The 144,179-nt window shown below is 33.4% G+C and overlaps 3 protein-coding genes across 3 annotated transcripts; 2 read left to right on the top strand and 1 right to left on the bottom strand.

The window, feature by feature from the left end:
- Positions 1-22,817: 22,817 nt before the first annotated feature.
- On the top strand, positions 22,818-93,115 carry LOC129232688 (B-cell receptor-associated protein 31-like). The gene is made up of 8 exons (XM_054866819.1): positions 22,818-22,951; positions 46,895-47,000; positions 50,575-50,675; positions 58,422-58,554; positions 69,563-69,689; positions 69,785-69,869; positions 83,625-83,726; positions 91,166-93,115. Exons 2-7 carry the CDS (start codon positions 46,906-46,908, stop codon positions 83,714-83,716), a joined length of 633 nt encoding a protein of 210 aa, XP_054722794.1. The 5' UTR covers positions 22,818-22,951; positions 46,895-46,905; the 3' UTR covers positions 83,717-83,726; positions 91,166-93,115.
- A 5,891-nt stretch (positions 93,116-99,006) lies between these two features.
- On the bottom strand, positions 99,007-99,912 carry LOC129221820 (ATP synthase lipid-binding protein, mitochondrial-like). The gene has a single exon (XM_054856196.1). It carries the CDS (start codon positions 99,773-99,775, stop codon positions 99,335-99,337), a length of 441 nt encoding a protein of 146 aa, XP_054712171.1. The 5' UTR covers positions 99,776-99,912; the 3' UTR covers positions 99,007-99,334.
- A 269-nt stretch (positions 99,913-100,181) lies between these two features.
- Positions 100,182-143,167, top strand: LOC129221804 (UPF0047 protein YjbQ-like). The gene is made up of 7 exons (XM_054856194.1): positions 100,182-100,356; positions 100,443-100,477; positions 114,419-114,438; positions 119,120-119,159; positions 119,241-119,282; positions 136,439-136,556; positions 143,038-143,167. Exons 1-7 carry the CDS (start codon positions 100,182-100,184, stop codon positions 143,082-143,084), a joined length of 477 nt encoding a protein of 158 aa, XP_054712169.1. The 3' UTR covers positions 143,085-143,167.
- The last annotated feature ends 1,012 nt before the right edge of the window (positions 143,168-144,179 follow it).

Raw genomic sequence — 144,179 nt, 5'->3', positions numbered from 1 at the left:
TAAAAGAAAAACTTCCTTGAAAAAATTATTGTACTTGAAAGAGTAAAAATTGTTTGGCGATGCTCTGGGTTACAACCTAGAGTCCCTGCCTATTTGTTAATAAAATTCCTATAAAAGGCAAATGCAATATCCTTTTGTTGCATGCTTTTTTCAGCTCTTAACATGCAATAGTTTATTTTAGGTAATAAAAAGCATATTGTATATACTCGCGTATAAGTTGATGTTGTGTGTATAAGTCGAGTCCCTACTTTTTAGAAAACATTGGGTAGGTTTTGCCTTGATTTTTGAAAAAAAATAAAAGCACATTTCAAAAAGAAGGAAAATGAAATATAACATACTTACGATTAAAAACACACAATTTTTGTACTTTTGTACAAAAAAGGCTTTATTTCTGTAATCACAAATTTTCATAAAGGATTTGTTTTCACCATCGGGATTTTTGATAAATATTTTTATTTTGAATTAATATCCATATATTGTATTGTGTTGTAACCATACTACATTCATTTTTATAATGAGTATTAATTTTCCTGCTTCCAATTATTCACTCTGTACTTTTTTTTTATACATACTTTCTTTGTGGCTGCACTCTGTGCTTGTGTTTCGCTGTCTAGTCAAACAGGGAGGGAAAAAAAGAAATTGCTCCTTTTAGTTATATTAAAGAACCTGAATATGATGTTTAGGTATTTCCAAACAACCTTTGTAAACCATAGATATTTTATGAATTGTTAAGTGGTTGTGTGTAGTCATTTTAGTGTCTTTGCTGCAACTCAAACAATTCCTTTTTCTCTCTCAGATTCGTGTTGTAAATGCTTTTCGGAGTGGTCTTGATACTCGGAATAATCCCACCACATCTACTTTTCCTAAGCGAGCATCAACGTTAACTGGACTCTCTTCTGCTACTCCTCTGCTGCATGCTACTTCTTCGGCTGCTGAAGCATCAGAAAACTCTCAGCAAAAAAACATGGCATCGGTGGCCAAAAACCTGGAAGCAGATGCTCAGACAGTTGAAACTGCTGTTTAGTCAAGAGATCAATGCATTTAAATGCACATGGTATGACTCAGTTAATTACGTTTTCCTTTCTATGGAAAGGGCCGGAAGAATGAGCTCCCTTCCCCACGGTGCTCTCGGGAGTCGGAGCTATCTTCGAAATCGAGCTGTCAGAAAGACTTCTCTTATAGAGTGTACACTACAGCAGCTCTCTTTGAGAAATATTTCTATGCCTGGGTGTAGAGAATGCAGTTTCTTGCTACCTAAAAGAGACTTTCCAATCTCACAGGTGACAAATCATATCAAATGAACAGATGAATGTTTAAAGAGATGGTGGAAGTATATAAAGTTTTGTTGATATGTTATCGTTGGCATGACAAAATGCCTTGACGGAGTGTTTCCCTGGTTGTGACATTAACATGTACTTTACATAAAAGCCTGGTTAGTGTTTCACACATATTTTATACTTATATTGATACTGTTTGATGACAGTAGAAACTGGGCCTTACTGTATTGCTTAAATGTTTATTTATTAAAAAAAATCTATGCTCTGTGTTGGACGTCTGATCAATACAACGATTGCTTTACGATGACCCCATAATCTATTAATTAATCTGCCTCTACTACAAAAATTCAATTTTTTATTGACTTGTATTACTCTAAAATAAATAGTAGTTGAATCTCGATCGATTATTTATTTTTCATTTATTTGTTTAATGTGTGTAGTAAAGTTGAATTTGGTGAGATAAAATTAACATGTTCAACTCACTAAAGTAACTTATAAACAAAAAAAATTATTTTTCATAAATTTAAAAATGTCTTTTTTTACCCACGATTTTTGACTGTGGAACTATTAATTACGGATTATTCTTATGTTTTAACTTGAATTTATGAAATCATTTTGCCATTACTGCTTAATTAATGGTTCGTGCAATGGAAATATTGGTTTTCCAACATTGATTTATATGAATTACCTTGTACACCATTTAAAAACCTTTACTTTTCCCACTCCCCACAAATGGTGTTGGAAAAAATATTAAGGTATGTGCCTTTGTGGTTCCAATTCAGAATCTCATTGTTATGCCCTCAGTTCTTCATATAATGTGTTAATATTTGTGATACATAAACAGAATGCAATTAACTGGTCTCTTTGTAAATGTAGAATCATGAAATCTTTTACATTGTATTTTTAGTCAGAAGTTGGTTCTTGTGCCTCTGGTTTTGTAAAATCTGCTGATTGTGTTGAAAAATTATTTAGAAAAGGTAGTTCCAAATCATGCCGGAAGTCAGTCAACAATACTGAAATTTCCATTTCATAATTTACCGACTACATTTTTAATGAAAAGAAACCTTTTTTTTGTACTTTTCTAAACTGTACTTCTTTGCAACTACTGTAGAGTTTTAGTGTACAATAAATTGGTATAACATCTTTTCAATCCTTGCCTTAAATTAAAACTATTCAAGAAAATCAATTTTTTATTCGAACAAAGGAGGAAAATTGATATGTTAGGACAACAATAGTAAAATACTAAAACAGTGTGTGTGTTAAATTATGTAATATGTAACTCATGTAAAGATATTATCTCATTTTTTCCCTTTTGTTACATGTTTAGATTTATTATTTTGTCTTGTAATTTCTGTCTTGCATATATAGCACAAGATTCTTAAATTTTAGTACTTATATTTCAATTAGAATACTAGTTTTGATAACAGTACAAAATAGGAATTTTTTGAACTTGATTTTAGTTTATTAGGAAGCACTTGTGTATGTTATTCAAACAAAAAACAGGTATGACCTTTAGCGATAGGAGAAATAGAATTAATAAGTAATAGCTAAAGCTTTTTTCCTTCTTCAATTTTTATAAAAGGTTAGAACAATGAAAAAATAGCTTCAGGTTGTTTATAGGAATAAATAATAGTTGCCATTTTTACTGTATTTCAATTCACTAGATTGAGAGATCATATGAAATGATCACATCACAATTGAACTTAATATTTTCTTATTTCACACACTTTATTTTTAAAAATGTGCTTAATATATTGTCCTTTTTTGATAATATTTTATTTTAATGATAATATTTTATTCCTCTAATGCTTCATAGTCTTCTTGTTTTTGCAGTAGTTTGTTTTGTAATAAATAGTATATTGAATTTATATGCTTGCTATTATTTCTTTAAAGCAAATAGCGTTTTATATTAATTATTTTTAAGAACATCATAAATTATGTAATGAAATAAACTATAGCTTCATAATGCCCTACATTTCAATAAAAGTCAAAGGTGGCGATTGGGGCTGAAAAGTGGGCGGGGGGGGGGAGGCACAAAAAAAGAGTTTTAGCGGCAGCAAAAAAAAAATGGAAGAAAAAAGGGGGGGGGCTAGTACACACGAAATTTTGCTAAGGCTGGTTTCGAGAGCATATGAGTGTAAATCTGGTAGCTTAAGTGACGTTTTAGGTAAGATTTTAATGAATTATGTACATAATAACTTCTCTGAAGAAACACTTAAGACAGAATTAGGCTTACACTATTTACTCCAAAGTATTTTGAGATGTCATTAACACTTGGTAATGATTTTATTAAGCAAGTATGGCTTGTTTAAGTAAAAATTGATTTACTGATATCTAAACAGTGAATACATAAATTAAACGTTACTGCTTGTGCTAAATAATGTTTTGTAAGCAGTAAAAAACAAAGTAAAATAAGTAATTATAATCTGAAAATTTAAAAATTTTTGCTTTTTTTTACATTTCTAGTTTTGTTTCCTAAATTAAAAAATAAAAAAAATTTCCCATAAAAATTGAGGGGGCAGTTGCACCCCCCTCCCCCAAATCGCTGGTCTTTGACTAGCAACCTCCATAGCTATTATCTATAGGGATCCATAGCAATGCAGAAAGTGTTGTTGATCTGGGTGTCTTAATTAACCAGGATTTGAAGTTAAGTGAACAGTGCAGCTTATCATGTAACAAAACTAAGTAAATACTTGGATTTATCAATAGGTCTACTTTAAATAATTCTAAGGAAGTTTGTGCAGAAGTTTGGTAAAATATTTGGAACATACTGTGTAGTTATGAACATTGCCTTTTTGAAAAGGATTCAAAGGCTGCTGATTAGTAAGGGAACTTTTAGATTTAAATTGGATTCCAGGTCTAAAAGGCTCAAAGTGTATCTGTTAAGCAAAGAAAAGTCAGAGGATACATGATTCCAACTGGTAAATTTTATTAAAATGAAAAATGTTGATGGACTACATTTTTGTACAGAAAGCAGAACCAAAGATCATTGCTTCAAACTTTTAAAATCCCAGTCTAATCTTGAACTTTGGAAAAATTTCTACTTCAGTAGGGTGCTCGATTTTTTTTTTTTTTTTTTTTTACAATTAACCAGAAGCGACACATTAATGGCACTGCCTTGGATAGCTTTAAGAGAGCTATGATCTTCATTGGGCATTGATAAATTAACTGAAATTAGCCTACCTGAGCTCAGAACTTGTTGCTAGTTATTGCTTTTGTATATTTATTTTTAAATTGCTTCTTAGTAAATTATATCCATCATAATTCTCATTATTCATCATGTGTACAAGTATTATTAGAGAATGAATAGTATATTTTTCAAAAATTAGGAACAGCCTTCAAATTTGTACTAGCGTGAATTTTAGAATTGAGGAAGTGAAAAGCAATGGCAAAATTAAAAATTTGGAAATAACCCATACAAATGGTAGTTGAACCCCTTCTCTGTCTTGGGACAAGATATAGTACTAGTAACCCTGGTAGGTGCTGCTGTACAGCATGATTTGGAGGGAAAAAAAAGTTCAATGTCAGCCTACCTAGGGCGTTATCTTTATAGACATTTGTAGACATTTTAAAGTTTTGCTCAAAACTTTAAATTTGCTACTTACATTTTTTTGCTTCTCACTGCCTCAGTTGATTTTAAAAAAAGGTACAGTGATGAAACATAGCATCTTTCTTATATGTTTTTAAATAAAAGTTAAAAATCTTACTACTCTGTAAATTGAATGTTTCTTCAAAAGCTTGTCATTTCATAAATTTCAAGTTAAGTAACAAATATATTTCAGTTAATTTGTCAGAATCAAATTACCTGCAATTGGTTAAAGTCATCAAATTTGAAGATATTTCTTGCATTTGAAGTATGTATTTTTTCAAATTTTAATACTGCTCACCTCTTTTTTTTATTTAACTTTAAAGTAATATTCTTAAAATTAAAGTGCAAGTTTTAATCAAGGAGTAACTAGTCATTGATTTAGTAACTTTGCAGATATCTTGTGATTCATTGTTTCAAACTAAAATGTCAATCTCATAGTTCTTGGGTTAACTTGAGATTTGTTTTTTCCTCAAGTTTATTTTTTGAACATATTGAGTGTTATAGAATGTAGATTATATCTGAGCAATTATAATTCGTCATTACATGGTACATCATTTAAAGCCAAAACCAACAAGACATTTTCAAAAATAAAATTATAATCTGTAAAGTTTTATTATTATTAATTATAACGAAAACCATACTCTCTGAGTGACCACTTTCATATTGACCAAAATCCTATCTTCTTTCAGCTAAAATTTGATGTTTCTTTGATCCAGCTTGCATGGTAATTCTTATTACGGTTGATTCGAACTGTAGGGACATGTCTTATTGTTAGTGTTAACCTTACAGACAGTTGGGACAACCCTAGGAATGATGACACCCAAGACAAGCATTTTCTTAGGCTTCCTTATCTTAGCATTGATGCTATAAACGAAATATGCTCTGGATTATTTTCTTGCATATGAAAACAAATTTTGCTCCTCCAATTTGAATATGCAATATTGCTTTTAAATTTTTAGCTCTTTTCATTCTTCAAGCATCAACTGGGGGAAACATTTGCCCCTTTTAGAATCATTGCTTTCAAGTTGTGTACTTTTTGCACCCCTCCTGCTGTGGTACCATAGGTGTAACTGTCCTGCTTGTTCCCCGCTTCAGATGTCCTTGAGAAACACATACTGACAGCCTTGAAACCTTAGTCAGTAATATATTACAGTCCTACTTTTAGAAATACAGTGCCTAGCTCAATGACGTTGAAAATCTGAGCCTTAACATGTAGCACCTTGAAGCAATGAGATGTAAATAATGAAAATGAAAAATCAGAGATAACTGTTGCAAATGGTAGAAGCAGTTATTTGATTGTGGGAAAAGATAGTGGTGGTATCTTTGTCTGTTGCTCTCCGATGTGACTTCAAAAGATTATAGAGTGAAATCTGTAAGACTCTGGCTTTACTCATTTTGCTCAAAATCTTTAACAACTTTTTGATTCTTCATGCATCATATGTTCATTGTGAAACCTTGACTTTTATTAACTTTTGTTTAGTTAATATTCTGGTTATTGTTTTTGTTTTATTTATACGTTTTTTATTTATTTTAAAATTTCAGATACTATTATTGTTTTCCAAGTCAATATATCATGACTGATTTTTGTCAGAAGAAATGGTGGTCACGCTAGAGAGATTTTACTGTGTTATAATAAAAAATCATATGCAAGATTTTACATACATTTCAAATACCAATTTCAAGTTGGAAGCATTGCATTAATATTACATTTTCTTAGTAGCTATTGGCAGTTTGTTGCAAGGCTGTAGCAATGTGTCAATTTTAAGTATTTAGAAAACGGAAATATTTTAACTTCCTACAAAATGTTTCTGTGTGGATATGATCTCAGTAAGAGAAAGAGAACAAGCAATTGTTTTTGACTCCCCAACTATTTTGTCTCCAATGTTATGGTATTTTACTGAAGCACATTGCACAACGGGTGTTTTTTTGTAACCTTGTCATATTTCATGTTTTTAATGTGATAAAAAATGAATGTCTTAAAATTTCAGGTAATAATATCTCATTTGATTGTTTACCGTATAACACCAAGTACATTAGAGTTTCAATTAAAATTGCATAATTTATAATTCAAAGATTGAAGTGGTTAGACATTGCTCCAACAAATAAAGACATACACTCATGCATGTATATATAAACACAGACAGAAAGATACACATACACAGGTTAATACAATGTGCATAAATTTCTGCAAGATTAAATCATTCATGTTTTGTTTATTTGTGCATCTTGTGCAGTAAGCAATGCAGAATATAAATTGTGATTAACTAATAATGTTTGTTGCCAAATTGCATGTATAAGATTTTAATAGAGACTATTCTATCATGAATTAAAAAAACTTCAGTATCTTATATAGTTCAATTAGAGCGATCAGTTAACATGGGCTCACTGGTGACGAACCAGAAATGTTCTAATGGATTACTGATCAGCTGATTGTATGTGAAAACATTTTATTACACTTACCTCACTAACCTCTAACATCATCAAATGCCATGACATAAACTGCTGCGGGGTTTTACCGGTAACTCGATTCAAACATGATCTTAGTTCAACAACTTTATAGTTCTGTCTGCCTTGAAACTCTTACTTATAAATATGTTAAGTTCAATAGATTTTGATTAATGTGTTGTGTTATATTTGTTTCATGATTGAAACTGATTTTGTCCTGTTTTTGATTACATAGCATGAAATATTAGAACATCTGAAATTTAGAATTTAAGTATTATTACAGAAAAAACTGCGATCAGTTTGCTTAATTATGTTTGAAAAATTTGCTTTACGTGTGTTATTAATATCATTGCAGTAGAGTTTTTTTGTAATCATTTTCAGCAAGCAATTTCTCTAGTTTTTTTTTTATAGCAAAATTACTTCAAAGTTTGAAACTGGCATTTGTTTGAGCATCGAAGTTTTTAAATTTTAATGCAGTGTTTAAAAAAAATAATTGTTTTTTGTACTTAATGTACTTTTGTTCACAAAATAACAAAATATGGATTTTCATAGAAAAAAATATTTTTCCTTCTGATAAACTTTTATATGTGATATAAATACTGAGAGAGAGAACTATTTGAATAATATTAAGAGATGTAAGTATAACCATGTTTAGTCTTAATTTTTCATTAAAATTGCCTTTTTATTTCAAAAATTTAACTTTTTCGACATAAAGCTTTTAATTCTATATTCTCTCCAAGAGAAAATATTTAAATTTCAGTAATAATGCATGAATAAAACATTTTCCTTTTTGATACGGCCTTTCAATATTACTCTTCTAAATTCGTTTGCTAATTTATAAGCACTTTTTTAAAAAATGACTTTATAAAAAATTGTTAAATTTAATTTTTTTACTAATATAAACTATGGTATTTAATTTTTAAAAAATTTGAAATTTTTTTCTATAGCATTACTGAACTAAGATAGGGATTAATATTAATAATTCATATCTTAATTGTGAGTGCCAACAGTGTTAAATTTTAATTTTATATTATTTTTTATTCCTGTATGCATTTTGAATTTCATAAAATGTCATTTTCAAATCACGAGGTTGCGAAAATAAAAAGTGCTAGACTACCTAGATGATCTGCTTTTTACTAATTTGATTTAATGATAGATCCAGAGCAATACTGAAATACAGTAGAATACCTTTAAACCACTGCTCCATAAAGCGCATATCTTTTCAGAAGTAAGCAATAAATTGTGTAGTTAAAAAATATATATATTTCTGCATTGAAAACATAAAAGCATTATTTGGCAAAACAAATTTTGAAACTGCTTTTTCTTCAGCATTAATTCAAAGCTTTTAAAAGAAAAATAGTATTCACAGAAAAAAAAAAAAAAACAGATTGCCTATGAAAATACAACTGTTATATTACGAAGCTTATTTATTTGTGAATGATGCATTAATGTAAATTGCATTATTTGAGTCTTAGTACTCAATTTAGTAATAATTATTCTTATGTGAAAATATATCTATCTTCTAAGCATTCTTTTATAAATTTATGAAATGATTTATGTAACTCAAAACTCTTGCAAAACCTCTGGTCCCAAGATGTACGTTATAACAGTCTTCTAATGTAAAATGTTACAAAAATATATAAATATATGCTAATGATTTTCTGCTACATCTAGACTCTTGGATTTGCTCTTTCTTATTATTAAATTTATAAAAGGATAGTCAGAACGAAAAATTTCTTAAGACATTGAGTTGAATAAAATAGTGTATGATAATAGATTTTTTTTTTAAATTTATAATTGCTTAAAAAAATATTTTGCGAAAAATTGTAATAAAACATTTGTGAAAAAAATATTAATAATTGTTTTTTTTTTCAGAAAATATCAATTGCTATATACAATAGTTTCTTCGTATTTGGTATTGTTAATTATTTATATATTTTTTACCTGTTTAAAAATTTATTATAGAAGTAAATTTTGAGTTAGCAATTTTTCTAAAAGTTAAAATTAAATACTATAAATTTTCTTAGTCATTTTTCAAGAAAACATTTTTATTGGTGTGCATTGTTTTGGTGTTCTGAAAAATGTTTTGTAAACCAATTCTGAACTTCGTGTATTAATTCATCAAATTCATATTGTTATATAAATATTAGAATGAATCTTTTAACCTATAATGAATTATGCTTTTTTATATTGAAGAAATTATTAAAAATTTGTACCTATAAAATGTATTGTTTTAGTTCTCAACAATATTACATATAGTTTTTCGATAGATGCAACGATACAAGAAATATTGTATTATTTATATGAATTACTTAAATTGAACTTATTTCGCTGGAAGTGGTCCTATTCATCCACCCATAATATCATTCTTTAATCATTTGTTTTTGTATGTATATTTCACCTTATGAATAAGCCTTGAAGAAAACAATTAGAAGAACTTTCGTTTCATACTGTCCATGAACCATCTATTAAAAAAAATAAAAAAAGTCAATATTTTCCACACATTATTTCCCTGCTTGCATAGTACAAGCAAACTCGAATTTGAGTACATACAATTATATAAATTTCCTATAGTTTTTGTATAAAATAAGGAAAATTTAATTAAAAAACATTTTCCCTCTTTTCTCTATATATTGAAAAACAAAAAATCTGATGTGGACACCACACGACTTCCTTTTACGTAATCATGTTTTTAATAACTCAAAAAAAAGGCAGGGGGGTGCATGCACTTATGTACGCGCCCATTAGAAGAAAGGGAAAAGACGAAATATGCCTACATTACCCTAATAGTGCTTTGTACAGGAAAACCTTTTAATGTTTTCATCTCTAGTCTATGTAAAATGTTTATCGATGCAAAAAAGCGTTTTGCAGAGATGAATTTCCCAATATCGAAAATTTTAATGGAATTTAATGGAAAACTCTCTAAACATTGCCAATTGCATCAAATTGGAACCAGATTCGAAAAATAATTTTTTCCTCCAAATGTGTCGCCAACTTGGCGATATATTGTCAAGTTGAAAAGCGATAGCTTTGTGCAAGGTAAATTAGATAAAAATGGAACAACGTTACGTTTAAAAGCGCAAAAAGGATAAAAAGTTTTTAAAAACGCAGACATGCTTCGGAGGCAATATTTTCGGACGAAGGAGGCTATTGCCGCCGAAACATATCTGCATTTTTAAAAACTTTTTATCCTTTTTGTACTTTTAAACGTTGTTCCATTTTTATCTAATATTGTCAAGTATTTGTCAAATAAAAACATGACTGGAGTTTGCATTGAAATTAGAGGTGAGCAATGTCTTTCTTTTTAATAATTCGTTCACCAGAAGATCATTTCATTCTTTTGATCCTTTCATTCAACTCGTTCATTTAAAAAAGTTGCAGGTGATCTCTCTGCACTGCCTACTCACGTACATTTGAAATGTTTCATTAGATCCTTTAGATTCTTTGAAGGAAAAATAACTAAAATGATCTAAGTATCTAAAAGTAAGAAAATATGCCTATGAAATATGAATCAAAAGAACTTTATTCAGGTTTTGTATTAAGCAATTATAGTTCATTTTGTAAGATATTTCTCAGTTCCCGAACGGTAAGGTATGTTTTCTACTCCAAAAATCAGGGGGTTCCATTTCAGCATGTCAAAAAATTAAGTTATTACATTTTCCCAGCTACAGCACTGAATATTAGGGTGAGCCGAAAAAATCGAAAATCTGCAGAGCCCTTAGCCTTAATACGGAAAATTTGTTATTCTCTAACATTAATGGGCAAAATTTCGTGAATCTAAGTTAATGCCTTTTCTCTGGCAAGAGACTTGAATTTTTTAAAAAAAGATCAAATAAAGAAAAAATTTACAAAATATTTCAAATTCCACAGAACTTTTGAGGTTTAGTGCGGGAATTTTGTAACTTCCTAACACAAACTACTGCATAAATATTTCAAGCCTGTGAGTTAATTATTTCTGCTTTAGTCAAAGGCCTGAACTTTGAGATTGTTTTAAACAATTCCTAAAATACGAGTGACACATAACAAAGTATGTAGTACATGCCTAATACGCTGCAATACTCATAACTTTATATCTCATGAATGGCATTAGACCACCTCTTAAACCAGGCTGGTCATTTTTAGAGGGTTTAAGGGAAAGGGTGTTAATGGCCCCACTTGCTTTGAAAAACTAATGTTTTTAAATAAAAATGGGCCTTGTTTTGTGATTTTCCGATAAAATTTCATAGAGTCCACGTCTTTTATCCAATTAGATTGGATATTTTGAGCATGTGGCGCCGTATTTCTCTTGTCCGGGAAATTTTTTGTTATGAAGTGCTTAATGAAATGTTTGTGTCTGGGTTGACGGACTGCATATTAAGAAAAGCTTTACGATCACTTTTATAAGAAAATTGGGAAGTTAATTTGTAAATTAAAAGATAATTTTTTCCTATTAAGACTTAAAGTAAACAGTCCGTATATGCTCGCATATGCTCCATGTTTTTATCAAGTGATGTTTTTATTCTAAGAGTATCGAATGTGCGAGAGACAAATGAATAAAAAAGGAGCAAAATTTGCTTGAAACCGCTTAAACATGAGACTTCATCAGAAACAGGCATGTTAAAACTCCGCCATCACAATATTTTTTTTTGCTAACCCCCTGAAAACCAAAACTTCTCATAAACCACTAGTTGGAAACCGCTAGAGTCCCTATTCGAAACTCCAATAAACTATAGGGGGTGCTGCAGCCGCTGTCTAATGGCGGATGAAAAAGGTAAAACAAACAAATGCCATAACTTATAACTTGCATCTTCGTTTCGTGAATGGCAGTAATTTTTCATTGTATTTGTGAGAAGCTTTCTTTTCTATTCTTCTGAAATTAAATTGCACCATAAACTGTGTGAAGCCTGTAATTTACCCCAAGAAAAACATGTGGAATGGAATGTTTTACCTTTTTCTTTAGTATTGTTAATCACCGCAAGGTAGCCTATTCGTGCGCTGGAGTTGTGAATTAAATAAAGTTGAATTTCTGATTCGTATTTTCAGGAAGAAAAGAAATAAAAAGCAAACGTGAAGATTTTTTTTTTTTTAAGGTTTCTTAATTTAAAAAAAAAATCGTTATCAGTTATTTGTGTTAAAATAAGTGAAAACTTCTTTTATACGAGGGCTGTTTTTTTTTATCAAAAGACATACCAACACTTCCGATGGGGTATAAAAATAAAACTACTAGGAGTAATTAAATAAATTTATTATCAAAAGTTAGGTACATTATTAGTTACTTTTCAACATAATCGCCAGTTAAATAGAGGTATTTTTCATACCTGGGTACAAGCTTCTTAATACCTTCTTCATAGAAGTTTGCTGCCAGTGATTTGAGATGGGTTTTCACGGCTTTTTTTGAAGCTTAACTTGTCAGTTACGATAGTGTATAGGGCTGACCTTGAAATCTCAGGAAACTGATCGGATAGGTCTGTAATCGTAAACCTCCGATTGCGTCTTACAGTTTGGTCAACTCGATCAACGAGGTCTTCGTTTGCGACCGACTTTCGTCCTTGGCCCCTTTCATCATGAATGTCACCTGGTCCATCTTTAAATTTCCTACACCAATCACGCACTGCACTGTCAAAAGCTTTCACTAGAGACGTACCGAGTAGCACTTTGGCCGAGTAGCCGAGTACTCGGCCTTTCACTACTCGGCCGAGTACCGAGTTACCGAGTACTCGGCTTTTCACTACTCGGCCGAGTTACCAAGTACCAATTATGTTTTAAGAAGAACCACCGACACACATGTGATGAATTTTGAACTTATTGGAATAGTAGTATAGACCTCCTTGTCCATATAATAGTTTTAAAACTAAATTCCTGCTAAAATTTAATTACGCATTATATAAACAATTTTGTTTGTGTCAAAAATTTTACAAAAAAAATTATTTTTAAAATTAAAAATAAATAAAAAGTATGATTTATCAAGTTTGAATTAAAACAAATTACAGTGAAATCCCTCTAATGCAGACACTAACAGGACAATTTTTTTTTTGTCCGCAATAGAGAGGTGTCCGCAGGACAGGGGTTAATAATGTTATTCGCATTGGAACTGGGGAATTAAAAATTGTCCGCCTAAGAGGGGTGTCCGTTAGGAGGGGTTTCACTGTATACCAATCAATTACAGCTCTAGTCCGCTAAACATAAATAATTTTTAAAAAAAGATAAAACAAATGTGCAGGAACACTGCAGACACGTGTTTCTGACCCCCCCATTACAAGGAACGTCTTTTTCAGTGCATAACATGTGAGCTAAAGAATGTAAAGACATACGACAAAAAATCCGAGTTTTGTCTTTAAATCCACGAGCTCCCATTTTGTGCATTGAAAAAGAAATTCCTTGTAACACCAAAACACATGTCTGCAGTGTTCCTGCACTGTGCTTTTAATGTTGTTTTATTTCCTTTTATTTTTTAAGCAAAGGTATTTATATATTTTTTATAACTAATTTTTGTTTGCAGCAAAAATTCATTCTTAATATAAAAATTCCATATTTTCTATACTTACCTTTTTTGCATAACTTTTAATAAATAAGTTTTATTAACTTTGGGGACATTAAAATAAAGATTTATTCCATTGAAGCATTACAAACTTCATTTATCTCAAAATTTAAATTTGACTTATAAATTTTAATTGTAAATGATTGCAGAATATAATGCTTGCTCTTTTTTTTATAAATTTTAGTATCTGTCTTGGACATCATTCAACTTTTTGCAACTACTCGGTATTGGCCGAGTATCTGATCAGAATTTGGCCGAGTACCGAGTACTCGGCAAATTGGCCGAGTACCGAGTAGTTACCGAGTACTCGGTACGTCTCTAGCTTTCACCATATACAGAGGCGTAGCTAGACCCGATTTTTTTTTGGGGGGGGGGGATATTATTATATATATATTTCTTTTTATATATATATTTATACATATATATATATATATATATATATATATATATATATATATATATATATATATATATATATATACATACTTTGGAATGGGGTGCTTCAATTCCAATACTTGTGTCAAACAAAACGAAAGCAAAGAATTTTTTATTTTTTTAATGTTATGGAAAATTCAACTTTTTTTTCTTTTCGCTCCATTTAATTTAAAGTGAAAATTTCTAGCAACGGTCTTGTCAAAACCAGTCTATCCAAATCAGGGGAAATCAAATATCTGATGAGCATGTTCCGTTCATTTCAGTGTGACTGCTTAATTTAGAGGCTAACACACATCTACAAAAGCTGGCATCCCTGAAAGCCAATAGATACTTCCATTTCCGCCTGTAAACTGGATGTTTGACTTTCAATCTCATCGGTGGTCAGACTATAAAGACTATTTTTACTAACTTGATTTGCTCTAAAAGTATGAAATAAAATTTAAAAAAAGACTTCTTGAATTATAACTCGCAAAAAATGAAATTGCTTTTCATATCGTTATAGTTATATGTTGCATTTTATGTCTTTACATTTATGCTAATTCTAAAGCAGTTAAGAAAATTTGAATAAAAAATGTTGGAGAAGAAATATAGGCGGTAGAATGTTATTCGCTCAAATGCATACCATCTGTTCTCCTCTCGAGTCTTTATTTTTAATTTTATTAGCTGCTTTCGAATTTGCATAAATATCTATTTGGGAGAGCAACAGAAATCATTTTTATTTTCTACTTTTTAATGCGAACCAAGCTAATAGAAATAATTTAGATTCATTTCGTTTTTAAACATTTTATTCGTGTAATGCTATGCAGTTTTTCTTTTGAATTAAAATAAATTACCTTCAGAAGGGTCCGATGGGACTAATGTTGCTTTGCAGGCTGTATTTCGTTTTTTTCAGACGACGTTAACTTTCTCTTTTAAGAGCAATCCTTTTCGTCATTTTAATTTTTTTTCTTTGGGTTTAAAAAAGCTTGTTATCGGTTTTGCTCGCTTCATTATGCAACAAAATTCACTTCTTCTTCTTCTTCTGGCGCTTAGGCGCCGTGATGTGATGAGGTGTGGACACAGAGTCCCTACTCTCCACTACGCATAATAATTATGAGAACCTTACAAATGAATCCGAATCAAATCAGAATAGATCCATAAAATTCACTTAGAATGTACTATTTCAAACAGACTGTACGTTTCCAAAAGAATGTGCAGTAAATACTGGCTGAAAAATCAATGTGATTGCAATGGATGGATACTCTGCTTAAGTTTCTTTTATTGTCAAAATGATTATTTAAACTCGCAATAAAGCATTTAATAATGTAATAATAGAATAAATACCTAACAAAACTTTCTCCTGTAACCGGTTGCGCTTTCCGAGCGTGGCTGCAGTGCTCCCTCCAGTTTCTTAATACAGACGAGGAGGGACTTTCGGATCCAAGGTTCTCATCTTTTTCTTTTGCGCAAGCGCGCAAATGAAAGGAAATATTTAGAAAATTACCGTCCGTTAAATACAGCAAAATCCAGCCGCCATATTTGAAAAAGGTTGCTAGATTCTTATGTTTATCGCCCTATTTGGCAATAAGCAAAAATGAAGCAATTCTTTTGATATAATCACGGATCAAGTTAAGTTACTTCATTAATGGTGTACAGTTAAGAAAAAAAACATTTAACAAAAACAATTTTTTATTTTTAATGATTTAAATATATTAGTTTATAATTGAACTTAAGAACCATTCCTAAATTGTGTTTTATTCATCCAATTCGTTTTAATTAATTTAAAAATATTTTTAATGTCACATAAGAGGCAAATATGAAAAATTATTTTTAAAAAATTGAATTGTACCACGTTTGAAAAGCAAGCACTAATAAGCCACAAACAAACAAACAGTTACACAGTTTAAATGCAGTTACTATAACTTCACCTTGAAATTTGGTTATATGTTAGTTGATTAATATACTTATGGTAGAGTCATATAGGGTCATAAACTTTTCATACAGGGACTCTAATCCTGTACAAAGTCCCCCCCCCCCAAAAAAAAAAAAAAGAGACACCATAAATGAAAGAAAAAAGACTCCTTTAGGCAAGGCACTTAGTATGCAGTCCTCGACATAAATACAGTTGAAGTCAGTTGTGACTCTGAATAGGAATAGGAAAGTTTGTTCCATGATCTGCAGGGGAGTGCCCTTTCCTTCAAGAGTGTGATACCCCTCCCCCCCCCCCCCCCAAGAACGAAACCAAAATACCTGTAATGAAAATTTTAATGGCAGCGCAGTTCTGTCCCATGAACCCCCCCCCCCCCCCCCCCCAAACTCATTCAACCATGCCCGTCATATGGGTGGTCAGGGATTCAATTGCCCTTTCCCCCTGGATTTTTGAAATGTTTCTGAAATTGGGCATTTTTGTACGAATTTGGTGGGGGTTTTTTTTTTTTTTTAATTAAATGCATTGCGCACAATCTGACTGATTCGAGCACTTATAATGTAAGTTTCTAGAATGGAGGGGGGGGGGAACATTATCCCCCTCCCTCCATTCCAGAAAATTTGAAATGGCGGGCCTTTGGGACAAAAGACACATTGCTACAAACTTACATACATGATTACATAATAAAAGTGCTCGAATCAGTCAGAGCATGCATAAATCAAGGGCGGATCCAACTTCTGCTTTTAGAGGGGATTATTCAGAAAAGGGGGGAGGGGTCGTGTCACATATTGCTCTTCTTGAGCTCAAATGGGGGGGGGGGGTACCCGTCCCCATCTGGAGCCGTTCCTTAATAAAATTCGCAATGGACAGCAAATTTGCGTATTCTATACTTTGTTTAATATAAATTTCTCATTTCAGTACGAAGATAATTTTTTTGTTTTAATCAGATCAGTTTTTTTTTTTTTTTTGTGCATTTATTTCTTTGTTTTTTTCGCAGCCCAATGCAAATGAAATGCTAGAAAAAATTTTTGTTAGTAAACTCCTAAAATCCCATAGTTAAAAAAAAAAGAAAAAAAAATCGCAAAACAAAATTTTGAACAGGCATCTCGTTTACAGGACCAATCTGTGAGCTCAAGGACAAATTGCAACTGTTATTCCCTCCCCCGCCCCCCTCCTCGACTGCTTGCATACATAGACATTTGTATGTGTAATTTTACGGTGTAACTAAGAAAATATTTCCATTTTAAATTAGTAATAAAAAAGAAAGCTTCGATTATTATGAAAAGGCGTTTATTAAATACCTTCAATAAAGCATTGACATTTTTTCTGGTGGCTGGGCAGCTTAATTTTAAATATAGTCAAATTTTGCCCAATATTTACTAACGAAAATAATTTCAGGTGTATAAATTAGAATCAAAGTCTCAAAAAAGGTAGTGTTTGTTGAAAAAATTTCATCATTCTCTTCAAATTTTCTAACTTTCTGGTTTTGTCTCCACTTATTTAACAGATGCTCTTAGCATGTGAAATCTACATTTTTAAATTAAAATGTAGCTTTTTTTCTTTTTCATATATTCAAAACTAGGGAATAGAAACGCGGACCATCGTTTTCCGAAAAGTTTCACTTTTGGTTTCGATTCTATCCCATAGCGCAGGTGTTCCCAAACTTTTTCGATTCGCGGCAGCCTTAGAAGAAATATAATTTTTCGAGGCATCCCAGTCTTTATTGATCATATATGTGTACGAATGTTACCGTGGGCACTTCGTGGCATCTTTTCGCGGATTAATCGGTAAAAATCGGCCGAAAAAAATTGTTAAAGTGGCCGCTGACCGATATGCTAATGCATTGTCGCATCTCTACTCCGCACCAGGAAAAAAATGACGTTGATATTCCATTTAAATTCTTGAGTCACTAGAAAATAAAAATAAATAAATAAAAACTTATATTTAAAATTTTTTCTCTCCATAAAGGAGAAAATGAATAAAATACACGACATATAAATCCCCAAAATGGGGGAGGAAATCAATAAAATATTTGTTAACTAATTAGTCTCTTTCATTTCTATTTAACTATATTATACTTTATCCTTTATTTTGCGGCCTCTTGACAGAATGTACTACACCGATCCCTTCCATTTTGGTGGAACTTAGAAATATCAATCATGAATTTTAATCTCTTTTTGATATTTTCAATTTGGCCCAGGTTCCATAGTTGTGGTACGCCCTTTGTTAGCACAGCCATAAAAATATATTACTTTTTTCAATTTTTCAGAAAATTTGAAGTGATAAACAAATGTTACACAACAGTTTTTAATTTTAATCTATACATTGTCTTTATCAATAAAAGTATTAATATGAAATTAAACCCTGCCAATGTTTGGAAAAGGAACAAAATCTGGAAAACTAAGAAATTACAACAGAGAAAGCGAAAATGAGTGAGCTCTATTTACAATTCGTGTATTGATTTAAAAAAGGGAAAAGCATATCCTCTCTTATAAATAAGCATGTCCTTGATGAACATTGCCTGACTGAGACAATTTCTCCCACTCATCAATTAGTCAGAAACTAATGCTTAGTTTCTCTAATTAATATTTCATTATACCTTTTATTAGTGTTCATTTTCAAAAGAGAAACATATCCTCTGTAATATATAAATATACAAACAATTGATGAACTGTATGTCTGAGACAATTTCTCCAACTCATATTTAATCAAACATAACTGAACTAATGCTTATGTGCTACATTAGCAACCAGACTTCACCTGATTAAAATGGTCCCTCCCCTTTCTCGCTTCTTCTTTATAGCAAAAATAAAGTTTATAAATTGATGTAACTTTATCACACTTGTAAGATATCACACAGAAGTAGCAAATTTGAGGGTTTGCAAAAATATAACTATTTAGTCGAAAAAACTAAATATACAGACACATAGACTTGGATATAAGAATTTTATTTATAGCTACAAAAAATATAGGCACCATTTCAAAATATGTAATCTTTACTTTGTGATTAATGAAACAGAAATTTGATACATGGTTATAAACAAAACTCTTTTAATAAAGTTGATTTAATCTTGCTAAGCAGGTGGTGCAGTTGATGCCATTTCAAAAGCATCTTTACTTTTAACATGAAGCCTTAGGATAACCATATAGCAATACAAAAATCTTCGGTTTTCCCTTTGGCCCAGATCAGGGATTATGTGGGTTAATGACATCAGCTTTGATTACTAGACTACATGGAATGCAGCTGAGTCCCTGACCCTAGAGGCACCCTTGGGTAAGATATCAGGACATGAAAAAAATAGCAATGAGGTATCAAGGAAAAGGGATTACTTGTGATGATGACTCACTGAGCAAAGCATGGGATGTTCAAAGAAGCTCCCACACTTGGAGTAAAATTGCTTTATACATTTCTATAAAGGTTGTGTAAAGTGAGAGAGAGAGGTTTTTAAAGAAGTGATATGAGAAAAAAAAAAAACCTTTATTTATAAAAAAAAAAAAAAAAAAAAACCCACACACACACACACATATACAAAAAAAGTTTAGTTGTGCCAGTCATTGGAAATTAAGGGGTTCAATGATACTAATTCCCCACACTTTTGGTTACACTTCATTATGTTTAGTGAAAATATATAATACATTCAAATATCAGACTGGTTCTAACTTCAAGTTATGGGAAGTTACCACAGCCCCTCAAGGAATATTTGAGATATTGAGAGTTGATGGTATAACACAAATAAAAAAATGTGTTCCGGAATTTATTCCAGACGATTGAAGACCTCAGTGATCGTTAGTGGTGACCAGGCTTGTTAAATATATCCATGGTTAAAGTACAAGTTCCCATGCCAAACTGATACTTTTGGGACTGCTGGATCAGGGGTTGCTTGGCTCCTGGTCTGAATCAAAAAACCAGAACTGTCTTCAAGGCCTCATCCAACTGGTTAATCTCTATGTTGTAGTAAGTATGGGGACCCTGGAATGTTGAGAGAGAGAGAGAATCCCATTCTTCAGTTGATTCAGTAGCTACTCTTCAGGCTCGGAAAAAACCGAAAAGCACAAGCAGAGTTAATGGCAGCAAATGAAGCCAATTCCCTCTACAATGTGCCATTCAGTCGGGAATTTCCAGCCTCTGCAACTGGACACCTGAAATAGTTCTTGGACTCTGGGAAGAAAAAACAATTTAATTTAAAAGCAACAATATTATACAATGCTAATGGACACAATAATGTTTTTCATCCTGTTCAGAAAAAAAAAATATATTTTATTTCTCAACATGTTTGTAATTAAAATATTTCGTCAATAGGTACAATAGTAAAATAGCTGTTATCAATAGCTTATTTGCTCTTACTTTTTATGTCATCTATTACACCAAGGTGTAACCATGTATTATATAAAAAAATTTACTTAGCTATGATTGCTTCATAGTAGAGATTATATCAAGAATAGAAGCAAGACACATTCACACGAAAGATTATTCAAGAATTAAATGCATTGCCTGTGTATTACAAGAAAATTCTCTAAATATAGTATGGCACAAAACCAATTCAAGTTGAGAATCAAGTTTTATAACAGTCTGGGAGTAACCCAAGTTTCCAATTACACAGATTAACAATAGAGAATAGCATCCATAAGAAAGTAACAATTTTAAAGATCAAACATACCCACACTTCCGTTGATTCAGTAATTACTCTTCAAGCTCGAAAAAAACCGAAAAACATAAGCAGAGGAAACGGCAGCAAATGAAACCAATTCCCTCTACTATGTGCCATTCAGTCAGGAATTTTCAGCCTCTGCAACTGGACACCAGAAACAGTTTTTAGACTCTGGGGAGGAAAAACTTAATTTAAAATTTGAATGCAACACTATAACAATGCTAATGGAATGGCATACAATAGTTGTAAATAGATATCCATCCTATTCAGAAAATAATTAGTATATTTTGCTTCTCAACATGTTATTAATTAAAATATTCTTCAACCGGTACAATAGTAAACTAGCTGTTATCAATAGCTTATTCTCTTTAACTCTTTTTATGTTGTCTATTACACTAAGGTGTGACCATCTGTTATAAAAAAAAAATACTTCAGCTATGATTGCTTCATAATATTACATCAAGAATAGAAGTAAGACAAATTCATAAAAAGTATTATTCAAGAATTGAATGCACGACCTGCTTATTACAGGAAAATTCTCAAATTATAGTATGATACAAAACCAATTCAAGTTGAGGATCAAGTTTCATAACAGCCTAGGAATAATTACACAGATAAATAATATAGAATAGTTTCAAAAAGTAGAACTGTAATAAATTAAAATAGATTGGACATCTTTCTGCGAATGGAGAAAAAATCTCAAGAATAAAAACAAATATCAAGCAGTAAAAATCCTCAACATATAAGCACTTTAACCTGGAGCGTTTGTTGCTGCTCACAGCTACTGCACCCCACATGATACTTTGATTTAAATACTTTAGTATTTATCCTTAAGCATGTGACAATATCTGGAACTGGCAAGAAAATCAAATCTGCATGTTATTTTTCTGAAAGTCATGAAGCAATTCAGCAATAAAAGCATGATTGAAAGATCTTTTAAAGGATGATGACTGAGTTATTTGATTTGAGATTTCCGTTACACAAAATTCTATTAAATAGCAGAAGCTAGAAGGAAAAAAATGATTGTTTGATAACTGTTTTATAATTCAAAAAGGTAAGAATCTGCATCAGATGAATATACTCCTGTTTAAAAACATAACTTGGTCAATAGGTACCTGCATTTTGAAAAAGAAAAATGCATAAATTATTTTTCTTCTAGAAAATACCATATTTTGCTCCTGTCTGTAACTTTGCAATTTTACTCAAATAAAACAGATACACTATATAGGAAGCTAAATATAATAACTATTGCAGAAATAGTTATTAGTTAACAGAGATATCACATTTCGTCTAACGAGCAAAGTATTAAGTCCATAGCAAGAAATTATTGAAATCAAATCCTTATTTACTTCATATCCATAATAACGACGTTCATCATTGAGCGAAACCGTTTTGTAAGATACTATTAAGATGCATTTCTTTAGAAATTAGTTGATTTAATATGAAATCTACACTGAATTACAAGCCGTTATCTAAGTTTACTTACGCTTTAATTAAAATATGAATAAAATTGTACCATTGTTTGTTTCCTTTATGAATCAAAGCAAAATCCTCTTTGTTCTCATGTTCACGAGCGTCAAACCATTACGAGATCACTTTGAAGAAAGAGAAATACATAAATTAATCATTTCATCTCAATAGCTCAATATTAAATACATTGTAACATATTATTGACATCAAATCACATTTATGACATGTAAGATCGAGCGAAACCATTTTGCAAGACATTAGGCAGTTTTTGAATAAATATTCGTTGAAACAACAAATGAAACTTGCAACATTACTAATTTCAAGAGTTAATTTGTGTTTTTGTGAAACATAAATTCAAATTATTCATTAAAACGTACCTCACAATCACCTAAATCCTCAGGCCCCCTCGTGTATCTACCGTTTAGTTTATTCGCGCGCCAAACCATTGCGTCGCCAAATGTCAAGGTTGCCGTAAATTTCCCTGTAAAAATCGTCAGGATTTTGCTGTAATTAATGTCCGCCCAGAAAATTAGCCACTTGCCGGTTACTTTTGTTTACCAAATCTACGTCAATCATGTGAAACTTTTTTTTGCCTGTCTTTAAATGCACTGAGACAACAAACGAAGGATCTGGTTCAATTGCCATTGTTTACGAGCTGAATAAGTGAGATTTCTTTTTGCGTGCATAAACCTTTACTTAAATTATTTTACAATAAAATGGCCTTAAAAAAAGTAAACCCGCTGGTAATACCATAGAGCAGAGAGATAAATTTATGTGTGTGTTCAATGTTTCTATAAGGATCATTCACGTCATTAAAATTTTTACTTTTCTAAGCATAAGATGAGTTCCTAAAATTTTAAACTAATAATAATTCAATATATTAAGTACAAATAGTATTTTTATTCATTTCCAAAGTACTGTCAAGGCTTTGAATGAAACGCACGGTTGTTGAGTTAAATACAATTTGAAGACGTATTTTTCAAAGTTATAGTAGGTTCTGTCTGCTGAACTGCATCAACAAACGGACCTATGGAGCCCGAAAAACATAAAATATTCTTAGGCAGATCTTTATAATCTGTTCAGTGATATTAAAAACATTTAAATAGGAAAAAAACAGGGATGTTCTCTGATGAAACATCTCTTCTCTTCTTGAGACATGAAGTATATTGAGGAATTGGAAACTTTACAAAAACTGTCTGTAACAAAAGTGGTTTCTCCTAGCCCAGGAGTAAGATTTTTTTCAGCAGCCTGCGATGCAGATTAAAACAACCCTAAAGTAGTCTGTATGGTAAACCAGCATTATATTACATTATGTTATAGAGAAAAATTACAACTTAATTAAGGCTTTAATACACAAAACTACACTAATACACAAGAACAAGATAAGAGCCGTTATTCAAACGGAAGAAAAAGGAAAACGACCGAGTTGTCATCGAGCAAACAGAAACTTACAAATGTAATTATACGACAGTCACTCCTCCTTAAAAGTCAGTGACATACAGGGGAATGCAAGTGAAACGCACTCCGCAGTTGCAATTTGCGGTTTACGAGTGGGTTACGAGGGAACTGCGGCCAGTTCCCGATGCAAGTGTAACGTTTCCGCAACTCACAAGTTTTCTATCTTCCTCGGCAACTGCAACCGATAAGAAACAACTTTCAGCCAATGGGGGCATCCTGTGACATCAGACTCACAGAAGTTGTTACGTTTACATTATGCAACGATGGTACGCTCTTTATAAAAACGCTGGAGAAATATGGGAAATAGCCCAGTCAAAATAGACATTCGAGTTCGGAAAAAATTCCCATAAAGCTGAAAATTGGTACAGACCTTAAGAACATTATTATATGTGAAATAGAGATGCAACGAATATTCGGCCGCTGCCGAATATTCGGCCTATTCGGCCTGTCAGCCGAATATTCGGCTTCGGCCGAATACCTAGTTTACTATTCGGCCTTGGCCGAATACTTGAAAAAAAGCTTGTTTGTCACTTTTTCGTTGAAAATTTTACATCTTTAAATTTGTATTCATCATGTTTGTTGAATATTTTCAATGAAGTCAGCCTCTAGCACATTGTCAGGTTCATTATCCAGTGCATTGTCATATTTAATGGTGGACATTAATGAATGGTTACTAAGATATATCTACAAAATTACCTCTGAAAAAACCACACAAAATAGTTTTCCCCTGACATATTAGGAAGGGTTGATACTTCTTATTAAAGTAATTATAATGTACTGATAAACCATACTTTAAGAATAACTTAAATAAAAAGACTCAAAAAACTTTTATTTTTCTTATTCTTTAAAATACAAAATTTCGTCCAGACATAAACTATTAAGATTCCTTTTACAACATTTTGAAAACCACCTTTGTAATGTCTGCAGTAGTATGATATGTCCAGGTTCAAACCAGATTTTTAATTAGCCGCAAGGGAAAAAAGGGACCTGAAGTCTAAAACTACTAGTACTTTGTATAATAGCTAAACTTAATACATAAAAATTAAAAAAGTCTTTTAATCCACTTTTATATACTAATCCAACTAAAACATTAAAAATATATATACAGTGTGACAATGCTATTTTTCAAGTAATAGATTATGAATGAGAAAAAAAAAGTAATTGTAAATAATAAATTTTCATTTTGAATAACATAGAGCAATTGGTTCATTAGCAGTAAATATTGCATATGCATAATCCTGATCCTGACACTGCAATAAGTTTTTTTTTTTTTTTTCAAAGATAATGAAGTTCTGTTTCATATTAAAATAGGATATGATTGTTTAAAAATTAGATTCAATTGTTTTAACCAAATAATGAACATTTGTATAAAGCCTTCACAAGGGAAAAAGAAACATTGCATGATTATAGAGGGACAAAATCATTATTTTAAAAATGAAAATTTAAATCAAGGGACCAAGAATAGGTGTAATGGTCAATTGTGAATGTGATATTTACAAAATAAAGGAAATAAGACTTATCAAGTTTTAAAATACAACTAACTAAAGGATTCAGAAATTTTGGTATAAACATATTTTGGGAAAAAATATCAATACAAAAACAGAAGTACACTGATTTATAAACACCATATGAAAAATTACATTTCAGCTAAATAAAAAAAATTATGATTGCAAAAGTGGAACTGTTTTCTTTGGATGTTTTAGAACAAACGAAAATAAAAAATTAAAAAATATTGCAAAAATATTCAGTGTCGTGAAACTTTACGAAATCTCAAAATGCATCATTATTTTAATTAGAAAGGCAGAGAGAAAAATAAAAATCATTTAGAGTACAAGTATTTCTAATCTAACCTAGTATTCTATCACTTAAAAATGGAATTTTTTGCACTAAACAAAAAAAAGGGGGGGGTGAAAACTGCCCCTCTTGGCATTAAGCAATAACTATTAGTGTAGATTGGCTTCTTCAAAAATAATTGAATGGACACAACAACTAGAGATAGAGAAGTGGTTAAAATGATAAACATAAATATTACACAATTACTTAGAAAAAAGAAATGCGGGAAAAAATGAATTGAAACTTGAAAAAAATAATTTTGGGGACTTGGGAACATATCATAATTTTATCATATGTTATCATAAAACAGTTACTTATTTTTATACGCACGCAAATTATGATGTAAGAACAATAATTTTTCAGCATTTTCAGGAGAAAGTCTATTTCTCTTTTTCTCATAAATGTTTCCAGCTTCTGAGAACAATCGTTCACTATAAACAGTGCTTCCTGGTGCTGAAAGGTATTTCCTGGTTAACTGAGATAGATTAGGATAAGCTTCAGTGTTTTGCGCCCACCATTTTAAGGGACAGTCAGTTCTTCGCAAAAGTGGTTGGGAAAGATATCGGTCAATTTCATTTTGAGTGGAGGTTTCTTCCGGGGCTTCACTTAGTGGTTGCGTTGCAATTTCATTGAAACACGCCCACAAAGAATTTTGTGCTTCAGATGTTGGAAGGAATGAACTTGAAATATTTTTCTCCAGTAATTCAGCTGGTTTAGTGCTGGTACTTTTCATAATAGCTATAAGTTTTGACTTAACTTCAGTGTCTTTTGCTTCAATTTTGTTGGAAAAAAAATAATTTAAATCTCGGATCTAACACTGTAGCAATGCAGTAGTGTTCATTGTTATCTCTTCTCTAAACTTTGGCTAAGAGTATCCTTCATTGTACCAACTCCAGAAAAGTCGCTTAATTTATCCAAATATAATTTTAATGTTGTAAGTATTGGGATGACTTCAGAAATAAATGATTTTGATAGTGAAATTTGTTTTGTTATTTCTTCGAATGGTTTCAGAAGATGGAGCACCTTTTCCAAAACTGTCCACTGATTTAAACTTAAGTTGCTTATATCCCCAAATTTAGAGGCATATAGAGAAACTGCGTTTTTTTGATCTAATAATCTTTCCAGCATGTAATATGTGCTGTTCCATCGAGTAGACACGCTTTGTATTAGTTTTTTCTCAGGAACTTTTAACTCATTCGCTTGAATGCTTCTCAATCTTGAACATGCTAAGGGAGAATGACTGAAATGTTTAACAATCTTTTTTCCTTGAGCAATTAAATCGCTTATTGATCTTTGTGATGCTAAACCATCGCATACAGTCAAATGCAAGGAGTGTAAAAAGCAGGATTCATTTTTCAAGTTTGAAATACGTACTCCTTTCTTGATATTTGATCCTTCATCACGTAATACTATGTGGATTTTGTCATTCATTTTCCAATCGTCAACCACTGTTTTGACCATATCACAGATAGCTTCACCAGTATGGCTTCCCGGAAAATGCTTTGCTTCCAGGGCAGCGTGATGATAAATAAAATCCTTTGATATCCAGTGGGCAGTAAAGCTCATGAAACTTTCATTGCTGACAGAACTAGTCCAAATATCCGATGTTAGTGATATGAATTCTGCATCTGATATTAATGTTACAATTTTTTTTTTGCAATCTTCATAAAGAGAAGGAATAACTTTCTGTTTAAAATATTCCCGGCTGGGAATTTTATACTGTGGCTGAGCTTTTTTCATTAAATTAATGAAGCCTTCATCTTCGACAAAACTAAATGGTTGATTGTCGCATGCTATCATTTCCGCAATTAAAGTGTGCAGTTCTACTGATCGGTTGTCATTAATGTCCCATTTTTTTTTTCTTTTCAAAAAGTGAATCAATGGTTTCTTGCTTCCTTTTTACGCCTTGACTTGTACTGGGTGTAGATGTAGATGGTATATTTGCTTCCACAACTGCATCACAAGTTTGGTTTTTGCTTTTTTCATTATATTCTTCTGAATGCTTTTTAGCCAAATGGTTCATCAGTGAGCTTGTAGTTGCTTTTTTTCCAACTCCTCCTCTTGACAGAATACTTTTGCACAATTTACATCTTGCTTTTGTGCAATCATTTGGTATAGGTTCAAAAATGCTCCAAACAATACTTCTTTTATTGACAGAAAAATCCATTTTGCTTTCTTTGAACTCAGAACAGAATAAAATACTTGCTTAGAGCAACTAATATTACTGACCCTTATCAGTTAGAGCTATTCCACTCTTTTGAAAGGGGTTCTTATCAGTTAGAACTAGTCCACTCTTTTGAAAGGGGTTAGGATAGTGACAGAACAACTATTGAGTCTATTGAAAGAACAGGTTTGTAAAGTAAAAAAAAAAATGTAATACCAGATTAAACCAAAACCTGAATCTGCACAGAGCTACTGCCTTCTTGCCATTTACAACCCTTATCAGTTAGAACCAGTCCATTAGTTAGAAGGGGTTAAGGGGGAAAGGATACAGAACAAGCTTTGGTAGGGAGTCAAAAGAACAGATTTTGAAAGTAAAAGAGGAATGTTGAAAAAGGAAGTTCTTATGAAAGGGAGGTAAAAAAGAAGCTTATTTGAATAGATTCTTTATTTTTTAGATTACCAGTTTAAAAAGAAAATTAAATAGGTTTACATAAGATGAATAGGATTGCTCTTAGTGCCTGCTATTAGTAATTATTTGGCCGAATATTGTTAAAGATAATACTAATGCTTTCAAAAAATAATTAATTCACTCCAAAACATTTTTTTTCTAGTGTGATATAGTATTTTAAGCTGTTTAATGCACACAAATGTGCTTTCAATACAAACTGTGCTTTGTTTTTAGACAAAAACAAGTTAACTATTCGGCGGCCGAATAGCCGAATATTCGGCCTTGACTATGGCCGAATATTCGGTATTCGGTATTCGGCCAAATTACTATTCGTTGCATCCCTAATGTGAAATGTCAAAAGTCGTCATCGATCCGAGTGGAGCTAAAAATTTTATGCAAGGTCAAAGGTCAAAATTGAAATTTAAAAAAAAAAAAATTGAAAACATTCCTACAGTGCTGAAAATTAGTACAGACTTTAAATGCATCATTGTGAATGACATATGAAAAATTCCCATCGATTCTACTTGAACTAAAAATTTTATGGAAGGTCAAAGGTCAAAATAAACAAAAAAAACTTAAAAAATCGGAAAAATTCGCATAGAGCTGAAAATTGGCAGAGACACAAAATACACAATTATAAATGAAATATAAAAAATCCACATCGATCCCATTTAATATAAACATTTTATGCACGGTCAAAGGTCAAAAAATGTTTTTTTTTATTTTGCAATTATTTCAAAAACATAACTGTTATTATAAAAAGCGCATATTAATTTGTAAATGATACAATATGTTGAAAAGACGTTTTTATATGAAGTTCAACTCTTTCTGGTTCAAATTATGTGAAAATGGTGAAACAAGTACAACTTTATCCCTTATTTAACGGATATAAGATGCCTCTCAGTACCTATTATCTCTAATCAGATTCTTCAGGTGCAGCAGCAACAATTTCTCTAGCCTTTGCATACAAAGGTTGATCAAAAGTAACAAGTAATGCTTTGTATTCTTCAAAGCACAAAGTAAAGTAGTGTATATACTATTGTAGTTATTTGCAGGTTGGTGAAAAAATGGTAAGAACAAAATTCTAGACATTGAAAAATCCATATTATTCTTTGTTAAACCTTCAATATAACCGTTCCAACCTGGTAGCGATAAATTATTCCATTTCCCATGCAACCATAACAAATCTATTTTCCGGAGTAAGAAAGAAGTTGTATCACTTTCATAAGCAAAATTCTGAGCAGTTATTTTACTATATCCTACTACACCATTATTGTGGTACTCTTGTGTTGGCACATGAGCTTTTTCTGCAAAATCTTTTGCTGAAATAATTTGTTTCATTTGCGATAAAGGATCTTCTGCTAAAACTGAACTTCTAGGAGTAATAATTTGGATTATGCCCATTATGTGTAGAGTGTTATGGCCATCTAAAGTGTGTACGTTAATACCAGCATTGTCTGCTGCGTATTGAATAAATGTCCCGGTTTCTGGTGGTAAAACATGTGGCTGATGGTTAAAAACTGTAGCCCCTTCATACGCCATAGTATCATTATACGAAGCACTTAAACCAAAAGACGAGAAAATTTGTATCAAACGTTTAGATTTAAATCGTCGATGAAAAAAAACTGAGAGACCCAATTGTAATCTCGAGATGAAAGATCTAGGACGAACAGCAGCCATAATACAGTGGCTGACACTAGTACACATTAATTTCAAATGTTCCAATTTAGATCGTTTTCTTTTTAAGATAATTTGCTCCAAAAAATAAGTCAATGACTCCGGAATGTCACTATTAGTATTTTCAAACATTTGACATGGCGGGGGATAATTGTTAGTGTCGCACACGACAGATTGAATGTCTTCTTGAATAATTTCTGCCGCAGTCTTTAATATCCTAAATCTTTCCTCTTTTGCTGTTTTTTTTAATTTTCGTACCAAGCTTTGTTCAGTATATCGTGCTGAGTGTAAACAAATCATTGCTAAACTTCCACGTTTCTCGGTTATAATCATTCTATTGCCATACCTTAACTTTAATCTGATTTTGATTGTTTTATCATCTGGGATTTCAGTTTTACAAATATTTTTTAGTTCTTACCGTGAAAACTGACAATCATCATTATTTTCAATATAATCAAATATTTCTGTCATCGCCATAGTAACAGCGGGATTTTCAGGACGACCTGCTTTAAGACCTACAGAACGCTTTAGAAATGAAGTGTAGCAACTAGAATGGTACTCCGCTTCAGCAGCAACTAAATCGTATTCTTATTGTATGCGTGCAATAACAATTTTTGCTACGTCATCTGAACGATTATGTGCAATCTTTAGAATATTATCTTCAAAGAGTAGCAACTTGACAAATTCTACGCCGTATATTCTGCTGTTTTTTCTTTTCAGTCTCTTCATTTGCTTCATCACCACAAAATAAGCAACAGTTTTTAAAACAAAATGTTGTCTCACCTGATAGGACTCAAATACGAGGTGGACTACTCAGAGATGTACTGGCTTCTGTCTCTTGTTGTTTTTAAGCTGCCCCAATGCCCACTTTTGGGTGTACATTTTGCGACACTACATGAACTGATCCACTGACTGTTTGTCTTTCAAGTATTCAACAAACCCATCGTTCCTTGCACTACTTGAATCAATTAAAGATTTTAGTCCGCGTTCAACAGTAACAAAAGATTTATTGCAAATGAAGCAATCTTGCGGCATCTTTGAAGAATTATTTGTTAAGGGTATGTATTCATATCAAAAATAGTATCAATAAACCCTACTTTTCACAACAAAGAATCACTCCCTGTTAATAGGAGCACTTGTGCGACTGACTTTGCTCATACAAAGGAATCTAAGCACATCCACTCTCCCCTGAATGTAATTTGATCTTTTCAATTTGAAGGGGGGGGTGTGAATCGTAAGAGGGGATAGGCATAGCGGTCAAGTGTAGTTTCTCGAGGTCGCTCGAAAGAAAGAAAAGGAGCTTCAGTACTATTTCCAAGTTTCAAAAACTGCGATACCTTATAAATGTTATCATTTATTGGGGGGGGGGGGGGCACAAATAATGAGATTTTTTAACACCTAGGGCAGATGCAGCTTCTGGTTTTGGAAGTACTCGTTATCAGAAAGGGATCAAAGTAATTTTCGGGCACAAATAGGGGGGTTTAAGGTCAACGAAATATGTCATCAAAATGCAGCTTTAATTTTGTCGCTTACGGGGGGGAGGGCTGGGGGTTAAGACCACCAAGGCACAGCCTCTAAATCTCCGCTTGTATGTACATAAATGCATAGTTTTAAACCTTTGTATCCTCTATTTTAAGACACTTACCGTTTAAGAGATATTTGTGAAAAATTGATTTTCTGAGCTTCGACCCTGAATAAAACGTTTAGCTCCACTGGGATTCGTTGGGAACGTTTGAAATTTCGTTTATAATGATGTCTCTAATTATTTCTATGGTAATTTCATAGTCAAAGTGCAATATTTGGACAAAAATTGGAATTTTAGGGTGAATTTTTAGAAATTTGAGTCCCTGAACTGCAGTTTTAGACTTTATTTTATCGCTTTGGGGAGAGGGGGGTATGATCCCCTGACCCATCCACTGAATCCCCTCCTGTTTGTGCATAATTATCTATTAATTATCTATTAATTTTCAATCTTTGTATCCCCTATTTTTACACTAACATTTACCGTTTAAGAGATAGTTGCGAAAAATCGGTTTTTGACCTTTGACCTTGAATAACATTTTTAGTTCCATTGGGATTGATGGGGACTTCTGACACTTCACTTTAGTGTTGTCCTTAACTATATTTGTGTTAATTTCATAATCAAAGTACCAAATAGGGGTTACAAATAAGGGGTCTAAGAGAAATTTTTTTTAAAAATATGTCTCCAATGCCATTTTAACTTATATTTAGTAGCTTTAGGGTGGAAGGTATGACCCCCCATGACCCATCCTCGGAATCCCCACCTGTTTGTACACAATTGCATACCTTTCAAACTTTGTAACCTCCATTTTTTCGCTAACAATTATCGTTTAAGAGATATATATGAAAAATTGATTTTTTGACCTTTGACCTTGCATAAAATTTTTAGCTCCACTCGGATCGATGAGGACTTTTGACATTTCATGTATAATGATGTTCTTAAGGTCTGTACCAATTTTCAGCTTTATGGGAATTTTTCCGAACTTTCCCTTTTTTTTGGTCTATTTTGACCGGGCTAAAAAGCGAATTTAATCTAAACATTCTTGAATTATAATTTTTTCAGCTATTGCAGCATGACACACAGAATGTTTGACCCTGTCAACTTTTTTTCCTTGCTTGTTTTAGCGGAAAAAACTAAATTCATTTTGAATACAAAATAAATTTGAACACTATAATGACACAGATTAAAAGGTAGAATTTAAAGGTGAAATACAAGTAAATTTTTGATTTAGTTTGAAGCTGGCTGAAAGCTTCATAATCATCACATTTTATGCATGATTTTTTTCCTTAATCTAATTCCAACGGTTGATATTTTTGTTAGTCTAAAATTCAAAATTTTGCAACTTTTGATTTGTATTTAAGATTCTGCTAAAATAATAGTAATTACAGTGTTGGTTTTATAATATAATTTGTTTTTATTTGCTTCAAGCTAAATGGAAATTTCATTTGTCGATTATTTCTTTTTGAATTCTATTCCTTTTACATCTCACAAAAACCTTTTTTGGTGGTGTTTTTTGGAACAAAATTTTATCAAATAATACAAAATACTTCCAATTTCTAAGTTTCAACTGAAAAAATTCTTTCTTTTTAGTAAAGCAACTGAATTTATACAGTGATGACAGGATAATTCTAGCTGTATAGCAAAATACTCTTAAATTCAATTGCTAAATTAGATGAGCTAGATTATAAAGATTTCATGCATGAAAAAATTGAAATACGGTGAAAAGAGTTTAACACAAGACCGAAGGGACTGAAATATTTTTTCATGTTTGAAGAATTGAATTACCCCACTATAGGTACTACTACAGCGAATTCTGTGTAAATTGACCACTTTCGGTGCAGTACTTTAGTGTTCAACTTTATAGGTTTTACTGTATATCATTTCACTTTAACCCATATTTCATGTTAAGCTTGTTTATAATCAACTTTTTTCACTGTATATCCATAGGTGCGAGTTGGGATATGAGTCCTTGATTGAAAATTTCTTGAATGTATTCCAGTATCGTATTGTTTTTACTTAGCAAAAAATGTTTATTAAAATCATCTATTGACAGTTAACCCCGCCACACTCATGGACAATTTTTTTTTTTTGTCTTTTCCATTCTAAAAATCAATCAGAGTCCCCGTTAAAATGTTGGGAGGATCCTAAGTCAAACACTTTTTGTGTCCCCCCCCCCCTCTTGTAGTCAAACCAAACAATTTTAGCCACCTGGGGCGCCAAAAAAGTAGGAGGTCCTTCCTAGGCCATGCCTTATTCACTAATTAGGCCGTGCAATTACTGTTAGATGAACCTACAAGCTTTGACATATATAATTCTCAAGTTAATCAAACAAACATGTGTTTTACTTACCTTGGGAAGAGGAAATGAGCATAACCAGTTTTCATAATCAAATCACTTGATTTTCGCAGATCATTCGAGCACTCGATTATGAATTCCTAAGCAATGAACTTCTCAAGTACCACATCTCATGTTCTCGTTTATCACTTCCCCGAGTTTTCCGCAATGGACTTCGCAATTCTCTATACGTCAACCGATCAAGGATGTTGTTTCTTGATCAATTTCAGAACTGAATGGACCTCTCAAACGGTTGACTTTTTAAGAAATTCAGTTGCAGGGGTGCCCACAGGGGGTCATGATGCAGACTGCGCTATTGAAATTTATTAGTGGTGTTAGTCCTTATAACAAGAATCTTATTGGGGACACAGATCAATAGTTTTTTAAGGGGTGCTCAGTCATTCTTAAAAGAATGGACACCATGTGATCTGAATGGTCTTATAATCAAATGATTGCTTCTTCAATTTTTAGTTGTATAGTTTTGTAGTAGAATATATGCTGTTAAGTGCTTGGTTATCAAGCAATTCTTTTGGATGATTTGGTAGTCAAATGATATCAGTGATGTTCTCGTCAATTTTTCGTAATCCACTAAGTACAATATGTGTATGTGATCATATACATAGTATGTTATAATATGAAAATTTATTACGCTTGAGGGTATACGCTGTATGTCTAAAAAATATTTGAGAGTATATGGCTTATATGGAGAACACCACTGAACGGTATATTTTTGCGTGAAAGGTGTTCAAGAATTATCATATCACATACCTAGTACAACACTGCCACATCTTCAAAATCTACTTTTTGAGAAAAATCTATTTAAATGTAATACGCCTTAGCTTAAATTCTTATAGTAACACACTGACATAATCTCAAAAATAGGGTTATTTTTTTTTCATTTGTAGTTGGTCTTGCATTTTAATAGAACTAATAAAAATCCGGGACATCTGTATTACTCAAAATCAACAATTTTTGACTTGCCGCGGTGTTGTATTATAGGTGTGCAAATGGGTGGATTTACGAGAGACAATGGTTAAGGGTCCTAGTGCTATAATTCTTAGTAGCAAAGTTACAAGTTGGGGGAGGGGGGGGGGGCTTGTTATCTATCACAAAACTATGTAAAGCATTTATCATGTACATTGTTCCGTGGGGACTCCTAATAATTGCGACGTGACTAATCCGCCATTAGTAGTTCTTGAAGTAAAAATAGGAGGATGCTAACAGGTGACCATAATATCAGTCTTGTGCAAAAAATTTTCCCTATTTTCTCCTATGCATTTTTGGTTAATCTTGCTTGATCAGTTTCAGTTACATCTGTACCATTTGCTCGGTAACTCTTTTGCAATAATGAGTGACATACATTTTTTACATACACTGTTATCGTTTCAGCCATAGTATAAATTATACAAGTGCTATTGATATTCTTAAGTTACTGCATGCATTAGCATTGTTTTAACCTTTTTTTGCAGATTATCCACGAATTCGCATATCCGCAGTTACCTTGCCACCCTATTCCGCCGATAATCAAGAGGTTACTGTAATAAAAATTTTTAGGGGATCTTGACTCTTTTTAATACAATTGATCTCTGGGAAAGTGTCGCAGAGGGGTGCACTATTGCTCACGAGGAGACTAAGCACCAGTCACCAAATATGATATATAGTCGAATAATTGTTTTCAAGTGTTTTATTTGAATAGGGTTATAAGTAGTGTCTATCTCCCCCCCCCCTAAAGGCAATGACACACATCCCTCAAATGTTACAGAAGACCCCTAAAATCAGACCAAAAGCCTTCTCGAATTCAATTGTTTGTTTTCAAATCTTTGGTTATTGAGTGATTGTCTTGGTGAATTTGAAAATTGAATAATCAGCTTTCAAGAAAAACTTGTTAATGAATAATCATATTAACAGGTTTATGGGGGCATTGTTTCTGTCCCAGCATGGGCCCCCATATGCAAAATTGTAAGGGGGGGGCTTAGATATTTTTCCCATAAGTTAGGAGGGTATTTTCTGAATGCAACCCGATTTTAGGACAGATTGGAGTCATTAAAATATTTCATTTTTAATAACTTATTCATTAATGGCTGGAGAATAAATGTTTTTACATTTTTGCAAAGAAAAAAGTACCAAAAGCAAGGAAGTTCTAATTTCAAAGGGGGGGGGGGCTCGAGTCCCACCCTTTGCCCCTTATATGGGCGCCCTTGTGTCCTAGTGATATCGCCTTGGAAGGAAAGAAGCCTCGTATTTGGGTTAAGATCATAAAATAAATCAATTAAAGATGTTTGGAGAATCTTCATTTAAAATAATAAAAGTAAGAGTTTCGATGCATGATCTCATGGGGTGTCCCTACATTCATTATTAGATGACTTGAAATGAAAAAATAAATACAGTACAGTCTCAAAAATCCGAGTTAATTAGGGCTCATGTCACCTCTGATTACTGATAACTCGGATTATCCAGAAAATTCTTCAAGATTGAAAATTGACACTATTCGAACGACATAGAAGGGACACATTTTACTTCCTTGTATAAAGAAAAAGTATTTTTTCATGAAAAATTTATTGCTCAAATTTCAACAAAATTTTTTGCTTTAATTGCGTCTAAACAAATTATGACTTTATTTTTTCACGATATCACTGCATATTTATGTGCGCAGTTTTAAACAACCAAAACACGTATTTTGACTGCACTGGATACCATTTCGACAAGTTTTCTCTATCTATCAGAGTGTATACCTACGAGATGTATCTTGTATAACACAAAAACGGTTAGTTGTGAAAGGTTTAAATTTCGTTTTTTAAACTCATGTGGCGTCGAGTTGTGCACCTACTTTTTACTGCAATCAGATTCTCCAAAAGGGATGTTAACACGTTCTTTGTCGAAAATTTCAATGTCAATTTTGCGTATCAAGTTATTATCTCTATACATATCTTGGAGTCGTAATACATATCTTTTAGTTAATAAATATTTCGTGCCTCTTTGGGAGTTGTTGAAAAAACCTTCTCAATGTCTTTTCCTTATTTCCTGTTGGAAGTTAATTAGTTTTACAGAATCAAAATTTCTACTTTCAGATTTTAATGAAAATATGTTTTAAGTAGAGATGTGCCGAGTACTCGGTAACTACTCGGTACTCGGCGAAATTTTTATCAGATACTCAGCCAATACCGAGTAGTTGAAAAAAATAGAATATTGTCCAAGACAGATATTAAAATTTATAAAAAGTGCAAGCATATATAATATTCTGCAATCATTTACAAGGCAAATTTAAATTTTGAGAATAATGAAGTTTATGTCCCCAAAGTTAATAAAACTTATTTATTAAAAATTGTGTAAAAAAAGGTAAGTATAGAAAATATGGAGTTTTTATATTAGAAATGTATTTTTGCAACAAACAAAAATTAGTTATAAGAAATAGAAAAATAGCTTTGCTTTAAGAGTAAAAGGAAATAAAACAACGTGTTTTGGCATTACAAGAGTTTCTTTTTCAATGCACAAAATGTGAGCTCGTGGATTTAAAGGCATCCGACAAAAGTCTGTTTTTTTTTTGTTGAATGTCTTTACGTTCTTTAGCTCACATTATATGCACTGAAAAACATGTTCCTTGTAACACAGAAACAGGTGTCTGCAGTGTTCCTGCACATTTGTTTTATTTGCTTTTAAAAATTATTTATGTTTGGCGGTCTAGAACTATAATAAGATTGGTATAATTTGCTTTAATTCCAACTTGATTAATCATACCTTTTATTTATTTTTAATTTTAAAAATAATTTTTTTTGTAAAATATTTGACATAAAACAAAATTTTTTAAATAATGCATAATTAAATTTCAGCAAGAATTTAGTTTTAAAAACTATTATGTCGACAAGGAGGCCAACACTACTGTTCTAATGAGTTCAAAATTCATCACATGTTTGTCAGTGGTTCTTCTTAAAACATAATAAGTACTTGGTAACTCAGACGAATAGTGAAAGGCAGAGTACTCAGTAACTCGATACTCGGCCAAAGTGCTACTCGGTATGTCTCTAGTTTTGAGCGACTAAAACAATAAATTTAAAATGTAAATGAAGTACCTCGGATTAAACAGAACCTCGAACTTTCAAGTCAACTGTAATCTTATGTATTACTGATCTCTAAATTTTAAAAACTTCCTCCCCTGTCAGGGCTTCAGTTCAAACAAGGTGCCTGCTTGGTAAGGCATTTGACGGAACTGATGTGATATACCCCACCCTTGGCGACTTTTTCCTGATGGCGCCAAGAAAGCGTCGCCAAGAAAACGATGTATGACGACATATGTCATACATCGTTCTTAGCTATGCTTTTTTAGCGCCCACAGGAAAAAATCAGATAAAAAAATGTGATCAAAGCACTTCAGAACACAATATATATATAAAAACAACATAAAACCACAACAAAAAACATCACGAATATACGCTTCAAAAATACCAGAAACTAGAAAGTTTTGGACACAAAGAACAATTACTAGAAAGTATTTAAAATGCTTAAATTGACAAATTACTATAACAGCTCACCAATGAAATATGTACCAATAGAAATAAAAGCTATTTTCCATCATGCATCTCATCAAACAAAAACTTTTCTCATACTCTGCTAAAAAAGAGCAAAGCGATTCAAATTGCGATGTTTAAAGTGGAAAACATCCCCAAAATCAATAACTATTTCAGCCAAAAAAGCGCTTAGTTACTCAAATTTCGATGTATGAAAAGTAGAAATGTCTCAACAAAACATCCTAAACATAAATAGTACAAAAATACCATACATTTATTTGCTATCCAGACATGCTTTCAAAATACCTATTATATATTACATAAAATAACACCTTTATATTTTTATAAAATGCTGGAGTCAACTTATTTTCAGAAATTCAGTACCTAAAGTTAGCAAGTTAATAGAACGTCTAAATAATTCGTGGCATCGATAAGAAATAACTTTTAGAACAAAATAACTGTACTATTTTTGTAAAATTAATTTACAAACAGTAAAAATAAAGTTAAAAACTACAAGAACCCCTCAAGGATTTGTAAAAACAAAGAATTTCGGAAGTGAGAGGTTTTTTCTTAATTCTAAAATGAAGAACTTACCTTTTTATGGTATAAATCTTCACACTCAGTCTAAAACAATACATCATATGACAATGGCACGTTACAGATACACACCATGTTGGAGTTAACTTTTAGTTAACGTTCAAGTTTGAAGAAACTGGCATTTTCTAATGTTTTTACTAACACTAACACAAAACTAACACAAAATAAGCTTTCCTGTAAGGTATATTGCACGAAACAACACGTATCTAAACAACCCAAGTGAACAAGTTTGAACAGATTTAACTAGCTTGCCTTCGGGTTACCAAACACAGGTTAATTTCGCCAGGGATGCCATGCTTAAAAAATTACCACCTCATTGGCGAGAAAAATATTTCAATTTTGTACAAAAAATCGGATGTCGCCAAATGGGGGGGGGGGGGGTATATCACATCTGTACCCATTTGACTCATTAACTGTAGAGCTGCAAAGGCAGTTAAAGAACGGTAGTTTGCGTAAACGTTGACTGATACACGTTTACTTGTTCTGTACCAGCGGAAAAAGGAGGAAGAGCTTTTTCAGGCTTGCTCGTTCCAAATATTGTGCTTGGAACTGGTAATTTTTATTGTTAAGCATTATTTCATTTTAAAATTCAAATAAAACCATTGCAGCAATGAAATTGACGGAAATTTGGAATCATCAATATTCTCAGACTACATTACCATAATTTTCATGATATTAAAATCAAATTGAGAACTTTAAATGGCTGTATTTCAATTAAACTAATGACTTCTATATACCTTAAGTTTTAAGAAGCTAATCAGTTTGCATACAAGCATTCAAATTATAGATAAAACATCAGACATTCAAAACAAGAGATAGAAGTTGTTACCATATACATATTTACATTTTGAATGGATTACTTTCGAATTAAGTAGAATTTAAAAAACCAGAGTTATCGAGTGTTATAAACAATTACTCAAGTAAAGTACAAGGAAAAAAAATGTATGGTTGCTTATGGTAAACAATTAAATCTATCGCCTTGAATGAGCAAAAAATGTATTTTCAAACAAAGTAATTTAACTTCTTAATGAAGTTTTTTGCCAAAACAACAAATACCAAGATTCTGATTATTACAATATGCTAGCTAGATGTACTCATGTTTAAAATAGCAGAGCATTAAAATAACATAAATACCTTGGACAAGGGCAACTCTTACGAACTTATTTTCCATTGAAATATTTGAAAGTATGCTGCATTGAACAAAAAAGGTCAGAAATAGAGTATGTAGACTTTAAAAGTATACTAGCATACTCTTATGCAGCCCATTTTGTTTGGACATACGAGACATTTGGAATTAGCAACTTGTTGAGAACCGTTTCCTTTAGAAATTGTCAACTGATAGCAACATTTCTCATTTGAATTGAATCGTTTTTATCGTTCAATTTCAAACTCCGACACCTTAAAATTACAACGAGCAACTACACAACATCCGCAAACCGCCATTAATGTCACTCGCAAGTTTGTTTGTGGCGGGATTTGCCCTCCCACAAAGTTTAGTTGTAATTTGCCGCGTCACTCGCAGATTTGTTACAACTTGCATTGCACAAATCGCAGATGACGTAAAATACGAGCGAGCGACCTGCGATCGTTTCACTTGCATCCGGCCCATAGTCAGACAAATACTGGGGTTTTCGTTTGAGGCGAACTGGGCGGGGAGTTAGAGTTGGATCTTCGACTGGTTCAGAAAGAGGAGCTGGATCTCCAACTGGTTCAGAATAAGGAGCATCTAGATTCGAAGAGGGTAAGTCAGGTAACTGTAATAATGCATTGTCTTCTTCAATTCTGTTCCCAGAAACGTTTGTTGGCAATTCCCCTCTAGGAGCCAGACGTCTGGTTGACACGGTAGATTCACGTCCATCGGGAAAGCGTATATGGGCGTAATCAGGATTAGACTCTATTAGTTGAACCTCCTGCACTAATGGATCAAATTTACTTGTTCGGAGATTATTTTTCATTAGGATTGGACCTTCCTCCATTAACCAAGTGGGCATTGACCGACCATTTTCAGTTCTTCTGGGGTGGTTGAACATTCGCTCATGACGAGTTACATTAGTTGAGGTGCAAAGAAGAGAACGAATGGAGTGTAGAGCCATATCCAAAACATCTTCCCATTGATCGATTTTCATATTATTTGATCGAAGTGCTAAGGTTATGGTCTTCCAAATAATGCCATTATATCTCTCTATTTGCCCGTTTCCTTGAGGGTTATAGGGAGTAGTTCTACTAGTAGCTACCCCTTTGGAATTTAAGAAAACTCTGAGCTCTTGTGACATAAATGCAGCACCTCTGTCAGTATGTACATAAGCAGGAATTCCAAAAATACTGAATAAGTATTTCAAATGCTTTATTACAGTCGTTGTAGAAACGTCAGAGCAAGGAAATGCAAACGGAAATCGATAATACTCATCCACAATAGTCAAGAGATATTGATTTTTATTTCGCTTAGGCAAAGGCCCTTTAAAATCCAAATTCAGTCTTTCAAACAGAGCCGTTGCTTTAATTAGGTTTCCTTCATTTCTGTGAAATCTGGGTTTTAATTCTGCACAAATATGACAAGAATTAGTGATCTTTCGTATGTCATCATCTGAAAAAGGTAAATTTTTCGCTCGTATCCAATGAGTCATTCGCGTTATGCCAGGGTGGCAAAGAGCGTTATGCAGAGTTTTAAGGTCACTTATAAGGTTCAAAGACGCACAAATTCGAGAAAATGTATCAGCAGCTGCATTTTGACTTCCTGGACGATAAATTATGTTAAACTTGTAACAAGCGAGTTCTAAACGCCATCGCATGATCTTTTCATTTTTGATTTTGCTAGAGTGTTGTTGATTAAACATGAACGAAACTGAGTGCTGATCAGTTATTATCATAAAGTGTTTTCCTATAAGATAGTGACGCCAGTGTCGCAGAGATTCCACTACGGCATATGCTTCTTTCTCAATCGAAGAGTGCTGTTGTTCTGACTTATTTAATGTCCGCGAGAAAAAGGCTACTGATCTGCCAGCTTGACTTAGCGTTGCTGATATCGCGAAATCAGATGCGCCTGTTTCAACAGTGATCCTCAATAGTAGCCATAGATGCATTAATCAGTTCTGTTTTTAATGCTTGAAAGGTTGAAATTGCTTCTTCAGATAGAGGAAAGGGTTTTTTCTGAATTAAAGGTCGTATCCGCTCCGAAAATCTGGGTAGCCACTTGCTGTAATATGAGAACATCCCTTGGGCTCTTTGCAGAGAAGAGGTATCTTTGGGAATGGGTATCAGGTCTAATAGTTTCGTCAGAAATTATATAGCCCAGTAATTTGACAGTTCGAACAGACAAGGAGCATTTGTCATTGTTCAACATTAAATTATATTTTTTAATTGCCGATAAGAAATGTTCCAGGTTTTTGTCGTGATCTTCTTGATTTCTCCCGCAAACTGTGACATCATCTAAATATGGGAAAATGCCGTTGAGCTTTTCTTCCTGAATTATCTGATCAATAACCCTTTGAAAGCTGGCGACACCATTAGTGACCCCGAATGGTACACGAGTAAACTGATAAAGTTTCCCAGAGGCTTCAAAAGCTGTATACGATTTCTCTGTCTCCAAAATTGGTATTTGATGATATGCGCTTTTTAGATCTATTACACTAAATACTTCAAATTTTGACACTTTAGAAATTATTTCGTCGATTCTTGGAAGCGGATAAGCATCTAACAAAGTGAACTTATTTATAGTTTGAGAATAATCTATTACCATTCTAGTTTTTTCGTTCATTCCTTTCACAACAAAAGCCTGCGCACGCCATGGAGAATTACTATTCTCTATAATTCCTTCACACAGAAGTCTTTTAATTTCTGCTTCCATATAACGGTTATCCGCACTCGAATGTCGTCTAGATTTAGTTGCTATGGGCGTACAATTCTGGGAGAGATTGGCAAAAATCGAAATGGGTATAACCTTTGCAACTGCTAAATTGCAGATTTTAAGTGCTGGTTGAGAGCCACTAAATGTAATTTCAACGGCAGAATGGTTTTGAAGTACGTCATGTCCAATTAAAACATCCGAACAAAGATTTTTCATAATTAATATAGAAATATTGTAAACATAGCCTTGCATTTTAATATTCACTTGACCCTGACCAACGACATCAGAAAATAAGGATGAATTAGCCATTGTAATTTTTCCATGGTATGGTAAGATCTGAACGCCACATTTTTTTTCCGAAGGTATAATCGATGAAACTTAGAGAGTTCCGGTATCAATTAAAGCATTCGCTTTGATACTATTTACTTCAATTTGAATTATAGATTTACAAAGACAGTAAAGGGATGCGGCAGAGACGGTCGCGATACAATCAGTAGATGCAACTGGGTGTTCTTTAGCTGATACAACCCGAGAGAGACAAACACATTGAAAATGTCCTCTTTTTGAGCATAATTTGCACAAGGCATTTTTAGCTGGACATAAGTTTCTGGAATGGCGATTACCGCCGCAAAAATAACACTGACCCTTTTTTGAAATTGACGCAGCAGTTGTTGTCGCAGGGTCAAAGGCTTCATTCATTTTATTGTGTCTGTTGGTTGCAGAACCATCTACAGACAAGGACTGGCAAGCAGCATTTTGGTTAAACGTGGTAGAATAATCCGCATCTGAATAATTATCCGCTTGTACTTTCGCCAACTCTAAGGAACGAGCTTGGTTGCAAGCACCTTCAAGAGATATAGAAATGTTTTCCAACAGCCGTTGACGAATTTGACTGTTATTTAATCCAGTAATAAACGAACCTCTGATGTAATCGTTTTTATTTTGGTCTGCAGTGACGGCTTCAAAATTGCAGTCTTTGCTCAGTTGTTTCAAAGCAGATAGATATTGATCAATAGATTCTCCAGTCAATTGGCGCCTTGTCGTTAAGCGATGTCTTGCGTAGGTAACATTTTTAGGCTTAACGTATAAGGCATTTAAACTATTAACCGCTTCTTCAAAGTCTTTACTATCTGCTATGTACAAAAAACATTTGGAGAGACATAATTTGTAAGAAGTTGCATTTTACCTGTATCGGAAACATCTTTTATATGCTCTAAAAAATTGTCAAAAGTGCTTTTCCAGTGTGACCATTGTTTGTCCGCAGTTGGGCTGGAAGGATCCAAATCTAGCCTTTCAGGTTTTAAATATTTTTCCATTGCGTTAGAGATGGGATTCAAGAGTTCCGATTCCGTTGAGCTGGAAGGCTCCAAATCCAGACTTTCAGGTTTTAAAAGTTTTCCATTGCGCTAGGTATGGGATTCAAGAGTTTTGTGTATTAAATTGTTATAGAGAAAAAATTACAACCTAATTAAGGCTTTAATACACAAAACTACACTAATACACAAGAAAAAGATAAGAGCCGTTATTCAAACAGAAGAAAAAGGAAAACGACCAAGTTGCCATCGAGCAAACAGAAACTTACAAATATAATTATACGACAGTCACTTATAGTAAATTATCAGCAAGAAATGCTTGAAAATAAAATACTAAATTTATAAATTATGATTAAAATGTTGGGTAAAAAGCTTAAAATATAATGGGGTGCAGGTAGCTGCTGGAGCTGAGTGTTTTTTTCCCCCCAGCCTGTCTGCATGTGTACCTAAGAATATATGGGCACCATTTTTATGATACCCGAGTTAATTATCACTTGTTTTCACATGATGTCTGTTATATAGGTTATGTGCGCATTCAAAAACAATGTCATAGATAGTCTGTATGTAGACTCAGAGGAGTCTAGTTGTGCACCCCTCTTTTGGTTATATTCAAATGTTCCAAAAGGGGTGCCTTGCATGTTTTGGGGGCAAATTTGTGTTAATTTCAATGCAGAATTAAGTCATGTAGTAATTTGACAATCACTTGTCGATATAGTGCCAAATTTTTTGTTGACCAAAGTTTTGTCTGCAAGCCTGGCCAAAAAATTTATTTTTTGAATCCGGTTTCAATTTGATGCTATTGGCAAAGAAAGAATTTTGAATCATGTTAAAGTTATCAATATTGGGAAAATGAATTTCTGTAAAACTTTTTTTTTAAAGATTGGTTTTGTGACAAATTATGAGTTTAATTATTTAAAGTTATTTTGCTTACTCTAAGGCAATGGTTCTCAACTTTTTCAGTACTGAGGATCAGTTGATACTAGGCCTGCCATTTAAGAGGGTCAATCGTCCAACTTATCTTTGAAAAATAAACCTTTTTATGTATCAATCGGCATAGTTTTGATGATCTTCAATAAGGTTTACATTGAGTAAACGCCCTTTGCGCCCCCGGCCCCCAGAAAATTTGAAATGCCGGGCCACCTTGGTACTTCTTCAATTCCTAAGAGGACCATTATAACAGAAATAATATTTTCACAACAATTAATATCAAGCAAAATGAGATGAATTCAAAAGCTTTTTTTAATTGCGACTGTAAAAATATGTAACATATATTCCTACAATGTATTACCCGCGGGTCATAAAATCGGCCAGAAGAAAAAAAATCTTCATATAATCTGCGGTGGGGGTATGGTATAATCTGCTGTTAAAATGTGTAAAAAAATAAATTTTTGATTTAACATATAATTTTAGCAAAAAAATTGAAAACGTGAAGAAATAATAACTTTTAAGTTGTAACCAAAATTAATCTGAAAAGTAATCTAAAAAATAATGATTTCTTTTTGAAATTGTGACTGTGGTATCTAATTACTTAAAGACAAAGAGCAAATGGTCTAATTTAATGGAAATGGAGGCTTTTCCTTTACTGTATGTTTGTTCATTTTACATGGCCTGAATTGCATAAGAGGATCATTCAAGCTATGTAAGATAAGCAATCAACATGCAGCAAAACAATCTCTATAGATGAATCCTGCTGTAATTATTGAGGTTTAATGCACTGGTGTTGAGAAAAGAAAAAGCACAGAGAATACGCTGCAAATCCATAGATTATTTGCAGGAAAATGCAGTAGATAAATTTTCACTAGCTATTCATGTCTACAAGGGGCCCAACATGTCCACAGATTTTGTTGCATTAGGGCCTAAAGTTTATAGAGCCAGAGGCCTGATTTTTGTTCTTTATACATATTCCATACAGCTTTTATGCAAGTTTATGGAAGGGGAGGTGGAATTTTGAATTGGCCAAATGAATTTCCAAATTTTACCAAATGACAAAAGCAGAAAAAAAGAAGAAGAATAAAACATGTGCATGCACACATACCAGGGCTGGCAAGTTTTTGACAGCTGGTGGTTTCATCCGGTTTATAACCAGTTTTTACTGTATTGTCAAGATCCCTTTTTTGTATGGTTTTTGACATAATTGTCAAACTACAAGCATAAATTTCTGTCCAAAACCTGTCTAAAACAAAATTACCTTAACAAGTAGTTCTTAGTTTTACAAATATTGATTTCATTCACTAAAGTAAGTTTTTTTTAAAAATTGTTTTAGGTTTTTAAAATGAGGTGCTATAAAAAACCCCAAGCATCATTTTGATTCAACACGTTGCTTGTCTGCATAATAAAAGAGATAAAGTCTGTGGAATGAAAAGGCCATTATTATACATAACAGTATATTTAAAGAAAACATAAATTTAATAGACATCTTGGTGACAAAGTTTGGTGAAAATGACTTTGCAACTTTTATACTTTCTTTTCCTTGCGAAAATAGGAAAATAACGTTTTTGTTTTCACCATATTTGCTCCTATTTTTCCAACTTCATAATTTAAGGGAACTTTAAGGGTAATTAATGAATTTATTCATATTTCTTGTTCAACATGTTGGGTTAATTTTTTTTTTATTTAGTTGGCGGATTAGTTGAATCAGACTTTTATTTAATGGCTTAATCATTACTTGGTGACCTATTTTACAATGCAATGTTTCTTTAATTATTCGGGGAATATTTTTTTTTCTCATTTTAGTTAAACTTTTAGTCTTGTTGGAAGCTTTGTTCAGTTTCCATGTCCCTTAAAAAGACAAAATATTGTATGATATGAGAGCGTTTAGCACTATTTTCCACCTTATTTCTGCTTAGAATATTATATTACCAAATATTATTGATTTATTTATTTATTATTATTATTTAATTTACTTATTTTTTCAGTTTTAGACTTAATGATGACTGTTCAATGGACTCTTATTGCAACTTTTTTATACTTTGAGTTGGCCTTTATATTTTTTCTCTTGTTGCCTTTCATATCTTCAAAAATGTGAGTATTTTATTTTATGCTGTATTATATTAACTGCAATGTACAAATTTATATTATATTATTTGTAATGCATCAAATCTTTAAGCTATTAATTTTAGATAATTCATACTGTTTGCAACTAAAGGAAGTAGTTTATATGCTTTAATATTGGGAGCATTAGTTAATTACATTTGCTAAATCCCTCACAGTTCCACCATTTAACTTGAAACTTGCGGACGGCATAACTGCTGGGTGGTTAAACTATAAACACATACAGGAATAGACCGAGAACCCTGGCACTAACTCCATCATTAAGGGACATCAGAAGGGGGCAATAAATTTCCTGAGATCTGAGAAGTGAATGTATTTACAACAGGGTTGGCAAAAACCCGGGTTTTTTTTAAAAAAGCCCATGGACCAAGGGTTTTTTGGATTTTTTTAAATAAAACCCAACTAAAGCTGGGTTTTTTAAAAGAGATGTGGGTTTTTTTGTCTTTTTTTAGGGGAAAGGTGGGGTACTCGTAGCATATTGTTGCATAAGTATATGGACAAAGCACAAAAATTGTCTTGATAAAAAAAGCTGGAAAATTCAGCGTTTTCTGAAGAAGGGTATAAAAGACAACAAAATTCAAGAATGGTGAAGTTTCAGATTTTTTTAGTTTCCATGATTACCAACAGTTAAGGCAAAGTTACTTCTTGAGTGATAAAATCTATTGTTTATTTGTTCGTTTTTTATTTTGACTTTTTTTTTTGTATTTTACTTTATTGTATTTCATTTTGTTATGCAAAACTACTGTAGAACCTCAAGTAGTTTAAATCCCTTTTTACTGAATTCCAGCTTAGTTAAGACATTTCTTAGAATTTTATGTTGCCTGTTTTTCTATTTCTGTGTACAGAGTAAGAAATATTAAACTTTTTCGTAAGATAATGAAAATACTGTACATCCTATCCCGTTTTCTGTCCGACCATTTGTAAAAGCTGTTAATTTCTAAAAAATATACCTTGTTTATTCGAGTTTTGTGACGTGTTGGTTTGCAGAAAATAATTCACATGAGAGCCTTTTAGCTAAAGTAGTATCCTTTGTACAATCTGCAAATATCGAGAAAATCTGACGTGACAGGACTTAGTCAAGATAATTTGAGTTCCTTATTGACCAGTTGATGGAAAAAGTTAAATATATTTATTTAAAATCTTTGAAGCATTTTTTAATGCCCTTAAGAGTTAAGAAATACTATTAAAGTTCAAAATTCATTTTTTATGTCCATTGCCTATTGTGAAGAAGAAATAAAAAAGTTTAAATTGTAAAAGTATTTAAATTAATTTTTTTTTTTTAAAAAGTTCTCAGAAAATTTTAAAAAACCCAAAAGTGGGCTAAATAATGGGTTTTTTTAAATGGGTTTTTTCAAAAAAAACCATTGGGTCCACTCCCAATTGGGTCCAATCCGGCCAACTCTGATTTACAAGTAGTTGATTTGATTTTCAAAAAAAAATTTGAATACTGAGTTTGAGTACATAACCCCTGCTTTAAAAAATCTGAAAAGATGGGTGTGATAGGCATACTTAAAATCAACCAGCTCCAAGCTGAACTCTTAAGTTCAGATGGGGTAGGGGGGAGTCATACAAAATGCTCACATACTATATAGAATTTATACAAATACAAATGTGACGACCAGCAACAGGCTCTGGGAAAAGCTGGTCCTAGTCAATTAATTAGTCCTCAATGAAGATCAATGGCCCTCTTAAAGCTATCCACCCCCTTGTTCATTACCGCCTCTTCCGGTAAGCTGTTCCAAGTGCCCACAACCCTACTGATGTAGTAGTTTTTCCAGATTTCCAAGTTAGCCTGAGATTTAAATTGCTTAAAACGACTCCTCGTCCTGCTTTCCGTGCAAAAATTTAATTCATTTAAATTTATTTCATTTGATAAATTTAAATAACTGAATCATGTCCCCTATGACTCTCCTTTGCTCCAGGTTGTACATATTAAGCCTATTAAGTCTGGTATCATAATCTAAATCTGAAAGTTCCCGTACTAGTCTAATTACCCTTCTTTGAACACTTTCCAATACAGAAATATCTTTCTTCAGATAAGGCGACCAAAACTGAACAGCATACTCCAAACGAGATCTTATTAAACTCCTATATAAAGGCAGAACCTTCTTAGATTTGTTTTAAATAGATCTATTAATATACCCAAGCACCAAGCATTCTGTTGGCTTTGTTACTCGCAATGCTGCACTGTTGACTAAACTTGAAGTCCTGATTTATTAAGATACCCAGATCCATAACATTTTCTGCCTGACTGACTGATCCCTGTAAACAATAACTCGTATGCTTATTTCTATGACCTAAGTGTAGCACTTAACATTTCCCTACATTAACTGCCATACCCCATTTATTTCCCCACCTAGTAATGTGATCTAAATCCTGTTGAAGCTATTTTACTTGTTCTTCATTCTCGACAATCCCCATCAGTTTTACATCATTAGCAAAACAATTCATGCTTCAGAAATATTATCATTGATGTCATTCATAAAGATAATAAACAAAAGAGGCCCTAAAACTGATCCGTAAGGAACCTCGCTTAAAACATCACTCCATTTAGAATGATTTCCTCTTGCAACTACTCTTTGTTTCCTACCAGTGAGCCAATTTCTAACCCAAAGTAAAGTTTTCCTCCTATTCCTATGTCAGCTAGTTTGCTGAGCAGAGTAACATGCAGTACCTTGTCAAAAGCTTTTTTGAAAATCAATACAAACATCATCCACACATTTTTTGTTATGTAAAGCTGCGGTATCCTTGTCGTAGAAGTGCAGTAATTTAGTAGCGCAGGATTTACCTTTCCTGAAACCATGCTGCAAACTAGTCAACAGACTATTAGTTATTATTATATCTTAATTTTGATCAAAACTTCAAAAATCTTACAAATCACTGAAGTCAGACTTACAGGTCTATAATTCCCAGCATTACCTTTAGACCCTTTCTTAAAGAGTGGCGTTTTGTTAGCCAGCTTCCAGTGAAATCTTAAGTTTCATATCATGTTTTAAGTGTTTGACTTTTCTGTACTGATACAAATTAATATTAAGTACAGTGGACACCGCTTAATTGAATCAACCTCTTTAACAAATCAAATCATGAAAAACAGAACAAAATCCCTCTTTACTGAATTCCCCTCTTTATTGAATCAGCCGCTTTCTGGAATCAAAACTGTTTAGCACAAACCTGGTTCATATAAGCGGCAGCTTCTATATTTAATCTATTTATTTATGAATGTTATAAATACAGTTCACTTCACACTTTTCCAGTGCTGTTTATACCAGTAGCAACAACCGTGATTCTTAAGGAAAACCGGATAAACTTTTAAACAGACATTTTCAGTTCACAATCTTTTAATGTTTGTTTAAAAAGGTCGTCATCGTTGTTTTCAATCAATCTGTAAAATATTTCATTTTAAACGTTTAAATGTTACAAGTTTCCATTAGGCAACATACTGTTAGTCTTGTCATTTAAAATTCTTGCTGAATATTTTTAGTGTGTGACAGTTGTATGTATTTTGCATCCATTTAAACACCTTTTTCACAATTCATTATTACAGATGGCAAAGCATATTTTATTCAAGAATCTTCAAAGCTGTGATATCAAAGGCAAACACATATTTCAGTGTAATGATAATGGTATTATTTTTATTTTTCTTAGGTAAGTTTTTCTCCATGCTTTGAAAACAATTTTGCTTGCACTCTATCATGTTACTTCTAGAGTCCAGATTGTATGCAAATGTATATGTATATTGTCGCCTCAGAACAACAGTAAGACATCTAATCCCAGGAATAATAGTAAGATATCCTGCTGTTGCTTTGAGGCATATTTCTGTTTTTGGCACAAGTGCATATAAATGCCCAAAACAGTAAAATTTTTAAATAAAAGAATATTACTGCATTTTTTATTTGTTTTAAAAAAGGTTTTTTGTTAAAAAGCGACATGGAATGACTATATTTTGTTCTTCATAAAGAGCAAAAAAAAAAAAAAAAACAAGCAACATATGGAAAAATGTTTCAGGGAAATGTATACTGCCACCTCCAGTGACCAATGAGCAGGGCTATCCAGAGGTCATGGAGCAGACTCTGGCCATAATATTTTTGCTGGGGTAGAGGTGAGGTTCTTGTTCTTGGGTGGTGGGGGAGGGAACTCTGCAATGCTTGAGGGCTGAGCCATGGCTTTTGAGGCAGATAGGCACAAAAAGCAAAATATTTCTTTTAGAGCAGTGGTTCCTAACCTTTTTTTCTTTACGACCCCTTTTTCGCCAACTAAACAACCTGCGACCCCCTATGTGTCCCCCGCATACATATATATGAGTGTGAGTGCATATGTGCATAATTTAAATAATAGCTCAAGGTGATTAAGATATTTTATTTGTACTTAGGTTTTCGGAGGAACTGAGGTCCTAAAAATCTTATATATTCTTAGTGTCTCCAATTTTCATTGAAGTGAATGGAGGCATTTTATTTCAACAAGGACGTCAAGATGTCAAAAAATTGAGAGGAGGACTTTCAGCAGCCACTTAGTTTATTTTAAACATAAATATAGCAAGAGAGATAAATGTAGTCCATATGTTTTCTTGGAGGGGGAAGGGGCCATTCGTTACTAGCATATGCGCAATCAAATTAAGAGAATTGTGTTATATAAGCGGAAAAAGAGAATTAACAAATGAACCCACTGTTAGAAATCAAGTTTAACATTCGGGAAGGTCCTCCCCCAGAAACTGTTCAATATTATAGTTCTCAAATTGCCATTAAATGATCACTGGTAATGTTAGGAGGAGGAGAGGTTTAGGGACTTTTGAATGGTTCAAGCTCGGAGATTTGGCCTTTGAAATTTCTCGAAATTGAAGTCCTAAAGATTAAGTTTTAAACGATTTCTAAAGAGAGAGAGTAGAGGAGGAGGATCGGGGATGCTCTCTAATTTTTCAAAAATGAAAATGAAATTTCCTAAAAAAGCTCAGTTGTAGACCATCATTGTGGAAGTTAAGGGAAAAAAAAGGTGTTCGGTCAACCTTTCCCCAGGAATTTTTTGAATCTGAGATCCTAGAAACGCAATTATAAGCCATCTTTGTAAACGATAGAAGAAAGGTTTAGATTCAGAACCTCTACCAAAGAATTTTTTCAGAATAGAAATTCCAAAAATGAAGTTTTAGACGAGTTATAATCATGTATGAGGAAAGAGGATCATGGATACTCCAGGGAATTAAAGTCCAAAAAACAGAATAGTAGTTTACCTTTGATAACTAGGCAAAATAGAGACCCTCAACCTGATTTTTTTAAAATAATTTGCTAAAAACAAAATTTGATATGATCTTTAATTATGTGAAGGAGACAGTAGACATTATACTTAAATTTTTTTTGCAATTAAACTCATAAAAACCTGTACAGTTGATTTTTTGCAAACAAATAATGAAAAGGAAAGTATAACTTAAGTTGGTCACCTTATGACATGCATTACTATAGTGGATTCACGAAAAATATAAACTTTCGTTTCCAAAAAACTTTTAATACATGTAACGAAATCAAGAGGGCGCCATCAACTTTGCTGAGTAGAGGAGGGATGATAAAAAGTCGAAAAAATTTCCTTGGCAGAGAGTGTGAGTGGAGGGAACGAGCTAAGTGAGGCTGGAAGGTACAGCTGAAAAGGTTGCTTCGACGGGAAGAAATGAGCCTTCTGTGATCATGGAGTGCCATGTTTGTCGGAACCCCTGAAAGCCTGCGATAGATTCCCCTCCTCTACCGGACAATGCAACGTAAAAGAATAATACGCCCTCGGCAGAGTTCATGATATTCCTTTTTTTTATTTGGCCAAGCTCTCACAAGATTTGATGATTCACGGGGCCCCGGCATTACGAAGGATGCAGCGAACGAACAGTAAGTGTTTGTCATATGTTACTGGTGACCAATTTGTTCCTATCATGTTAAGGCTATGATATAAGTGGATTTTGTCAATGTGTGAGGTTTCATGTAACTTCAATAGATTTATGTTAATTAAACTTTTCCTTGTAATCTACGAAAGTGTAATGTTTTACTATGTCACGTGGTTTTTATTCTTTAGGAAAAATAGTAATATATTTGAGTAGCATGTGTTACGATAATTAAGAATAAATTTGCATTTTAGCTCAATTCGGATTTTTACTGTACGATGCAATTAGATTGCGGATTGCAACCACGTGACGCCATTTGGCTCTGTCTGGTAAATTGGCTTGTTTATGATTAAGGAAATACTTATGAACTGGGTTGTTGGACTGGAGAACACGGAAGCTATACGATCATAAAATTTAATTGAGGAATTAAGTGTTATTTTGTTTTTTTAGTTTATAATAGAAGCAAACAGTCCGTACAAACCCATTTCTTGACTATTTTTGATGAAGTTAGGGAACGGGATGGGATTTAAAGCTTTTCACGGAATATTTTGAAAATTAAGTCTTATAAACACAAACAAGACATCTTTCAGGATAAGAGTTGGGGTTTTAAGAAACTCTCGCATAAATTATTCGAAACTTAAGCTAAGAAAATAAAATTTTAGATGATTTTTAAAATTATGTTAGAGGGAGGGGAATTCGGGATTATTTCGCAGAAATTTGTGGGAATAGAAGTCCCTAAACCGAAATGTAAGAGAAACTTAGAGGACGTTTGGGTATAAACTACTGTGATATAAGGGGGCCCCATTGCCCTCTCCTGGATTTGCCACTGCGCTCAAGTGTTGATACTCCTCTAAAGTGATGCTATTTTTTCTCTATGTATTTTTGTTTTCAAATTATGCAGTGATGATTTTAAAACATAGGGATGATCTTGTAACCTTATAAAAAATACTTTGGGACCCCCTTCGGGGGGGGGGGGGTGAGGTCCACATGTTGAATACATGTTGGTTTTCAGATATTTACATAATTGTAATTGAAGAATTTTGAAAAGAAGAAGGAAACGAATAAGAGAAACTAGTAAGGTCGAATTTAGTCAAGTTTATCATAAATTTCAAATCAAAGGGCAAAAGAATAATAAAAAGCAAACACAAACCTCTCCTGCTCAAGAGAAAATATTAATATTGGAAAAGCATCGTCCATCAGAAAGAAATTATAACTAGCCATAAAATTAAAATAATAATAATAATACGTCCAATACAAAAGAAACATACACTCAAACATACAAAAGAATTTATCCAAAAATAACATCCAAGAGACCAAATTACTTGAAGATGAAGGACTTCTAGACAATCATACAAATACAATACAAATGTGATGACCAGCAACAGGCTCTGGGCCCAGCTAGGCTGGTCCTAGTCAATTTATTAGTCCCCCAAGATCAATGGCCCTCTTAACTCCTTAAGACCGAGTCCGCCCGAAAACGGCTTTGTAACTTAGATCCGAGAACGCCCGAATCCGGCCCACTTAAATGAACGCGAGTGTAGTGGGTAGAAAGAGACTCCTACTTGGGAGACCATCCCAAGGAAGTTCCTTTCTTCTCGCCGGTAGTCATTTAGCAAGTGACAGTGACAATTGCATGAATGGAGAGCTGTTAATGACTGGAGGTCACATGGTATCCTCAAAAAATGAAAAAAAGAAGATTCGTTGTACAATTGCATTTTGTTTTCCTCCACTTTTAATTCTCATCATTTTATGCCAGTTTTTAGAAACAAATGGTATTTTGGGTTTTATAAATTTATGTACGAACTATCATTGGTAAAAATAATACAAAACAATGTTGATAAAGCACACAATTTGCAAATAATTGCATATACATGTTTCGGGGTTATAAGGAACTTTGAAACACGTGTATGCAACTACTATTTGTAAAATTATGCCATCTGTTGATCTGTTTTTCATCATCTTTATTTTTAGCCTCAAAGTACTTATTTCTTTCCAGTTTTAGAATCTCAAAAACAACGCTTAGCAAATCAGAGCTAAAAAGGCATCTAAACAGATCTGTTAAGAGCTTGAATGGGCCCTTGAAAATAAACTGTCCCCCCCCCCCCACACACACAACTGTTACTCAAACAGTAGTGCAACAAAAAATGAGATAGGAGATCATAATTACATCAAGAAATAATAACTACATGTACGCACACATAATATATAGATTATTTAAGCATGATCTGACCAACTCCAAATTTCAGGTCGCTCTGGTGACTAAAGAAAATGCCTTGGCAACTATTCTCCCAGAATGGGAGAGAAAAAAGAATTGTGTTACCATATTATAAAATCTTTAATCTAGCGAAGGATTACTTTCCTTTTGAGTTCAAAATTCTGAGTAAAGTCATACTTACTAGTAATATATATAAAAATTTGCACTTCTAAAAATGTAAGCACAAAACAGCATTTTCTAATTTTCTTCTGAAGAACATGTCACTCACGCTCAAAGGAATATTTTTATGCATACATATCTATCTTTATATACATTAAAATAATGAAATTAGAAGTTCTGTGTATGTCTGCCTCGCAACAATCTTTAGAAATCTCTAACAATGAAAATTTCAGGAAGAGTTCAATTAAGGATGAAATTTAATTGAAAAAAAAAGATGGTTGTGTGTCGTGCTACGTATAGTGCGGTTGTAATAAGTTGAGCTACGACATTGACAATGTTTACCTTTTCTTAAAGAAATTAGAAAAATATAGAGATATAGATAGATAGATGGATGGATACAGACATAGGTAGATTACTTATGTACAGAGATATATTTTCTGATTTTCTGTAATTCTAAAATATATCTCTTAAAAATCTAAAAAAAATATGTATATTTCTAAAACAAATATACATATTCTAAAAAAAATGTTATATAACTTTACTGTAGCCTTTTCAATAACTTTATAAAAAAGGAAAACATGTATTAAAAATAACTATATGTTTTGTAATTTATTTATTCTGCAGAAGAATAAAAGTTATTGGCTATGCTCAAACTTTTTTAATCAATGGAAATCGGGGGAAATGTTTCCAAAAACTAAAGTTACTAGAAAGGTTAGGCATTTTGCGCTGTAGGTTGAACATGATATTCATAAAAACGAACTGATTAGCAATATAGGTAGGAACTGATAGAAAGTCACGCTATGAGACCACCTCAAAGATCCTTTCTTCCGACCAAAGTATTTTCAACTGATGGGACAAGTGACAGTGATGTACGTTCTATCTTTTTCATTCATGCAACTTGTTTTTTTTTCCCCCTATGAAATTCTTCATTCCGAAGTTGCTTTTGATTTTTGAATATTTTTTTCTGGTTCAGATGTTTTATTCGTAATTTTAAAACATCCATGTGTCTATAGATCGCAGACAGCTGAACCAACAAGAAAGATACGCGATAAACACTAGACTAGGGAAATAGCAAAAAAAGGCCGCTCACCTGAAGCGTGACAGCTTACCACGCCTCCTGCAATTAGTGCACACAAGAACTGATGAGATGCTGCCAATGGGGGTTTCAGAGTGGGTCCATTTCTAAAATAGCTTGGTCGAAAAAGTCAGGACTTAACTGTAGTAAAAAATTCCCCCCTTCCCGGTCTTAAAGAGTTAAAGCTATCCACCCCCTTGCTCATTACCGCTTCTTCCAGTAAGCTGTTCCAATTGCCTACGACCCTACTAAATTAGTAGTTTTTCCTGATTTCAGAGCTAGCCTGAGTCATTAATGGAGGTTGGTCGCTCTTAGAGGTCATTTTCGATCATGCAAATACAGCACCAATAGCTGTTATTTATTTTCTTCTTGCAGTGTATTAAACAAGAACATTATGGTAAAAATGTATTTAAATAAAGAAACTATTTTTTTTTCATTTTTTATATAAAATATAGTTTTTACAGTAATTTTCTATCTGATCTTCCATTCTTGTGTAAGTTGATAATTTCAATACATTGCTCAAGCATGAGATAACTTGCTTTTTTAGAATTTTGACTGCAACGTATGGTGATGAAATGCAGAATGCAACTTCACTGAAACAAATTCTTGAGCTATTCAAATGTGCTAAAAAAATTTTTTTCCACTGTAATGAACTAAGAATACTCCGTTCTAACCCCCCTCTCCCGTAAGCAACCAAGAAATTCCAAGAAACAACCTTTTAAAGAAGTTCTATTCTTATCAACTGAAAGTGCCCGCTTGACTTGCCTCTAGATGTGCATGTGCCACCTTAGCTTCCCAAGGGTCTGAAAAACAACGCCTTCCTTTTTGTGACATTTTTGGGTCCCAAACAGAGAGGACAAGAAAAGAACTCGTTTGGATCCTCAGGAGAATAGATTTTAATCCCTTATTCTGCTTTCCTTCCGCCATCATTAACATGATGAAAACTGTGTACAAACTAAATGTTCTATTTTTTTTCTTTTGTTGTCACTCTCTTTTGAGATTTCTGTAACAAAAATTCCTATATTTGTGAATGCTGAGGTTCACAATTTGCCGGTGGTTGTGAGAGGTTCCAATAGTCTTTCCCAGAGGTATTTTAACATTAGTCATATATGGGGGAAAATTGGCACCTCAGAAAAGTGATCGTTAATGGAGGTGGTCGCTCATAGAAGTTTCACTTTTCTCTTTTTTTTTTTTTGCGTAAGGGAAAAAAAACAGTGCATATTTTAGGTATTTTTACTTTGTACTGTCGGTCCTGCTTAATGGAATATTGTCGGTTCCCAGAAATATTATTTGATTAAGCAAGGATTTTTTTTTAACTTTCGAAAATGACAACATTTGCCTTAAAGCGTAATAATAATAAATCTATTGCTATATAAAGGAAATAGTTAATGTTATTGATAAAACGTTTTTGAAATAAGCTAAATAAACAACAAAATATTTTAGCAGAAATTTCATGTATTTCTGCTTTAGCCTTGGCGAATGGGCGGTAATTTACTGAATATACCATGCATTGCCTTCAATCTTCAAGTTGAACCGAACCATTGCTTCGGTCACTCTTCTGGGCTGTGCTAATTCTATATTAGCTACCAGTTTGTTTGGCACTCTTGGCTTCCTCAAGAGATTTTCTATCTCCAGCTCAGTCACTTTCCTATGCCGAGCTGATGAGTGCTAATAAGCACAAAACTGCAGTCCTCGGCTGGAAATGACTGAGCTGGCGGTGTATTTCATGCATTGTTGGATTGTTTTACAGTGTGACCCTTGAATAAAAGAGGTTGGAAATCCCTGATTTAAAACATTAATGATTTAATTTTTCTAAAACATACAAAAAAAATATTGGTTCCATTTCTTTTGTTTCATGAAAATTTTCTAGGTAGGTTATCTTTACTCAAGATGCTTTTTCATTCTATGGCATCTAAATTTTAAAATGCTAAAATTTAGAATCAAGGATAATAGTTGAACATTTTGAACTGAACTACAGAACATAAATTTTATTTTTAAATTTTTGTGTGCTTGTCATGCATTTAAAATTTATGGTTATGCTGAAAGTTTTGTTTTTCCTTTTTCTGACTAATGCACTTGACTTTGCAGATTCACTTCGTGAAATGTGGAAGTACTCTGAAAAACACCATAAAGACTTTGAAGCAGCAATGCAAATGAATATGAAATTGTTTCGATCCCAGAGAAATTATTATATTTCAGGATTTAGTATTTTTTTATCCCTGTAAGTTTTCTTTTTTAAAATTTTCTGTATAAAAAAAAAATTATTTTTGAATTTCTTAGGTTCATAAGTTATGTTTGCATGCAATTGCTATAAAAACTTCATATATTCTTTGTGAGCCTAAAACTCAAACTATCCTTTTTTTTTTTAATGGAACAATTTGATAAAGGGAACCATTTTCACGATTATATTTTGCGGAATACGTAAAGAAGAGCAAACTTTAAATAATTAATGTGTTGTGTTCATCACGAAACTTTCTTCTATATATTTCTTATGAATTCTGATTCCTCCCCGTGCATGAGGAGAAAGCAATATTCCCAGAAAAAATAAAATTATGCACACAAAGGACTTGAGGATCATCTCAATTTCTGAATTATCGCAAAAGCAAATCAAAGATCAAAAATTGAAAGTTATTTTAAAAGCCTTGCTTGAACTAATTACAAATATTTTATTTGTTAACAAACATAAGATGGCAATAGTTAAGAGCCATTATTTTGAAATTCAGACAAAAAACGGAAATTTTGGCAGTGACCATTTTTGATTTTCCTAATTTTTTTATATGTTAAAGTAGGTCATAAGAAGTGAACATTCTGAAATTTTTAGCCTTCCAAAATTTTATTTCGCTCGTTAAAAATTCCCAAAGTTTGAGGTTTTGCAGTGCTTTTTTAGAAAAATTCTATAAGTCGCATTTCAGTGCGCTATAGCTCTTTACAGAAACACCACCTCACGGTTACGTTTATATTTATTGGTTGTACTGTATCTAGTGAAGATGACTTCATAGTTATTTTGGTTGGGGATTGTTGCTTTCTTCAGATAAGGGGTCGCAAAGTATGGATTTTATCCGTTTTCCGCGCAAGTTTAACCTGCGTTATTTCCCCCAAAAAGCCACCCCCCGAAAAAAATGTAACATATACTGAAAGTTTATACTATGAAGAGAGTAAATGGCACAAAATTTGTTTGAGGTTTAATTTTTTTAGGAGAAAAATACCCTGATATTTTTCAAATTATCAAAAATTGTGCTTTTTTGATCACAATTAACTCAAAGCAGCATCACTAGGAAAAAAAACCTTTTATATATTATGGTACCTGGCTATGTGTAAAACATCATGAAAAAGAAAACAGCATGGGATCTCTTCTTGTTTTCTAGAAAATAATTTTTTTTGTAGCTCATTTTATGCGTTTTCTCGTGCCTAAAACGTGTGTCCAGTATGCAGATTAAATCTGCTAAAACTTAAAGGATGTAGTAAGAATGTATATATGTATGTATAAAGAAAGAGAAAAAGACTAGTACTACTTTATTTTTCTGATTTTTACAAATTGATAATATTTTAATTGCAGGTAAATCAGAAAACGATAAATCAATATCATATATATATATATATATATATATAAAATTAAGCAAACAGAATTACAAATATTAAACAAATTATAAATAACAAATGATGATAAAAAGGAAAAATGCAAACAGCTATTAAGTAGGAATAGAAAAAGAGTGAATCCAGAGCTCATCAGCCGTGGAGGATTCATTAATTATGGTCAAAAGACCAAAATTTTAACTATAAACTAGAAGAGAATGCTTAAGCTCCAGTACATGTAATATAGAGTAACAATGGGCAAACGCACCACTTGTTAAGCTAAAAACAATAAACTAGAGCTCAAACCTAAAACTAAAAGCAGGGGGTTTCGCCTCGACTAATTAGGAAAACAAGTTCCGATAATTAGCCTTCCACGGGACAGTACCGGCCAATAACAAAATTGTCTTACCTTGAAATCCAAGTAAACATATCCAGTCCGTTGTTCAGCATGATAAAAAAGCCTATCCATTCGTCAACAAAACATTAAAAATATAAAAACCATGTCCAAAAAACAGTCCAAAGACGTACCAGGTCGCCTGTTTCGCACGTGTAAAAATTTTATCCACTATGGTGATTCATAAAAAAATGGTTTGTCACGGTTGTATCATACATTTACACAGTTAAACAGTTTCAAAAGAAGCGAAATGTTCATCGAAGGCTATACTTAAGCAGATGTTTTCAACTAGATTTTTAGGGAAGTTATTATGAAAAAGTAAGTTTTTGAGTACTGAAATTTCTTGCTTAAATGCAGAAATGGTGTTGCAAATTCTTTTAATTCTGATAGCTTGCGAAACAATAATGCCAATAAAAACCTTTTTACTAAGGCAGGAGGAGAAATCTTGTAAACTGTTAACTGCGAAATTGAATTCACGTCTTTTATCATAGATCGTAGTGGAACAATTTGAGTCAATTTGTATGTTGATATCCAAGAAATTAAAGCTATTATGATTAGAATTGGTCTTTTTGAGCGTTAATGAACTATGATAAATGGTTTTGCTGAGTTCAGAAAAATTAGGAAAATTTATACACAAAAGGTCATCAATGTATCTACAACAAAGAGGTGTAGAGGAAGGATTGTCAATTAAATATTTTCGTTCATAATATAAAAGAAAAAGGTTGGCTAATGTAGAGCTAAAATTAGCTCCCATTGCTATGCCATTAATTTGAAGAAAACATGAATTACCATTTTTGAAAAAATTATTGAAAATACAAAATTTAAAAAGACCAAGAAAAAACAATTCATTAAAATCAAGGGAATCCTTGACTGAATTAAAAAGTTCTGAAACAGAGGAAAAAAGTTCAACGAGTGGGATATTGGTGAAGAGGTTTTCAAAATCAAAAGTTTCTAAGTGGTTTATATCAAGCATATTAAGTAAATTGATGACTTCAACACTATTATTAACAATCCAGAACCAATTCATTTGTTGAAGTTTAAGTTGTTCAAGAATTTTTTTGAGAAATTGTTCAAGCTTTACACTCAGATTTTTTCCAATGGTGTTGGTGGCAGAGCAAATAAATCGAAATCCAACAGGTGTTTTATGAAATTTTGGAATTGCATATAAGTAAGGTAAGTTAACAGAATCAGGACGTGGCAATTTAAAAAGTTTGTAAGCAGCAGCAATTTTTTTGATGATGGAGGATTCATTAAGTTTGGAGGAAACATAAGTGGTGGTTTTTTCGAGTTCATTTTTCAAAATATTAGCATATAATTTTTTGCAGCAGATAGAGTAATTAGAACTTGCTGTATCAACAACTATAAAGACAAAAGCTTTTATAAAATTATTGATGGCATTATTTTCATCAGCAGAAAGATGGAAGTATGAAGATTCAGTGTTAGCAATATCACGTAAACGTGATTTCAGTTCAATTAAAAAGTGGTGTCTATATTCAAGAAATGCATTGAGTGGAACATTAAAACAATAGGAGATTTTTCTTAAAAAATATTCAAGTTCAAATGTAAGCTTATTAAAAGCTTTTAGGAAATTAATACGAAAATTAGGCCGATATTTAGTACCCAAACTAAAAAGTTTAATGAGTTTTTTGTTTTGTAAAAAATTCAAATCACCGGTCAGAATATGACCAAAATCAGAGTTGAAGAAGATGGAATTAGAGAAATTAGCACAATTACAATCAAAATTCAAATATTTTTCAAAAATTTTTGCAACTTCTTGATAGTTTAGAATATTTTTTGAGAAAGGAGGATTGAATTTGTAGCTGAAGACAATTTGTAGATCCTTGATGGGAAAAAAATCCAAAAGTTTACTGTGTAGTTTAGAAAAGTTTAAATAGTCGAATGATTTTTGTAAAAAACTAAAGGTGCAGTAGTAAGTTTGATGTTGTTGCGTATAACCAACTTTGTAGATCAGAAGATCATAACAAAGAAATTCAAAGTGTGAATTTTTAAAAAGGTAGTTCGGAAGGAAATTTTTAAGTTTTTTTAGAAATTTTTGTTTAAGACCAAAAAGAAATTTCCTAACATATTCAGTGTCATAAGAATGACAAAAAGAATTTTCAAGCTTATTAAGGATTTCAAAGGGCGAAAAAATGCAGAAACGAGGAGGGGATTTTCCTGATACTCTATTAAAACGAGAAGTACTTGTATTATTTCCAAATCTAAACAAAGAATAAATACAAAGATTTTTAGAAGAGTTATGGTATGCTGTATATGATTTATTATCAAGGGAGGAATTTAACCCATAGGGGAAAATAGATTTGAAACGAAGAATAAAATGAGATTCTAGTGAAAGTCTCTTTTCCAAAGAGTGTTCAAAACCTAGAATTGAAATAGAAATTTTATCAAAACTGTGAAATTGAAAATGCTGAAGTTCTTTGTCTTCTTTGTTTTTGAACGAAAGTATATCATGTCTGTGATTGTTGATACGAATATTTAGAGAATTCCTAGTTTGTCCAATATAACATAGATTTCAGGAAAGACATTTAATAAGATAAACAAGATGATGTTGCTTTCAAAAGTTACCCTCAAAATGAACACTAGCTTCAGTGTCAGCCAAAGATCAAATTTTACAACGATTATTTGTACATAAGCCCATAGTAAAGAAAGTAGGTGCGGTAAGACAATTTATAGCAGCAAGACTGTACATCGTAGAATCGAGGAAACGACGAAACCCGAAAATTAAAAGAACAGCATAGAAACAAAGCAAACACCTAGTATGTAAATTAGAAGGCGCAAAGCAGCACAAAAATTAATTACATACAAGATAAAATAATAATAAAAGTGAAAAATATTGAAAAGACTACACCAAGAGCCCATAGATGCGCATCGCAGCAAAACTAAAAAGCCAAGTAAATATAAAATTAAGCAAACAGAATTACAAATATTAAACAAATTATAAATAACAAATGATGATAAAAAGGAAAAATGCAAACAGCTATTAAGTAGGAATAGAAAAAGAGTGAATCCAGAGCTCATCAGCCGTGGAGGATTCATTAATTATGGTCAAAAGACCAAAATTTTAACTATAAACTAGAAGAGAATGCTTAAGCTCCAGTACATGTAATATAGAGTAACAATGGGCAAACGCACCACTTGTTAAACTAAAAACAATAAACTAGAGCTCAAACCTAAAACTAAAAGCAGGGGGTTTCGCCTCGACTAATTAGGAAAACAAGTTCCGATAATTAGCCTTCCACGGGACAGTACCTGCCAATAACAAAATTGTCTTACCTTGAAATCCAAGTAAACATATCCAGTCCGTTGTTCAGCATGATAAAAAAGCCTATCCATTAGTCAACAAAACATTAAAAATATAAAAACCATGTCCAAAAAACAGTCCAAAGACGTACCAGGTCGCCTGTTTCGCACGTGTAAAAATTTTATCCACTACGGTGATTCATAAAATATATATATATGATAGCAATATAAGGATTGAACAAGAAAGAGAAATTCTTTTAAAAACGAAAAAATGAAAAATCCCAAAATACTCTGGGGCCTCATCATGGGGTACTCCCCAAGGGTATCTACCCTTGGGGGATACTATGATACTATCTATCCCCAAGAGGTCTATCAGTATCATAGAGCAGCCTATGGCGCCTATTAAACTGAGTAGTGAAGTTCATTTTGGTTGACTTGTCCAGATTATAAATACAGTATATGACAGTGTTTCTTTTATATATATATATATATATATATATATATATATATATATATATATATATATATATATATATATATATATATATATATATATATATATATATATATCTTATCAATCCCAAAATATTTCTTATTTATTTATTTATGTCCATAGCAATGGAAGAAATTTCATGAAAAATATCTGCTTCACTTTCCTCTAAATGTCTATTTTTTATGTTATCTTCATATACCTCTAAAAGGCTGTTGGTTCTTGATAAATAAGTATTATTTGCTTTTTTTTTGCTTTGTATATCGGAGCAGATTGAATTTGACCTTTTGTCAGATATTGTTCGGTTGGAATATTTTTATGTCTTCAATCATCTCTGTTCTCATTGCATGTTCTACTTAGTCGAGCGTCTGATTTCTCCCTGTTTTCTCACCATAAAGGAACTTTTCTTAAAGAAAATCTCTTTCTTTCATTGAAAATCGTGTACTTTTACGAGCTGGGAGAGCCCACCCCTCACATGAGATTGACAAAATGTTTTCTTCTTTGTTTTCTCCTTGTTGACTGGTAGATGCCTGACCAAGACCATAAGAAACAGAACTCTGAACAGTTATTTGAAGATGACATAGAAAATAGACATTTAGAGGAAAGTGAAGCAGATATCATTCATGAAATTTCTTCCACTGCTATGGACATAAATAAAAAAATAATTATTTTGGGATTGATACGATAAATCAATATATATATATATATATATACTATCGATTTATCGTTTTCTGATTTACCTGCAATTAAAATACCATCAATTTGTAAAAATCAGAAAAATAAAGAAATAAAGTATTGCTAGTCTTTTTCTCTTTCTCTATTCACACATATATACATTCCTACTACATACTTTAAGTTTTAGCAGATCTGATCTGCATACTGGACACACGTTTTACGCACGAGAAAAGGCATAAAATGAGCTACAAAAAAATCATTTTCTAGGAAACAAGAAGAGATCCCATGCTGTTTTCTTTTTCATGATGTTTTACACATAGCCAGGTACCATAATATATAAAAGGTTTTTTTTTCCTAGTGAAGCTGTTTTGAGTTAATTGCGATCAAAAAAGCACAATTTTTGAAAATTTGAAAAATATCAGGGCATTTTTCTCCTAAAAAAATTAAACCTCAAACAAATTTTGTGCTATTTACTCTCTTCATAGTATAAACTTTCAGTATATGTCACATTTTTTTGGGGGGGTGGCTTTTGGGGGGGAAATAGCGCAGGTTAAACTTGCACGAAAATGGATAAAATCCATACTTTGCGACCCCTTATCTGAAGAAAGCAACAACCCCCAACCAAAATAACTATGAAGTCATCTTCACTAGATACAGTACAACCAATAAATATAAACATAACCGTGGGGTCGTGTTTCTGTAAAGAGCTATAGCGCACTGAAATGCGACTTTTAGAATTTTTCTAAAAAAGCGCTGCAAGACCTCAAACTTTGGAAATTTTTAACAAGCGAAAAAAATTTTTTGGAAGGCTAAAAATTTCAGAATGTTCACTTCTCATGACCTACTTTGACATATAAAAAAATTAGAAAAATCAAAAATGGTCACTGCCACACCTTATCTGAACTTCAAAATAATGGCTCTTAAAAATTTTAAATCATTGAGATAATATTTCCAAAAATTCCCATGCAATCACGAGAAATACCCAGACGACAGTCTATTACGATTCATCTTTCTTATTGTTGCATTAATAAAGCTATTTTTATTCGCACAAAAAGTTAAAAAAAATCAGCACCTGTTGGAGCGATTTGCGCCAAAATTGAACCAATGCTGTTTTTATATAGGTTCACATTTATTCAAGATTTCATCCAGAACGTAGTATTACTTTTTAAGATATAGCACTTGCAATGAAAAAGAAAGAACATACCATTGCAGCACCCCCCTTTTCAGCTCTTGGCGGCAAAATAAAATCAGTGCTTGTTTCTTGAGTTATAGCAGACACAAATGACAACAAAAAATGTTCTATAGCTCAAGCTCTGTTTGAGCTATTGACACCAAAATTGAATCAGCACCTTTACACATTAAGGGCAACATATGGACCAAATTTTGTTTGATTCTGCCCGTTACATCCTGGGGAATAGCAGGCACGCATAACTTAAGAAATGTTACATTGCTCCACCCTCCTTGGAGGAATTCTCACCAAAAACCAATGGACACAAGTTCACATAGATGCACATAAATGTACCAAATTTCGTGTGATTTCATGCGGTAGTTTTTGCTGCGGACCGGCCACAAAAAACAGGTCACACACATATGGACACATACACACAGACGGACATTTCCCAAAAATGGTCGAAATGGACTCAATATACCTCAAAACGTTCCAATCCCTCAAAATTCGGAATTTGAAAATTGGCAAGAAACAATATGAAAAGAAAGATGCTATAGCAACATATGAGTTTATATTTGGATTAATTGAGACAGTTGAGCAAAATAAAGGACGTACATGATTTAAAAGTATGGTTACTAGAAATCCAGATGAATGTCTTTAAATCCATAAGCTCAAGATTTTGTATTGAAAAATTCGTGAAACATGTGCCACTTTGAAACACGTGTCTGCAATAAAATGTTGGTTATTTCCTCTTTACTTCTCTGCACAAAAGTAGTTATTTATTTCTTACCTAAATTGTTCTGACTGTCTGACATTCATACTCCTATCCAGATTTACAGCTGATAATCCAAAATTAAGTTTTTCTTTATGAAGCTGGCAACTTTTACTCTACATGGTCTTGCTTTCATCAGGTTTTGAAGTAAAAATCTATGAAAATGGTAAAGTAGTCAACGTGTGAGAATTGCACCATTTCTTTGGTATTTTAAATTGTAACCATGAAGAAAATATTCATCACACATTCTCTGTTTTCACAACCAAAATGTAATATTTGACTTGATTATTACTGATTTAATGTGGTTTTAATTTTCCTACTATTTTATTTAATAAGTTTTATGTATTACTTGGAGCTAATCATGTTTGTGATTTTTGCTATCCTCCATTTAGTAACAGCAGAGTCGAAAATTAGGTGAGATGCACACATATTTTGAGGTGATTAAAACCCCGTTTTCAAAGCAAGAGTTGTGGTCTTCTCATAATTTTGTTTTAGTGTAGAGATTTATTGGTTTACGTCTTAAGTACCCATATTTTAGTCAAAGAATTGTTGATCGATAATCATTTCAATATTCCATTGTTTTTAAAATTTATGTTTGATTTCTGTTTAATTTTCAAACTTTTTACATTATTTTCAGTAAAACATATGTAAATGCACTATTTAGAAACTACATGAAGCTTTATGAATTGTAAAAATGTCTCTCAATATAAATGGGTCCAGGCAGAGGCGTGAAGTGGGGATTATAAGTGCAGGGAAAGAAATTTTTGGATGCTGAAGTCTTTACTTTTGGCTATCTTTGGGTGATTTAAGGGGGGAGAGACTTCGGAAACTTTTCCCCCCAAAAAATTTCAAAGTAAAAGTATTAAAAAAAAAACGTCTTTGGTGATGTAAAGGTAACTTCCCGAAAGTAATCCCGCAACTGGTGTCTTAAAAAAGCAAAATTAGAACATCTTTAGCAAATTGAGGGCAAGGTGTTCTAGGGTTCTCTTCCGAAAATTTTGCAGAGTTGAATCATTTTAAAAATGCTATTTCAGAATATCATTGAATGACTTAATGAGGAAAGAAAGAGTTCGGAAGATTATTTTTTGGAATTGATAAATTCCCAAAACATTGATTTTAGACTACCTTCAGTGACTTCAAAGGAAAATGTGGAGGACTACTTCTGAATCTGTTTTTTCATTGGAGGTTTAAAAACTCACTTTTACATATTTTTACTGATGTTAGGGAGAAACGGGTTCGCTTTCTAGGAAAAGTTCCTAAGTTGGAATAATAACACAAATTTATGCCCTCTTTGAAGATATAAGAAGGAGAGAGCGTGTTTACAGGTTCTCCTCTGGAAATTTTTCCAAACCGAAGTCTAAAAAACTTAGTTTTAAGCCATAGTTGCCTCTAGATTTTTTTTTAATTGAAATCTTAAAAACATTCAGGTGATATCTATTGACAAAAAAGTGCAGAGGCAATTGCCCCCTTGCCCCCCCCCCCCCAATAGTCGCAACTGAGTCTAAGTTTGACCTATGTGAATTGGTCACTCTATTTAGAAGCTAAATATAGATGTGGTAACTCTATTTAGAAGCCTTCATTAAATTGTAAGAAAGGAATCAAATGCAAATTTAGTTTATATCAAATAGCGTTATAAGTGCCGCCTTTAAATTGCTCAGACAAAGTGGTGTAGTGGCTAGACACAGATCTCCTGCGCCCAAAGGCACAGGTTGGAACCCGATTCCAGTCGGTGAATTTTTCAAGATGAAAAAAATCGACAGGGTCCATTTAGTATGATTATGTGGCAAGTAAAAAATTCTTCTACTACTGTTACGGCTTGAAGTGCTCTTGGCAAATATTAAATTCCTAGTGCAGTTTCCATTCAAAGAGATCTCAGGCGTCTCCATCAGATGGAAGAACTGGGCTTAAAAATTCTCATGGTATGAGCATCTGCCAATAGTGGTGCTACCTGAAAGAATGGATGCTATATCGGGGGATTGTACTAGGTCTGCAAAAGGTTGTGCCTCTATCACAGCCCCATTAGAAAGAAAAAAAAATCAATGATTGTCTATGAAAGATTTACATAACGATGTTCAATTTAAAAAGCACTCAACAGCGTATTTTTGAAATTTCTTCAATAGTTACAACATTAGTTACCAATAAAGCTTAGGAAAATGTTTAACAAAACTTATAGTTCTGAACCTCTCTATCCCTACTTGCATTCTTTTTTTTTATGCTCAAGTATTTGGAATTATTTTTATATTAATATAGATTATTAATATCCATAGTTTTTGTTAAAGCTAACCCATTTACATGAACTATTGTTAAATTTGCTAAATGTGAAGGCTAATTTACATATTTGTCGTTCTGCAAAAAAACCTCATTATATTGGACTTTTCATTTTAGTTTCATTGCCAAAAGTATTTTCCTTTTATTATTCATGCTCTTGTTCTTACAGTGGCAGTAAAATATTTAGTGGTGATATTGATCAAGCCAAAAGTGGACGAAGAATGTTTTGTTCTGTGGATATTTACTGATGTGCAAAAGAGATGAATCAAGTAAAATCAAACAGGAAACTTTATAAAGATCAGGATTAGCGGTCGCCAATCACCACATGGCAACTAAATAATAAAAAGTGGCGACAAAAAAGTTTAGCATTATTTGCCACCCTATTGCCACTTTCTCCAACCCTGCTTGTCTTATGGATTAACATTAATGCCTGTGCTATTAATGCCATTATTTAGTTGTTATTTATTTAACCTGACCATTTTCATTTTTTAGTAGGGGACAGAGCCCATAGTATGTATTCAAAACTTAGGACTAACAAGATGCTTTATTTAAACAACTCTTGTGTTTAAAAAGTGTTTTATACTTTTTTTTTTCATATTTCTAATTATGTGTTTAATGTTTTTCTTCTCAGAGTTATTCGAAGACTTATTATGTTGTTAGTCATTGAAGCCGATCTTCTTTCTGAAACTGAAATAGCCATGAAAAGAGCGCATTCTGCTACAGAAACTTTCGAAAAATTGATGAGAAAAAAAGATCAGGTTTTACTTTATAAATTCCTTTAATTTATTCTTTTAATTTCATCTTTAAAAAAAATGTTACATGGTGTATAATAATTGTTCATTTTTATATGCAGTATGAAGAATTATCCAGTTCAGCCAAGGAAGAACTGTCTGATGATGTGGAAAAATTGCAAAAGACTCTGAAATCAACAAAATTTGGTAATTTATTTTCCTCAGTTGATTTAATGATTTCTTTTACATCACTTGCCATCTCTCTTTGAGAGCGTATAAATTTCAGGGGTGTTACAAAACTAATGGTTACAACCCATGGGTGCAAGACCTTCCGTCTCAGGACGGATTTCCGTCTTGAACAAAATTTCCGAGACGGAGGTCGGGATGGAAAGAAATTCCATGACTTTCCTTCTGTTTTTAACTACACTGCTTGACAATTGCTAAGGAATGAGTGATTTATGCAAATTTGTACCTCAACCAGCTAGTCAATGGAAACAAATTCAAGTTCAGATATCGTGGTATATCAAGACTCGGTATGTATACAGTGGCTCCCAAAAGTGTTCATACACCTACGATTTTCAATGAAATAGGCCATTATCCATTGGTTAGAATTAATATTTCGGAATAGGTATTTTATTATAAAATCTATAATCTATATTTAACAAAACTACATGAAAATTTTTAATAAAACATTAAAACATAATTTTTAAAAAATCAAAAACCAAAAATTGCCGGAAATTTTATCTCACAAAAGTCTTCGTACACTTTGAAAAAATGTCAAAAAATTAGTAAATAATCTAACTTTTTACAAAGTTATTATTTAGTAGAACATCATGCAGTATCAACAAGAGCTTTTAAACGTCTGGGAATACATTTCATTGTTTTTTCTTTCTTTTTTTGCGTAATTTCTGATTAAGTGTTCAACCCCAGTTTGAGTCTTACTGTTTCTAGCTCTATTTTCGTTTCAAAGCTGTATTTTCGTAATCTAGCCCCCAGATATCTCTAAATATGTTACATTAAGTTCAAATCTGGAGATTGAGGGGGTATTTCTAAGCTTAAGTACAATTTTTGAGGCACCAAACGCAAACGTGTGCTTCTTATCGTTATCTCGATAAAAAACAAAGTTGTTTCCGATTACCAAATTTTGGGCTAATAGTTTAAAATTGCTTTTTAAAATATTTAAATGAACAGCATGATTCATTATTTAATTAAAAAATTCCAAATTTCCAAGTCCTGATGCTGTAATGCACCCTCACACTAAAACACTTTCACCGTCCTGATTAACTGATCCAACTAAGTTCTTCAGATTAAATTCCTCATTTTTTCTTTTATTTACAATTATACAACAATTTAACCCAAAATGTTAAATTTATTTTCATCTATAAGTAAGACATTGTTCCAAAACGTTTTGAGCTTATTTATCATTGATTTTGCGACGGAAAGCGTAAGCTTACTGTTATTCGCACGAACAAGAAAATTTCTGCAGGAAGAGGTCCCATTTAATCCAGTTAATCAGAGAACTTGGCGAACAATTTTAGGTGAAAATTAAACGTAAAATGTTTCATTCAATTCTGCAGAAATTTTTTCAGCACTCAAATGTGTATTTTTCATAATTTTTTTAACTGTAAACCTCCGATCACGCATTGTTAACTTTGCCAGTTGACCTTTTCTTACCGTGTTTTCGATCCTATTCTTGTCTTTAAAGCATTTTATCAAGCACTTCACTATAGAATGGTATAAATTACCTAATTTAGAGACATTTAAAACCAATTTACCGCTACTGTGAGTGAACAATTCAAATTTCAAATGGTGTTTGTGGTGTTTTTCAAATACCAGTCATTTTAAAGTAATAAGCACAATATTAAGGAATAAATAAACAAAAAATTAAAGCCAAATGACTTTTAAGGGTCAACACAATGCAAAAATAATAAAAAAATGACATATGATAGTTTTAATCATGAATTTATTCGAAAAAATTTGAGTGTAGGACGACTTTTGTGGCGTATTATTTCTCCGTCTATTCATTTTTTGACAAATTTCAAAAATAAAATCTGGCAATATTTTGAAAAAAACTACTGAGTTTTATTCAGAATGGCATAAGAATGGTGTGAAAAAAAATTGGACTTCATATTCAAATTCAGTTTTGCGTTATTTTGGTTTTACTACAAAATTTCAAGGTGTACGAACACTTTTGGGAGCCACTGTATAAAAGACAGTGCATACACGCTCAAGATTCGTACGAAAATTCACGCTGTTTGGTTTTTAACAAAAATAGTGCTGGATGTTAAAAAAGGTTTTTCTCTGAAATTCTGTTTGGTTCTTAAAATATTTAAGAGTAAATTGTCAGCAAGACATCATTTGAGTACCTACGATCATGGACGAGCGGTTGGACGACTGGAAGTAGGTCAAAGCATCACCACTGTGGCTGCTGCAATGGGTGTACCAAAAAGTGTCATCTCCGGATTAAAGAAGGTGGAAATGTTTTCCAAAAGCATGCCGGGGGTCGTGGTAGGAACACCACACATTCAAAGCATCTCTATGTAGCCCTCGTGGTAAAAAGGAACAGAAATTTCACTCCTGGACAGATAGCTGCAAATCTTACAACCGCTTCCAGTACGCATGTTTCTGCAAGGACCATCTAACCGCAAGTAAATAATGTTGGTTTGTATACACGGAAGCCCGTACGTTGTATACAAGTTCAACCACGCTATCGTTGAGAGAGATAACGCTGGTGTAAGGGACATGTTGGTTGAGATCGTCAAAATTGGTTCAGAGTGATGTTCTCTGCATGGGCGGATTTATGGGGGGTCAGAGGGGGGCAATGCCCCCCCAGTTTTGGGAGGACTTTATGTAGTAACAACACATCTTCCAAAAATTAAAAAAAAAAATCATTATTTTTTTGTTTTTGAATAGTTCAGAAGAGCATGGGTGGATTTATAGGGGGGGGGGAAGCTCCCCAGTTTTGAGAGGAGTTTATATAGTAACAACTTATCTTCCAAAATCTTATAACAAAAAAAATCATGATTTTTTCATTTTGAATAGGAAATTGAAGTTTTTTTTTCTTTTAAACTTAAAATAGCCGTTTCTTATGAAGTTTGAACAAGACTGTACAAGTGTATAATCTACTACTCAATTTCAGAGGCTGGAAAGTGCAAATTATTAATAGGTTCTAAAATCCCTGAAAAGAATTGGCACAGTATAGCCTACAAGGGCTCTTGAACCAAAAACCCAATCTAACCAACCAAACCTTGAAAATAATTAGACAAGTCTTTGAAACTCCTAAGCAAAGTGTGCTTCAATTTTATTTCTTATCAAGTGTATGAATTAAGAATTGTTCAAATGGGTAGTATGTTACTCTCTTGATACCTATTCTCTAAATCTGTGCACCATTTCTTTTAAAGTATTAACTTGCATCTCAAAGCACTTTTAAAGCATAAAACTTTTTAAAAAAAAGATATTTTCCTATTATTTCCAATTAACCCTTATAAGACTTCAAAATTCAGAATTTTATATCCATTTTAGATAATTTCCTCTGGGGGAGTAACCCCTGAGCCCCCTAAAACTGGAGATATTCTATATCCCAATTAAAAGGAAGCACTGCGTTACTCTCTTAATACCAGCCCCCTCTCTTTTAAGGTCAATTTAAAAAGGACAGCATGATTACGCACAGTAATGAAAACGACACATACAAAAGTAAAGAATGGCCTTACGCATCACAGAAAACAGACAAAAACATGGGGGGGGGGGGAGGACAATTAAAAATATTGCTCCAAAAAAAAAAAACATCCTGCCCCTCCAGGAACTCAGCCCTAAATCCGCCTATGGTTCTCTGACGAATCTCGTATCAGTGTGGCAAGTGATTCTGTTCACCAGCTACTGTGGAGAGAGCGTAGAGCACGTTATGCACAAAAAATTATTTACGAACGTGATCGGTACCGCCCAGGCATAATGATGTGGGCAGGCATCATGCACAATGGCAGAACACCGCTTCACATTTTTAAACAAGAAAGCGTTACGTCACAAATGTATTGCAGAGAAGTTATGCTGGACCTTGTTCGTCTTTTTAGGGGGGCTGTAGGTCCAGACTTTCTCTTTACGGACGACGATACACAGCTACACAGGAGCATTGAAGTGTCAGACACACTGTAAAGTGAAAACATTCTCGTATACAATGACCTGCTTACTTTCTCGACTTATATCCAATTGAACTTGCCTGGGCTCACCTTGGTAGATGTGTTGCACAAAGAACCGTCTCTCCCTGAACAGTACAAGAGCTTAAATCCGCCTTGAGAGAGGAGTGGGAAAACATCTCCCAAGCACTCCTCAATAATTAATGGGGAGTATGGAAAACAGATGTAAAATGTGCATTAGTGTCCTTGGTAATCATACATCATATTAAGGTACTCACGTCTCCACCTTTCTGACCTAGATCATTTTTTTGGTTGTTTGAAAATCATCCAAGTAGGATTATTTTTTTATTTTTAAGTTTTTACTTCATCGATACAGCAATATCTGCATTATTTTGTACTTATAATGAAGGCACATCATCCCTACTAACTATATACATCGTTCGGTTTCTTTAATCATTATGTATTTTTAATTATTCGAAAAAACGTAATTGTTCCTTAGCAATTGTCAAGCAGTGTATAAAAAAAAAAGAAAAATTGAGTGTTTGAAAAATATGCTTTAATATTACTGGATCTTTCCATAACCACGAATTTACATCAACATTCTCTCCATTTTCCACCATGGGCTTGTTTTGTTTGCAACGTTCTTTTGGACTCACGCCGTTTGACTTTTTTAGGTAGCTCTGTTTTTTCCAACTCACTGCATTGCATACCGCGGAGTTGCTCGCTATTCTCTCGAATTGATGGCCTTTCGTCTTTCATTTTCACTTGCTATTTTCGATCATCCTTTCGTTTTTTCTCATTAGCGTTTTTTTTTTTTTTTTTTGCAAACTTATTACACATAAATGGAAAATTATGTGCGCTCTTAAATTGTCTTAGAGTTGAATCTGAATCAACGGTTGAGTGTGATTGCTGGCTTGATAAAATGTTCACGCCACATCAAAGGGCGTCCACCATACCACGTGAAATGGGAACTATCAGAGATTTTGAAGATTTTTAATGAAAAATAGGAATTCTGGAAAGAGTCGGAGGCAATTTCCAAGCTGATTTGAAACAATGATGTGCAACTGTTCCTGCATCTTTGGCATGTTTCTGGTAAAATAGTCTTAGACTTGAAGAATCACTGAACTCCAATGACTTTAGATCTAACACTCGCTAGAATGGAAATGGGGGGGGGGGAGAAAGGAAAGACGAAAAATAACAGCAGCACGAGTTTGCGAAAAAACGCTGTCTTGCAAAGAGTGTGAGTCGGCAAATTTACCCACGATACTGAAGTCTTAATACATCTATATTTTAGAGAATCTAAGGGGGGGGGGGGGGCTACTCAAGGACTCCAGAATACAAAATCGAAAAACTTATTTTTAAGCCATTTTTGAAGCTAGGAGTGGTTTGGGATTTCTCCTATGGAAACTCTAAAAAGAAGGTCAAAAATGTTTAGGCTGTCTTTAATGATGTAAAAGTGGAGAGGGTGAGGTTTTAAACAAAGTCGGAAACTGGAGTCTTAAAAACACTAATCTAGGCAATCTTTAGTGAATTGATTAGAGATGGTTTCGGTGTTCCAACCTAAAAATTTTTTGTAGCTTATGCATTAATAACTATTTGAAGCTATACTAAAATGACTTAAGAGAAAGGGTATTTGGGACCCTCTCCCAAAAAATGTTTGTAATTGAAGTCTTAAAACTTTTAGGCTGTCTTTGGCAATGTCAAGAGGGGGTAGGGATCTCTTTGGGCGAAATTCCGAAACTAGAGTCTTAAAAGCGCAACTTTAGACCATCTTTTATGAGCATAGAGGGTGGGGTTCGGGGTCCCCTCCCCCTTCAAAGATGAAGCATTCAGAACTCTGCTTTAGGAGATTTAAGAAGAGGGAATTCAAAGGCTTCCTCTCGATAAATTTTAGAAATTAAATTCTAAAAACTTGGGTGATGAAAAGGGGAACCACAAATTTAAGTCAAATTTAGTTAACTTAAGGGAAAGAATTCGGGGTTCGGGGGGGGGGGGGGGAGTCTTTCTCCCCCGAAAATTTTTCTATGTTAAAGTATTAAAATGCTATTTTGACTATTTTTAAATGAGTTAAGAGTTAGGGAATTCAGGGATCTTTCTCAAAACATTTTCGAAATTGAAGTCTTAAAACTTTGGGTTGTCTTTGCCGATGTTGGGAATGTTGCTCTTTCGATAGAAAAATAAATCTGAAACACAAACTTACACTGCCTTTAGTGCCTGCTTCACAAAAGGAGAGAGAGGGGTATTCCGCCGCCCAGCCCGAAAAATTTTCGTTTCTGAGGTTTTAAGAGTTTTCCTTCGAAAATGTTTCGATGCTGAAATATCTAAAACGCTACTTTAGGCTGTATTTGAGTGCCTTTTGAGGGACATGATTCTTGGGCCCTCCCTTGAGTGAGGATTCAGTTCCCCTGTTGCTTTTTTTAATTAATGAATATTGGATAGTGTTCCTAATTTAAAAAATATATGTACTTCACTGAAGCTGTTTTTTTATTGCTAATTCTACCACCTGCGATCATATAAAAAAATTCTTTTACAAATGAAGACTGGGGGGGGGGGGGATGGTGCCAGTTCATTAATCACCCATACCCTTCCCCCCACCTTTCTTTCTTTTCTTGTTTGTTCGCGCTAGCTTGGGTAGACTTTCGATGAGAACTGATTTATGTTGCAAAAGTGAAAATCTCATGTCCCAAGCGATTTTATTGCTGCAATAAAAAGGTTTACAATCGGCAAAAAATTAATGACTTGGAGCCCCGAACACTTTTACCCCTAACATAATCCAACATCTTCTAAAATTGTGTTTTTTGGAGCTTCAATTTCGAAATAATGCCAAAGGAAAGTTCTTGAACTCCATCCCTTCGATAATGCATTCAAAAAGCGTATAAATGTTGTGAAAGATGGAGTACAATTTCGTTTTTAAAGCTTCAATTTCGGGGAGAGCCAGCTCCCCCCCCCCCTTTCTATAATATTTTTGAAGATGGACAAGGGCTTCCATAGGCAAAATTTTAAGGGGGGTGCTCAGATATTTTCCTCATAGAAACCGATTTCAGTACTGAATAGATTAATTAAAATTTGACATTTTTAATAACTTATTCATTAATTGCTGGAGAAGAAATGTTTTTACATTTTTGCAAAGAAAAAAGCACTAAAAGCAAGGATGTTCTAATTTCAAAGGGGGAGGGCTTGAGCCCCCCCCCCCCCCCCATATGGGCACCCTTGAAGATCGCCCAATATTGTGATTTTGGGACTATCAGTTTAAAAAATTAATGTAAGAATGTCCCTGAAGTTTGCCAAAATGGCCTATCATTGCGTTTTTTGGACTTCAGTTAGAAAAAATTTCTAGGGGAGAGCCCCCAGACCCCTTGTTATTGGTGGTTTTTAGGTTTTTGGAACTACAATATCAAAACGCTTTAATATTACAATTTAAATTAGGTCCATAGTGTTAGAAAAGTCAAAAGCAAAAAACCTCAAAATAAACAGATTCCAAAACTACTATAGTCAAAATCTACAACATTTATGCTCATAAAATTTTCCTCAAAAACGCATGCGAGGGGGAAGGGGGGGTTCAAAATATATTTCCGTCTTGAAACACATCACCAAACTTGCACCCATGAACCACAAAGGAGGATAGAAGTGACCAAAAAAAAAAAAAGCATTTTTCATGATATTAGGTTGGAAAACATGGGCACCCATATGCAAAGTTGCAAGGGAGGAGGGCTCAAATATTTTCCCTGTGGTTTAGTTGAATATTTTCCCTGTGGAAACTGATTTTCAGGACAGATTAGAGTCTTTAAAATTTGACATTTTTAATAAATTATTCATTAATGGCTGGAGAAGAAATGTTTTTTACATTTTTGCAAAGAAAAGAATACTAAAAGCAAGGAAGTTCTGATTTCAAAGGGGGCTCGAACCCCCCCTCCCCCCCTTGGCCCCCTATATGTGTGCCCTTGGTTGGATAGAAAAGCATCACAAGAGGATATTTACGAAGAAAATACAGACCATAAAAATGATGAATAATGACACATATTATTTTATTCTCTTAATCTTTGCCTCAAAATATTAAAGTGTACCACAATACAGACTGTGTTTCAGTCTAGAGCAGCATTTCTTAATTTCTTTGCTGAGTGGAACCCTTTCTAATGCTCATTTTCTTCGTGGAACCGAGCATTGGTTGTAAACTTTGAATAATAAATTAAAAGTCCTTCATTATTTGTTTTTAAAATGTTTTCCATTTTTTTCTCTTGGTGTCTCCTTTTGTGAGGCAACATGCTTTCTTTTTTCTAAGTATATTAATATATCCGTATATATACAACCAAACCTTGTTATCACATAACCCTTGAAACTATCTACAGAGTGTCATGATAGCCAGAGCAAACGTCTTAACTGAACTAGTTTTATATATAAGGTATAGTTAATTTATATTTAATAATAAAATTGTACATTCAATACATTAATAAATTTATGCTCTTAGTAGATTCATCTAACATAATTTTGAATTATTGGCTGAAGGCTAAAATTATTATAAAATGTACCGAAATACTACTCTGCTCTTATTATGGTATATATATCTTATATCTTTAAAACGAGCAATTCTTGTGGGTATGTATATTTATATTTCTTTTCTCGGAAACGGCTCTAACGATTTGAGTGAAAATTTTGGATTTAATTGTAGTTTAGCATTCTAAGTTCATCTACATCAGTGTTTTTTCTGTAAAAACGCGATTTTTTACAAAAAAAAAAAACAGTTTTTTAATATAAAGTCTAATTAAGTTAAGCCTTGAAAGTAAACTGTGAATTGACGTATCAGGCAGACGATTTGCAACCATAACAATGAAAATTTGTCTCTTCTCGCTTTAAAATTTTAAACTTGCTTAGGGTTGCCAGGCTTGGCTGATATTAGCCACTTTGACTCATTACTTGGCTAAAATATACACTTGGCTAAAAACAAATTCAAAAGCACTATGTAAGTCGATGTCAGGCTTTTTTTTTTTTTTTAAAGCTAAACAATTGCTGGACCGTCTTATTTTATTTTATTTGCTTATATTCTTTTTTACACTTCAAATAGTTTTATATGTTTTATTAAATCACGTATCTAAATTTTATTTCGAAAAAACATATGTCTAGAGACTGTTTATATTTTGTTGTTTATAATTTGTTGGAGTGGCTTGTGGATCATCAGTTTTTATGGATAGCATGCTGTATGTAGCATTTTCTGGCGTAAAGTGACCAACTACACTAAAAGTACTTATTCAAAATAAAAATCTCGATTGAGATAAAATCGTGAATCGCAACATAGTATGGAAGGAAGTTTTGGGTTAAAAACCTATTTACCCACAGTAAAATTGGTCAAAGTCTTGTAATTAATGATAGGAAAATTGTACACTGGAAACAAAATGTAGTGGAGGCCGGGGTAATAAGAGACGCAGTCAAAAATCACAACAACAAAAAAAAAAATTTGAATTTTGACCATCTTGAATTCAAATTATGTTTTTCACAATCATGAGTGTGTGTATGTAGGCGTGTGCGTTTGTGTGTGGGGGTATGTGTGTTTGTGTGTAGGGGTATGCATATGTGTGTGTAGGCATGTGTGTTTGTGTCTGTGTGCTGGCATAAGTGTGTGTTTAGTTGTGTGTATGAATATGTGTGTGAGGGGTATGTGTATTTGTGTGTAGGCATATGTGTTTGTCTGTGTGCAGGCATGAATGTGTGGGTAGTTGTGTGTATGTGCGTGTGTATGGTTAAGTGTGTGTGTAGGTATCTGTATGTATGCGTGTGTGTATGTGTGTATGTATGTGCCGTGTGTATGTGTAGTTGTGTATGTATGTGTTTGTGTATGTGTGCGAGTGTAGTTGTGTATGTATGCGCGTGTGTGTAGGACATGGATGCAACCTGGAGACGGCTTTCGTATTATAGGAGCAGCATCGTGAAGAGCCGGTGGACGGTGATGGTGCGGAGGTTGGCGGTGGGAAAATAAAATGATAGGACGCCAAAAACAGTCAAGTGAGAACAATAAGCATTCGTGATTGCTCAAAAAAAATGTTCTTAAACAACTTTAAAAATATGTAATATAAAGAACTATATGTATACTTTACTACAATACACTTATTCAAAAGTTTATAAGATGTTTTGATTTTTTTTTCATGCAATGAAAAAAACCTTCACGTTGATTTTTCCTTAAAAGTTCGCGATATTTTGTAGGTGAAGTGTTTGGGAGTCATTAATGCGTAAATTTCTGACCAGTACTATTTTTTGAAATCTTGAAAGTCTCTTTTATTTACAGGTTGTGTGCCAATCTCTTATTTATCCCATTTTTATTTTTTGAAGGGGTAATAAGAGACAGGTATCTCTTATTACCCCATACTAACAAATTTGTTTTAGGTAAAAATACGATGAGTTTGATGGTTAGTCTTAAGTTTCGCAAGTTCATAGAATAGTTTTTTTTCAACATAGCCTAAATCTAAAATCAGCTACACTCATCAGAGTAGTCCATATTTAGATGTTATAAATGTATGGTTTTATGCGTAGAGTGTCTGTAAGTTACTAATAAATCACTACTACTTCATTAGATAATAAATAGCCCAAGTTCATTTATACTTAAGGATTAGAAAAACCTATAATAATACATACTTTTAAGACACGTTTTTTTACATACTTTCGACTATACTTTAGAGAAGTTTTAAAATATTTTCTGGCCACTTTAAATTAGATTGATGTTTTTGACCGATCCCTAAGGTTATGTTCATTAATTGAGGCTATCATTAAGTCTAATATTATATGTTATTTAGGACCTAGAACTATAAGAAATGAATTTCATGTAAACAATAATGTTTGAGTTTTTTTTTTTTTTTTAACGGATGAAAATATTAAAAATTTAAAAATATTGGCGGATTCAGAATTGCTTGCAGATGTCTCTCATTACTCCACAGGATTTTACCATGCTATATTTGAAGAGTGGCAGCCTTAGTCTCTTATTACCCCATATGGGGTTATTAGAGACAAGAATTATTGAAATTTTTGAACATTTTTTAAACCAAAATATTTAAGTTAAATAATCGCCTAAAAAATTAAGAGGAGTCCATTTAATGCAATGCAGTTAGTATGAGATAGTTGTTTCAAGTTTTTTTGGAATATTAGTATAACATTTTATTTTATTTTATTTTACTCTATTTTTGTCCCTTACTAGCCCTTTTGTTTCTTATTACCCCAACCTCACCTAACAGATAGTTTAAAGCAAAATGTTGATTTAATTGCATTCAGAATCTTCTTTGTTTTGTACTTTAGTGTTATAAAAAGGTTGCGGCGCATTTTCAATGATCTTTTTCATATTTATTGTTGCCATGTTTGGTCTTAGAAACTACTTTTTTGGCAATACTGTGCGTAAAAATGTTTATACGCAACCAGCTCAGAGCTTCCCTAGGTGGACGACTGTGGGGGAGAGGAGGCCAATATTCAGTAGTAGACTTCTTACGGCTGAAATGATTATAATGCTGATGAAGTGTTTACATGTATATCTTTCATTTCTCAGAAGCACCGAGAACCTTAATATTTTGTTAACGTGATGTTTTTTCAAGTATATTTGAAAAAGTATAGAACCTTAGAAAAATACGAGTTGACAAAAAATAATTCTTTTAAAGCCGAGCGAGGCTCGGTCATCCAGGTACCATACACTGGTGTGCAAAAATTAAGGACCAGAACGGTTTTTTCAATATAACTTTGTACAAAAGCTTTCCAAATCAACACATTTAATACCGTAAGATCCCCAATATGTTAGGACATGTGTAATGTAAGCAACACTTACTAAAAGAGAAATCAGAGGGATAAAAAGAAGCTTTATTGAAAAAGTAGCATGGAGCACAATGCGACTGAAGGCCGAAACATCCCTGTAAAGGGTGTCCAGCAAGAAACATCCAGTCTTTAGTAGGGGATATGATCTCCCCCGACTGCTAGGCAGGTTTCACAGCGTCTGCCCATGCTGAGAATGAGGATGTCAATGAGTTGTTGAGGCACTGCTGCCTATTCGTCTTGCAGCGCCAATCAAAGCTCCCGAATCGTTACTGGTGGTAAGGTATGAGCTGCCAAGCGTCTGCCTAGAAAATCCCATACATGCTCGATGGGATTGAGATCCGGAGATCGTGCCGGCCAATCCATACGTTCAATATCATCACTCTTTAAGAGCTGTTCGGCAGCTACTGTGCCATGACATGGTGCATTGTTGTCCATGAAAAGGAACTGCGGACCCATAGCGCCTCTAAAAAGACGCACATATGGAAGAAGAATCTCGTTACAATAACGGGTCCCGTTGACTGAACCTGCGTCGAAGATTGGAAGGTCTGTACGACTACCAAGCATGATGCCTCCCCAAATGAGAAAATCGCGACCTCCATACCTGTCCCTTTCAATGATGTTCGAGAGATGATTGCGGCTTCCCCGCTCTCTCCAGATGAGTATGCGATGAGAATCGCTACTCAGACCGAATCTGCTCTTGTCTGTAAAGAGTACTCGTCCCCATTCATTGTCTCTCCAATTCCAGTGTTCCCGGCACCACAGAGAACGCCTTCTCCGATGGGCAAGTGTTAGAGGTACACACCGTATATAGGGTGTCGTGCAAACAGACCACCACCGTGCAGTCTTCTGGCCACGGTAAAACGCGATATCGGTCGTTCAGTCGCCTGTGTCATGTGTCCAGCGATTTCTCCCGCTGTCTGCCGCCTGTTTCTTCTGGCCTGTAAGACAATATACCGGTCATCTGCAGGTGTGGTTCCTCGTGGACGACCACGACTGAACCACCGGATAGCTGTTCCTGTAGTTTGAAATTGTCTCCAAAGTCGTGAAACGATGCTGTGAGCAATTCCGAACTCTGCAGCCACACTTGTCGCACTGTGGGCCTTCCTCCAAACTTCCCAATGATTCGACCTCGGGTAAAAGCATCCAGATGTCGTCTAGCTTGATTATTCGCCATTTCTTGCTGAGGCAGCAACTCAGTGTGATTTTTAACTGCTATACGGCGTGCAATCTCTTTGCCAGAAATACTGATCTTACACCGACAACATGCTTTATACTACTCAGACACTCCCCCATTATATCTGCGCATATGCTACCGTACATCACCTTACTTAATCTCCTGATTGGTCTTTCTGTCCGCTCTGCCTCTTCGTTCAGCTGATATGCTAATTTTGTCGACTTATATATATATATATATATATATATATATATATATATATATATATATATATATTAGTTTTGTCCAAAAATAAAAGTTTCAGGAACTACTACCATACTATCCACAAACCTGCCCTAGTTCCACATGGCATTACAAATTGAGTGGGAAAATCAGCTGAAATAGTGATTATTTAGGGGGTCGCAAAGATTTAGCTCTTTAAGATTCTAATTTAGCAGGAGAAAGTGGAGTTCTGGTATTTTGGCGAAGGAATTTTACTTATGGGAAATAGTTAATTACAGAAATATTGTAGAAAAAGTGTTACATTTACAAACTTCATAAAAAAACATATTGTTTTTTAAATGCAGAGATATAATTGTCCATTTTTTAATTATTTTTTGAAATTAATTGTTGTCTTTCTGCATAGTGCTTATTTGGAAAAAATAAATTCTGTCTTGTGAACTTTGCAAAATCCAAAAATATTCAGAACTACTGGTCCAAATTTTTCAGATTTATTTCGTGCTTCTGTACTTTTAAAACACACTCAGCCCCTTTACTAATTTTATTACTCCATTTTAATGTGACAGGTATGGTCATTTCCAAGTTCAGGAAGGAGTATAGAATCTTAGTATATGAGTTCTGTATAAATATAGTGATGTATTGTTTTCTGATTTGTTTTAGATTTAGATTGTACAAGAAGAGCTTTACTTGATGTTGAAGAACAAGGAAAACAAAAAGCAAAAGAATTTGAAATTCTGTTTACAAAAACATAAAACCTTAATGGTAGGTATTTCCCATTTTTTATTAGTATTTATTTTCTTGGTGGTTTTACTTTTCAAATCATTTTTCTTATGATTAAATAAATCAGAATGCTGGCAGAAAAGTTAAGATGTTGCTGCACTTATGGGGGCGTTGGATGGAAAGCGTGAGGTGCAGGGTTCGTACGCTCTGGGAAAACCTGGAATTGTCAGGAAAAATGACATAGTTAAAAATGTCAGGGAATTTTCGAAATTTGCCCTCAAAACATTTTTTTTTTTCGAATTTTTGTGCAGAGAATTTTGTACCATGAGATCTAATCTTCATTTTTGTCGATGTTTCCTAAAAATAATTATAAAAATTTGTGGCGAAATGATGCTGGCAATAAAAAAGCTGCGACCCAAAGACATTTCCGCGGTCATCATTTTTGGCCCTCAATAGTTGAAAAGAAAAATTTTTTTGAGGGAACAGGAATTATGAACAAATTCAACAGGGGAGAAGACAACTTACTGCTTCGGCCGCACAAGCCTGAAGATGGGAGGTTCGATCAGGGAAATTCATTTTTTGTTGGGAAAGTCTTTTCAGCTACGTGTGAAACATAGTCGCCATATTTGGTCATTCACAAAATAAAAGTAGACATTATGCTTAAATGCCTAAGTTTCCAAAAACAAAGCAGAATTGGATGTTTTCTTTAACTGCAAACTAATGAAAGTAACACAAAATGTGCTGTAAATTGTTTTTTTATTATTACTATTATTTTAAATAGTTTTCTTGAGAAATGAAAAATTTTGTTCTTAAAACTTAATCTTATACTCATTGCCTTGGATGCAAATGTGCTGAAAAACTTTTCAACTGAACTATCATTTCATGAAGATTTATTATTTTTAAATTGTTTTCATGCTACAAATTCAAAAAATTATTTCTTATTTTGTGGCGAGTCGCCATGTTTGGTTATTCCCAAGATGGAAGTACACAAGACTTTTTAAGTGCTTATGTTTCTGAAAACGGCATTGGATGTTTATTGCAATGCAAACTATTGAAAACAGCGCTAAGTGAGTCTTTTTTTCCAAATAATTCGTAGTTTGTTTTTTTTCCCTAGAGAAATGCAAAATTTATCTTCAGAGTATTTTTTTTTAAATTTTAATTGATTTAGATGTTTATGTGCTTAAAACTGGCTATTTTGTCTTAATTGTAGTTTTTTAAAAATTATAATTATTTATAACTATTTTCATGCTACAAATTCAAAAATCTACTTATTATCTTAAATTTTTCATTAAGTCTCCATATTTGGTCGTTTGCACGATGGAAGTAGACATAAATTTCCAAAAATAGAATTGGATATTTTTCTCAATGTAAACAATTTGAAATAGCAAAAATGTGCAATAAATTATAGTTTTTTTAAAATTAATTATTTTCTAAAAAGAGAAATTTTAATATAGGCATCCTTTAATAAGCAAAAAAAAAAAAAAAAAAAAAGAAACTGATAATAATGAAAGATGATTTGATTATGGTTTGTTTTGCATTTCTTTTTAATAAATTATTATTTGGTTTCCATTTAAAATTTGATAATTATCTAAGTTGCCAAAACTGGATAAAACTGGTTTTATCCCGGCTGGTTTAAACCAGTTTTATCCATGGATAAAACCACCACTGGCCAAAACTCTTACAACCCTGTGTTTCTTCAGCAAAAGTAATTGTGTACAAAATTCATCAAAATCTTAAGAAAAATGAGAGTCAAGTTACACTTACATCAATTTCTACTTATCTGCTTCAATGCTTTCAAAACCAGCCCCAACAAAATTTTGTAGGTACTTTTTTTTTTCATTTTTTGCTGCTGCTAAAAGTCCCATGGTCCATGGCTTTTAGTTGTCTCCCTCCCCCCCCCCCCACACACACAGTTATAGGCCAGCCCCAATCACCGCTGTTGTTGTGAGCATTGGTATGCAAAACATGCTCACAGAGGCGTAGCAAGGCGTGGGCGAAGAGGGCGACAGCCCAAGGCCTCGCGCCTCCTAGGGCCTCGCATCTCCCCAGTCCGTTCCAAATTTTTCTCTGATTGAAATTTGTTCTGAGAAAATTTTTTATTTTTTCAGTCCCGAATCAGTTAAAAAAAGACAGATAAAGCACATTTTTCTCATCAAAAAAAAAAAAAGAAAAGAAAAACCGAGGGGCCTCTCTTCGATCTGTTTCTTCCTTTTATCTGAACTTAAGGCGCGCTCGGCTTCCTCAATTGCCGATCTTTGTCTCTGTACCTTGCACCCGTAGTCGAGAAGCAACCATGAAAATTAACCCCCCCCCCCCCTCCCTTGGGAAACTATCTTAACACCTAAAACCAGTCGACAATAAATATTTTTCTGCCTTCTCTAAAAAAGCAGTTTTCAACGTTCTAAAGAGTGGAATATAAGAGCTAACTGGTAACTGATGGGTCAAATTGACTCCATCTGGCTTCCGGGGGTGCTGATCAAATTGTCTTGTGAAAAGAAAGATTTTTGGTGGGAGGAGAAGAAAAAAGCCAAACTAGAGGTTGGAAGATCTAGGACTGTCTGCTCAAACCCGTTTGGCTGATCCCTCATTTGCATTCGTTTAAAACATAACTTTATTTAATTTAATTGTTTTCGAAGACCATACCCGGACTGGCCAGGTCGGCTAGGAGGGGATTACGCAGTATATTCTAATAATCCGCATTAAATGAAAAAATACATATATATATATATATATAATTTTGTTTATCTGAAATTATGTATTAGACAGTAGATACTTATATGCAATGCGTGTAGACGACTAAAGAAATCTGAGGTGGACATTTTGTGTACAAAACTACTAATGTTATACATCAACATATGAATTTGAAAAAATAAATTATTTATTGAAAATACATAGTTACTAATGTGGTACAATTTAAGAGAACAAGCGCATAATTGTTTCATAATTGATTAGTTGTTCAACTAAACATTTATCATATCATAAATTTTACTAATTTATTCCAATTTTATATAATTTAATATTCTCTCCAAAGAGATTTTTACTCAGACAAAATTATATTTTCAAGCAATGATGATTTTTTGTGGACTATTGAGCAGTATTTTCCCTTCCATTTCGGAAAAAGAATCTAATAAAAGCATTTTATTTCTTTGTTTTTTTAAATTTATAGTTGAGTGTGACCAGTGTTAGATTTCTTTAAGCTAAACAAGTTGTAGTTACGGACGTCCGCTTTGTTGGGGCCCACAGTTCCCGAAAAATAGCGCCATTCTTCAAAAAAAAAAAAAAAAAAACTACTAGAAAAAAAAATTCATTTTCAAATGCTTGAAAATTTGGGAAAATGTGGGTATAAACCTTCAATTTAAAATGTTTCTAACAAATGCAGGGAGGGAGCAGAACGTCCCTCAGTTCCTTGCTACATTTTGCATCAAAAAAATTACAATCATGATTCTCACATTTCTGTAACATATTGTTTGAGATAAATTTTTGTGACTCACATGTTTCTTATCTTACTATTTATTTTATTTATTCCCGGTATCAGTATTTTGGAAGCTCTTTTATTTTTGCCAGGGCGGGGTTACCAAAATAGGAAGAAATTTTTTAAAATCTTTGTTTCAGCCATAAACATTTTCTGGAGTTCATCAATTCAAAATCGGAAAAAATAAAATTTCGGCGACTCCTTTTTTTCCTTATCGCTTTCCTTCTTTTTATTAGTGCTGCCAAACGTGTTGTTTTCAATTTGCCGACAGGCCTGGGGATATTCACTGGACAAAGATGGTAAGAAGGGAATGTGCTTTTGGGCTTACGGCTATTCAGCCACACATGGTTAAGATGCGTATGAGGCGAACCCGGAAATTGTTCAAACCGCACACTATTTCAAAACTGTCTAGTTACCCCCAGTTACCACATGTGGGGTAGTATTTGTTAACTCGCTCTCCTTGGTTGAAATGCAGTTTCTGACCTCAACAACGCTCCTTGTTTTAGTACAAAAGTTTTTATTGATAGTGTCATCAAAGGTAATTGACCGCACAAACAGCCATACTGTTTCAATTACAAGGCACCGTATTCTTACCGCCGTACGGGGCAATATATTTTACTATCTCTGTTTGCGCAGTACCTGGGACATTATACGTTTAATTCCGAACAAAGATTCTTTTCTTTTCATTTATATTTGAAATTTTAAGGCAATGAGTAGTGTCGGCTTCTGGGAGACATCGCATGCATGACGTTCTACACGAACTACACATTACGTCTCTTGTGTCTAATATTGCAGCGTAGAATCTTCAGAAATGAATTTTTTTCTCTCCAACAAGTGCAAGATTCATGACGTTTTGCTTTCCACAGAACTGATGAAAGGTATGCTGCGTTTATTTAACGCTTTTGATTCTTAAAATAATGCCATAATAATTGAGGAATAGTATTTAATAATTTTTTCAGGTTATTTTCAGATTAATAATTCTGAAATTTAACGTATCAGTGAAACCTCAATAAGTAGTCGACCAGTTAAGTGGTCACTCCGCTTAAGTGGTCGTTTTTCTTTGGTCCCGAGAGAAGGTCTCATTCACAGTAATGTAAAATGATCCTCTTTGACTGGTCACCAAATTTAATTTTACCCGGTTAACTAGTCACTCAAAAATTGTTTTCTAAAATTCCTTTTCCTTATCGGATCTTAGAAAATAGTGTCGGACTTAGTTGAAAGGCAATGATAGTCATTTTTCCTTGATATCTCGATCCTCGGTTCTGGTCATTCAAAGCATACTTCTTGCTGTGACTCTGCCGAGTGCCAAGAATATGAATCAAACTCTTTCCAGCAAAACAGACAAAATCTAATACCTTTAGAAAGTTAGTATTTAACACCTGTTCAAGGAACTACAACACTAAATGTGAAGCTTGATGTATGTTAAAAGAGATAGTTCTTTTCCGAAAGCAACAACTTCATCAGTCAACATTGAAGCATTGTAGTAATGTACCGTAACTACATTAAAATAAGTTGTTGTTATTAAGTAATGTTTAAGTAAGAGAAAATAAAACAAAGTAACTATTATTAGTATTTTTTCCCCCTTTTTACAATTTCCATTAATTTATAGACATTGATTACATAAGTTATTGCTTTTCTCACAGAATTCTACTGCTATTCATTAATATTTGTAAGGCTTTTTTTTCTTCCTTAATTTCCCACTCCACATAAGTAGTCACTCCGCATAAGTGGTCAAAATTTTTTGATCCCTTGAGTGACGACTTAACGAGGTTTTATATCCTTTCATGGCGCAAACTGTGCCACTGAAGTTTTTAGTGCCGCGATTTAAAAAGAAGTTTCGGGTTCTTTTTTTGAAAGGGGAAAGCGCATGATAAGAAAAAAAAACCCTTAGCCCTTTTCAGTAGTGGCGCACCCACGGAGAGGGCTAAGGATCTGTCCTCCCCCTCAAGCCCTAAAAATACAGAATGTTCTATCCATTTCTCAAATTATTTTCTCAGGGGAGAAACCCCCGGACTCCCTAAAGTTTGGTATTTTCAACACCCCACTTAAAGGGCGTCCATGTGTCCCCTCCTTACCCCCTCCCCTTCCGCCTACAAGGTCAATCAGAAAAAGAAAAGAAATAAACATTTAGTTCAGAGCAATATGGTAGAAAATGCACCTTAAAAAGATTGTGTTAAAATAGTATGAAATTTTGTTCTGGTAAAGAAGCAAAGCCTAAAACACATGTATTTAATGCAACTTAAGTTTTATACTTAAGCCCCCCCACCCCCCAAAAAAATGCAAAATGCTGATTTTGAGAAAATTTTTGAACATTTTTGAGGGGGAGGGTCTCAGCACCCACCCACAGGGGAGCCCCTTTCCGTTACCTTGTCAATCACCCCAGAGGGGCCAGTCTGGGCCTGCACCCAGCTCTTGATTTACTAATAGCCAATGCAGTCTGGGTTAAGGGCTGCCCGGCTGGGCCAGGGTGGACTATTTTTCCACCAATATTTTGAAAGAGCCCGAAGTTCAACTAGAATCTAAAACAAATATACATAGGTTTTAGATATTATCAACTGTAGCCAGGGCCGTATCCAGCGCCCCCCCCCCCCCCCGAAATATTTTGGGACGTAAACTTGATTAACTTTTTATTAGTATCACTTTTTTTTAATCTTTCTATTGGCAGAAAAAGGAAAATTGTAAAGATATTTTTTATTCTTACTTTTCTAAACATTAAACGACTTAAAATTTAAAGAAATGCAGAGAAATTAGATAATTTGAATTCTCATTAGCTGCAAGACATATTTGAAAACGAGACATTTGTTATGTGTATTTCCTGCTCTTTCCCAATTCTATTAAAAAGTGAATTAAGACTTCTTTTTTGGATCTACAATTTAAAAAAATTGCCGAGTCCCTAATGTTACAAAATATGGTCTGCAGTCGCATTTTTCAGACTTCAATTTCAGAAAACTTCTGAAGAAGGGAGCAAATTTGAAAAAGAAAAAACTATAGTTCCGAAAAAAATTAAGGTGGAGAGCTTTGAATCCCTCCTCCTTGTATCACTAAATATTGCTTAAACTTCTATTTCGAAATGCTTTTTCGGGAGAAACCCTAGATATTTGCTTCCAGTAATATAAAAGTCTGTCGGTAACTGAGTCAATCAGAGACAGCACCTAAGTCCCATTCCTTACTCTGACGACGTCAACAAATATCGCCTATAATCGCATTTTAAGAGCTAAGTTTCTAAAAATGTCCTTAGAAGGCCACCGAAAATTGTAATCCTCGTCCCGTAATGTCACCAGAGACCGTCTAATATTGTGTTCTTAAGAGTACAATTTCAAAAATTTCTCCAGGGGAGGACCCCTGGACCCAATCTATCAGCTACGGGAAATTTTGAGTGCCCCACCTTTAAATATTTCCTGATTGCGCCACTGAAGCGTATGTGACCTAAAAATAAAAAGTTCATCCTGGCTTATTTATTTATTTTTTAAATGATGACTTATTCATTGAAGCCATTTCTAAGAATGTTGTTGTGGTATCTGTTTTGATGTTTCCCTCCCCCCCTTTGTATACTTTAAATTACAGCCTTAATAAATATGTGGTTTTATTTTATAACTTTTTTTTGTTTAACAAAATTTATTGGCTCTTATTTAATGGACAGTATATTTTTGAAAAGTTTAAACGTGGGGAGGAGTCGGCATTTTGCATTTTAGTCCGGGACGAAACTGCTAGAGCAGGCCCCTGCACAGAATACAAGAACAACTTCATCTAGAATTTATTTCAAATTTGGGGGGGGGGGGGGAGGCCTCACAAAATTCATTCACCCGCTCTTAATGTTGCTGTTGCTACGCCACTGCATGCTCAAGTTACTTTTGCTGTTCTTTAGAATTTTTCAATCTTTTTAATAAAGTTACTGTCATTATTTGATACTTTAACCAACCTCTTAAAACATCTCTAATTGTGGAACTAATAGCAACTTCTCAATTATTCTTGTCCTTATGAAAGAATAACTTAAGTTTTTTTTTTATAGATTGTTCATGCTGATGTGAGTAACAAACGAAATTAATACAAAGATATACAAGAATGAAATGTGCCAGAATACTGAACCAACTTGATTATTTTCCCATCACTTATATGTGAATAGTAAATGGAATGTGCCTGTACATATTTTGTGATTAATGTCTGTGACCTGAATAATCTTTAAGAAAACTAGAATTTTAATAATAATAATGATGTACTACTTTTAATAATAATGTGTCAAAATTTGGGAATGAAAAAAAAATGTATTTAATTATTTTGCTTTTGATGTTAGAAAAATGGAAAAAAAGTTCAATTAATGTGTAATTAACTCTATCAAAACAAGATCAAGACTTTTTTTACTTCTACCAAAAATGGAAAATGAATTTTAATGTCTATCAGCTCAATTTGTATTGCATTTAAGAAAACAGCTGCGTCATAAAATATACACTTTGATCTTTTTTGAAGTCCATCATTAACTGATTAGTTGTCAAATATTTCCATACTTGCAAAATGTTTTTTTTTTTTTTTTTTTTTTTGCAGGAGCTTTCTGTTTTTTTAGGCTGTTGCCCAAATTCCCGGTTTAGTATAATTTTCTTCTGCTTTTAAAACAGCTAGGCTAAAATTATTTAATTTGCTGTAATCCTCCAGAGATCCGGCATGTTAAGTAACGATAAACCATAGTTTGGAAATTTAAAAGAATGGTAGTGATAAAAATGATTGGCAAATGTAAAAAGTTAGAAAACAAGAATTTGTGACCAAGAAAAACTTGCCAATTTGCTACTTCATCCATAGCAACAATTATTCTGAATAAAAACATTTATCCACCACTATGAACTGATTGCAAATTTAAAGCCTACATATTAACTAGCTGAAATTCATGGAATTTTTTTTTTTTGTATTCCAGTACCAAAATGTGCAGTTTTGATGTCATATTAGTGTCAAGTACTCGATTAAATTTAATTTTACTGCTTTTTTTCATATTGATGGCAGGGCTGTATACAAGGCGGGGTTCTTAGTGTTCAACTCCCCCCCCCCCCCCCCCCCGACTAGTTTGGTTTGACATTTAAATGTTCGTTTACATTTAAAAATTTCCAAAAAAATATTGTTCTAAAGCTCAAATTTCTTTCATATGTATATTAATTACATGAAACGCCTTCATAAAAGGCAACCCGATGACTTGAACATTAGCACAACTTACTTGATAGTTTGTAAGCTCCGCATGAAAGTTTTTAAACCCTCCCCGAAATTATTTTCTGGCTACGTCCCTGATTGATGGTTTCACTATACTAATAAAAGAATTGTATCTGTTCATTTTTTGCTGAATATTTTTTTAAAATTTGTTTTGAAAGCAGATGCTTTTTGAAGTATTTTTAATATTTGTAAACTTAGTTTTTTTTCCCTTCCATTTTTATTAACAGGGTGTCTGCGCATATGGAAAATCACGATTTTCAGCAAAAAATGTTCAAAAGTCATGGAAACTGACATCTGGTCATGGATTTTAGGTTGCATGTTTGTCAAATTCTACAAATTAAGTGCAAAATTTACCCATCTTAGCTGTTTCTTACGCTTTTACCCGTCAGTCTCGCTTTTTCACACATTTCGAAATTTGATTGCATCCGCTGCTATAATACTCACTTGTTTTTCTTTAGGATGTTATTCTACCGTTTGGATGTTTATAATTTTGTGTTTAGTATTATTTTTAACCTCCTTATTTGTCTAACTGTATAGTTGGAAACTCATTTTGGGGGTACATTACTAATTTTTCCATTATCATTCAACTCAAAACCTTTAAGTCGTTTGTATCAGAGTTGATTCCAGAGACTTATAAAAGTTATCATTAGTTTTCAGCAGTCTTAAGTTAATTAACATTTCAGAAAATAAAATTGGTCTAACTTGTAAGCATACTTTTAGTATTTACTAAATTATTGCTACTCACAGATAAAAAAAAAAAAAAAAAACTACTAGCTTTAAAAAAAAATAACTTTTAGATTCATTATTTCTTTATGAAATAAAAATATTTAGTTTTAAAAACGCAAAAGAAAAAAAATCAAGCTTAAATGCTCCGCTGTTCACCAGTAGTGTTACATCATTTTTACTGCATGTTTTAAGCTTTTATTTTGAAAAATCATTTTTCAACCAAAACTTTTTTCGGTATTTTTACTAATTGAAAAAGTGTGTCACAGAATTTTCTGAGAAAAAATAATTTGTTTTTGTGTAAATTCTTACCTATATAAAAAAAATTTTGTATCATTTATTGGAATCCAAAAAAAAAAAAAATATTTCCAGAAATATTAGATTCATAAATATGTCCTTGGTAGCAAAATGATTTAGTTGAAACTCTACTTATTTCATGTGTATCACTAGACATTGTTGAATAAATTGTTTTTTAGTTATAACAGTCGCTGAGCTTGATGGTTGCAATTTAATTTTTACAAAACACAAATTTAGATATTCTTGTAAAAAAATCAATGTTTCTTCTGGAAAAATTGCTTGCTGTGAGTCATGGAAAGTTATGGATATCAAAACTTGAAATGTAGCAGATACCCTGTATTTACTGTAAAATAAATTGCCATTTTTGAAAGTGTTTTATATTTTTGTTTTGTTTGCAATCCGTTAAAAATAAAAAGGATTACAAAAGTTACAACTCTTCACTAGTATCTTTTGCATGCAAAGCATTAATTTTTAATACAGTGAAATCTTGTTACAATGAATTCCAATACAACGAAATATCCGTTTCAACAAAAAACATTTTTTTCAGCCCAGGTTTAATAGCCATTACATTACTTGAATTCCATTACAACCAAATTCTTGTTACAATGAATAAAATTTGTAGTTCCATGAAGTTTGTTGTTACAGGATTTCACTCGATTTCTTTTGATTTTATGTATTAATTTTCTTCTAATAAAAGTTTCCTTTGGAAATAAAATTAAAAATTGAAATTTATTAAAGTTTATTTTAGATTAGTTTCAATATTTTTAGTGTCCACTTTATGTGCCAATTAATCGTGCTAAACACAGTAGTAAAAGCAGTCATACCTGCACTTTTCAACAAAACCGAGTTACTATAGCCAAGTTTTTCCCTGTTTCGTATTTTACTTAATAAATAAAATGTTTTAGGGTCATTTGATCAAGAACTATGTTTAAAAAAAAAAAAAAAAGACACCCGATTTAAATATATGGAAGAGCCAAACTTTAAAAACACAATGTCTCAGCTTGAGCTCAACTGCAGATTCCACTTTTCTCATTAGCACTGCAGTATACAGGGTGCGGCAAAAAAAAAGGAGAAAGATTGCATCATCGAATGGAAGTAAAGTAATTTCATTTTAATGAGTCTTTATTTTTGTCTCTCACTTTATTAGAAAATAATTTACAAGATATCGCCTAGTTTATGTGTTGTTTTTCGGGTTTTTTACTATTTTAAGTAAAAGACTTGCTGATTTAAAGTTGTTTAACCAATTAGAACGAGTTTGTTTGCTTATTGAGCCTCTGCAAACAGTATTTGATGTGGTATGCCATTGCAAGTGGTTTGGAAATGATTGTCGATGCACGGAAAGTGTACAAAAAAGAACAGTGAACATTTCAGTAAATCGGCAGGTCGTTCAAAAGTGAGTTCAATGAAATCCTTCGGTTTTCAAGAGAGAAGTAAGATGGGAATTTGTGACCAATAAGAGCTACTAAGGGTAAAAACAGCTCAAGCAGAAGTTTTACGAGTTTCAAAAGTTCAGGCATTCGTACGACTCCTAAGATGCCAGAAATGTGTGAGACAGGCCGCAAGTCCGCACTCAAAGAGATACCTTTCACTGATTTACCATTCCGTCTCAGGACAGATTTCCGTCTTGGACAAAATTTCCCTGAGATGGAGGTTGGGACGGAAAGAAATTCGATGACTGTCCTTCAGTTTTTACTAAAAAATATTAAAAAAATTGAGTGTTTGAAAAATAACTGAACCTTTCCATAACTACAAATTTACATCAACATTCTCTTGATTTTCCGCCATGGGCTTGTTTTGTTTGCAACATGCTTTTGGAGGAGTGGCTTTTAGACTCGCTCCGTTTGACCTTTTTTAGGTAGCTCTGTTATTTCCAACTCACTGCATTGCTCGCTATTCTTGCTAATTTTTTGAATTGATCGCCTTTCGTCTCTATTTTACACTTGCTATTTTCAATTATCCTTCCATTTTTTTCTCATTTGCGTTTTCTTTTTCAAACTTTATTTTAAAATTATGTGCACTCTTAAATTGTCTGAGAGTTGATTCAGAATCACCGGTTGAGAGTGATCGCTGAGGGGATGAAATGTTTACACCACATCAAAGGGCGTCCACCCATACCAGATACAACAAGAACTGTCAGAGGTTTTGAAGATTTCAATGAGAATGGGAATTCTGGAAAGAATCAGAGGCAAATTTCAAGCTGGTTTGAAACACTGATGGGCAACTGTTCCTGCATTTTTGACATGTTTCTATTAAAAGATTCTAAGACTTGAGGAATCACTAAATTCTAATGACTTTCAATCTAACACTCGCTAGAATGGAAATATGGGGGGAGGGGGAAGAGAGAGAAAGGAAACGAAAAAATTACGGCAGTACGAGTTTGCAAAAAAACTCTGCTCTTGCAAAGAGGATAAGTACAGTCGTCACTCACTACTTCGATTTGAGGCTTCACTACATCGCGTTTTTTTTTCTTCAAATATAGTAGTTAACCTTTTTTATGCGCTCGTGTAACTTTTTCTACAAAAGAATAACAAAGTATGTCATTTAAGTAAGGTTTGAGGGGCTAGTCGTACTAGTTGAGGGAGTGGAGGTATAAAATCGGCAAAGAAAGTGTAGGGAATCGCAATCTCATTTTAACCGTTAAGCACTAACTGGAAAGTATAAATCACTGTATTATTACTAGGGGATAAATACATCTGTAAATGGTGGATTATAGAAAATTAAAAAAAAAAAAACTTTACTTCCAGAAACCACTTAGCATAAGAATTCTAAGAAACTATTAAAATTACTCTTAAAAACATATGTGTATTTATGATAGGACTAAAACAAGTAATAGTGAAAGAATAGAAGTAATGTACTTATTCTTATATAACTAATTGGCATATTTATGCAAAACAGATGAAATCATTTGACATCTATTCGTAGGGAGCTTTTCTCTAATCAAGAATATAGATTTTAATGAATGAATACAGCATTTTAACAATAAAAAAAATAAAGATATTTAATTAAATTCACAAGTTAACTCTATTTCAAATGATTTCAGTATGTAATGAAAAAAAAATCTTAGATTGCTTTTGTAACAAACAACTTCGAATGCAAGGGGAAAAAAAGCAATTAGTTAATATCAAAATATATAAAAGAATACAACTTGGTTATAAAATTTAAAAAATATTTAAGTCTGAAGAAAAGAAAACCTTTATAATCTGCGGTGACAACAAATAGTATAACGGCAAAAACCAAAGTTTTTTTTAATTGAAAGTTCAATTTTAGCAATTAAATTAAAAACCCAAAGAAGTAATAACTTTTAAGTTTTTACTGTATTAATTCAAAAACCAAAGATTTCTTCCTGAAATCGTGATTACAGAACTTAATTACTTCGAGACAATGGAATAAAGGCAATGGAGCTAAGACATTAATGAAGGCTTCCTCTTTGCCTGTATGGTTGTTTATTTTACGTAGCATTGAAAGCGCAAAAGGAAATTCCAAGCTAAGGTAAAATAAACAACCTAACAGACATAAAAGCAATCTTAGGAAGTTCATCCTGTGGTTAATAAGCAAGATTCAATACTTTAACGTTAAGGAAAAAAGATGCACAAATATGCAGCAGTGTATAATCGCACCTCATTAATTTTACCTTTTTTTGAACAGATAATTGGTGGAAAATGTATAGGGAACTAAAGTACTTAATTTTGTAAAGCAAAAAAAAATTTTTTTTTTTCATAAAATCAATTTTCCCTGATTTTTTGTTATTTTTTCAAAATTCCCTGATATTTCCATGATTTTTCCCTGATGAATAAAGTTCCCTGACTTTTCCCTGATCTGTCGCCACCCTGAATTATGGTAACAATTCTTTTAAAAAATAGTCCTTGTTCTGGTCCCCATTAATTTCCAATAATTGGCGCTACTGGCAGCATTTCCCACGAGAGCTATTCCATTCAAAATAATTCAAAGAGACTACACTACAGAAATCAGTGCCGTAACTGGAAAACATTTAGGAGAAACTCTCGTTAGGATGACGAAAACTCACTAATTGACAAATTTACATTACAGTTTCATTATTTTTACAATAAAAGAAACTGAATATTTAAGAGGCCCCTCTCCTCAACACTGACTGAAATAGAAAAACTCCCAGTGTCAGAAGTTGCAGGTTTTATATGTTGGTAGGAATTTCAGAGAAAAAGAGGCCATGCACTATCTTATGGCAAAAACAGTCAACACCTGTGAAGATCGTGGTTTTGCACTCTCCTACTTGAAAACCTAAAAGAGAAATTCTTTAATGTTCCAATCAATGAAAGCTTGGAGCCAGTATATCGCTCTGATACTGCTATCGGCTGGCTCCTGAAGAGAAGAGTTGCGCCTTATGCTTTTAGGATGACTATTGATATTTTACTGGATCTTACTTTACAATATATACTACCTATCTTACAGGAACTGTTATACGGCCCAGCTATTATTTTAAGGATTGAACTCAATATAATGTGTTAGCATTTTGCATGGTAATACCATGTTATTCATAAAGGATTAGGATTACAGCCACAAGTTTCTAAAAGACAACCTGCAATGAATAGCGTAACTGTGGGGCCTAGCACCTCTGGCGAACTAAAGAAATTGCGCACCCCCCCCCCCCCCAGGGTCGCCCACATGAAAAGTCACCGGAGGTCATTGTGACCTCCAAAAATTTTTTTTTGAAACATTGTGATTAATTAATTTTACAATAGGAAGCAATATTTTAATTTTTTTCGACCTTTTTTTTTTAGAAGAACTGCTTTCAATGATGCCCAATGTTACTTCTCAGATGTTTATGCATGTGTTTATAATTTTTTTAAAATCATTTTTCAAATTCTATGAGCAAAAAAAAAAAACTAATTTTTTTTTTTAAATCAGTCGAAATGCCGCCCCCTGACGAAAGCCACTGTTGCCAATTCCTAGTTACACTATTGCCTGCAATGACCTTCAGAGCAGATAGAACTTCACTATATTGCCAAAGAGTACAATACTCACTGAAATATATGCACTTAAACTAAAAAATTCTAAGCAGTATAACTATTAGCTCTTCATATAAAATGGAGTTCAGAATCTCTTTAACTGGGATTTTGGCCCGAAAGTCGCAAAAAAAGTCTAAAAATCGGTCCTTTGGCTAAAAAGTTAGGACTGACCTAAAAAGCCATATTTAATGATTGGAAAATATATCAATTTTTAAATCATATAAAATTAATTAAAAAATGTTTTAATCATAATTGCCCTTTAAAATACAGCGAAATCCAGTTACAACGAAATGAATTTTTAGTCCTAATGTAATTGCTTGAATTCCATTGCAAACAAATTCTCTTTACAATGAACAAAATTTGTGGTCCTTTCAAGTTTGTTGTAACGGGATTTCACTGCATTACAATCTAAAACATTAAAAGTTTGAAACCATTTGATTTATGAATGAACTTAATCCAGTTTTTACACAAGATGGTTTCTTAGTGATATAACGATTTCCTTTCTACATTACAGTCACCAATAAATCACATTTACTGCACTTTTTGGCAAATAAGTAGAATTGTTAAATCAAATAAGAATTTAAACTTCATTTGGACAAGATAAAATATTTAGTCAAAATTATAGTAGGAAGTCAGGAAAAACATAATCCAAACAAGCTTGAGTACAAAAAATTTAATTTACCATAAATCGATTTCAACAAATTCTTAAACTACTAAAAATAATAATAGATGTGAAAGTTCTTTAGTTGCAGTGAAACTGGTTTAGTACATCGAGGTAACAAAATTGGAAGTTGAATGGACATAAGCAACAATAAATTTTCGATAACTTTTACAAGATAATGACGAATTAACACAATTCGAAATTAAATATTTATTCGCCGATTACAATTAACTATATGTTTTCTTCTGAACATTGTTTTTTTTTTTTTTTTTTTTTTTTTCGTCTATGAAAGTTACAAATAAATGATTCTAACAGTTTCGCAAATTTAAAATGCGAATAGCAGCAAGAAAGCCATCATCAAGCAAAAGAGACCCATGGCTTCAGAGAGGGCAAATCCTAAAATAGCATATGAAAACAATTGCTGCTTCAAAGATGGATTTCTTGCATAGCCGATAATAAGGCTCCCGAATACTGACCCGATACCGGCTCCAGATCCAGCAACACCAACTGTAGCAGCTCCAGCTCCAATAAATTTAGCAGCAGAATCGATATCCCTTTGAACAACACTTGTGTGAATGGGCCGAGAAAATTGCGATATTAAAGCAGAGGATAGCGTGCTGCAAGGAAGAACTTTAGCTGGGGTCTGGTTTTCACGAAATGGCTGCTGATTGACTTTCGTGGACATTGCGGCACTTAATGGTCGTGCAGATGATCGAACAGCAGAAGCCATCATGGCTCGGACAAATGGAGTAGTGCAAGCATACATCTTGATGTTGGAAAAAAATTGCTTCAATACCACTAATTAAATGGAAAGAGAATTAAATCCTCGCCTTCTGTACTATCACCTTTATCAAGCAAGCCGCAATGGTGAACGGAAGGTCAAGAAAGGCAAAGTAGGTGTCGTTGCAGCTGCTGAAGTGGAGAGGTTTCACTACTGCTCAAATGAATTTGAATAACTGAAAGAAGCTAAATTTCATCTTCATATCATTATTATAAAAATCGAAATTACATGAATTCTTTTCAAATGGTATTTCACGTTCAACAATCTGTTTTATTTTACAAAATAAGAAAACAAAATTTGATAACGAAACTGCTTTTGCAGTCATTTTATTTTAACTGCACCCGAGAAAAGCGTACAAAACATTAGAAACTTAGCAGAAAAGCGAGAGAAAATGTCTCGATCTAATGTCTCTGCAGATAATTCAGGATTTAAATTTGGCTCTGCATGGTTTCAGAAAAAAATTAATATTCGTCCTGTTCTCAGAGGCTGTCATTTGATTACAGATGAAGTGTTAAAACAAGTTCCTGAAATTGCGCGATTTTCAATTGGATTAATTCATATTGAAAGTGAGGTTTTTTTTTTCATTCAATAGTTCTTAAATTATATTCTATTCAGGTAAATTTAAAACACTTATAATTGACATTTTTTCTAGTAATGCACACTTCTGCTAGTTTGGCACTTAACGAGGTAAGTTTTTTTATTCTACATAATCGTTAGGGTCACCCGGGGTAAAATAGGCAACTATATAAACACAATATAATCTTTACCGAATCAAATTAATGAACAAAAGCTGTGTTGGCAAAGACTTGAGGCTTGGTTGAGGTAGTATTTTTACAACTTACGATGCCTGCACATCAGCAATGTCATCTTTCTCGGGGAATATAGGATAATCCCGCAGATGATGTTGTAGCATGTATAAGTTCCTGAAAATTATTTCAGTTTCATTTCCATAAAAAGGTACCGGATAGAAAACTGAATCTATAGCATTTTGCATAAAACACGTAACAAACTTGGTTATCGTAAAGTTCAAAAATAAAGCAACTAATCAAAATTCTTAATCATTACTCGCAGAAAAAATCAGGTTTAAAATTAGCAAAATGTAATAAAGCCTTTTCTTTTTGTTTTCAAAATTTTCGATATTTCAATGATTTTTAAAACGAAATTGATCAAGAGTTGCCTTTGATAGAAATTTTAAACTGTATAAATAGTCCTTTTTCACCAGTTGTGATGTAGCATTTTGCATGATTGCACATCAAATGAAAACAATCAGAGCATTTCTATTGCAAATTTTTAAAACATATTTTTTTTCATGAAGATAAAATTAAATTTAATGATTGAAAGAAACTCAAGTAGTTGATATGAATGTATTCATGTGAAAAAAAATTTCTTCTCATCATACAGGCGGCATTTTGATGTTTATCTTTCAAAGATTTCCCTTTGTGTTGAAACGTTTTCAAAATATCATTTGTAGTCATTTTGTCTTCAAGGCAGTCTCTACGTCAACAACCTGGAAAGATGAAAAATAAATAAATGCCTTTGTGCAGAGAAGTAAATGGTTAATTAACAATTTGTGCATTAAAATGTTGTTGATTTCCATTGGAAAGAGGATTCATCTTCTGGTTTAGAAAGCAATGAATATGTGTACAAAAACCAAAAGATTTGCATTATATATGTTATGGTAAAGTGATAAATTGGTGATTGTATATAATTGCCGGTAATTATACACAATCACAAATAAACTTGGTAAATGTGAAAAATCATTCAATATTTATCACATTTACCGGTTAATTTATACAATCCCTGACTTGTGATGGAGAATGTAATAAATTTGAATAGTTTGTAGAGTAATGAGGATTTAATTCTAAAAAAATATTTTCAAGTCTAAAATTACTTTTACAATTAAAATAAGGTTTGATATCTATCAAAGCTTACAAAAATATTTCAATCAAGAAAATTTAATAAAATTGGTTCTGCCTTACTTTACTTTAATTAAGGGGATATTCTAGTCTAGAGGCGATTTTGCATGCGTAATAAAAAGAAATGTAACCATTTTTTCTATAAAATTTTTACCAGTTTTTTATTGATACTTGTATAAGTATGAAAATGTATAATAGTACGAAAAAAAATTCAAAATTGAAATCGGTAGAGGCTGACAAAGTGGGGACTCAGAAAAAAAGGTGTCTACTGGTTGACAAGATTCCAATCTTCCTGGTGATCTGAAGCATGAAATTAAGCTTGATTCTTTTTAAACAAGGATGTAGAATTATTTGGACGTAGCCAATTTAAGAAAAAAAAATTGCACAAAATGACGTCTTTTTGAAAAAAAAGTCAATTTTGACTCCTTTTTTCAACTTTGGTAATTTTTTAAAAACAGTAAAAAATTAAAAATACAGAAACCCTTTTGTGGAGATAATTTTGATAGTATTAAGAAAGTCTGTGCCAAATTTCAAATAAATCGGTGCATTAGAACTTGTAATACCTTGTCAACCGTATTGAAAAAAGGGCATTTTCACGAAAAAGTGGACATGAGGGTAAAAATTTCAAAATTGTCCTTTTGCAATAAATAATGTGTCAAATTAAAGGTAATAATATGAGGATTATGAAACTATAAAGAATATTTTCATTATAATTACTGTTTTTCATTTTTTGGGGCTTAAAGTTTAGTGCAACATAAAAAACTTTCAGTTTGAAAAAATAGGGCATTTTCATTCTCTCTGAAACAATACTTCAAACAGTAACATTTTTATTTTGTGTACATTTATTGTCATTTCTGACCTTCGACTATCTTTTAAAGTACTTAATATTTGCTAAAAATACATTAAAGAACATTTGTAATACAAATATACTTATAATGTCTGTCTGTCACACTCGTCACAAAAGATGCTTAATATAGCATAGCAAATGCAGTATTCCATGAAAAAGCATGAAATTTCATAAAAGTCTAATTATTGTGCATCTGATTAAGTATGACACAAAAAAAATTTGATTGAAAAAAATTAATGTGAAAATTTTGGCGTGACGGGTGTGACAAAAAGTTTGTGACGGGTGTGACAAAATCATTGTGACGGGTGTGACAACACTTGAAACACTTTCTAAATTTCAAAATAATTCCTAAATTTAATAGAACAGTTTACATACTTCTTTTTCACAAAAAATTAAAAGATTAAAAAATAGTAATAAATCCTGAAATTCAAAACATTTGAATTTGGCAAGAATTGTAATTATTTAGTATTTCATTTTTCTTTCATTCTTCATAAATTTTCTGATAAATACGAATTATAAGATTAATTTTATATAGACATAACTGTGCCATAGAATTAAATGTGGTTTACATTTTTAAACTGTGACTTTATCTCATATAACTCTATCTCTTTGTGAGAGTTCTTTTGTGATTCTGATGGTGAAGAGATCAAAGTTTCTTTCCAACAACAGAAGCTGTTTTTCTTCAATATTACATCTTTTTACGTCACAGCTCATCAAATACTACAGTCAAAGGCAATGCTGTCATCAAGATGGGACAAATCTATCGAAATAGAAGGCATAAAATCGTTTCACCACTTTCAGGTGTGCGATTCTACAAATCTTTTAATTGGAAAGACTGCTAAGTCTACATTGAAAAAGTAGCTGTCACTTCAACTCAACTAGTAGATCTTCCTCCTAGCAGGATCCTACAACCACCTGAGCTTACAATTGGGGATTTTGTTTTGGTTTCACTTACCACTACAGGCAGCAGTACGAAGCACTGCATAAATAAATTTTATTATGCTACTGTTTTGGACATTGACATCAGGAAAGAAGAAGTAAGTTTAAAATATATGCAGGCTAGTGGACCCCATTGGATTTGGCCAGAAAAAGAAGATATTTCATCTGAAAAAATATCGGTAATTATTAAAAAAGTTGCTCCATCAGCCCTTGTAAGGCGTTGTAACAAGTAGAGGCCATTATAAGTTCTAAAACAATGGTACATATAGGTATAGGATTTAATTTCTTATAAAATGTAAGTATATATTAACTATTGTCAAGCTCACTATTTGTATGTACTCTTCTGTTTGTCTGTACTCTTTAAAAGGTTACTCCACAAGCCCTTGTAACAAGTACAGGCTACTGAAAGTTCTAAAACAGTTGTATGTATGTTTATATAGGTGTTATTTCCAATAAAATATAAGTATATGTTAAGTATTGTCCAGTGTCCAGTTTAATAGTTGTACTGATCACTGTTCTTCAAAAATTTGCTTCTCAAATTCACAACTTGGCACACTGTCACACCCGTCACGCCAGAAAAAAATTCCTACGAGGTAAAAAAATTTAATTATGCTATAAATCTTGTGTTTTAAGTTTCATCTGAATCTCATTCAATAGAAAAAAAATGCTACAGAAATGAAACATTAAAAAATTCACAGGAAATTGTACAAATGCAAAGGTAAGTGAAAACTCATGTCCTGAAAACGTCATACCCGTCACAAAATTTAAAATATTTTTTTTTAAAAATTGAAAACTTCCACAGTTTCATTTTAGCTTAATTATTTAAGCAAATGCATAGGTTAACATCATTTAAAACTTTGTTGGTGTTTACTAAGTTATTAACTGTGTAAAACTCAGATACAACTCTCAAAAATAGCGTCTCAAGGTCACACCCGTCACAATGGAATTGCCCAAAAGTAATTTCGAGAAAACGTATTTAAAGTTTGCTGTCACATTTCGGGCAGTCTGAGTGATTTAATGGTATGTTATACTTATATTTTTTTTACTGCCATCCCTGCCTTATACATTGTTTCTCCCTATACCTCAAAAGACTACCTAGAATGCCTTCTTAAGTATCTTAAAACAGACAAATTAGACGATATCATAAATATCGGTCTCATAACTATGAGAGAGGACGTTGAAAGCGGTCCACCACTGATTATACTCTTCTGGGGAGGGGAGGGGGGATGAAACTCAAAATAGTTACTTTATAAAAAATACAAATATTGCAATTCTGTAAAAATTCCCAATCTCTTATATTGTTTAATTTTTCGACTTTTAAACAAAATGGATTACAGTATTGCCGGGCAAGTTTATAAAATAGGTTCTTAATTTATACTAGTCTTTCTATGTAAATTTTCATCTTGCCACAGAAATTAAAATGTATTTCTGACAATTATATGAACTTCATGTTTGCGTAAACAATAAATTTTTTGGACAGGGGGTGGGGGAGGGTGTACTACAAATTGCCGCCACATAATGAAAACTAAACCTGGTAAACATGATCAAATATTGGATCACCGACTCGTAATTGGGAATGTTATACAGGGTTCGTACGCTCCTTCAAAACTCCTCCAATACTCCTTCATTTCGAAAAAATTTTTGAAGGGCCCTTCAAACTCCTTCATTTTGGTTTGATCTCCTTCAAAACTCCTTCTTTCTTAGTTCAAGACTACATGATCTTCCCTATGACAATAATTTAAATACTTCGATCAACAACTTAAATTCATCACAAAGGCGAAGGTATAAGGGCAATTTTAATGTAGTAATTTCGTATATTTATTTTTTCATAAAAATGTGATTTACAAACTGATCATAGAAGTTATAAAAGTTGAAGACAAAACTATTATTAGATGACTAAGACATTTCATAAATGAAGTAAACCATCTTTAAATGGTGCTTGGCCATTTTTTTCAAGTTTTATGATCATTGCTTTTCCCTCCCACTCTCAGCTGAAAAAAAACAGTTTGTCTAAGTATTATTTTAATATTTAAAAATACATAAGCAGCTGTACAATATTAAGTGATTGTGTAAAAAACAATTATTTAGCAAATCTCAGTTATGATATTGTAAAATGAGTCATCCACACGTGATGTCATGCCTTGGGGAGACTGGTTCATAAAATTGTGACAAAGGGAATAGAGAGGGCGACAAAAAGTTACATCACGCAGTTATTATAACAATATGTTTATAAAAAATATGACATGTGACAAGAGGAGGAATAAGATAAAGTGTGACACTTTTTGATAAAGGGGAAGGGAGTCAAACATGTTAAAAAAAAAGTGCGACATAAGACAGCCCGTTAGTACTCCTTCAAAATCTCATTTTACTCCTTCAAAATTCCTCCAAAACTCCTTCATTTTAATTTTGAAATCAAGTACGAACCCTGTTATAAATTCAAATAAGGTTTAAATTACAAAAATAGGATTTTTATTTTAAATCAGTGAAAATTTGTTGTTAAGAATTAGAAAAATGTTGCGGTGACTGTTTAAACTTACGCAATAAGGCCTTTAAATTAATAACTAAAAGTTACTCTTTTACCTAATTTTCATTAGATATTTCATGAAACAAATTTTATACACATAATATATACTGGGAAATATATTGATAAGTTGCTTCGGTAGTACTACTACTTTTGTACCTTCTTTATGGCTCGTTTGACCTTCTCTTAAGTCTTTGATAAACTTTCGATTTTTTCCACTAATTTTGTTCTTACTATAATTCATCTTTGTTAACAAGTCGTCACATTTTACTTACGCCCACAAACATCTGTTAACTTTTTTCCGGGTTCATAACGATTACTTACATGAAATTGAAACGCTGAAGCATATCGGCCATTATTAGAAATTCTATTGATGCAAGAATGCAAACATCTCGAAAAAAGGTCTTGTCATCGCGACATCAGAAAATGATTATCTGATTAATGCGGACTGAATCTGATTAATGCGGACAAATAGGGGATTCAAACTGTACGAATTAATGAAAGTATCGTAAAAGTGAGTGAGAATAGTTTGGAGGGTGAGAATGATACAAACCTCAGTTTTAACGTAATAAGCGTTTGTAGTGCATTCTGGGCTAGCTCAGTTTCAATAGGCACTATTGTGCAACCTTCTCTGGTGATGAGAGAGTTGTTATCACTGTCAAAGCGACTCACCAGATGAATAACCTGGCGGTAGTGAATTTATTTGTTGTGAGCAACTGGTGCTACGTGTTTATAGGTAGCTCGGAAATTCATGTTGTTGTATTTTCAGTGCAGAAGAAATCACAATTTCAAAAGTACCTTTCAGGGGTGCCCACAGGGAGGGATTATGGCGCAAGTTGCGCCATCAAAATTTGAGGGGGGGGGGATTTTTTTTTTCCAGAAATTTTTTTTAGAACATGAAATTTTTTATTTTTGGAAGGGAAAAAAAATTTAAACTTATTCAACAGGAAGTACATGTATAAATAATACTTTTTTACGTCCTCATTCCAAAATTTATTAGCTGTGTTGCTTTTTCAATAATGGGATCATCAAAGGCGGGATAGAGTCGGTGTCTGTTGCAAGTCTGGATCAGACAATTTGATTTCTTTTTAATTTATTATAAACTAGCTGTGTTGACCGGCTTTGCAAGATCTACCTTGAAAATACAAGTTTTGTCAAGTGATATGTGTTTAACAATTAGGCTTGAACAAAAAATATATAAATTTCTGTAAAATGTCCTTACAGATCGCAGAAAAATAACCAGAAAGGAAAAATTTTGAATCCCTGAATTGCAGGAAAAGCCTCAAAACAAAAGCAAGAATTTTATTTGTTCACAGTCGAGAAAAAAACTGGCAACAGATCTTTCTTCTCAATGATTTTATTGATGTTAATTAAAACCGAGCTCGCTATAGACGATAAATTTCCGATTTGATATTGATGTTCCTTTCTTAAAAATGCGCACAAATTTTCTCCTGTTGATTTTACAGCCTTGTTGATGGTTTTAAAATCAAAGGAAAGTAAATCCACTTCAGGGATATTTTTGCAGGCTTTCAAATCAGATTGAATCGAACCGATCGTATAGTTATTTCACGTAGAAAGACCCTTTTAATGCCATTTAAGGTCCTAAAAGTAAATCTTGAACGGTTCGGTACCTCTTTGCCGCTTGAAAATCCCTCTACGTTCCTTCTCGGACACCCACCTATCTATATGCCAAATTTGGTCGAGATCCGACATGAACTGGATATGTATAGGGAACATGCACAGATATATGCACATATATTCTTTGTTTTATTTATATAGATTTTCTGGAAGTAGCACAGTTCTGTATAGGAATACGTGTAACAGTGATGAGAGGGAGGTTAAAAAGTGGCTGAAATAGAAAGTTTTTTAATTTTTTTTCCCCCTGTTATTTATTTATTGTTCGTAAGAATTTTGACCACTATGCTCTAGCCTTTCATGGATTCATTTGCTCCAAAACAATCCTTAAAAATTAATTTTGAAGTTTCCGAATGACACATTTTTTAGCCAATCACTTGAAAATTAATATACTTTCTTCATAAATTAGCTTAAGTTAATGTAGAATTTTTCATTTCACTTTACTCTCTACCATTTTTAAATTGACTATTGCTTTAATTTATCATTAGATTATTTTTATAGAACTTTCAATGATGTTAGGTTCCACTGTTGGAAGTAGAACAGTTTTTTCTTAAGGTATTTTAATTATTTTTCTCAAACCATTTTTATTTTCTTCTGTATCTTATATGTAAATGTATATAGAAGAAACTATTAGATCCGTGAAAATTTTGAGTTTTGAATTTCGATGTGTGTTGAATTACCTGAATCAATTTGGAGCAGTGGTGGTGATTCGGGGTGGGGGGAGGGCAACCCTCCTTTGGGAAATTTATTTTATTTTCCAATAAAAGAACCTAAACTAGAAATTACATAATTAAATAATTATATGTTTTACTTTGTACATCTGTTTACAAAACATTTTGAACCCCCCCCCCCCCTACTTTTTATGGGAAATTTATTTTATTTTTGAGTTAAAGAACCAAAACTAAAAATTATAAAAAAAAGAAGCAGAAATGTCAAAATTTTCAGAGCATAATTATTTGTTTTACTTCGTACATCTGTTTGTGAAACATAATTTTGCAAAAGCAGTAACTTTTAGTTTATGTATTCATTGTTTAGATAGTAAATCAATTGTTTTATTTAAACAAGCCATACTTGGTTTAGTGAAGTTATTATCAAGTGTTTGTGACATCTCAAAATACTTCAGAATAAGTAATGTCAGTCTAATTCAGGTTGAAGTTTCTTCGAGGGAAGGTATTGTCTACATACAATTCATCAAAATCTTGAGAAAAATGTGAGTTAAATTGCTATATTTACATCAATTTCCACTTATTTGCTCTCAAAACCAGCTCAAACAAAATTTTGTACTTTTTTTCTTCATTTTTTGCTGCACTTTTCTTTTTTTTCTTTTTTTTTTTTCAATTTTTTTTGCCCCCTACCCCACTTATAATGCTCAGTTGCCGCCTTTGATTTTGAGGATTTCCGAAAAATATCTGTCATTGTGAACTTGTGTTTGACCCATCTTTTTTGGATATGCGACTTCAATTCTGGTAAACTTCCAGGGAAGCTCTTCCACTGTAACACCCAAAAAACGCCCTCTTTGCCATTAAGAGTCATCTAAAACTGAGTTTCCAGAACTGCAATTTCGAAATGCAATGCCACCGAACTTCTCCTTCCACTAACATTACCAAAGGTCGATCAAAATTGTGTTTCTTAATCAACAGGTTTGAACGTTTAAGTGGAGAGCCACTCTCCCTTCCCCCACTCTCATCAAAATCATTAAAGATCGTCTTAAATTTGGTTTTCAGGGCTTCAATCTGGAGAAAAAAAAATTCGGGGTGCTTCCAAAAACTCCTTTCCCTAACAACATGAAGGTCGGATACAATTGCGATTTTAATGCTTCAATTTCCGAAAACTGCCTCTCTCCTTAACCATAGATATCCTGAAATCGCAATTTTAAGACTTTAATCTCAAAAATTTTCCAAGGGAGACCTCCCGAATCTCTTTTCTACTTAACATTTCCACCAATAGTTTAAAACTGCGTTTTTAGAACTACTATTTCGAAAACCTTTCGGGGAGAGTCCACAAACCCATCCACTCTCTCTTACATAACAGAAGAGTATCTACAGTTTCTTTTTTGATATTTCAATTTCAAAAAAAATACCTGGGAGGGACCACCAAATCATTCTAATCGAAACCACCAAACCTTCCCAATTAATGTCTAAAACTGTGTTTTTATAACTACAATTTCAAATTTTTTCCAGGAGAGAAACCACCGGACTCCCTTATCTGACTGAATATTATACTTCCACTCTCTGTATTTTTTCATATGTTTGAAAAAAAAAAAAAAAAAAAACTTTACACCTTTTTACTCAAGGGCCATATTGTAAGTTTTGGGAGGTGAGACGTGTCAACCATCCAACAAAATTTTCGTTCAAATGGCAGTAGTTAGCGTTACCCCCCCCTGCCCCCGTTAATTTGCCTGGGAATTAGAAACTCGAAAAAGTTTTACCTTTAACCTTATTCGAAAGCGATAATTTTTTTTTTTTTGGGGGGGGGGGGCGCACCCCTGGTACCTTTCACTTTCATGTTACATAAAGAAAGTGAACCTCCAATTTTCATTCAAAAATAAAATGTTTCAATATTGCTACAGTTATAAATGTGTAAAGTTTACAATTTGGAGGGTGAGTATGGTACGGTAATTAGTCGAAATTTTCGAGGTTGCATTGGGTTATCGGGAAAAATTGCCCAGGACAAATCATGGGTGTAGATGCAAGTGAGTTTAAACAATGTTGAAGAGAGGTAAGTTTTGGCAGTGGCCTGAAAAAGATAAGATTTGCTATCCATCTTTAAAAATTATGAAGAAAATAAAGCCTTTGTTTTATCTTGATTTTATGATCTACCTGACTCTCCAAAGTTCAATTTTCAGCATTACATCTACAACTCTCCCGTTAAAATATAAGAGAGGTAAAGTATGGTACAAACCACCAAAAACTATATGAAAACGTCGAAACATGTGCTGTACCATTGTCACACGTAATGAGAGGGTGAGAATAGTACAAAGAAAAACTGCTCTGGGTGGGATGTGGGTAAAGTTTCAAATTATTTCAGCTTTAGAGTCGAAAGCCAAGGTCCTAAACTATAATAATAACGCAACTTGTCAGAAATGTACTAAAACTGTACCGTAGTCACCCGCTTCTACGGTATGGTTTAAACAAAATAACCAAAAAAGTAAGTCAAGGTACATAAACTACTGTGTGCAGTAAAAATTGTATTTTGAATTCAGGAGAATAAAACATGAAACTGAAGAGAAAGTTTGTAAAATGCCTTACAAAATACGGCTTACAGAAATACATTATTATGCTAAATCTCATTTATTTATACAGTGTAACATCTAAATGGCTGTACAGATAAATTCTAATCCAGTTCAATAATGTTCTGAATAGTAAGTAGTTACTGTGTTGAATTAAAATCCTACTAGCATGGTCACGCACACAGACCAGTAAGAACCCTCGTTGCGTAGAGATACTGTACGTCATAGAAAAAGACAAGTAGGCTGAACAAGTTTTGGCTAAGTATCGACCTTTACTACATTCTCCATGACGAGTCGGGGATTATATAAATTCACCGGTAAAAGTGATAAATAAGGCAAAATATTCAATAATTTATCGCATTTACCAATTTCAATCACCGAGGAGTTTACAAAATCATCAGATTTATCACATTTACCGTAACATATATATAAAGGGAAAATAATTATATGAATATTATTATATGATAATTATATAATAAAATGAACCTAGAAGTAAGTGAAATATTTCCGCAGAAATAAAGGGGTTTGGGGTTTTTTCCTGGAAAAGTTTTGAAATTGCAGTACTAAAAATACATTGGTGCGATATTTGGTTATGTAAGGGGGGGGGGGGGGTTAAGAGACCCGCCCCCTGAATTTTTTCGAAATTAATCTTCTTTTCCTGATTGTAGACCAGCTTTGGTAACAATATGAAATAAGATGGAGATGAGAGTTATAAAAACAAAATTTTAGATAATATTGGACATCCCTGAATAGATAATTACAGTAAGCTTGTGAAGGAAAGAACACCTAATTTTCTTCAATCCATAAGCTCACTTTTCACTGAAAAATGGTTCTTTTTTTCCTCAAAACATGTGTTTGTAAATTAATGCTTCATTTAATATTATTTTTATGATACAGTACAACCTCGATATCTTGAATCTCTCGGGAAGTAAAAAAAATCGAGATATAGAGGTTTTGAGTTATCAAGGTTTTGAAAAAAAAAAACTGTTACTAGTCATTATTTTTTTTTTCTACATGTATCTACATGTCTCACAATGACATGTAGATATATCATATTAAATACAAATACAAATACAAAAGTGACGACCAGCAACAGGCTCTGGGCTCAGCTAGACTGATCCTAGTCAATTTATAATCCCCAGTGAAGATCAATGGCCCTCTTAAAACTATCTACTCCCTTGCTCATTACCACCTCTTCTGGTAAACTGTTCCAAGGTTCCACTACCCTGCTATAATAATAATTTTTCCTAATATCCATGTTAGCCTGAGATTTAAATAGCTTAAAACAATGACCCCTTGTCCTGTTTTCAGTGCTAAACTTCAACCCCGTAACATCTTATGCAAAAACTAATAATTCCTTTTAGCACTTAACTAAGTTTTAAATATATTTACATACCTGTTTTGATGTGACGACAATAGCTAGTTACCTAATTTACAGGGTAAGAAAAGAAAAATTATTAGAAGAAAAAGTCTTTAATTAAAGTCTGCTTTCTCACACAGTTCTTTTGAATCTGCACAGTTTATTCTAAGGCAGGAATGGCACCAAATGATTCTGCTCCAATATTTTCTGTTGTTTCAAGAAATTGCTGTAGCAATTGCACTGCATTCTCAGCTTCTTTTATGGAGACTTGTTCAAACTCTTGTGGTTGCTCAATTCCTTCGCTTTCTTTGTCAGAAACCTCTGCAGTTAAAATTGAAATAATTTCTTGATTAGTCATTGTGCCACATGTTTGAAGTTCATTATCTACGTTCAAAAAATCATCGAATGAATGGTCAGTCTCGTATTTTTTTGTACTGAAGCCCATTGATCTGGATTCAAATTTTCCTCTTTGATTGTGTGATTGGTGGAATCCATATCCTCCTTTTAACTAGCAGGAAACTTTGATAAAGCAGTTTCTTACGGTCTTTAACATTTCTCCATGCAAAATCAGCCATGTGCATAGCTTGCAAAATGTTAATTAAAAAATTGCAAGCTTTATCTTCAACAACGCTATCCAGACTTCTCACGAGTTGCACTTTGTAACCAACTTTGAAGCTATGGATAATTTCCCTGGTCGAGTGGCTGCAATGTCAAAGTTGTATTTGGGGGCAAAAACTTCACAGTGTAATATTTTTCAGAGCTGGGAGATTAACGCGAGCATTACAATTATTGATGCAAAGGAGAATGTGTCTTTTTTTTTCATTTGACATTTTTTTATCAATCCCCTTCAGCCAGTTCGAGAAAATTTCGTTGGTCATCCAAGCTTTTGCATTAGTTTTATAGGCCACGGGAAAAGACTTCACTTTTCCAAAGCACCTGAGGTTTTTCAAAGGGGGGGGGGGAGCTTTTCTTTTCCACTTTGATTTGCAGCCAGGAGCACAGTAACGCAAAGCTTACTTTGCTTGCCACCTCTGCTTTCTTCTCCCTTGAATACAGCGGTTTTGTAAGGCAAGCGCTGAAAGAACAATCCAGTTTCGTCAGCATTATACACATCATATGGTTTGCAGTCTTATAGAAGAGAAGGCAGTTCTGCGAGCCACACTTTTCACGGGTTTGTGGATCGACAGAAGCACTTTCACCACAAAGTTTCCGAAAAACGATGTTGTGTCTCTTTTTAAAGTTTTCCAACCAACCCTTGCTGGCTCTAAATTCGTTTTCTGCTCCCATTTCTTTTGCAAAATCTTCTGCATTTTGCTGCAACATGAGTCCACTCATAGGAATGTTCTGATCGCGGCAATGAATAAATCATTTTCTCACACATTCCTTTACTTCAGGATAAACAGATTTTTGAATTTTAATTTTTTTCCAATTTCCCTGGATGGTTATTTATTGTTGAAAGGTTTACTGGTAAGAATTTTAAAATTAGCAACAATTTCAATTTTCTTCATCAGCATGTTTTCATCAACAAACTTCAAATTTTAATTTTAACCTCAATTGGTAACACACTCAATTTATGCTTTTCACCAGCCATTTTGCAGGAGTTAAAAATTAGACTGAAGAAGAAAGCGTTTTCGCTGGAAAACCGGTCAACTACGAAAATTCGATCCCCTGTTGTCAAAGTGATCACATGTTCCAAACAAGTAAAAAAGAGAAAGGATCTATCCTTTAGAGAGAGCAGATAAAAGACGTCAGCATCCCCCTCATATCAACGCTCCCCTATTCTCTTACCCCAATCCTCTATTCTCATATTTTCCAGGAAAAAAGGGTGAATGGCTACATGCAGATGTCTGCATAACTGGTTCTGCTACAGAACTTTCCAATTGAAAAGCATCAATTAAATCTTGCATCTGTGGAAAAAATTTAGACATAACGAGGGTTTTGAAAAATGAATTTCGAGATAACTCTAGAAAATACTTAAGAGTTTTATGCAAAATACAGGGGATTTTTTTTTTTTTTTTTTTTTTGAGATATTAAGCGTTTCAAGATAAGGAGGTTCGAGATATCAAGGTTTGACTGTATATACTTTAGCATAATTTGATTAATTTCACTGCATTTCTATTATGTAAAGTTGTAAAAAATGTATTTGAGATCTCTCTAAAATGTATTTCTTTTTGATTACAGAACTGGGATCCTGATGTAAGGTAAGAAGGAACTTTTTTTCTTATATTTTTATGGGAAGCAAGGAAGGAAAATAAATTGTTGGCTTGAATGCTAAGTGAAATTTCCTAAGCTTAGAGGTTTGAAGAAATTGTCATCTAAAGTTCTAAAGAGGCCTTTGAAAAAATGTTTTATTGCTACAGTGATTTTTTGCAAATGCAAGGCAATGGGGATTGACACCATCACAAATTACTGGAAACTTATGCGAAAAATAAAAATTTTACACGGTTAGGATGATTGACATAATTTTGAATCGTTTACTTTCTTGGAGGAAGTAAAGGATTATTTCTCTACCGAAAGATTTCCCACAAAATTCACTCTAAATTTCCATTTTAATCAATCAATTTTGACTAATTTTTACATAATGTGTAAATGTACTTGTATGAGCAGGTTGGATAACTAAAAAATTCTTCTTGGTAATGTTTAAAAAAAAAATTTTTTTGGTTGTATCAATGTCCAACTTTTTCAAGTTTTTGTCTTTTTTGTATGTACATTGAATTTCCCCTTGCAACCAACTTAAAAGGGCTCCAAATTTTATTTGATACAAATACAAATACAAAAGTGACGACCAGCAACAGGCTCTGGGCCCAGCTAGACTGGTCCTAGTCAATTTACAATCCCCAGTGAAGATCAATGGCCCTCTTAAAACTGTCTACTCCTTTGCTCATTACCACCTCTTCCGGTAAGCTGTTCCAAGGTTCCACTACCCTGCTAAAATAATAATTTTTCCTAATATCCATGTTAGCCCGAGATTTAAATAGCTTAAAACAATGACCCCTTGTCCTGTTTTCAGTGCTAAACTTTAGCCCCGTAACATCTTTCGTTTTAATAAATTTAAACAGCTGAATCATGCCCCCTCGGTCTCTTCTTTGCTCAAGACTGTACATTTTTAGCCTTCTAAGCCTGGAATCATAATCTAAGTGGGAAAGTCCACTTATTAGCCTTGTAGCCCGCCTTTGAACCCTTTCCAATACATTAATGTCTTCCTTAAGATAAGGAGACCAAAATTGAACAGCATACTCCAAATGGGGTCTTACCAAACTTCTATATAAGGGCAGAAGAACTTCTTTAGATTTATTTGAAATAGATCTATTGATAAACCCAAGCATCTTATTGGCTTTGTTACTAGCAATGCTGCACTGTTGGCTAAACTTTAAATCCTGACTTATTAGGACCCCCAGATCAGTAACTTTGTCTGCCTGACTAATGACTGAACCTTGCAAATAATAACTTGTACACTTATTTCCATGCCCTAAATGTAGCACTTGACATTTCCCAACATTAACAGCCATACCCCATTTATCAGCCCACTCCGTAATATGATCTAGATCCTCTTGCAGCTGATTTGCTTGTTCTTCATTTTCTACAGTCCCCATAACTTTGACATCATCAGCAAAACAATTCATGTTCCCAGAAATATTTTTGTGAATATCGTTCATAAAGACAATGAACAAAACAGGCCCTAACACTGATCCTTGAGGAACCCCACTTAAGACCTCACTCCAATTAGAATAATTTCCCCTTACAACTACTCTTTGTTTCCTTCCGGTCAGCCAATTTTTTACCCAAATGAAAGTTTTCCCTCCTGTTCCTATATCAGCTAATTTGCTAAGTAGAGCAACATGCGGTACCTTATCGAAAGCTTTTTGAAAATCAATGTAAACAACATCTACAGGCTTCTTATTGTCCAAAGCCATGATAACTTTGTCATAGAAATGTAATAAATTAGTTGCACAAGATTTACCTTTCCTGAAACCGTACTGAAAACTAGTCAATAGATTATTAGTCTCTAGAAAATTTACTATCTTAATTTTCATCAATGTTTCAAAAATTTTGCAAACCACCGAAGTTAGACTCACAGGTCTATAATTTCCCGCACTCCCTTTAGACCCTTTCTTGAAGAGCGGTGTAATGTTAGCCAGCTTCCAGTCCTCTGGCACTGTCCCCGAATTATAAGAAGCATTGAAAATGTTTGCGATTACATCTGCTAATTCCTCTGCACATTCAACTAAAATTTTCGGATAAATATTATCTGGCCCCGGAGCCTTAGTCTCTTTAATTTTTTTTCAAATGAAGTAAAACGTCATCCCTGGAAAATACAAAGTCCTCAAGCTGTACTATAGCTTGTGTCTTGTTGGTGTCAACTGTTGAGATACAGTTATCGTTAAAAACACTCGAAAAAAAGTTATTAAGAACATTAGCAATATCACTATCGTCCTGAATTAAAATTCCGTGCTCATCAACCAGTGGCCCAATATGACTATTTCGAACTTTCCCCGAATTAGCGTATGCAAAAAACCTCTTGGGATTCCTGTTTATGTTATCTGCCAGTCTTTGCTCCAACTCTCTTTTATGAATCCGTACCAAATACTTAAATTTACGCCTTGCCTTACAATATTAGAGCCTATCTGCACTGTGACCTAATTCTCTAAACCTATAAAAAGCAGCTTGCTTGTAATTTAGAGCGTCTTTAGTTTTCCTGGAGAACCACATTGGCCAAATTTTAGTGTTGACACCCTTTCTCCTAAAAGGAACATGATCCCTAACCGTATTCGCTAGATTTTCCTTAAACTCTGCCCACTGAAGATTCACATCGCTATTGTCCAATCCAGAAGAAAAAACTGCTTTCAAACTCTGCCGAAGTGCCACAAAGTCAGTATTTCTGAAATTGGGCACACACCTAAAATTCTCTACTTTGTGCATATCAAATTTAATCCCAAACCTAATACTGTTGTGGTCACTATCTCCAATGTGTTCCCCTACACATAACCCCTGAACAGAGCCTTCCATGTCGCAGAAAACTAGATCTAAAATCGTATCCTGTCGAGTACCCTGAGTTACAATTTGATCTAAGAAACAGTCACCAATTACTTTCAAAAAATCCTCTTCTCTGCCATTACTATGGTAAAAAATATTCCAATCAATTCCTGGAAAATTAAAATCTCCCATTATGATGACTGACCCCTTGCTAGAAATGTCACTAATAATACTAAACATCTGTTCGTCTTGACCCTGGCTTAAGTTGGGTGGCCTATAAATATTCCCCAAACGTAGTTTTTTGCCCCCATTACTAATCAACTCCAGGCAAATCATATCAATCTCATTAGGTTTATCATTAATTACCAATTTGTTGCAAATTAAAGTGTCTCTGACATAAAATAAAACCCCACCACCTCTTTTACCTACTCTATCTTGTCTAAACAAATTATACCCAGCAATAGATAATAAATCATCATCACTTTCGGTAGCCCATGTCTCGGTAACTCCAATAATATCCAACCTCTCGTCTATAATTATGCTTTTCAATTCTTCCATCTTGTTCCTAATACTACCAGCATTTGTATAAAAAACCTTAAGTAAGCCCATCTTACTTTTATTTAATGCTGCACGATTGTTTGAATCCCAACTGTTAAAATCTTTTCTCTTATTAGCCACCCTATTTCCGTTTCTACTAAAATCCCGATAGTTAGTACCCTTTCGAATTCTGCTCCTTAAACCATGCCCCCCATTCCAACTTAGTTTTTTGATTCTGAAGCCTCTAAAACCAAACCACTTACCATTTTGACCCCTGTAGAGCTCAGATGTAGGCCATCCCTAGCAATCCAATCTCGTTTACATCTACTCCACACATCAATAAACCTGATACTATGCTTAACGCAAATTTCCTTGAGTACCAGGTTCATACACCTAGCCCGTTGGTTTAACCAACACCTACGCACTCCATACCTGGGAAGCAAACCAACCACTTGGACATTTGCCGAACAGCTGGTTGCTTTGTCCAACAGGGAATCCCATTCCTTTGTAAACTCATCATTGTTACTATGGCCTACATCGTTAGTTCCCACCCACAAAGTAACTACATCCTCTTTATTAAATACCCCCTTCTTTTCAGCAACCCTATTTACATCTCTCACCCGAGCACCTGGCAAACAACATCTAGCCACCTTACGTCTAACTCTGCCTATTGAGTTTCCCACCTCACGCACCATTGAATCTTCCAAAATTATACCCTTTGTTTCCCAGTCAGTCGCCTCAGCAATAACTTTCCCCTTTACCTCTGGAATTTTCCCACTATCTAACACACAGCTAATTCCCACATCCTTTTTACTAACTTCCTCCTTTAATTCTGGAATATTCCCACTATCTAACACACAGCTAATGCCAACCTCCTTTTTGCTAACTTCCCCCTTTCCCTCTGGAGTGTTTACCCCATCTACACGCCTACAGCCTAATGCTAACTCACCCTCCAAAGTAAGCATCCTAACTCTGATTGCTGAGAGTTCAACACAATTTGTGCAAATGAAATCCTTCTCAGACTCATCCTTCCCCTGGAATTTCATTGTAATGAAATTCAAGCAATGAAATGAGAAGCAAATTGGGACTGAAAATTTATATTGCTGAAAATGATTTTTCGTTGCACTTCGATTTCAGTTAGTGTAGTAATTTAGGGGAATGAGATTGGGTGCAGTTCCTCAATTTTTTTTTTAATCGCACATGAAATTTGGTTACTCGACTTTAGTTATTTACTTATTATTGAGCTTCAAATTGATTTCATGCATTTATAAAAAACAGTTATGAGATAATTTTGATTTTTTTTTTTTTTTTTGCATTTGTACATAGAAATTATTTTGTTTTATATCATTATGTTTTTATGTTTGCTTTCAGAGAAGACATGGAGGCATTTTTGACTGAACTTGTCCCTGAGGTAAATTTACATAGCTTGTCTTTCCTTATAGTTTTGCTGTTTACAAAATAATATAAAATGAATTTTTTTTTTAACTTTCAGAGTACACCATTCAAACATTCCTGTGAAGGTCCTGATGATATGGTGAGTTTATTTGTCTTAAAAGTTTTTAAAAAGAAAAGTAATTCCTCTCCCTGTACTTGACATTATTATAATTAGGTATTGAAATTGTCTTAAATAGTTGAGGGAATTTTATTCTGGAGAAGCAAAGTCAACGAAAAGATACGAAAACATTGTCATGACAGTGCTAGTTTTACATTTAAAAAAAAGGAATGTATAATTGTGCTTCATTTTAATTAACATATGCATCCTGTGTACAGTTGAATCCCGCTACAACACAATCAACTCACGCGAAATGGCTATAACGAGAGTTTTTCATGAGTAATGAATTTTTTAGTGTAGACACAAATTACTCGCCTGCAACATGAAAATTTTCGGGAAAGAGCGGCGGAGAGTTAGAATGGCACTAAATATTGGTTTTGTGAATGGACTTTCATCCCTTTAACATCACTGAAAGCGGAAGTTCACCCACTGTATTAGTTTAAACAATGCTTTATTTTAGTTTATACAAATAACTGCTCCGATTCTTAAGGTTTTTTTTTCCTTTTACATATGAACGTTGATAAAATACATTCTGATAACATTCTGATCGCGCTGCATAAACCTTCTTCAGTTTTTAAATTATAAATATATTTACTATATCTATACTGTTAAGTGCTATAATAATGTTGTAGTGTACATACTGTAAGTACCATACTGCTTTATTTTAGGTTTTTCTCCCCCATTAATTGATTTTGTGCTAAATTACAGAATTTTATGTCGAATAATAACGCTTTTTCTGAAATACAGAAAAAGTCGGTTCTTTGTAAAAGATACTGCAATATATAGTTAATAAATGGTTTGAAACAATATGAGAAATGTTTACAAACGTCTGAAACAATTGGGTTTGCCTATAAAAAATTACTAAATATAAATGTTCCACAATGCGAAATTCCAACTTACGCAAGCAGGGTCAGATTTGGTAGTGTGGAGACCCCTAATCAGGGTTCAAAAAGATCATCATATTTTCGAAAATATCTGATACTTTGATATATATCCGAATATTTTGATATATATATGTATATATCCGATATTTTCCTTTTTTTTGACCCATGCAAGTTTGGATATTTTGTAAAAATTATATTGTGGGGGCCCCATTGTTGGGGAGGCCCAGGGGCAGTAGCCCCGCCTGCCCTCCCTTAAATCCGGCCCTGTAGGCGAGGTGTCTTGGAATGCATCCCTCGCGTAAGTCGGGACTCGACTGTATAAATATAATTTTAATACTTTGTGTCATGATTTCTACACTTAAAAAAAAACCTAACAGCTTAAAATAAAAAAGTGTCCTTTTCAAGTGCTTGAAAATCCTGAAAAATGTTTACATATATGTTTAGTCCTTGAATTTGGTGATCTATTTTCAAAAAGGTAACTTCAAAACAGCATCAAAAATTGTTTTGCCACCATTTCTCAAGGAGTTTCTTCAATTTTATTTGTACGCTCTGAAAATAGGATTTTTTGCAGAAAAATCCGATTATTTTGAAAAACATATTTTTACTATTATTATTATTATTATTGAAAAAACAGCTATAAATTTAGTGCATTGAAAGATTTGATTTATTTAAGAGTTACTTAAATAAGTTTTAACCAATAATTCTTTTAATAAAAATTAAAATTTTTGAGAACTTGCCAAGATTGAACTTGTGTTTCGCCAAAATTGTATGCTGTGTTTGAGATTTCAACCCTTTTGCATCTTGTGCATCTTGTAAGATTTTCAATTATGTAAAAGTTGAAAGTTATTTTAACCCTTTAAATGCCGCTCTATGTTCCAAGTGTAAAATATTGAATTGCTTCATGAAAAGAGAACTCTTAGGCATCCCTTTACACAATGCAAGAAGGAATTTTCGAAAAAATTTTTTTAATCTAATATTTTGGAAATGTTCCCGTTTGGGAACATTGGCGTGTTACGTTAAGTTTTTTACTAAGGTTTTTAATTGATTATGCTTTATGCTCGATATACCTTTCAGTTTTGTATTTTTGCAGAAATGCTTTATATACATGGTACTATTTGTCACATTCATTTCAATTTCAAATATTTCAAAATATATAAAAGTTAAAAAAAAAAATATGTATTTGTAAACAAATTTATTAAAAATTTGATACTAATAACGTGAAATCCAAGAGTCGGAGTCAGTCATTTTTTTCTCTGTGTCTAAATTTTTTCCAAAGCTACGGAGTCGGAGTTGGGGAGTCGGAGTCCCATTAAGTTTCAGGTCGGAGTCGACTGCTCTAAAATTTAAGTAGCCGGAAGTTGGTCAACAAGAGCTATTTCAAACAAAATTTGTTTCAAATAAATTTGCCTCTTAATTCGGGATCAAGATCGACTTTGTTTCCCCGTAGGTGCTCATGTTAAGGGATTTGAACTGTTCGAAATTGAACGAAAAAATGTTCAAATTCAAAAAAAGGAAATATATGGGAATGAGGTGTCCTTGCCGAGATCTTTCGAAAAAAAAAATCATTTGAGTTGGACAATTCACCCAAAAGTTATTGGAGGGGGACAGACAGATAGACCAACAAAAGCATTTTCCCCATCTCAGTATCCTACTTTCATATTTTAATTTTTTAAATTTTTTAAATTTGGGCAATTCCACGGTTACTCTTGTTACATTTATAATGGTATATTTTTAGTTTTACATTCATTTTTAAGATTCTTTACGTAAAATCATCAACTTTTTTGCAAAATAATAAAGAAAAGGGCCTGCTTTTCCTTTCTATACAAGAAAAACATGATTAAATATTTTCGATTTTTTGAATGATTCATCCGAAGTATGGTTACTCTTGTTACCTAAAAAGGACATGAAGTTTGTAATGTCGTACGAAAATATTTTTTTTATCTAAACTATATTACAAAATAATGAAATTTTATGCTTTTCCAAGAGAGGAAGGATTATTTATTAAATGACAGTAATTTCAAACTTTTAAATTTTTATTTAAAATTTACTAGCAGAAAAATTCTTGGTTACTCTTGTTACAAATTTATTGGTTACTCTTGTTACCCATACATTATAAAATGTGATTAGTAGTTTTAAAGCATATAAGTACAAATAATATGCTTTTACTCAGTGGCGTAGCTAGACCCGACTTTCGGGGGGGGGGGGGTTACTTCTTTTATCTCTCTCTCTCTCTCTCTCTCTCTATATATATATATATATATATATATATATATATATATATATATATGTGTGTGTGTGTGTGTGTAATCGCTTGGAATTTTTTCCTTTTCTTCTTTTTTTTTCTTTCTCTTCTCTCTTCTTTTTCTCTTTTTTTTTTGAGACTAACTTTTCGGGGGGGGGGGGGGGGGGTTTGTCCCCCAAACCCCCCCCCCTTAGCTACGCCCCTGCTTTTACTGGCATATTTATTTAATTGCTTGGAAGCAAAAATGATTTCATGAATTAACTACAGTGGGATAACTTAGTTTTTTTACAATTTTCTCCCTTTTGTAAAGAATTTGATCAGGGACTTTAGGCCATTTCCAGTTGTTCCCTGCTGGAATCATCACAGTTACAGAGTATGAGTCTTGGACTTATCTGGTTATTTCACCTGGGAAAAATTTGTTTTCATAATCAGCCAGTACCCATTCTCCGATCTTGTAATCATCATCTTTTGCCTTTAGATCATAATGAGGAGTCACTATTCGGCCCTCAGGTTTTCCATTCACTACTAAAAAATAGTGTTTTTTTTTATCCCCATTATCGGAAAACTATCAGCAAAAATTGATTTTAAGTCTAAAAGGTTATTCCTTTCAATAATTTGTTTGGGCTCCAGGTTTATTATGTCAGTTTTTGTTGACAGACTTGCTTTGATAAAATCTGAAGCATTGCGTATCATATAACGTCGATTTTTAGTGTTAAGGTTAACACCTCGTTTTGCAACAGCTCCTATTCCACCTACTGGGCCCTTGCCATGTGATGTGGGGAAAAAGTTCCATGCAATAATAACATTTATGTTTTTCTTGGATGTTTGTAAGAAAAAATGTTTTAAGAGGACATCACATACTGGTTTTTGAATTGAGATGCAGGCTCATCAGACCACACATATGGCTTGGACTTCAATATGGCTTGGAAGTTTTTCCAAGATAAAGTCCACATAGGCAATCACAGTTTCTTTACTATGTGTCAAGTCATCTAACACAAGGACTAGTGGATGTATATTGCCATCATAATAAAGAGCTGATGTAAAAAGGCTAATTTGTGACTGGTCCCAGTGCGCAGCTTGGATTTTGTCCTGAAACATACACTTGTAGTTTTCGGAAAAATCAATTTTGTATGAGTGACATACCAAATATCTTGTTTAGCTTGCTGTCTTGTGGACTTAATGACTTGTAGAAACTTAATGTAGAATGCATATAGAACATATGAGGAGAATTACTATGATCTGCAAGAACATGTGTTATAGTTTGCTAGAGAGATTCTGATCTTAACTAATACCGAGTATAGTTGTTAGCATACAGAATAAGAGTTAAGATGTTTTATTGAGACTTTCTAGCATCTAGCTGTCATTGTAGTTAATAAAAGTTAGAAAAAAGTAACAAATGTAATCAATTAATTTAAATGCTTGTGGTTACTCTTGTTACAAAAAAATAACGGTTACTCTTGTTACAAATTTAAATTTTAAATAAGTATTAATATTTTGTACAAATTCAATTTTTTTTTATGGGCTATTAGTTGCATGCAAGTAAGCAGCATATCTATATCAGTAGTTTTGATTTTGGAGAACTATTTATTGCTCAGTATAAACTTTTACATATTTTGGTTACTCTTGTTACATTTCAAACAGAAAATTAAAATATATATATATTTTTAAAATATACATTTTAAATAAATATTTTTTTAATGGTAACCAATAGAGAAATACCTAATTATACCGTAAAAAATAAAATCCTAACAAAACAAAAAAAATTGTGTTATAAATTTTAATTTTGAAATTTGCTTTGAAATGTCTTCATTTTCGATACAAAGAAATGATATTTTGTTCACCATTTTATAAAAAATATAGCATCCGAATATTTAAAATGTTTCCAGTTTATTTTTCTTTGGACTTTTTACTAAAAAACGATGTATAACACATCCATGTAGTACAAAGAAAAAAAATCACCTATCATGTCCTACTTTCCATGGAATTGCCCATTTATTTTTGACTTTTTTTTTGTGATATTTTAAAGATGCATTAAGCCTTACTTTCTGCTTTTTTGTCTGACTTGTACTGGTAAAGTAGGACAAAAAAAAAATAATGATTGGGGGCCTGGAAAATCTCTGGAAAATCTCACATGACCAGGGAAAGGAATTTATTGCTAACAGATTGAAGCCTAGGCGAGGTACTTGAGAAGAGCTGTAAACATTTTCATTTCTATATACAAAGGGATTTTTCGATATCACTCCCACACTAAAACTGGAGATGAAGGGGAGGGTGGGGGCGAAAAGGGGAACAGTGAAAGGTCAAATTGTCGCCTTCCTGCTTTTAGATGCATAAATAGAGGTTGTTTTCAATTCTTAGGCTTACAATAATCAGATAAGAGAACTTACGCAGCAGCGTAAATTGCCCACTTTTGTATATTGGATCACACATATGTTCCCGATCGGAAACAGCAAAGTTTGTTCGCTAATAGGTTCTACATTTTTGTTGGAAATTATTATTGATCATGTTTGGTCATCAAAAGGATCCCTATTTATTGTTACTCAAAAATATCAAAACAATTAAGCATTTTTCAAAAACTAAATAAATTTTTTAATCGGTAAAAAAGCACATTTTTGCGAATTTTTGTAGAAAAAAGTAATTGTAAATTAGACCTAGTTTTTCTTTCAAAAAATCAGGTCTATTTTTGGCAATAAATAGAAAAAAAATTAAATCCCCCCAAGCAAAACTTTATTTTTTACGATTTTTTAAAGTTGATGTTCCCATTTGGGAACATTGGCGCTTTAAAGGTTCACTCTTACTGCCTAAAATCTGCTTTTTTTTTATTTTAACGTTACATTCTTTTCTTTAAATTAAATTTAAGTTATTAAATAATTGACTGCTGCAATCATCGCTGTTATTTACTGAATCTATAGCTTCAAGTACCGGCACTCTTTAACTGCATGTGGCTAAAAACGATGTATCAGATGCCAAACTTTTGTGGACATTGCATGATCAAAAATCATGGCTTGTATAAAGCAAACAAGCATTGGGAAAATATTTTACCATACATTTCCCGACATCACAGCAAAATTTTAAAATAAATTCCACAAAAATTTTTGAAATTTTTTACTGATTGTACCAGGTTAGTCTTTATTTTTTAAATTTTGCCTGTTTTTTTTTTTTTTAATGTTATTTTATATAAGTGATAATCAGTTTGATCCTTACTGCCCACTATTAAAGATTAATTTTAAAGCTTTTACACTGTGGCATAAAATGTTTTGTCGAATGTAACTTTATATGAACTAGAACTAAATCAATACTTTTTATTTTATTATTGTAAGAGAGTTCAGATCAAAGACATCAAATAATCCTAACTTGTTCCTGAAAAAGTGTATTTTAACCTTGAAAAAGCCTTGAATACTCCTTGAAAAATATTTCCAATTTTTTTATACGCACCATGTGTCTGTTGTGCTGTAAATTTGATGCTTTATATTATAGTCGAGTTGAGTTTTTGAACTTGTTTGTCATTGCACAATATAATGAATTATGTTGTGCCTTGTGTGCTTGTATAGCCGCTGAACATCACACTCGGAGGTTCCCTTCAGTTATGACTTTAGCCGTTGGAAGGGCCCTGAAGACATATCTTTTTTTTCGAATTTCAAACTTTGTTGGATCAGAAGAAGCCAAATAACTTCTGATTCAACACTTCCTATGTACTGATTTGGAATGGAGCTTGGAGGTTTTTGTAACTATGACAGATTTAACATGCACTAGTGTGTGCACCCTTAGTGTATATAGAAGGCAGGGCTTGGATTTGAAAGTGTGGAGGCTCTGGGGTAACGAAGGAGTGGAGGCCCTAATCAGGGTTCGAAAAATCATCATATTTTCCAAAATATCTGATTCTTTGATATATATCCAGATATTTTGATATATTTGTATATATCCGATATTTTCAATCAGCACTTTAATAATAAATACATCCTGAAGTTACTGCTATTAATTTTTTTGTATTATTATTATTATAATTTATAGGGGAGAAAAAAAAATTGCCACCGTGTGAAAGTTAGAATATTTTGTAAAAATTTTATTGTGGTGGCCCCTTTGTTGTGGAGGCCTCGGGGCAGTAGCCCCACCTGCCCTCGCCTAAAACAGACTCTGATAGAGGGTCTTCGATGGGCTAATATTGAAACCATGACCCTTCACTAGGGTGTGTCGAAAAATGCTTTTTTCCCTAATCAATTTCTAATAGCGCAGAAAACTTGCTCATTGGCATCCTAATAATGGGAAAAATAATTTAAAAAATGATAATTAATTTTTGTAATTTTGCAAAAGTTTTGTGTACGGGGTGTGTTGCGAGTAGCATAATCCATTAGCAGCAGACGAATGATCAAGGCTTGCAAGTATATTACGATACATTTATTAACACATACACACACACGCGGCCGAAGCCGTTCGAACTTTCTTAAGGACTGGCTAACTACAGTGAACAAGTTACGGTTACAGTTACACATACAAATACGATTACGATTACAAACATAAATACATAACATTCCTCCCCCCTAAGTTTTATAGTCTTTAAACCATTCTGGTGGACGCCTGTTCCTAACAGGCCTCTGAGACTGTGGCCCAGGACCGGGGCCGCTTGCAGTCACTGCGTCAGGATCATCATTAGTCGAATACTGCACTGGGCCGTTGTCGACATCACCTACTAAAGGCAAATCATCAGACATTGTAGGAGAGTCTTGAGAAGAACCTGAAGATTGAGCTCGCACTGGTGATCTCGGTAGAATATCCGAGTAGATTTCATCGGAATTATCAGAAATATCCGACTGAGAAGTCGGAACAACCCGGCTCCTTAGTTGATCAACGTGTCTTTGCCAGACCATGCCCTCATCTGTTTGTACTACGTACGTAGTCATACCAAGAACGTCTGTAATTGTAGCGGGAACCCACTTCCGATGAGAAGGGAATCCTAGTGCATAAACAGCTTCTAAGGGAGCGAACATTTTTACCCTTGTGCGATGATTTAAGTTGTCCCGTTCTTGTTTAGTGTTAATGGCTTCTGATAAGTCAGGATGCAATTTGTCAAGACATGTTTTTAATCTTCGATTCATCAGCAGCTCTGCAGGAGACATGCCTGTAGTAGAATTTGGTGTCGCGTGTTGAGAAAATAAGAATGCTGCAAGTCGATATTCCCAATTTCCGCTAATAATTCTCTTTAAGGCATTCTTAGTCGTCTGCACCATGCGTTCCGCCTGTCCATTTGAAGATGGATGATGTGGTGCTGTAGGAACAAATTTAATACCGTTCCTAACCAAAAAATCTTGAAATGCTTCAGAAGTGAAGGATGGACCATTATCCGAGACTAGTATATTGGGTATACCATGAGTAGCAAATAATTTTCTTAATGCATTTATCGTTGCGGCGGACTCGGTGGAAGGAACCCGCACTACTTCCAACCACTTAGAAAATGAGTCAACAACAATAAGAAATAACGAATTTTGAAATGGACCCACATGCTCGATGTGGATTCGAGCCCATGGAGTCTTCGTGTTTTCCCCTGGAATAACCGTTTTTGGAGGTACATTTCTTGTCTGTTGACACGTTTCACATGAGTTGACCACCTTTTCTAGATCTTTGTCGATGCCAGGCCACCAGACATAGCTTCTAGCAAGAGCTTTAGTTTTAATAATACCCTGATGAGTATTATGTAATATTCCCAACAGGTCAGCTTGAGCTTTTTTTGGAATACAGTAATTTCCGGAAGAAACGGTGCGGCGCATACGTGTTTAAAAGTAAAATTTTATTCAGCTGCGGCGTTTCTAGCGCTGCGGCGTTTAGAAGCGAAAAAAAAAAAAAAAAAATTCCGGCCGCGAATCCAAACAAGCAAGCTGGGAGAAAGGAGATTTCAGGTTTCCTCCTCGTTTTTCCCCTCCTACTCATACCCCTACTCACCCCTACTACTTCCCCTCCTACACCCCACCCGTTCGGTGAAATGGATTGATCCATACCTGTTTCGGCGGGAGCGTGCTAGGAGCGAGCACGTGGCGTGATATTTGTTGCATTCTTTCGCTCGCATATCTCTCGCTTGTATCTTTCTTCGCTCTCCTCAACTTTTTCGCTTGTATTGCAGCTTCTTGCAGCGCTCGCTGAGCGAAAAGTGAATTTTTGTCAGTCGCACCTCTAAATTTATTTACGATGGCCCCTAAGCGACATCGCAGTTACACTGCAGGATTCAAATTGACAGTCATCGGTAGAGCTGCTGAAATTGGTAACAGGGCGGCTGGAAGAGAATTCGACGTAGATGAGAGATGTGTTCGTCGCTGGCGCTTGGAGAAGGAAAATTTGGAAAAGATGCAAAAATCGAAACGTGCGAGACGGAGCGGAACTGTGAAATGGCCCCAACTAGAAACGCAACTTGCCGCATGGATAAAAGAGCAGAGGGAAAAGGGCTTTCCCGTATCAAGAATAAAAGTTCGCCTGCAAGCCAAGAAAATGGCTCAGTTAATGAACGTGAAAGATTTCAAAGGCGGGCCATGCTGGTGTTATCGTTTCATGGCTCGTCACAAAATTTCCGTTCGTTGTAAAACGACGACTAGTCAACAGTTACCTAGTGACTGGCAGGAAAAAAAACTGCCTTCTTGGATTTCGTCAAAAATTCAGTCGAGAATGGGAAGTTCTCGCTTTCGCAAATCATCAACATGGATGAAACGCCTTTGACGTTCGACTGCCCGGCAAATAGAACTGTCGACCAGACTGGTGTAAAAACTGTGTCCATCACTACGACTGGTCACGAGAAGACCTCATTCACTTGCGTGTTGGCTTGTGCTGCTGACGGTGCAAAATTAAACCCTCTTCTAATATTTAAGAGGAAAACAATACCAAATGGAAATTTCCCCAAGGACGTCATCATCACGGCGAACGAAAAAGGGTGGATGAACGAGGCCGTGATGATGGAATGGCTCGAAAGTGTTTGGCGGCGCCAGAAAGGAGCCTTTTTCCAGCCTAAGGGCCTACTGGTGATGGACAGTATGCGGTCCCACCTACTGGATACTGTCAAAACAAAGTGCAAAGCACTCTCGGCCACGTTAGCCATAATTCCTGCCGGCCTGACCAAAGTTCTACAACCATTGGACTTATCGGTGAACAAGGCCTTCAAAGCTGAAATGCGACGGCAGTGGGAGGCTTGGATGAGTGACGGTTTACATTCCTTCACTAAGGGGGGGAAAATGCGCCGTGCCTCCTATGAAGAAGTTGCCACTTGGGTGTCAACCTCGTGGAATTGTGTGACAGAAAAAATAATCATGTCTGGATTCAGCCAAGCAGGCATTTGTGTTAGTGAAAATGACTTTGTTGAGGATGATGATGAGGTTGATGAACCTGAACCTCACATAGTGTCTTCTACTAATATAGATGAGGACATGTTAAAATTGTTTAATTCCGATACGGAAGAATCAGATTTTGAAGGTTTTTAATGTGTGTAATGCTTGAAAATATATCTTTTTATTTATGTCAAAATGTGGTTTGTTTAATTTATAGCAAAATTTGTTGATGTGTTTTTATTTGTCAGAATATGTGTTAAAACTGTTAAAATCACTTTCCATCAATGCATTTACTTAATTACTACCGGCGTTTATCGTTTTTATAAAGGTAAGTTCATTGATAATTAATTTTTTAGCTTCGTTAGTATGCGGCGTTTACGGTGATGCGGCGTTTCTGTGCATTTCAAAAATTTTTAATGCGTTTTTTGGGGAGTGCGGCGTTTACGCCGATGCGGCGTTTCTTCCGGAAATTACTGTAATTACCCTCGCTCCCCATAGCAAGCAACCTTTGTGTACAGACAGTTCTAACTTTCTTGTGTAAAACGGTTCAAATACCTTATCGGGATTTCGTTCGGGCCATCCTCTCCATGTCCAGTTGAGAACTCGAGATAATATGGGATCTAGGGCCGTAAGACGAGCTAAATCGGCACATTTCAAGAGCGGCTTCTTCAAAGCTTCCAACAACAAAATTTCCATTGGAGAATTTTCTTCATTGGGCGACATTGGCTGTGGAAGGCGACTTAGACCGTCAGCGTTGGTTATTTCTTTTTCTGGTTTATAGACTAAATTGTAATCATATGAACTTAACATGTTCGACCATCTCTGCATTCTTGGAGAGAGCATTGAAGGTATAGGTTTGTTCGGAGCTAAAAGTCCTAACAACGGTTTGTGATCGCTGCGAATTTCAAATTTCTGTCCAAATAAGAAGTTATGGAACTTCTTGACACCTTGAATAATAGCCAATGCTTCTTTGTCGATTTGTGCATATCGACGTTCTGTTTTATTCATCGTTCGTGAATAATATGCTATTGGAGCTTCTGTGCCATCTTCTAGTTGATGACTTAACACTGCTCCGATTCCAAACTGAGATGCGTCACAAGTTAAAATGATGGGCTTCTTTTCGTCAAAATGAGTAAGTAGAGTTTCCGCCGACAGGAGTCGCTTTACCTTTTCAAATGCAGACTGATGAGTGTTTGTCCACGTCCAGTGAGCATCCTTGTCTAAGAGACGATGAAGTGGTTCGGCTATGTCAGCCTTGTTTTTCAAAAACACATGATAAAAGCTTAAAAGTCCTAAAAATGCTTGAAGCTCTTCCTTGGACTTGGGAGTTGGAGCATTGCGAATAGCATCAACCTTGTCTTTGGTTGGCTTAATTCCATCTTTATCAATGTGAAATCCTAAATATTGAATACTTGAAGCTCCGATGATGCACTTTTCTTTGTTGAGTCTTAAGCCAGATTCTGAAAACATCTTTAAAACTTGCCTGAATCTCTCTATAAGTTCTTCCATAGTTGATCCTTTTATTAAAACATCATCAAAATACGGCAGCACGCCTGGAATACTCGATAACAGCCTTTCAATGAACTGTTGAAAAATTCCGGGAGCAGAAGATATTCCAAATTGCAAGCGTTTACATTTAAATGCACCCTTGTGAGTTACGATTGTTTGGGCCATAGCACTGTCTTCATCAACGGTGAGTTGTAGGTAAGCTTGCGAAAGATCTAGTTTGATGAAATAACGACTACCTGCAAGTTCAGCTAACACTTGACTCACAGCAGGAACTGGATATGGGTATTGACCCAAAGCTCTGTTTAATGTGCATTTATAATCACCGCAAAGTCGAATTTCTCCATTGGATTTCAGAATCGGGACCACAGGAGTTGTCCATTCTGCATAATCCACCGGCTCAATTGCCCCTTGTTCTTGCAACCGTTGCAATTCCTTCTCGATTTTTTGTTTTAGTGCATATGGTACCGTTCTAGCTTTTAATTGGATTGGACGAAAGGTTGGATCTAATTTGAGTGTTATAGGTGCACCTTTGTAAGTCCCTAACTCATCTTTGAAAACGTCTGAAAATTCCTCCACCACACTGTCCAGAGTTAAGTTACTGATCCTATGAACTCCAGTTAAACATATTCCCAATGGCTCAAACCAATTTGTGCCTAGCAAGCTTTCTCTAGGCTCCTTAGCAATTAAAATTGGAAGTTTTCCTTTGAAAGATGAATAATGCACGTCAACGTCACATTGTCCTAAAATTTTGACAGCATTCTTGTTGTAATCTCTAATTATGTAAGGACAATTTTCTAATCTCGGAGGATTAGTAGGGAACAGTTCTTTAAATGTAAAATTATCAATAATTGTAACTTTAGCACCAGAGTCTACTTCCATAATAACTGGCGATTCATTTGTATGAACAGTAGCTTTCAATTTTGAACAGTTAACATTGTTTACACATAAGTATTTTAACTGCAGAGACTCAACATCAGGAACAGTGTCGATTAAATTTGCAGAATTAGTGTTAAAATTTTTCTTAAACACTTGCTTATTATTTGGAAAATTATTAAATTTACTTCTACATACCCTTGCAATATGTCCTTTCCTCTTACAAACATGGCATTCAGCATCTTTAAATTTACTCTGTATTCTAGGGTGATTACCCCCACAGCCAGAACAGTTCTTCGATTTTGAACGATCTTTGTTTACATTCTGTTTCTGATTCCACTTGTGAGTTGAGTTGTTATTCCTGACTTGAATCGGTTTCACGGAAAGTGAATCAGAATTTCGTATTTCTTTTACGTTTCTACTAGCAGTTTCCGCTGCAATTGCTTTATCCAGGACATCCGAAAACGTTAGAGAAGTTTCAGAGAGTAATCTTCGTTGTAGATTTTCATCTTTAATTCCACAAACCAATCTATCTCTTAACATTACTTCTAGCGATGCTCCGAAATTGCAATGTTCTGCCAATCTTCTTAATTCAGAAACAAATGAAGAAATTGTTTCTTCGTTTTGTTGTTTTCTACGATAAAATAAATATCGCTGAAATATTTCGGATGGTTTGGGCGAAAAATGAGCTTTAACAGTTTTAATCAAATCTGCGAACTTGATACTCGTTGGGACGCTCGGTGATACCAAGGAACGTATTACAGAGTATGTGTCAGGACCACATACGCTTAAAAATACAGCACGTTTTTGTTCATCTTTTTCAATAGAATTTGCTTCAAAGAAACATTCCAATCTTTCGTAGTAAGAGTCCCATGACAAAGGTTTCGATACGTCAAAATGTTCCAGAGTTCCGATAGTAGACATGATGGCGAAAATTTTGCACACAATTTCAAAAATTAACACTCGTAAATGCTTTTAATACTCGCAATTGGTCTTGATATAGGCGAAAACAACTTACAGAACATGCAGAATTGCATCGGCGTCAGTTTCGATTTTGTTCACAAAGAACACAAAAGTTCGTTCTGCTGATTCCGCGATGATTCATCATCCGGTCCTCGTCGCCAAAATTTTTGTGTACGGGGTGTGTTGCGCTTAGCATTATCCATTAGCAGCGGACGAATGATCAAGGCTTGCAAGTATATTACGATACATTTATTAACACATACACACACACGCGGCCGAAGCCGTTCGCACTTTCTTAAGGACTGACTAACTACAGTGAACAAGTTACGGTTACAGTTACTCATACAAATACAATTACGATTACAAACATAAATACATAACAAAAAGCTCTCAAGTTGAGAATAAAATCGCAATTTTTAAAGATGTAAATTGTTTTCAAAAAATAATTTACTTCATTTCTAATAGTATAAAAATACATTTTGTAGTTACTGAAATGTATAGAAAAACTTGGAGGTAGATTGTCGATCATTTGAATTTGCGCAGAAAGCCTTAAAATACCATCTTTAAAGTAATAAAAATTCTTAAGCTTACATAAGACTATAGAACATCCATTTTCATGTTTTACATACATTTCTATTATTCTGAAATGACTCAAGACTCACAACGGTACAGGCCTGTCATTTCAAATTTTCTAGAGGGGAGGTGGGGGGTTTAAAGGACGCAATTTCAATGGAAGTTTCAACAGAAAACATCAAAAATCATGCCCAACCAAATGTAAATGCATTTTTTTCTCAAAGCTGTAGTGGGGGGGGGCAATAAACCACCCTCTGATCCCCTAAATGACGGACCTAATCAGGTAGCGATGGCAGCAAGTCGAGTCCAGCTCACCACCCTACCCAATCAATCAACCTACCAATTTAGGTGTGATTTATTTTGCTGAAGTTCTTTAAATTCTGATTTTGATTCAAATGTTCTTGATCTAATAGTTATTTACTATGAAAACCTTCTGGGTTTTAATGCTTGCAACAGTTTCTTGCAGCCTCTGTCACAAGTTTTGCCCATTTCTCTACCGATTTAGTGTGGTATCAAATATTCAAGCTATGGCAAGGCTTTGACTTTCAATGAAATTCAAAACCTTCTGTTGCCATATTTGACAAGGCATGAAAACCCAGATGGTTTTATTAAGTAGACAACATTCAGGTCAAGATCTTTGATGAAAAAATTCATACTGTCAGAATTTAAAGAACTTAAACAGAAAAATCACACACAAATTGATTGATAGGTTGAATAGTGTGTTTGTGTGTAGGTGGGGGGGAAGGGGACTCGACTCTCTGCTACCTGCACGTGGTGAGTCCTGAGACATTTTAACATAATGGAAAAATAAGTAAAGCATTAAAATGGATTTTTAATATTCATTGAAAGCCAGCAATGCCATAACTTGAATGTTTGATAACACACTCAATCGGTAGAGAGATGAGCAAAACTTGTGACAGAGGCTGAAGGAAAATGCCGCAAATTGTGAAAACAGAGTAGGTTTTAATAGTAAATAACAATCAGATCTAGAACATCTGATACGAAGTCAGAATTTAAAGAATTTCAGCCAAATGATTTACACACAGATTGGTAAGTTGATTGGGCAGGTTGGCAAGTTAGACTCGGCCTGCTGCCAACGCCACATGATTAGGCGGGGATTCATTTAGAGGGTCGAGGGTGATTTATTGCCTTCTACCACGGCTTTGAGAAATAAATGTATTTAAATTTGGGTGGGCATGATTTTTGCTGTTTTCCTTTGAAACTTCCATTGAAATTGCGTCCTTTGCCCCCCCCCCTTGACCCCTCTGGAAAATTTGAAATGATGGGCCTAAGTCATTTCATCATAAGAGAAATGTATGTAAAACATTAAAACGGATGTTTAATAATGTATTTTTATTGCTTTATGTCAGTTTAATAATTTAAAAAAAAATATGACTTTTACTTTAAAAATGGTATTTTAAGGCTTTCTGAGCGAAATCAAATGATTGACAATGTGCCCACAAATTTTCTCTATACATTTCGGTAACTACAAGGTGAATTTTTTATAGTATTAGAAATGAAGTATATTATGTTTTGAAAAAAATACACGTCTTTAAAAATTGCAGATTTTTTCTATCTTTTCTTAACTTGAGGGCTCTTGCGCAATTTCAAAAATTATTTAAATTTTTTAATTATTTTTCCTGTTATTAGAATGCCAATGCGCAAGTTTACCGCTCTATTAGAAATTGATTAGAAAAAAAAAGTGTTTTTCGACCCACCCTACCCTTTACCCATGCATCCAGTAGTCCCATGCCTTACTGATCAGGCTACCTCTACCCCTATGCCGCCGAAAAGGTTGCATGATAAGTTTGTCCTGTTACACTTATATGTTGCCATGTGAGTGGCACAATATATTCTAGTTATTATGTCCAAAAGCCTAATTGAGAATTTTAAGGGTTGTATTATAATCCTAATAGAAGCTTTTATAAATTGTGTCTTACCACAATGGAGAGAATGAAGAAATGAATAAGTAAATGATCAAATAAATGAGAGAGTAAGCAAGTAAGTGAGTAGAAATGAGGAAGTGAAAAATGAATGAACAAGTGAGTAAATTACCAGAAGTTGGCCATTGAGTACTAGAACTTCTGTTGAGGTAGGATAATATTCCTTCTTCAAACAAATTTAAGTATTTCTTATAACTCTGCATTTCGTTGACTCACTACAGAGAAGCTATTGAAATTCATGAATATAAAAGTAATTTAACAAAAAAAAAAAAAAATTAGTTGTAATGTTTCAGAATTCAGTGATTAGATGTTCTCTCAAGACTAAAGAGGATAACCTATCAGAAACTGCAATGCTAAACCTGATATTAATCCTTGGTTGAATGCTTATTAAGATCCACAATGCACGTTGAACTCATTTGTTCTCTGAAGAAAATAGAGAAATGTCAAACAAAACATTATCCCAAAATATACTTGAAAGACTGATACCTTAATACACTGTACAGATCTGGACCTTTTAACCTGGATTATAATTCTGTAATTGTTTTTCAACTTTTATTGGGAGAATAACATACAACTTATTTTGGGGAGAAAATGATCAAATTATCAAAAATATTTTGTGCTGCTAAAATAATACTATGATTATAATTGAAAGCAACTTGAAGAAAGCACAAATTGTCTGGAAATATTTTCGATAGCTATTTCAAGGCTACAATGGAGCTTCTTCATCAGTGCAACTGTACTCAATTTTAAATTTTAAATATTTAAATTGCTTTTTTTGCATTATTTTTCATTTTCATCAAGCTATTTGGTTGCTGAAAATTTATAATTTTGATTTACTTTTTTTTTATAGCCCGCACACATAAAGTCCTGCTTCCTTGGCTCTAATCTTACAATTCCTATTACAGAGGGGCAGCTTAATTTAGGTAGTTGGCAAGGTGTTTGGCTTTGCGAGCATAGAAATAGAGCTGGTAAGTATAATACAGATCATTTCATGAATTTTAATTTAACATTTTTTCTTAAATGTGTACCATACCATAGAAGTATTGTTTATTAAGCTAATTTTTTATGAATTGAGAAACTAAAAATTCTTTTGTTGACAATTTTCAAAGTGAATTTTACCTCTTTTTTGAAATATTATATTTATTTATTTTATTTTTTATTTTATTATTTTTTATTTATCTGTTTATTTATTTATTTATTTATTTATTTTTTTGAGCAATCAAATTGCTAATTGACCTCACTTGATTGAAATTGGCATTCTTTCGGTTCACCGACCTCCGCTCATGGTTGCTCCTCCTGGGCAGTGCCTTCTATTGCTCCCGAAATCGACTTTATTTATACCCGAGCCTCTCGACTTTACACAATTCTCTTTAGACGAAAAACAGCGTTCAGCACACAACATCAAGCATCCAGCCCCTGGCATTCATTTTAATTCAAGGTCTTGAATTCAAATTATGTTTTTCGCAATCATGATTGCAATAAGAACCATTTGTTGAAACAAAACATGCAATGAGTTGGTTTCTATCGTAATTTGTGATTGCAAAAAACATGTGAATTCAAGACAGCAAAATTCAAAATAACGTCAGGAGTTGAATTATTTTTCTACATTTGTTCTTATGAACTTGTACTTTTGCAGGAATAGATTTGATTTACCTAGTGACTGCACAAACATTTTCACTATTTTAGGGACAAACTGAGACTTTAATATGTCTTTTCGAATATCCGTCATTTTACAATGTCTGTGCCTAAAAAAGAAAGTTACCTTTTGCAACCTCAGTACCCAATGCAAGTTTAACGGTCACCACTTCCAAAACTGGTTTTTGTGATTCACACGATGAAGGATACATGTTATAATGATTTTCCTAAAATTACTATTTTGTTTAAGACTACTAAAATGCTTAATGTTTCAATCTTTGTCCTGAATATCCTAAAATTTTATTATTTTGCACTGTCTTTTTTCGGAAAGAGAAAGTTCCACACAGATTTTTCTATTAAGTCTTGTTCACTTAATGTTTAGGTCTCAAAATTCTGGTTAAATAAGATTTGCAGTTGTATGTTACAGAATTCAATTATCTGCTAAACAGGAAGTAATCTTTAGATGATTTGCTGGCAAAAATCTTAATGCTGATACTTTTCTCAGCATGCAACTTTTAAACTTAGGGTCAAAAGATTGCTTTCAATTTTTCACAGAAATATTAATCCTGGATAAAGTAGATACTTAAAATAATAATGTAGCTCTATAACTAAATTAAAAGTGTCTTCTGGCCACTTACTGTTAAATAAAAAATTGAATTTTCAAGTCTTTACTTATGAAAACCTATTTTATGTTTTTTTAAATGCCTCTTGAACCTGTTAAACCAAAAGTGGAAGCTCTCCTTTTCAGAGAATGTTGTACTCAAAGGTGCTCGATCTGCAGTAAATCATCCAAAAAAATTTTAACTGGCCATTTTGTAAAAAAAATTTAGAAGTGCTTTCAAAATTTTGCTTTCAAACGGCTGTAGAAAAAAAAGGTAACACATTTTTACAAATGGTGAATTTTATTTTAAAGAGGAAAACATCATCCCTCTAATAGAAAACCACATCAAACTCTGGTTAGAAAATACTAAAATCCCAAGCTCTGTGTTTCTACTATGGCATATGGTTAACAGTTTTTGTGAGAAACTTGTGAAAGAGAACAGTTTTCTTCCAATAATGCACTTTAAATGCTACTATACTTGGGATTGTGGCTTCAAAAATATAGCTTTCTACTTCCTCTACCTTTTATCCCTTCTCTAATATTCATCCAAGCGCATCAAGCAAGTCATTTTATCATAAACATCAGGCTGCTACTGAAATGAACGTTAAATAATTGGCCAGTGCAAGATAAATAACACCAGTCTGTTAAGTTCATCAACAGTTTAAAAATTATGCAACAAGCTATGCAGAAATATTTTTCTTCAATGGGGTCAAATTATGATGACATTATTATTTTTCTTACATTAAATTTGAAAGCAACTTTTTTTCTACAATATTGTTCCCAGCATGTTGACTACACTTTTCAAAAAGATTTTCCAGGCTGGAAATACCTAAAAAGAAAGTTAATTGCTACTACCTCACTATTTCGGCCTTACTGTAACCACTCCTCCACTCTACCATGCACAGAACAAAACTCTTTACTAAACACCATATGAATACAGTCGAACCCCTCTATAGCGAATCCGGGATATAGCGATCCCTCGGTTGTAGCGAACCTTTTAATTGGTCCGAACTGAAGCCTTATGTCATTAATACAATTCCATATGCTTATAACGATCCAGAAACACGAAAAAATCGGCTATAACGATCCTAAAAGGTCTGAATTTTTAAATTCTTCTTTGCACATGCCCCAATGAAATTCTTTAGCATTTGTTCTTTCAGCAAACTCCATCTTCTACAATGCTCACCCCTTTTTCTAGGAAATCCCCAGTCCAAACCACATTCCTCCTTTATTGTTCCTTGCAAGAGCAGCTGCTTCTTCAGGGGTGGGGGTGGGGGGCGAGCTGGTTTTCAAGCTCCCTCAATTTTCTCAACTGGTTTTAGTCAGAGAACGAGCTTATTGGTCACTCTGTGCGTTTGCTCTGATTTTTAGTTTCCTTTCCACTGCGGATAATCGTGTGAACTAAGTGAAATCATCATGGCCAGTGGAAATAAAGGCAAAGCATTTTCTGTTGAAGAAAAAGTGCAATTAATTCGCAAATTAGAAAGTGGCGAAATCCAATCCTCACTTTGCAAAACATTTTCGCTCTCAAAATCTACTGTAGCCACTATTTGGAAGAACCGTGATGCAATTGTTTTTGCCTATGAAAGAAACATAAACGGCTGTAAAAAAATGCGAAAAGCAGAAAGACAAAATGTAGATGAAGCATTATTTAAGTGGTTCACTCTGCAGAGGAACAGAAATGTACCGATAACGGGAGAAATTCTGCAGGCAAAGGCAAATGAATTTGCCGAACATTTTAATGAAAAAGGTTTTGTCTGTTCTAACGGGTGATTGGATAGATTCAAGAAACGGCACAACATAACGAGTGGAAAAGTTGTGGGTGAAGCTGCAAGTGTGTGCTCTTCTGATGTGAAGGATTGGATGCAAAATGTGTGGCCAGACATCATTCGAGATTACGACGAAAAGGATATTTTTAACGCTGACGAAGCGGGCTTATTTTATAAGTTGACTCCAAATCAAACATTGAAGTTAAAAGGTGAAAAATGTGTCGGCGAAAAACACTCCAACATAAGAATAACCATTCTTGTTTGTGCTAACATGACTGGCTCTGAAAAACGAAAGTTGATGGTTATTGGAAAATCGAATAAGCCCAGGTGCTTTAAGAACGTGAAGAAACTCCCTGTAGTTTATAAATCAAACAAAAAAATCTTGGATGACTGCTGACTTGTTCCAAGAGTATCTCCAACAATGGGATAAGGAGCTGTCCCAAGGGAAAAGAAAATTTTTTGTGCTGATAGACAATTGTTCAGCACACGTTGAACCAAGGAACTTACAATGGATTAAAGTCGTTTTTCTCCCTCCCAACACTACTTCAGTAATGCAACCCATGGAACAGGGAGTAATTCGTAGCCTTAAATGTCATTACAGAAAACAGCTAATCTTGCGCATTTTAGAATGTTACGATAACAACAAGGACTGACATTTCCCTCCTTGATGCCATTGTTTTGGTTGAAAAATCTTGGAGGATGGTATCTGACTCAACTATCAGAAACTGTTTTCGTCATGCTGGACTTAGAAAAACGCAACAGGATGAAGATAAAGGCAATGATGCGGACGATGATGATGACAACCTTCCCATTTCCAAGTGGCTGGAAAAACACGGAGTGCATGTATTTCCTCAAAGTGAAATTGAACATTTCGAATCTTGTGATCACGATGTTGCTACATCTGGCAAAGTTAGTGACAGTGATATCGTATCAGAAGTAAGCGAAAAGATGAACTTGGCTTTAGATATGGATGACGATTCTTCGGACAATGATGAAGGAACGGAAGATGCAAATCCAGGACCGTCCATTCCCGCTGCAAAAGCAGCTGTAAATATTTTGAACAATTTTTTTTGCGACTGAAAACATTGACAAACATATTGTGGATTCTTTTGCAGTAGTTGAGAAAAAAATTAATGATATGTATATAAAATCTAAAAGTTTTCAACCGAAAATAACGTCTTTCTTCCATGCTACTGATAAATAAAAAAAAGGTAAAATTTTAATTTGCTTATTATTGAGTAAAATATACATAGTTACTAGTTATTTCTAAAACTTCATTTTATTACCCTAACTACTAATGAAGTCGTTGTGCAAATATGATATTTATTATTGTAAAATGTTACCGAATTTTGACTTTTTTTTTTTTTTGAAAATCGGATGTAGCGAACCCCCGGTTATAGCGATCTCTCAAGTCAGTCCGTTGAGGGTTCGTTATAGGGGGGTTTGACTGTATAAACAAACAGCAGTGACTGAATTATAGCATGAAGCAACATGAGGTTAAAGATAAGTGAGTAGCTGTTAGCAAAGCTTATTTAATGCTATTTAAGTTAGTTTCAACTTGAAATGCACATAGGTGAGATATTTTCTAAGTTCTGTTTTCGTACAAAGTATTGCAAGTAAAATATTTATGAAAAGGAACAGTCAAGAAAGCTTCTAACTGCTAAAACTACAAACAACAATTATGAAAAATGCCGAAATAGCAGAAAATTGCAAACATGCTTCCAAATTATAAGGATTTTTCACTGAAAAAAAGATATAAGCTTACAGGGTTAAAGAGTTCCGACAAAAGAGACTAGGGAGAATTATAAAGTTTAAAAAATAAAAAAAAAAACTCTCCAAACAAACAATTAAAAAGTTAAGATCCATTAAAGAAAATTTAATGCAAAATGTGTTAAGAAAAATGTGTAAATGCCAAAATTAAAAATGCCTAGTTAACTAGTACAAATGACAGGAGGAACCCTCATCTGTTTTGTTGCAAGAGATGGGACAAGTAGCCCTGGCAATTGCTGCTAAATACCATAATCTTGAAAAACTTTCCAATGTAAATCTAGCTGTGGTTAGAACTTTTTCTCAAAACAATTCATCAAAAATGTTTTTGATGAACAAGAGTAATACTAAGATTATACAATATAATAGTAAGATATAAAATTTTCTCCCATTAACTTTAATCATTTATTCATTTCACTTTGTAGTGTAAATTTCCTCCCAGATATAGTTTTTCAGCTATTCCATTGTCCAGAAAAATTAGATACGGTATCTTCATTCGAGGAAATATTTTCTTCATCTGGGGACACATGTTCATCATCGCTGAAAACAACTTCTTCATCATTATCGTTTTCGGATTCATTTTCCGATAATTGTTGCATTTATTCGAGGGTCTCGCCATTTGTAACAAAAGTTCCAGATTTTATTTCATCTGGATTTGAATTTGACAACTTTTTTCGTTTATGTACATATTGTCTTTTCCTCCCAGAAGTAGTTTTTCTGCTATTACATTGTCCAGAAAAATTAGATACGGTATCTTCATCCGAGGAAATATTTTCCTCATCTGGGGGCACATATTCATCATCGCTGAAAACAATTTCTTCATCATTATCGTTTTCGGATTCATTTTCCGATAATTGTCGCATATATTCGAGGGCCTCTCTATTCACGCCTATTTCTTCCAGCCATTTTCACATCAGATCAATTTTATCTCCGTGCAAACAAGGCGCCAAAAAATCGAACAGACTGGTACAATCAAACTATCCCAGGCAATGCGAACAACCAGTTGTGAAATCATAAAGAACTGGATGTGCGCCAGTTCACCACTTTCCCTTCTAGGTCAAAACAAAAAACATCAGAAAGAAAACATTCCTTGAATACACTAACCAGACGCATTTTTCCCACAAGGAACGATAACGTTAGGGGGGGGGGAGCGTCTGCAACGATTGTTACTACTACTGCAGACGTCCCCCCCTCCCCCACCTGCACTTCTGTTATCCGTAACAATTTACTGACCTTGAAGTATTGTTTTGCCTTCATCTGGGAAATGGAGAGAGGACTGAAAAAGCTTTTCCTATTCTAGGAAACGTTGAACTGCAACTTAAGTGCTTGTGATTATAATGGGGTCAAAATGACCCATTCCGCAGTTTTAGGTAGAAATATTAAAAACAAAAAAGTGGTAAGTATTTAACTTATCATAATTTCACAGATTATTATTGGTATAAAAATAGAAAAAGTCACGAATTTTTTTTCAACTTCATTCGTAACTTTTTGAGGAAATCGGAAACAAAATTGCTATTGGGTCAAAATGACCCCATCCGCGGTTCTAGTGTTAATTATAAGCTTCCGATATTCAAATTAACTTGAAATTTTTTAATTTATTTTCTGGTGAACTTTATTGTGTATTTGTTAATAGTATTGTCTATTTGATTTAATTTCTTGGATTTGTTTTTACTTTAGGCTCTCGTAAAATGATGGTGACAATCAATGGTGCTTTAAGAGATTAAGGCCTGCAAATTTCTGTAAACCTTACACAATCAAATATCATGTGATTGCTAACAGTATTAAACTCTGCAGTGTTTCTTTCTCTTGCTGCATTTTCTCTTAATCACACGAATTTTCATCATTTTTAGTTACTCTGAGGTTTTATAGTAACTTTTCTGCAATTTTACACTAGTCATTAGTATGTTCTAGAGATTTTTCAGATTACTGACCAAATAGACTTATTATTTCTAGTTTGCTTGCAAACATACAGTAATTATTCATCAAATTGCTCAACCATACATAGATTAGTATTATACTTCAACTATAAAATGGCTGTGTAAAATTTGTACTGTTTATATTTTATCCTATTAGAAAACAATTTTTAGATGACATTATAATTGCACTTCTATCATTTTTAACTATGTTTCATGTTTAAATGCATGCATTTAGTCAATTCTATCTTTCATTTGTATTTTTATTTTGAACTTGATAACTTTAATATTTTAATATGTTGAGGAATTATTTATTGAAATAAATACTATTAAATAGATGTAATGTGATTACTAATAAATGACCATGTTTTTGTTTTCTTTTTTTTTTTTTTTTCTTTTTTTCTGGTTTGTTGTTGCTTGATATGGAAAGCATTCTAATAATTTTTGTGATTGCATATATTCATAGCAAAAGCAATGATGAAGTACATTTACTAGCAGTTAAGTAGCACTTAGTGTAACTTTATGAAAATATAGATAGTTTTATCATGCATTCACGTTGCAACTTTCTTGCAAACATTGTTATGAAATCCTTCCACATAAAATTTACTGCTCTAATCTACATGTTTAAGTACTTCTTATTGAAGTTCTGAAGTTTTAACCTTTTAATCCTTGGCTAAAAACTTTTGTATTCGGGAAGAAATTAATAAGCTATAATTGAAAGGTTTACTTTAATATTTTTACATTTGAATTTTTGTTAGTCATAAAGAAGGAAGGTACAACATAAGTAGCTACAACATAGATATTGCTCAGATTATTATCTAAAATTTATTATGTATTTATCTAAAAATACTCCTTGGCATTTTTAGGGGAGTGAAATTCATATTGCAATCGTGAAGTATAGGTAAA

The sequence above is a fragment of the Uloborus diversus genome, chromosome 1 (assembly GCF_026930045.1).
Source record: "Uloborus diversus isolate 005 chromosome 1, Udiv.v.3.1, whole genome shotgun sequence".
NCBI classification, from domain to species: domain Eukaryota; kingdom Metazoa; phylum Arthropoda; class Arachnida; order Araneae; family Uloboridae; genus Uloborus; species Uloborus diversus.
This window is presented reverse-complemented; position numbering and strand designations above follow the sequence as displayed.

What these genes read in the sequence shown, in the direction of transcription:
- LOC129232688 (XM_054866819.1), top strand. Translation starts at nt 46,906, where the DNA reads ATGATGACTGTTCAATGGACTCTTATTGCAACTTTTTTATACTTTGAG. An exon ending in CCTTTCATATCTTCAAAAAT is followed by an intron (nt 47,001 to 50,574) that starts GTGAGTATTTTA and finishes TCATTATTACAG; the next exon opens with ATGGCAAAGCATATTTTATT. An exon ending in ATTATTTTTATTTTTCTTAG is followed by an intron (nt 50,676 to 58,421) that starts GTAAGTTTTTCT and finishes TTGACTTTGCAG; the next exon opens with ATTCACTTCGTGAAATGTGG.
- LOC129221820 (XM_054856196.1), bottom strand. Translation starts at nt 99,775, where the DNA reads ATGTATGCTTGCACTACTCCATTTGTCCGAGCCATGATGGCTTCTGCT.
- LOC129221804 (XM_054856194.1), top strand. Translation starts at nt 100,182, where the DNA reads ATGTCTCGATCTAATGTCTCTGCAGATAATTCAGGATTTAAATTTGGC. An exon ending in TGGATTAATTCATATTGAAA is followed by an intron (nt 100,357 to 100,442) that starts GTGAGGTTTTTT and finishes CATTTTTTCTAG; the next exon opens with TAATGCACACTTCTGCTAGT. An exon ending in TGACTGAACTTGTCCCTGAG is followed by an intron (nt 119,160 to 119,240) that starts GTAAATTTACAT and finishes TTTAACTTTCAG; the next exon opens with AGTACACCATTCAAACATTC.